Raw genomic sequence first — 120,671 nt, 5'->3', positions numbered from 1 at the left:
TATAAAAATTTCACCGCATTTTTCATTAAATTTCAATTATTAATCATTCTAGATTGACATATGAGATTTGTTGGGACGTTCTCACAAGACTATTAATTTACACTTGATCCCACCTCTAATATAATTTAACATGATTTATTAGTGAAAATAAGATATTTATATTAAGGTTTTACCAAAATGTGATTGCCTAATGATTGTTAGAATGAGTTTAATAGTGGAAAGTGATAGTTTAAGTTGTGACTTGTGAGAAGTAATGAGTAGCTTTCAGTGGATATGCCAAATCAGGGTGACAATGAGAGGACGATTGGGTGGTCCACCAATTTTAAGGCCTTGTTTGGGAAAGTTTACCTAACAACTAGGTACATATCCACATCAATATTTTTCACTTTTCTTTATAAAACATAGTTGGCTAAGGCTCTCCCAAGAATCTACACCTATAATAAAAGTTAATATATTATAATTTTAAAAAAAAAATTCTTAGCAGATATTTTGGATTCCAATAGGATTGACACCATGTAGTGTATACGTAAAGTTATTATCCATTATTGAGTATATATGATCCAATAAAGTTTGGTATATATATTCAGTCATGTTTAAGTAGGTTATTAATCACTTATAGTATATGAATTGTTTAGTTTTTTATAAGATGAATCGCTTCTAATCATTCAACAATCTTAATGTCATTTGAATCCAATCTCCTAGTTAGTTGTTAGCTCTAATATTAATTTTTTATCTTGTGGTCTATTGACACGAATTGAAGTGATTCTCCTAAATGGGAGGTTATGAGTTTGATCCTTAGTGGGGGCAGTATTAACTCTTTGTACTTCAGTAGATTGAGAAAGTAGTTGACTCTTTGTACTTCAATAGGTTGAGAAAGTAGTTGACTCTTTATACTTCAGTAGGTTGAGGAAGTAGTTATGAACATATACTACATTGTAACAGTTTCAGTACTATAAAAAAAAAAAAACCTATTTGGTTCAACTTCCTCTTAACTTATACCTCAAGGCAATAGATATTTGTTAGTTGTCATATCCATGTATTTAGTTATCATTATTAGGTTCTTTAGCTATGTATAAATATCTATTTCCCTCTTTGTAATTTTTTTTTAAAGATGATGAATTTTCATTGTACTCAATATGCATATAGAATTTGAGTCATTTCGTTCTTTATAGGATGAATCACCTCTAATCATTCAACATTCTTGATGTCATTTGAGTTCAAGTTCCTAGTTATCATGATCACTAAGGGGATGTTTGGTTCATGGAAAATGTTTTCCAAACTTAAAGTAGAAGAAAATGTTGTTTTCTTGTGTTTCGTTCATGGAATTCATTTTCCAATGGAAAATGAATTTCTTAAATTTGAGGAAAACAAAATCCTTGGTTGGACCAAGGATTTTGTTTTCCATGAAAGATGGGAAGAAAAATTGAGATGAAATACCTATTTTACCCTTGCTTTCTTTTTTAATTATATTACTCTTATTAATTCGTAGGGGCATATAGGTCTTTATACTCATTATTCCTTACAATTCCAAATCTAACCAAACAATAGAATTAGTATTCCCAGTAATTCTTTTTCCACCAACCAAACAATGAAATTCATCTTCCTAGTAATTGTTTTTCCATAGAATTCCAATTCCACTTCCCTTAAAATATTTTCCAAACCAAACGAGCCCTAAAAGATAAAATAGGCAATTATCAATTATCATTGGTCCTAGGCAAATTGTTTCAACGTTTCCTTCACTTCTACTCCTAATACCAAATGCTAGATTTAAATAATCTATCAATACTGAATAATAATTTACGAGAAACCAAACCCCGTAGTAACGGATGCGGAAGTACTGTTGATCTCCAGCCATAGTTGACAATGCGAAAGTTGTGTTGATCCCCAGCCATAGTTGACAATGTGGAAGTTGTGTTGATCCCCAGCCATAGTTGACAATGACAATGCAGAAGTAGTGTTGATCCCAGTTGACAATGCGGAAGTAAGCCATAGTTGACAATGCAAAAGTAGTGTTGATCTCCAGCTATAGTTGATATCTTGTTGTGTTGCCTCTTGAACGGTAAATCGTTAGCCCTATTTTGTCCCATAGCTCAGAACCAGAGCAGTTGAGTATAGTAATTGAATGTGCAATATAATGAATATATGTACCCCATCAATCTAGGTTTATATTAGACACAGAGTTTTGTTGAATAACAACTTCTAGTTATTCAGTTCAACCAAACTACTTAGTAAGTCTAATCAACTGGTACCACTTAGTTAAGACCCTAATGTATAATATATAATATATAATATAAAACAATAAATAGTTATTAGTTGGCATATCCATGTATTTAGGTTGTATTTAATTATTATAATTGTTATATTCTCTAACTTTGTATAAGTATATTATCTTTGTATTATTTTATGACACGTTTGATTCGCGGAATAAGCCTGGAATGGCATAGCATTCCTAGTAATATGCTTATTCTTTTGTTTGGTAAAAGTTTCTATTCCTAGGAAGTAAAAATAATGTTCCTGAGAATGACTTATTCCCCTAGAGGGAGGGGGAATAGCTATTATTTGGGTCCTCCATACATACATATAAGCAATAATTCGTTGGAGATGAAAAATAAATAAAATACTTATTTTTTAAAGATAAAAATGTCCATCTAAAATAAAAGGGAGAAAACTGTCACTTTTAACATAACTTATGGGATAAACATGAATACATGAATAACCCGGCCAAGATAAAAAAATCTAAACACATAATAAGTGTCAATACAAGTTATGTCCTTGATTTTTGTCCTTTTTTTATATGCTAATAAATATATACATTTTGCTTTAATTGTTGTACATTCATTTGCATTGGACAAAATCACCCTTACACCGTTATAACACCGTTAGTTTTTAATATATCTACTAATCTTACCATACACCTACATCTATCATATCTTTTTCCTATTTTTAATTATCATTTTATTAAAATTATCATATAACAATTAATTTAATTATAAATTATATTTTAATTAAATATTTATATGAATGCTAAATTATATATGTGTATCATATATATATATATATATATATATATATATATATATATGTGTGTGTGTGTGTGTGTGTGTGTGTGTGTGTGTGTGTGTGTGTGTGTGTGTGTGTGTGTCATATATATATATATATATATATATATATATATATGTATATATATATATATGTATGTATGTATGTATGTATGTATATTATTTGTGTATCCATATCAATATATTATATATGTGAGTGTTAGCTTAGTATTATTTGTAAATTATTATTATATAAAAATATAATTTATTTTTTTTTGTTTTGATCACTATATTATTCAAATATAGATAATTCAAAAGTATCATCACTTTAAGAAATTACAACATAATTTTAACTAATTTTTTAAATTTGTTACTTACAAATATTTTAATATTGGGCATAAGTTTTCGCGCATTGCGCGTACAAAATGCTAGTAATAATAATAAAATGCTATAAGCATATAATAACTCAAAGAGGGAAAATGGTCCATAAAAGTTGGTTAAGGGTCAATTTATTTCTGGTAACAAATGTTACATAAATATACATTACCATAGTTGAACTCCAACACACAATTTCTAATCTCTTAATTGGGGAAAAAAAGCTGCAGAAAACATATGTAGAAAGTGGCCTAACTTCGTTTTCTGCTAATGATAGATACCAGTACAACATTGTCAGAAGTGAAACATTGAAAGCTACCTTAAACAATTAAACTGTGTTATCACCTAACTAATTGCAGTCTACATGTTTTAGCCAAGACAATAATCATCACTCAAAAGGGTCTCTGCTCTTTACTTCAAAACATATATATAATGCCCAACAGAACTTAACATCCACTATTTGAAAATGTGCATTAAGTAAATCACTTTATATGTCGGGATAGATAATAGGGTGTTGGTAAGAATCGAATTTGTAACTTTCAAATACGAGAATCATGCTTTACTTACCTGGCTCTAAACATTATAATTGTTAAATTATATGTTTTGATTCTAGTAACGAACAAATTTAGGGATAATAGTCAAATAAGCCGGTGAACTAGATCAAATAGGGGTGTTTGGTAAATAATTGTTAGCTGATTGGGTTAGTGAGTTTGACTAGTTGATTGCATTAGCTGATTGTAGAAAAAATGTTTGGTAAATTAGTTGTTAGATAATAGCTGATTACGTGCAAAATGACTTTCTCAAAGAGCTGATCAAAAAAGACTGTTTTGAATAACTTTTTGAATTTTAGCATTTTGAAGCAATAAGTTGTTACAAAAAATTAATTAATTAAACACTCATATTGATTGTTTAACCAAGTCAAACAGCTAACAGTTGTCAAATAAATTAAAATTGACTGATAATTTAATTGAGTCACCGTGATTTACATCATCCCAAATATTTTGTCGGGTCGAAATGCAGGAACTGGATTAGGGATTCATTCAACTTTTTAGGAGAAGAAGTAATTAAAGTTACATGAAATTAAAGTTATTAGTGTCTAAGTAAGGGCTAAGTTAGCAGTAATTTGTTAATAACCTGATAATCTAATCCATATTTATACTTGAATTTCCAAGTGGAATTTATGACAACCACAAACTTATAACATGTGAGTAAATTCTTGAAGTGGGCAGACAAATTCTATCCTTGACAAGTAGAAGGTTAGGTTCAAGAGACACAAATGTTGTCCTTTCATTAGTTCATATCAAAATCTGGGTTCCTACTTACTAAATATATGACACATGTCCTTTACTTTTTGAACTAGTTAATTCAAGGAAATTTATTTATTTATTTTCCCCACCATCTAAAATCCAACTATGCAATTGCTTAGGGAAAATACTAAGTTTATATTATATTCTTGTCATGCGAATAACACGTATTAAATAAAAGAAAAAAATGAAAAATAAAATGATTACGTTACTCTCCAAATCAATTATCAATCGATTACGTTAAGAAATATAAAGTAAAATAAGAATACATATGGTATAACTGATTGTTTACTAGGCAAAAGTATAAAATGTTTTGGTCAAGTTTCTTGACGGTTGTTTTTTTAATGCTTCAAAAGTAAAATTTACTTTTTTTGCTCAACACAACATATGTAGTATATATCTAGGGTTTCTACCGTTAGACACAGTGACTAATCCCCTCGTTGAACAACATATGTAATTTGATATAGAAACTAAACTAGAATGTAATAGATTACAGAGAAAAATTGTGAGCAAAACTATGCCTAAAAGTGAATATATATATATATATATATATATATATATATATATATATATATATATATATATATGTGTGTGTGTGTGTGTGTGTGTGTGCAGCTTTTTTGCTGGTCAATTTTCGTCTAAAAGCTTTAAGAAAAATTTTGGCTGGATTTTTGTTGTTGTCGTGGGAAAAAAAGATAGTTTAGCGGTTGTTTGTCTCTAGAAGAGTTGTGAGAAACCCGTATAACCCGTATCCCACACGGGTTATACGGGCCAGGATGGAAATTTTCTACCCAGTCCTTTTAAAATACGGGTTAAAAGGGTCATATCCAGCGGGTTGAGTCCGTTTTGACAATTCTACAAAAAAAAATTTAATCGTTATACCGTGCACCAGGGCGTACATAGCACTGTGTGTCGCGCGCCTCCCAAAACGAAGTCGTTTTGTTAAGTTGTTAAAAAAAAAATCCCCTGTTTCGAATGCACATAAACTCATAACAAAATGCACATAAACTCATAATAGAATACACATAATCTAACATAATACATAATACACATAAACTCATAACACAATACACATAAACTTTTAACTGAATACACATAACGGGTTTGGTTAACATAATACACATAAACTCTTAACTGAATACACATAAACTCATAACACAATACACATAAAATTTTTACTGAATACACATAATGAGGTTTGATCTATTCGGATGGACGGAGTGACATCAGCATAACGTCAGCATGAAACACGCGCGTTTTGTGCCTGGGCGCACATTGCTATGTGCGCCGTGGTTCACGCCATAATTTGCCAATTTTTTTTAGTGTAATTAAAATGACACTTTAGTATTGTTATAATGAATCTGTATATTAGGCAGGGGCCCGTGAAAAGCAAGTTCAGCACCAGATGGTTAGGAGATTGTTATGCTTAAGTATGAGGGCCAAGTCTAGCGCCTTGCCTCTTGAAATTGTGACGGTATAAGGAAATAAAATTATGCCACTATTCTTTTGGCGTAGTGGTGAGTACTTGATCTTAACAAGTGGTATCAGAATCAGTCATGACACTTAACTTTTGGATGCTATAACAATTGCGCAAAAACACGGCAAATTATATCGTGCACCGCGCATCAAAACGACGTTGTTTTGTTTAATGAAAAGAAACGGCATCCGTTTCTCGTCGTTCCGCACCCTTCCGCAAAAAGTAACTCTGTTATTCAGTTTCATTTTGTATACATTGCAGTTTCAATTCAAAACAACTACATTTTCATTTCGATATAACTACAGTTTCATTTGATATTTATAGACTCAAATATGTGAAAATGTTATTTAATTTTATTTTGTATACATTATAGTTTTATTAAAACGCAATTACATGATCATTTTGATATAATTACAGCTTCATTGTACAATATACATTCAAATATATGAAATGTTATTCAGTTTCATTTTATATACACTGCAGTTTCATTTCATCACAATTACAGAATCATTTTGATATAACTGCAGTTTCATTTGATAATATAAAAATAATACGTGAGGCAGTATCGGTTTAGATATACTGTAGTGTCAGTTTAGATACACTGTAATTTCAGTTGATAATTAACATATAAAAAAATGCGCGATTCATTAACACTAACGATGCGCCGTTTCTTTACTTAAAGAAACGGCGCTGTTTTGACCGCGGTGGGGACGTTATGCCATGGAACCGTGTTCACCATTCATGGTGAACACGGTTCCAACGGTGTTAGTACACCGTTATCTTTTTTTTTTTTTTTTTTTTTTAATTAATTGCGTGACTTTTCTTCTTTATTTTCACATTTTGCGGTTTCACTTTAATTTGAGGTGAACAAAGATTTCGGACATTCATAAATTATGAATTCATGCCTGCACATTCACTTTGGAACCATGCCTACACATTTCCGTCCGAAATCACGGACATTCATAAATTATGAATCCATGCCTGCACATTCACTTTGGAACCATGCCTACACATTCACTTTGAAACCATGAGATTATGAATTTTCTGTTATAAGATTATGAATTTTCTGTTATGAGATTATGAATTTTCAGTTATGAGATTATGAATTTTCTGTTATGGGATTATGAATTTTCTGTTATGAGATTATGAATTTTCATAATTCATAATCTCATAACAGAAAATTCATAATTTGATCAAACGCGCGCCGTTAACTCCACATCCGCGAAATTTTTTTTTTTTTGCCTAAAAACGACGTCGTTTTGCCTTATGTTCACCATTCTCGGTAAACACGATTCCATGGCATAATTTGCGACCGCGGTGCACGATATAACGACCCCAAAAACACCCTAGCCTATTTGTTACCAACATTCAATTGTGTATAAATTGGCCCAACCACTAAGCCCAAGATAGATGCACCTTCCCTTCCCCCACTCGAGATCGAATCACTAACAAAAATGAAGACCTTAAGCTTTTCCCTTATGATACTAGCACTAGTTCTCTTAGCAGAAGCACAATTTCCATGGTCGGTGGCTCCATGCGATCAAGTGCATTAGCTAGGCCCCTACATAAAGGTCAACCCCAAACCAACACCACTCTACTGCAAGACCCTTGATGAACTTATGCACTCTTGCCCCTGCGAATTCCTCAACCATCCCAGACTCAAGGACTATATATATCATCGACACTTCAGAATTCAAGAAAAACATTGAAACCTGCAAGGTCTCACCCCCCAAGTGTTGACAAAACCACCCTGCGCCATTTCTATCTGATCTTTGTCACTATATGAAAAATACACGTATACTTCAGTAGTGAAAAATCGTTATCTTTGATAAAAGTGTTGGTCTACAGTATTTGATCGCTCAATGTGTATGCACTGAATTATTACAAAGAATAATAAACACTACACCTTTCTCTTCCTTCTCTTTAATTTGTGTTTTTACTGGTAAACTATACCGTGCACTAGGGTGCGCCCTGGCCCAAAACAACGTTGTTTTGTACCTTTTTTCACGTGTCTTGCTGTTAACTCTTTAAAAAAAAAAAATCATGTTTCAAATGTATAGAATTGTATAATAGAAAACATAGAATTTTATACTTGAAAACACATAATTTTTATAACTGAAAATCTCCATGTTTCGAATGTACAGAATTCTATAATAGAAAACACAGAATTTTATAACTGAAAATTCTCATGTTTCGAATGTACAAAATTATATAATAGAAAACACAGAATTTTATACCTGAAAACACAGATTTTTTTTTTTTTTAATGCGATGGTGTTTTCATAAATAACTCGAACTTTGGTACAAATAAATATGTTAAATGTGCAAGTAACTGGTGCAAGTATGCACAAAAAAACGCAAGTAAAATCAATTAAAAGTGCAACTATTTTCACTTAAAAGTGCAAGTAATTTACCTTTTTAACACTAGTACACCCAATGATAACGTCTTTCACATTGGTGCACTTAATGATAACGTTTCATGCGATTAATGATAACATTATGTGCACTTAATATTGATGTTCAGTGTACATTATTTGTTACACTTGTAATTTACTTGCACTTTAAAGTTCAATTATTTGCGAATATATCACCGCATTTTTCAAAAAAGAAAGAAGAAAATAATAATAATAATAATAGTGTTTCTGATATGTTAGATCTAAACACGTGGACGATTGCAATTGGTTCTCAGTTCTCTCATAGGCAGTTGGTTCTTACCTAATCCATCTCTCTCTCTCTCTCTCTCTCTATATATATATATATATATATATATATATATATATATATATATATATAGTTGTGTATGATTAATTTTGACAGCTTAGACAAAAGCATATATGTTCTAAATGCAATGGAACTATATTTCTTGACACCCTTAGCATTGTCAATGGGTCCCATGATACAACCAGACAACTAGTTTAAATGCTGATTGTCTCATAAGATGGGGCCTTAAACCTCAATTATTACAACAACAACAATAATAATAATTTCATTTTGGCAGGGCTAATAATGCCATTTCAATTTGGCCCCTATGTTTTACATTAAAATTCAATTTAGTCCCTGTGCTATTGAAATTGTACATGAGAAATTATATTTTATTATTATATTAACTAGTATTTGCGCCCGTGCGTTGCACGGAATGAATTTGTTATAATATTTTAAAAATATTTAGATCAATATACAATTGTATAAATTATAACATCGAATATTATATAATATAATTGAAGAATTGAGTTTCACCGATTATGTTTTATGATGTTATCAATACTTGAATTCGAGTAAATAATTGTCCAATTAATAGCTAACGTGTAGATATACGCATTCGGTGCTGCAACTTTAGAGATTTTATATATCAGTGTTTAGAATTTGTATTAATTGGGCTAATTAGCTCGTTGTCTAGCAACTCAATTATAGAAATTATTTATACGGAAGATATATTTTCTATGTAAATATATAGCAATTTTGTCATCTTTGTATATAAAAAAACATAATATCAATGGCTTGAATTATACATTATTGAAAATCTTTTTGTAGACGACATTGGTAGTAGTAACGGAATTTTATCCATCCCCGTCTAGAGTTAAAACCATCAAACCATCAGGATGGGTGACTCGGGAAAAAGTCACATACAATTAATCGTGATTAAAGACTGATTTTTTCAGTAATAACTCAACGTGAGTTAGTGTTTGACCCTGACTTTTGTTGATAGTCATTGCATATGCGAGCATCAACATGAATTGTTTTCGTTAGAACTTGAAGGGCAATCTCGTATCAAAAGGGTGAAAGACATTTTAATTAAAGATTTTACTTTTATTAATAGTATAGATATAGATTGGTGTAAATAATATTTAATAAATTATTATTTTTTGAAAGTATATTTAATAAATTATTATTTCTTTATAAAATTACATAGAATTTCAAATGGATTTTCCCATATATTACGCATAATTTATTTCCGTTTTTTTTTTCTAGATATATAGCAATTTTATCATTTAAAAAAAACATAATATCAATGATTGTATTTACACATTATTGAAACCTCTTTGTAGAGTACATTGGTAGTAGCAACACAGTCTTGTCCATCAACGTCTAGAGCTAACACCTTCAGTCCACCAGGATGGGTGACCGGGGTGAAAATATATAGTTGTAGAATATTAGTCAATTAGCGATCCTTTTATATTTTAAGTCAATTAGTAATATCAGATTCATTTTCAACCAATTATTCTTTTTTTTTAGTCAATTAGAATATCATATGCAGTGATATTTTTACCTACTTTTCGTTCCATTTTTAATTGATGATTTATAATATCAATATTGAAATATTTTCATTCCATTTTTAATTTACCTTTACTATTATTCAAAATATGCATTTACTATTTATGATGTAGAATATTATTATTTAAATATTTTCGTCCAATTTTATTTTCTGTTCTATTTTTAATTAAATGCAATGATCTAACAATTTATTTTTTCAAATTAGTCAATTATGGATCATTTTTTATTTGCACTCAACTATTAATATTCATTTCCTTTTACATTTTCAGTCAATTAGTAATATCATATTCATTTTCAGACAATTATTCTTTTTTTTTTTATTCAGTCAATTAGCCAATTAGAATATCAGACGCAATGATATTTTTCCCCAATTTTTATTCCATTTTTAATTAATGATGTAGAATATTATTATTGAAATATTTGCGTTTCATTTTAAATTTTCGTTGCATTTTAAATTTACCGTTACTATTGTTTAAAATATGCATTTACTATTGATGATGTAAAATATTATGATTGAAATATTTCCTTTTCATTTTTAATTTATCTTTAATTGAAGATGTAGAATATTATTATTGAAATATTTCCTTTCCATTGTTTAAATTGTGAAAGAGTTATGATATAATTATGATTTGATGTATTATACTGTGTAATATTATTGTGAAAAATTAAAATACAATGATCTGACTATTTTCTTTTCCATTTTAATCAATTATTGATCATTTTGTATTTTCGGTCAATTATTAATATTCAATGTATTGTACAATCATATACATATTAATGTATTGTATGAAAACATCATATTAATAGAGATATATACAATTTGTATTGAACGACTCGTTTTTGCAGGTCTTATTACTCTAAGTGCGTGAATCTATTTTCGCATATCTGAAAAGTTTCATACCCCATGTGTGTTTTCCTTGTGTAAGTCAAGTTCATGTTGGAATGTTGGATATTGGGGTATAGCAACAATGGTAAGAATATAAATCCTTTTTGTTTCCTGTATAAACTGCATAAACTTCTTGTTTTATATTATTCAATTTATTGCATTAAGGTGATATCAATATTCATCTCTAATTTTTCAACTTATGTTTGTGTAAAAATGTGCGATAAAAGAAGTGTTTTTTATTTAATCTCTAGTCTGGATTTAACTGGTACTTGAGCATCGTATTATTCGTATATAATTGTATCTTTACTAAACATGAAGAAAATAGAGATAAAAAGCATTTAAAAAAAAAAAAAAAAAAAAAAAAGAAAGATACATTGTGATGTTACCTTTGTTCTCCAATCGATGTTTCATCTTGTTCCTCTTGTTAACTTCTTCATGGCTGGTGAACTGTTTATTTACTGCTTAATTTGCTGGGATCTTAGAGCATTCATAATAGTTAGATTTCATATAAAATTTTGTTACCAATTATGATTTATTATTTTTTACTAATTAATTAATATTCATATTAATTTGGGCTGTATTGTTGTAAATGAGGATTTTCCTTTTATTAAAGTCATTTCACTAAGGAAATTAAAACTAATTAAAGTAAATCTAATCATGCTATATTTATTTGTAATTGTATATTAATTTCATTTTGAAATCATTGGTTCACATATTTGAATTATTTATTTTTTCTTTAATTATTCTCGTTGTAAACATAAATGATATTGCAATAATTAATTTATGATATTTATCAAATTGTATTTTTTAAAATATAAAATTTTCTCATGTTTAGGGATTAAAAAATATTTTAAAATTATTTTGTATTAGTAAGTATTTTTATTTTTAAAATATTTTTCAACAACTCAAACACTCCCTTAGTCTCTAATAAAAAACTGAAAAATAAAAGTCATTTTATTAAGAAAATTAAAATTAATTAAAGTAAATCTAATCATGCTATATTTATTTGTAACTGTATATTAATTTCATTTTGAAATCATTGGTTCACATTTTGAATTATTTAGTTTTTTCTTTAACTATTATAAACAAAAATTATGATATTTATCTAATTGTATTTTTTAAAAAATATAACATTTACACATGTTATGAGGGGTTAAAAAATATTTTTAAATTTTTTTTTTATTTTTTTATTTAAAATAATTTTCAGCAACTCAAACACTTCCTTAGTCTCCCATAAAAAAACAAATAAAAAAAAGTCATATCATTAAGGAAATTAAAACTAATTAAAATAAATGTAATCATGCTATATTTATTTGTAATTGTATATTAATTTCATTTTTCCTTTTTTTACTCCTAACAATATAAGTAAATTATATATCCTTTTGTATTTTTCTATTTTGTTATTATTATTATAAATCTTTAATTAATGAATTATTAATTATTAATTGTTTGGGTGGAAGAGTTTGGGCAGAAAAACACAAAGAATAATTTTATTTTTAATAATAGTATAGAGTATAGATTAAGTGAATTAGGGATTATTTTTCATTTTTCCTTTTTGACTCCTAACATTATAAGTAAATTATAGATACTTTTAAATTTTTAAATTTTATTATAATAATAATAATTATTATTATTCTTATTATTATTATTCTTTAATTAATATATTATTAATTATTAATTATTTGGGTGGAAGAGTTTGGGCAGGAAAACACAATGGATGATTTTGTTTTTAATAATAGTATAGATTTATAATTTTTTTTATTCAATTGACTCATTTATGAATTTGTTTAAAAAAAAAACCCGTGTAATATTAGCATAATATTATGTCCATAATTAATTAGTCTATATTTTGGCATATTCTTCTGCAATATGTATTAGCAAAATTAATGATTCCATAGACTAAATATTTTTAAACCAATTGACTCATTGAGAATTATCCGGTACTACATACTTATAATTAGAATTTCATTACCATATTTTAATTTTTTTTTATTCAATTGACTAATTAATAAATTGGTTCCAAAAATTTCGTTTAATATTACCATAATAATATGTCCATAATTAGATAGTATATATTGTGCCTGATTCAATTCTTCTACATTTTGTATTACGATAATTAATTTATTCCAGAGTGTAATTATTTGTTATTCAATTGACTCATTTAAAATTATTCGGTACTACATATACTTATAATTAGAATAGTTATTGCCATATTTAAAATATTTTTTTATTGAATTGACTCATTTATGAATTGGATGGAAACATTATGTGTAATATTAGCGTATATCAATTTCCAAAATTAATTAGTCTATATTATACCATATTCTTCTACAATGTCTATTAGCATAATTAAATATTGAATAATCTTAATATTTTTTGTATTCAATTGAGTAATTTTAAATTATCCGAAACTACATACTTATAATTAGAATATATATTACCTAATTTAAAATATTTTTTATTTAATTGACTCATTTATGAATTGGGTCAAAGCATTCAGTGTAATATTACTAAAACTAATTAATATTTCCAAAATTAATTACTGTATATTCTGGTACATTCTTTTACAATTTGTATTAGCATAATTAATTATTCCATAATCTAAATATTTTTAAATCAATTGACTCATTTAAAATTTTCTGGTACTACATACCTATAATTAGAATATATGTTACCTAATTTAAAATATATTTTATGCAAATTTATGATTTGGGTCAAAGCATTCCGTGTAATATTACTAAACTAATTAATATTTCCATAATTAATTACTATATACTCTGGCATATTATTCTACATTTTGTATTACCATGATTAATTATTCCCTAGTCTAAATATTTTTTATTCAATTGACTCATTTAAAATTATCCGAAACTACATACTTATAATTAGAATATATATTACCTAATTTAAAATATGTAAAAAAAGTTGACGTATTTATGAAATGTGTAAAAAATTGCGTGTAATATTACTAAAGTAATAAATAGTTCCATAATTAATTAGTCTATATTTTGGCATATTCTTCTACAATTTGTATTTGCATAATTAATTATTCCATAATTAAAACATTTGTAAATCAATTTACTCATTTAAAATTATTTGGTACTACATACTTATAATTAGAATATTCATTACCATATTTAAAATATTTTTGTATTGACTTGACTCATTTATGAATTGGTTAAAAAATTCTGTGTAAATTATTTTAATATAAGTAGTGAAAATTTAGTGAATTAGTTATAAGGTATATAAAATTAGTGAAATAAATTAGTCAATTAGTTATAAGGTACATAAATTAAAATTGGTAAAATCGAAACTATATTCCTAAAATTGTATTCTTAAATTATTAAATAAACTATATAAATATAAATTAAATTTGATTAAATTGTTAAATCATAAGAGGATGATCTTAATTCGCAAAATAAAAACATAGTGTGCAATAGGAGTAAATTAAGAATTAAGAATATATTAAAATAAGAAAATAAATTAAAATAAGAATAAATTAAGAATATATGAAGTATAGATTAAAAAATGACAAATAACAATAACGAATAACATAACAAAAGCAAGATTTTAATAGGTTAAATTGTTGACATATTCCGCATGATTCATCTCTAAACAGACTCGTCATTATTTGATTCTTCTTCTTTGGTAAGCAAAACAATGTAAGTAAGCAATAGACCACCTCTTCAGAGAAAGTCCCCTGAAATTGAAAAAAAAAAAATCATATGCATCAACTAAAATTTTAAAAATATAAAATATTAAGATTAAAATTATAGTAAAAAAAATATCTCTATATCATGTACTACACACTCTATAGAGTTTATGATTTCAGAACTACCTCTTGTCTCTGAAAGACGAACGACACGGAGCACTCTAAACCTGATGGAATTCCAGTGGAGTCAAGGATGAAGTTGTGTACTAACAATCTCGGTGTAAAGTTCAGCCGCCATTGAGAATTGGGAATCGTTGTAAATAAGAGAGTACAAAGGCAGAAACACTGCACGTTGGAAGCTTACAACTTTGGGATTTGGGTTTAGCACAATGAAAGGTTTAAATAGCAAATTGTTATGTTATTACCATAATTAATTATTAGGTTTGATTGTAAGTTATTATTCTTACATGAGTATTCATACATTCAAGAATATTATTAAAATACCAATGCAAAATATTATTACCATAATTAATTTGTTTTGCATTGGTTTAAAATATCATTCTTACACGTGAGTATCCATCCCAAACAATTCTTGTATATAATGCAAAATATTACTACCATAATTAATTTGTTTTGCATTGGTTTAAAATAGTATTCTTACGTGAGTATTCATCCCAAACAATTCTTGTATATAATTTCTTTAATCAATTAAATTTAGATATTACACAAATATCCTTAAGTTTTGGGGAAAAAATTTGGAAGGAGGATTTTACTTTTTTATATATATATATATATATATATATATATATATATATATATATATATATATATAGATAGATAGATAGATTATTATTATTATTATTATTATTATTATTATTATTATTGTTGTTGTTGTTGTTGTTGTTGTTGTTGTTGTTATTGTTATTGTTATTATTTTAATTTTATTTTATACTTGAACAATAATATTTTTATTATACTTGAACAATAATATTATCAATTATATTATATTATAGAATATAATACCATATATAATATTACCAATTAATAGATTTTATTTAATTTCCATTTGACAATTACTTACCAAATAAGTTTTACTACAAAAGTTTTGGGGGGAAATTTTTTAGGAGGATTTTACTTTTATATATATATATATAGATAGATTAATTTGTTTTGCATTGGTTTAAAATAGTATTCTTACGTGAGTATTCATCCCAAACAATTCTTGTATATAATTTCTTTAATCAATTAAATTTAGATATTACACAAATATCCTTAAGTTTTGGGGAAAAAATTTGGAAGGAGGATTTTACTTTTATATATATATATATATATATATATATATATATATATATATATATATATTATTATTATTGTTGTTGTTGTTGTTGTTGTTGTTGTTATTGTTATTGTTATTATTTTAATTTTATTTTATACTTGAACAATAATATTTTTATTATACTTGAACAATAATATTATCAATTATATTATATTATAGAATATAATACCATACATAATATTACCAATTAATAGATTTTATTTAATTTCCATTTGACAATTACTTACCAAATAAGTTTTACTACAAAAGTTTTGGGGGGAAAATTTGTTAGGAGGATTTTACTTTTATATATATATATATATATATATATATATATATATATATATATAGATTCTTCAATTTTGATGAATATAAGGATGATTTGATGATGTAAATCTCATTTGTATTTTGATTGGTACAACAAGAGTTTGAATTTATGATCAATTATTATTTTCTCTTTTAAGGCACATCACGACAAATTTTGTTTCAAAATATTTACAAAAATGTATGTCTCATCTAAGAGAGTAAGTCTAAAGTGAATAATGAGGGAATCGGCTAGATCGAGGCCCAACTTTTTGATGGGAGTTGATTTTAGGGTTTTCGGGCTCAGGGAGGTTCAACACAACTGTGGTTGGTGGATTCACATTTCAATCAAAACTGCTAAAAAGGACCATGAACTTTAAAAGAAATTAGACACAGTGATTTTGACGTGGAAATTGAAAGGAAAACCACGGGCCTTTTTGGGCGGTGTCAAGCCTAAAGACTTCACTATTCTGTAGGATCATTTGTACAAGTTGTATAGCTACTTTGTATATAGAAACATTGTGTAGGGAAGGAGCTATGCTTCCTCCTGATCTTCTAGGGAAGGAGCTATATAGAGAGGGAGTCTTCCTCTTGATCTTCTTGTTGAGAGTAGGGTGGAGTCTTCTCTTGTGGTGAGATGGGGTCGTCTTCATGTATGGAAGAATGGTGTAGTACGTCTTCTTGCTTAGATGAGTGGAGAGTGGTTGTGGGAGAGTGGTGAAGTCTTTTGGTGGGTGAAAGAATAGTAGGTGGTCTTCTAGTGTGTAAGAATGGATGAGCCCCCTTCTTGTGCTCTTGGACCTTCTTTTATAGTGGTAGGATGAGATTATAGCCGTTGGGTAATTAGTAGGGAATTTATGGGTAGTAAATAGGCACTTAATAGGACTCTATGGATGGATAACTTAGGAATTGAGAGGTAATAATTAGGAGATTAATATGGCCGGGGTAATAATTTGGACATTTAGTAGAGGTTAACAGCTAGTTTAATTTGAGTTTAGGTGGACCAATCGGTCTAACTAGGCCCAAATATTGGATATCCATCAATGGGCTACAATAAGACCACACCTTAAGGGGGTCGTTATGCCATGGAACCGTGTTCACTATTCATGGTGAACACGGTTCCAACGGTGTTAGTACACCTTTATCTTTTTTTTTTTCTTAGATAATTGCGTGACTTTTCTTCTTCATTTTCACATTTCACGGTTTCACTTTAATTTGAGGTGAGCAATGATTTCGGATATTCATAAATTATGAATTCATGCCTGCACATTCACTTTGGAACCAGGCGTACACATTACCGTCTGAAATCACGGACATTCATAAATTATGAATCCATGCCTGCACATTCACTTTGGAACCATGCCTACACATTCACTTTGGAACCATGAGATTATGAATTTTCTGTTATAAGATTATGAATTTTCAGTTATGAGATTATGAATTTTCTGTTATGAAATTATGAATTTTCTGTTATGAAATTATGAATTTTCTGTTATGAGATTATGAATCTACATTACATTCATAATCTCATAACAGAAAATTCATAATTTGATTAAACGCGCGCCGTTAACTCCACATCTGCGAATTTTATTTTATTTTATTTTTTTTTGCATAAAAATGACGTCGTTTGGACTTGTTTCCAGGGCATATTTGCGCACCTTAAGGTCGGCTTGGCCGAGGTCCCACCTTGGGATCGGCCGATTGAAGTCATAGTCGAAAGATACAAAGGTCAACGGTCAACGCCAATTGTTACAAGCGCTTACATACTTTGCTCGAAGGAGCATTCAGATTGTATTAGGCATTAATGCATTATCAATAGAGCCGTTAGGATTTTATTGTATAAATAGTCAATTTCTTGTTTTGTTTAAATACGTCGTTTTGCCTCATTTTAACACTTCATATTGTAATACTCAAGTAATCAATATCAATAAACCGAGATTTCATTGTTTTTTCAATTATTTTATTCGTTTTTGCATTCAATTTATTATTCTTAATCTTCTATTCAAGATAATTAATTCAAACCCTGAGTTAATTTTGTCCACTAGTAATAATCTCTCCATGAACCTCAAACGCAATCGTTATACCCTACACCACGGCGCATATAGCACTATGCGCCGCGCGCCTCCCAAAACGACGTCGTTTTGGGAGGCGCGGTAGGAAGTTGCTGGGATTATGTGTATTTGTTCACACAGTTATGTGTATTTGTTCATACAGTTATGTGTATTGGTTCATACAGTTATGTACATTTTTATACAATTATGTACATACCTTTTATACAATTATGTACATCCGAATCAGAAAATTTGTGTGTATTATGTTAATAGTTGATATGTATTATGTTAAAAGTTTATGTTTATTATGTATTATGTTAGATTATGTGTATTATCTTTTAAAAAGAGTATGTATATTTTGTTATATAATTATGTACATTCATGTATACAATTATGTGTATTCTAGTATAACATTATGTACATTCTTGAACAGCGGGGTTTTTTTTAAAGAAAAAACTACTGCCATTCACTGGGGCGGGAAATTTCAAAAAAAAAAAAAAAATTAAAACGACATCGTTTTGTATCTGGCGCATAGTGCAACGCGCGCCGTGGTGTAGGATATAAATTGTCCCTCAAACGGATAACATGTGACATCGTCCATGATTGCAAAGGTTGATTGGGCAAACTAGATGTTGGGCTACGTACGAATGGATCAGACCACACATCTTTAAACAAGTGTTTGAGCCCATCATCTCAAGCATGCACCTAAACTTCAATCATTATTATATGAATCATGGTTCACACCACACAGCTACGTAGATCATACTACAAAATAATGTATCTTCAATATACAAATAATGTACTTTTAGTATATTAAAAATGTATATTGTATTCAGAAAAAGTACATTATTTAGTACTGAAAGTACATTATTTTGTATAATTTACATTCAGTGCACGGATAATGTACTTTTAGTATATTAAAAATGTATTTTTGTTATGATCCATACATCACTGTATAAACTATGGTCCACACAATAATTTGCCCATAAACTTATCCTCCAAAATAATTAATTTTTTTTTAGATTTTAGTTTTGTTTTTTTTGTTCTCTCCTCACATTTCTCTTTCCTAATCACACCTGTAAAATCTCCTCAAAGCGCTCTATTACATTGTAGTATCTGTTCATATACTTTCTCAACCTACTGAAACATAAAGAACCAATAACGCCTCCATTGAAGCTTGAACTCATAATCTTCTAATTGGAAGTCCAACCCGGATACTATTAGACCACATAGTCCTGGTGCACTAAGGAGTTGTTTATTCTAATTTTTCCCTTAGCTTGATTCCATTCTATTTTTGTTGTTTATGCTAATTTTTCAACGTAACAATTGTAACCTCTATATTTTTAATGTATATTTTCTTCCAATGTATTACTTTTATATTTCTATATTTTCCATGTATTGTATTCTCTATGTGTGTGTCGCTTTTCTATGTCTAATGTCTGACTTTTAATTTCCTATTTCCTACTTACCTTGCTATGTGATACATTGACTTTTTCAAGAAAAAAAATTCATTACTATTGATGAGCTTATAGTCGAGCAATACAAATTTGTAACTTTAGAAGTTGTTATCAATTGATGATGAGCTATCAACTGTTTTTTTTTTTTTTTTTTAAGAAATTAAATTGTTACCTAACTAGGCTAGTTTATTTTATAATGTAAGTTTCAAATATTAAAGTGGAGTTTTTTGCACTTTTAGTCCCACGACTATAGTGGCACTAGCAGAATTGATCCACAACTTTTGAACCTTGCAATTTTATTCCACGATTATTGATTTTTTTGTAAAAATGGTCCTCCCGGCCACTTTTCCGTCAAAATTTCACCGGAATTTTTTTTAATCTATTTTTAACAGGGCTAAAATTGACATTTTACTTATCTTAAAATATAAAGGAAATACATTAAACGGAAAGGTAAAAGCGATTGCATTTGAGAATCTCCGCCGCTTCTTTTGCCGGAAATCTATACAACGAAGCTTTTTCGATGTCTTCAGATGATCCCGCAGGCGTGCTGGCTCCGCCTCCAACGCTGTTGCGGGATAACCCAACTAGCCCGGGGAACGCCACGGCCGCTCCGCCGCTTACTAACAGCCCTACTTGCTCCAGGAACTCCGCCGCCTGGGGCAGTAGTATGTAGCCCAGTAATATTGTATGTAGTCAAATGTCAATTTTTTTCTTTGATTTTTTGAGATAAGTAAAATGTCAATTTTAGCCCTGTTAAAAATGGATAAAAAAAAAAAATCTGGTGGAATTTTGACGGAAAAGTGGCCGGAAGGACCCTTTTTGCAAAAAATTAATAATCGTGGACTCAAATTGCAAGGTTCAAAAATTGTGGATCAATTCTGCTAGTGCGACTATAGTCGTGGGACCAAAAGTGCAAAAACCTCTATTAAAGTGTACTAGCAACTTACCCGTGCGATGCACGGTCATTAAATATGGCATATTAGTAATTCAAGATTATTGTCGTATAATAGTAATAAAAAAAATTAAAAAAAATTATAAATTATAAATTATTCAATAACAAATAGATAAATACATTACAAATTGTTAAAAATTTCTTTATATACGACATTTTTGGTCGTACAGACAAACTCTCCATTCTCCCCACAGAAAAAATGTAGAAAAATTAGCAGTATGTTAGGTCTAAGTATCAATAGAAAAAATGTAGAAAAATATTTATATTGTTTACATGTTTGTAATTTGACAGCAAACTATCTACTGTGATGCCAATAAGTTCTGAACACTCCCTATCCCATAGCAGGAAGGGAGCGTCAGTTGTTGCATCTGTGACCCTTACTACGACCCTGTATCTGACTGCACCAATTTGCCATGTCCGATGACACGTACTACAGTATAGTTGTCCATTGAATGTAGTTAGCTTTCTATTACATCCACTGTCTTTACATGAAATGTAGTACCATTCACCACGGCCTTCAATTCCAGAAATCATGCCAAGAACAAAGAAATCTCCACCCTGCTACCATATTTGCATAGTGCACATACTTTTAATTAATAAATAATAATAAGATTAGAAGTATATAAATAAATAAATAAATAAATAAATATGTAAATAATTAAAAAAATGTACCTCTGTCTGCTTATACAAATCTGAAATTGTAGTCATGACAACAGAGCCATATAAAGTCTTGTAGATCAGTTGTTTGTGAAACAATAGAGGTAGTACTTATACTCCTAACAGGAGTGCGTTCCTTTTGTAACCTATTAGTGAACAACATGTTTTTTTTTTTTTTTTTTTTACAACAGATATGGGCATAACTGATAGTATTGACTTGTACATAAATAATACATGCTTTTCATACTTGGCCTTAAATTCTGTAATTTCTGGACAACTGTGTTTAAACCACAGTTTAGTTGCATCGTAGGAGCTTGTAATTCTCACCTCGCCTTAAATGAACATAGATTTGTATTAGAATTTAAATTAAAATAAAATAACAACAGTTTATGTAAACAAACTTACCATTGACAATTTTAGACCTACACAGTTGTATCAAGACAATTAGGGGCTGTTCTTGAGTTGTATTAAAATATGGGATCATTGCTTCCACATGATCGTCCCAGATTGTGCACTTTAGTTGCCTGTCCCTAATAGGTCGAGATTGAACATTAATTACAGAATAATAATACTCTAATAGAGTAACTATAATTGAATTACGAATTTGTATTAGTCAATAGCAGTGGTATGATTTTAGGTTATTACTTACTCTGTGTCCTCTATTAAAAAATTCATAAGACGGGATTGTTTACCGGCAATTAGCTTATCCACCGGTGAATGAATCTCAACAACACGACCTATTATGTCTAGTTTAACATAGAAAAATATTGAATTAAAGTATGAAACCAAACATTTAATAATTAAAATTTTAAAATTTAAAATTAACAAAAAAATTGATAACACAAAAGATGGATATACCAAATAATTCCTTGTCATTTAGATCGGTTGCATCCATCAATGACTCAAACGACTTTAATCGAAACATGAAATAGGGAAAGTTGTTGCTTTTACGTTCCTTAACTGTGGTAGAGTAATTAAACTTTATAAGGTATTTGTGGGTGGATGTTTTGTAGGTGTAGTAGTTGGTCACTACAAAAAAGTTCTTGATGGAATATACTTTTCCCTCAATGAACACAGTGCGATACTTAGCAACATCTTCCCTGGAAATAGTTCCATGGATGTAGGTCCCCTATATAACACCAAAAAAAAAATGCAAAAATTTTTTTAAAAAAAAAGGTTGAATATTTTAATATAAAATACCGTATTAAACTTAAAAAACAGGTTGAATATTTTAATATAAAATACCGTATTAAACTTAGCTCTTGATCATGGAAGAGTAATTCCTTGCTCTTGATAGCCGTTGCTCCCCCACGTAATAATTGAGGGACTTCATAGGTTCTCACCAAGCGCACCCGGATAGCTCTCCGGGTGTGCATAGGACTAACTTGAGATGCAAGAATGTATTGAGAAACCATTTTCACAGATTTTTTTTTTTTTTTTTTTTTTTTTTACAGAGTTTGATTTCTCAGAAAGTTACGTTGGTGAAGAACACTACTGGATTAGTCCATATTTATACTATTTTTTTTAGTAGCAATATGACTCTCATAATCATAATTTCCTAAATCAGCAATCATAATTTTAGGCAATCATAATTGTAGGCAGTGCTACTCCTTAATTAGAATCCGCAATATGCCTCTCATAATCATAATTTCCTAAATCAGCAATCATAATTTTAGGCAGTGCTACTCCTTAGAATCCGCAATAATAATTTTAGCAATGTATGTTTTAGGCGGGAAACTGATGTAACAAAAAAAAATTTGCTATTATATAGAGTAAGATATTAAGTAATGGTACGTAGTAGATTTTTTGTAAATAAAAAAAGAAAAACAAAAAAAATGAGGAGTAGAGATTCTATATAAAGACGAAATGGTCAATTACAAGGTATTATTAAATGAAAGTTTCAAAGGTTTTGGATCCAATGATTAAGGTCATGAGAGACAAAATGACAAAATTATTAATTAATGATGTTCTGTTCTGTTCTACTTCGTAGGTATCAACTCTCAGAATAATTCATGGCATATGTTTGACCATTCTTTTGTGGTTTTTTTTTTTTTTTTTGGGTGGGGGGAGGGGGGGAGGGGGGGTTAAAGATTAAAATCGTTGCTATTTTTTGAGAGGGTGCAACGACTCATCAAATATATTATATATATTTTAATCAACATAGTTGGTGTGGTGGTTTACCACCTCATTTGATCTCCACTCATGTGAATGGAGAAAATCATTTGGCCAATTCCTTGCAGCTTAGTGTCCTGACCGTAGGAATAGAGGATTAGTCTTCTAGCTATCGATCGTTGGAGGATACCTTGGGCAACCAATATATATATATATATATATATATATATATATATATATATATATATATATATAGGGGATCAAATGAGGTCATATATCTACATGAGGATTGTGGTCAATTATGCACCTTTGATTTTAATTAGATCTACGGCTCTTGTTTTTTTGGTTTCTTTTTGGGATTGTTTTGCCATTTTTGCCGCCATTTTATTTTAGTGTCTTTTTAGTCTTTATAGGGTCTTTTTAGTCTTTGCATTTCTTTTACCTTTATTTGTTTATTTTATTTTTGGTGAGCTGCATGTTTTTAGGTGGATTAAGTATAGTAATTAAGATTTCTTTTTATTTCGATGGTGATTTATCGTTATCTTTGTATTTTGTTGTATATGCTTTCAGTCTTGTTACTTCGTGTTCTGACAAAGATTGCCGACTCTTCATTTTTGTGGTTTTTTTTTTTTTTTTTTTTTTTTTTTTTTTTTTTTTTTTTTTTTTTTTTGCATTTTGCATGCGTTTGGGGCTATGGATTCTCCAGGTTTGTTTTTTTCGTTGATTCCAATATATATTTATTGTGTATCGTTATATATGGGTTTTGTGCATAGTTATGTATTCGTGTATAGGATAATCAGTGTGGTTGTGGTGTGGTGCTTTGGGTTTTGGGTTGTCGATGTATGCACTCTTTACGTTATTTGAGTTCTTATTTTTTTGTTTAAAAATATTTTGTGTGGGTTGTGTGTGTTGTTTTTTTCTTTTGATATTCTCATTTTAGTCTTGTGCAATTTTTATTACTTTGTTGTTGCATTGATCATATTCGTCGGTTAATATTATTCATTTGCGTTTTTATTTTTATTTTTTAATTTGTATACTGTGTGTGGTATTTGTTTTTTATTTTTAAACATCTTGTTTCCTGGTGGGTGGTGTGTGTTTACTTGGTTTGTTTCGTATTGTGTTTGTTATTTTTAGGCTGGGGTGGTTGATTCGCAATGTGCATGGATGGGCGTAATAATTGTGCACGCAGTGGCAAACGTTTCAAAAGTTCTAGGGAGTTAGCTGTCGAGAAGTCGAAACGTCGTCAACGTTAATGTCACACTTGTGCCGAGTACGGCCATAATAGTCGTACCTGCCCGATGCGCAAAGATAAAATTTAAGAATGATTTTGCATCTGAATTATTATTTTATTCTAGTCTTAGTACTTTCGTTTTTTTTTTTCAACTGTTTTTTTTTCATGCGCTGGGACTATTTTCGGTTGTTTTAGTTTTGTCTTTAATTTTCTTTTTTGCCCAATCTACTATCACAACGTCGCACAAAATTAACTGGGTAGTTTAACTGTCTTGCACATTGGAATCTTCTATGGTGGCACATCCTACGTCAGCCTTTAAAAAAAAAAAAAAAAAAAAAAAAAAAAAAAAAAAAAAAAACAAGATCTTGTTTACGTTGTTAGGTGCTTATATTAAAATTGCAGCTATATAAACGTTTACGTTTCACATTCCGGTCATACTAATTCTTAATATTTTGCACAAGTATTTCCTGGTTAGTTTAACATACTTGCACAATGTGATCCATTGTGGTTGCACATCCTAGCCCCCTCTCAATTTCAACATAACTAAGTTATAGTCCACATCCTAATGCTCAATTGTTAGGTTTTTATATTAAAATTGCATTTACATTATTACTTAGGTTGCACAGATTGTTCTCTCAAGTTCGTTAACATTTGCACCGCTAATTAATTCCTCCTTGCACAACTTCTTAACGGTTTGATAACCATTTCTCCAACCTTTGATTTCTATCGGCTACACTTAAAATTGCATTTTTAATAACATCACCATTGCACATACCAGTTCTGGGGGATTTGCCGTGTTTGCACATTGTCCTACACCACACTTGCACGAATCCTAAAGAATGAATATCTATTCCTCGTTTATAGAATTTTACACACGTGCAAATTCGAATTTGTATTAAGCCTCAGTCATTAGGCAACATCATGTTTCTGTTCGTAGTTTTGCCACTGCCTGTCAGTAACATTAATCCTACAACTTTAATAGCTAAAATAAATTAATGCACATTAAATTGAATAAATAGAAACCACCATGTTGCACAAGTCTCTTCTGAAAATTTATCCATTTTCGCACATTGGTCTACGTCACTGATTCATTACTTCTAAACCGTGATTAGGCATTTCACGAAACTTTAACAAAAAATAATTACTAGCAAATTTAAATTGTCTAGTAGCATGTTACATTGCGTTCTTCGTGCCTCTTGAAGTCATCAAAAACTAATGTCACAAGTCGTTTCAAACCACTTAACTCACTTCTATTGCACCCACGTCCTCGTTCCTGGTTATTAACAATCCATGTCAAATATAATTCAAATCATTACCCAATATGTTATAATCACTTTGTAATTAATCTTTCTTACAAATCAGGATTGTCAGACTGTATTAACCACTTTTTCACGTACTGTGGTGTTGGTGAGTACCACTTGGATATTCTTTACTATTGCATTATTAATAATAATTTCATCTTAAAAAGTTTTACCTTAACCGGATCATCTTCTTCGTCTTCTTGGTTGCCTTTCCTAGGTTCCTCTTCTGCAGCATTTCTTCCATCCTAGTGTCATCACGTACGGGGAAAGTGTGTTAATTTTTCTGCATTACTTAAATGTGCACTGCCAAATGTGCCCCTTGTGCATCCAGAAACTCATTATTTCTATATCCTATAATCCACTCATACTCACCTCATTCACCAGATTACTTATATTCATGTGCACACTACATCAGATTACATTTTCACAAAAACTCTATCTACATCTGTCAGTTTGTGCTCCCCCATTTTTTGTTCCCACTTTGTGCAGCCCTCTGTTTAAGGTTGTTTGTTCTCCTTTTATATTGTCTTCTCTTCCCGAGTTACATCATTATCGTTTTTCCACTTATTAAAAAACCTCAAAGTTAGTATAGATTTAGTTTTATGTCCTACGTAGTCTCACACGCCATCACTTACACTCCACTAATACTACCCCTATTTTTTTTTTGTCTGTTATTACACCAATACAGACCTCCCCCAATTTTTTTAAAAGCAAACAAACAAAAACAAAAGACAAAAAAAAAAAAAAAAACCATTCATCAATTCGTCATTCACACATCTCTTCCCAAAATCCACCCCATCTTTCCCAGCTTCAATTTTTCGTCCTCACACACCCCTCGGCACTCCACCAGAAAGAAAGATAGTCTTGGCCTTCACCACCCATTTACGACCAATTCTAATAAAAATCAAATACTACAAAAAATCACTGAATAGAAAAAGAAAATCACACAATTGCAAAGTCTACAAACATGCAATTTCATAAACATTGAATACCATTTTGCAGGAAATCAATCAAAATAAAAAACATTATCACAAAAATAATCAACTAAATCAAGGTTTTGCTTACGGAGTCTACTCGTCGCTTCAATGGATGCACGTCGCTGGCTTCCTCTTGGTGTTCTGTCGCCCATAGTTCCGGGTTCTGTATCAGCCGCGTAGTTTGTGCGATTTGTACTCTCTGAGCCGATTGTGCAATGCGGACAGCTCCCCTTGAATTCCATCGTTTAAACCCTAGTCGAATAGTCCCGATGCTTTCGCTCCTTCCATTCTTGCCGTGCACAGACAATATTCCATTTACCCTTTTACCCCCCAAATTAATTGCTTCATCCGTTACTTCTCTGTTTTACTGGCCTTTTACTTTCTCTTATTGTGCAATCTAGTCCGTTAGATTGTCTCATCCAATGATTGTCATTAGACCTCAATCCTCACCTAAGCCATTAGCCACACTTGAACCTCACCCTATATATATATATATATATATATATATATATATATATATATATATATATATATATATATATATATATATATATATATATATATATATATATATATACTCCATATCAGATTTTTGTGTAATAGTCCATAAATCATATAAAAAGAAACATATTCTCTCTCCCTTCTAGGGTTTCTTCTTCGACATAACGCAGTGCTTCGGCGGCAGTAGCAACGCCTGATTTTCCGACTACCATGGCAACGACAGCAACACAGCACGGTGATGAGGGCGTGGAGCAATTGTCTGACCGCTGGGCGGACATCACGCTGGAGGACGAGGAAATTGGCGTGGAGGCGGACGGACCTTATTTACCGCCGGAAGGGGATGATTTGCAGGTGTTCTCTGTGGTAGGGCGTTTTCTAACAGCAAAGATGATCAAAGTAGAGTATATGCGACAGGTAATACCATCCGTATGGCAGCCAGTGATGGGGATGCGGGTAACTGAGATGCACTCTAATTTGTTTCTGTTTGCGTTTTATCATGAGACTGATATGAAACGTGTTTTGGAGGATGGACCATGGTCGTTTGACAATCATACGCTAGTATGCCGGCAGGTTTGTGATGGTTACCTCCCAGGGGAAGTCAAGTTAGATACACTAGATATGTGGATTCAGGTATATGATTTGCCTATGGGATATACTTCTAATCAAATTCTGGAGCAGGTTGGAAACTTTGTTGGAACATTTATCAAGTGTAATGAGCGCAAGGTGGGGGGGGGGGGCATTGAAAAAAATTCTATCGCGTGCGTGTGACGGTCCCGGTAGACAAACCGCTCAAACGGCGGATGAAATTGATGCGTAGGGATAAGTCATGGGGCTGGGTAAACCTAAAATATGAACGACTCCATAATTTTTGTTACTGTTGTGGTATGCTGGGTCATCTGGAAAAATTCTGCAGAACAGCTCGTCTATCAGGGATTAAGCCTGAGTTTTACCCGTATGGTGCATGGATGAGGGCGGGGCAGTCCAAGGGCCCACGGCCGGTTGGAGCGACGTGGTTGTTACCGCCTGAGGGAAAGCCGATAAGGCCGAATGTGGTACAGGCTGGTGGAGGGGATACGGCGGTGCGGGCAGACCGTGGGGTGGGGGGAGTGACTGATGACGTTGTTATGACTCAAACGGAAGATGAATTGGAGGAGGGTGTACTAGCTTCTTCCAAACGTCGCCGTGCGGCCGAGGATGGGGATAGTAGTGAGGTGACACCGAATAATGGAGAAGCAACTGACAATGATGTGTCAAAAAACTTGTTTGTGGCGGGTCTTGGCTCTCAAACCCGCCAGATCCAATGAGTACTCTAAGTTGGAACTGTCGTGGATTGGGCGACCCACGTACAGTTCGCGAGATAGTGGATATGGCGTCCTGCAACAGGCCTATTTTTATTTACCTCATGGAAACAAAGGTGGATCAAAGTCATGCAGAGCGTATTCGTGTTACACTAGGGTTTGATGGATTGTTCTATGTTGATCCGGTTGGTCTAAGTGGTGGTTTAGCTTTATTATGGAGGAAGAATAACACGGCAAGACTTATCAAATATTCAAAGAATCATATTGATGTGGAAGTGAGTATGATGGGTTTCCCTAAGTGGAGGATGACATGTTATTATGGCTATCCACAACGGCATAGGCGCACTAAAGCGTGGGATTTCATTAAATCACTGGCACCCCAGTCTGATCTGCCATGGGTTATGATTGAGGATTTTAATGATCTCTTATTCTACTATGAGAAGAGAGGTGGAAATCCACACCCGGATAGACTGCTACGGGGATTTGGGGAGACTATTGAGTATTGCGGCTTATCTCAGTTACCAATGAATGGGTATCAGTTTACCTGGGAAAAGGGAAAGGGCACATCTCGGTGGATTGAGGAAAAGTTGGATAAAGTATTAGCTACCGATGCGTGGCGTGATATTGTCACTAGAGCTAGGGTGACTAATATCCTAATGAGAAGGTCTGATCATTCTGTCCTCTTTATGGGAATACACGACCCTATGGGGAGGGGGAGATTACAGAGAAAGTTCCGTTTTGAAATGGCTTGGCTGCATGATGAAGGGTGCAGGACTGTGGTGGAGGAGTCTTGGGGAGAAGGGAGGAACGGTGGTTTGCAGGAGTGTATTGTGCATTGTGGTGACCGGTTGGCTCGCTGGGGGGGGGGGTGATCGGTATCATAAGTTTGGTGAGTGAATAGAGCAGCTTCGCAAGGAACAGTTATATCTGAAGGGGCGCATGGACCCAGTATCATTAGCTGAGTTCCACCGCCTGGAGGAGGCTCTATGCCGAGTTGAGGCCCAAAAAGATGCATACTGGAAACAGAGAGCCAAACAGCACTGGTTAAAGGCTGCCGACGCCAATACGAAATTCTATCACAGGTACGCCTCTAATCGCAAAAGGAAAAATAATTTATCTAAAATTATGAATGGTGATGGGGACTGGGTGGAAGGTGATGGTATGAGAAAGATTGTCCAGGATTATTTTGCAAATATCTTCTGTACTAGTAATCCTGCTAGTGGTGCTGAATTATTTGAAAAGGTTATGCCCAAAGTTACACCTTTACAAAACGAATTACCTCTACAACCTTTTAGTGTGGATGAGGTTAGGGAAGCTCTTTTTGCAATGTTCCCAGATAAAGCGCCAGGGCCGGATGGAATGAATCCAGGATTTTACCAGCATTTTTGGGATGTGGTAGGCGTGGATCTCTCGGAATTTATTGTTGATTGTCTAAATGCCCGAAATTTCCCTGCTACATTGAATGAAACGAATGTTGTATTGATCCCAAAAAAATGTACGCCTGAGCGGGTCACGGATTTGAGACCAATAGCCCTGAGTAACGTGGTTTATAGAATAATGGCTAAAATGATTACACAAAGGATGAAAGCCTCTGATGGAGAGTGTTATATCTTAGTCACAGAGTGCGTTTATACCTGATAGGCTCATCACTGATAATATCTTGATAGCAGCGGAGGTTGGTCATTATCTGAGTAGGAAGCAGTGTGGGGTGGTAGGATGGGGAGCTCTCAAGTTGGATAAGGCAAAGGCCTATGATCGTATGGAGTGGCCATTTTTACAAGGAATGTTAAAGGCCTTGGACTTTGATGAGAGATGGATAGAGCTTATAATGTTATGTGTGACTACTGTGTCATACAGGATCTTGGTAAATGGTTCCCCCAGTGAACTGATCATACCTACCCAGGGACTCAGGCAAGGTGACCCATTGTCTCCCTATCTATTTATTATATGTGCGGAAGGGCTATCTGTTTTGTTACAGCAGGCACATGATGATGGTTTAATACATGGTTGCAGAGTTGCGCGTGGCGCACCCCCAATTTCCCATTTATTTTTTGCTGATGCTAGCCTGTTATTTTTAAAGGCAAACCCACAGGAGGCTACTCAGGTGAAGAGTTACTTGGCAACTTATGAGAGATTGTCTCGACAAATGGTGAATTACCACAAATCTAGTATCTGTTATAGTAAGAACACAAGTTAGGAATATAGGGATGTGGTGGCGCATATTTTAGGGGTAGACCAGGTTCCTAATTTTGGCAAATACTTGGGATTGCCACCATTTGTGGAGAGGAATAAGAAGGCGGCCTTTGCATATATTGAAGACAAAATCCGACAGAGAATTGGGTCGTGGAGTAAAAATTTCTCTCACAGACAGGAAAGGAAGTCTTGTTGAAAAGTGTGGCTCAAGCTATGCCAACTTTTCCAATGAGTGTCTTTTTGTTGCCTATATCTGTGTGCACAGCAATTGAACGGGTTATGAATCGCTACTGGTGGGGCTCAGGGACTGACCGTAGTATTCACTGGAAGGCATGGGATAAATTGTGTATTCCTAAACAGTATGGAAGCCTGGGTTTCAAAGATCTGAAGGCATTTAATTTGGCAATGTTGGGTAAACAGACATGGAGATTGTTGACCAACACTGATTCACTTGTCTCTTAAGTATACAAAGCCAGATATTATCCTAAAAGTTCATTTTATGAAGCAGAGATTGGAAATAATGCAGGTTATTGTTGGCGGAGTATTATGGCTGCTAAAGCATTGATAACAAATGGAGTAAGACGTCGTATTGGAGATGGAAAGTCTACCTTAATATGGGAACATCCCTGGCTTCAGGATGAGCTAGAACCAAGGATCCAAACGGAAATGCCACCTCAGCTAGCTGGTGCAAAGGTTGTGGGATTAATTGATCAAAATACTGGTACATGGGATCCTCACATTTTAACAGACATTTTCCACCCAGATGATATACCAAGAAATTTTAAACATCCCGGTCTCACCAGGATATGAGGATATATGGTATTGGTACGGGGACTCAAATGGATGCTACTCAGTAAAGAATGGATACAGGCAAATGGTGGGAACTTATGAGAATAATACTGGTTTTGATAAGTGGCGAACCCTATGGAATTTGAAAATCCCCCATAAATGGAAGACCTTTCTATGGAGAGCTATAGGTGACATTCTCCCTACTACCACCAATTTGCTTATAAAGATGGTGGATGTTAGCCCAATTTGTGCCATGTGTGGAGTTATGAATGAGAACACAATGCATGCCCTAGTGTTGTGTGACTATGCTAGGTCCATTTGGGATCAATCTAATCTTCCACTCCCCCATATTGTAATGAATATTTTTCAGGAATGGTTTAGAATAATCCTAAATGTTCTAGATGCTAATGGGATATTGTTTGCAGCTGGAATATTATACAATATTTGGAGAGCCCGGAACGATGCCGTTTGGAATGCATGTCTGCCAAGACCAAAGAAGATTATCGCTACGGCCATAACCTCCGTGCATGCGTGGCAGCGTGTGAGCTCGGCCACCCCCTCATAGCCGATCGGCCTCACGGTTACCGTCCAGGTGCCACCAACGGCAGAACACCAGGCTACCCTCATTGCCCAAATGCAACCGGCGCTGCCACCTTCTCCCATTGCCGCGACTAGAACGGAAGCAGTGCCACAGATGCGGGGTTTCGGCCTCTCTTGAAGACCGCCACAGTTGGAGCAGTGCTATTTGATGCGTATGGTGGATATGTCTCAGCCTATGCCGCGCCCTTACAAGCCTGTCTTTCACCACTTATGGCCGAGGCGCGTGCGTGCAAGGAAGTTTTATCGTGGTTCAGGACACGTGGCGAACTGTCAGTTGAGTTATTCACGGATTGCCAGACGCTTCAGGCATATTTGACTACTTCGGCAATCCAATTTAGATCCTACCTTGGTTATGTCCTCGATGACTGTAGGTCTACTATGACTATGTTTACATTTTGCTCAGTTAATTTTATTCCTAGATCACATAATTATTTAGCGCATATGTTAGCAGCTGAGGCCTTTAATCACGATATGACTATGTACTGGGATGATATCCCACCTGCAATTTTGACTTACTTATAAGTATAACCATATTGGTTGTTTTTCAAAAAAAAAATATAAAAAGAAACATAAACTACACTATAATCTTTAAAAAACGAATGTTTTACCCACTCTTTGCATTTAATGTGATATTTATAGCGGGGGAAAGGGACCATCCACCAGGGGTGCGGTCAGGTTAAAGGCAGTAAACTAGACTTAAATTCTCAAGTAACCTTGCTTGGGATGACCGTCCCAACCTAAATGGATCAAAATCAATCTAAGAGCAGTGAATTGCCCCTGCAGTCTCCAACTAGTTCGACTAGTGCATTTAGGTCAGCACGACCGTGACCAAGGTCGGGAACAATCCTCTCGACGATTCAACCGGATACCGAGTATGGATGTTCTTTCCACTCAATTACTCTCTTCGAAATTTCTTATGTGGTTCCTAGGTTGTGGACGGTGAACCCTTGATGTTGGTTGAAGAATATAATAAAGGCAGTTCAACGACGTGAAGTTTGAAGTTGAAGGCATCAGATCAGATGTTGAAATCTTCCACAGTTGTTTCAATTCATGTTGAGAATCTTTGCCAAAAACAAATGTAGTTGTGGAGGATCGGACGGTTCACATTGTCCCGTTTGAATTGTTTGGTGGAATGAATGGGGAAGAATCTTCTAGAGGCTGCTCTTTATTTATGTATGTGTACACACATTTGAGGGAATTTTGATTAATTCACTTTAATTACATTCATTCTCCTCTCAAAATGTTGAATTCCCAACGCCAAGAGGCCCCACATTCCAGTCTGATAGAGTATTTAGAATAATGTAAATTACGATGACTCAATGGTTCAAACAAAACCAAATATCAGTATGTACAAGAAATATGTTCACTTTTGACATAATCCCCACACTGCTGCCACCTAAGCATTTCTCGCGGCGCGAATGTTTTGATAGGGAAATTAAATGCCTCAATAGTTTATAAAAGATATACGAGATCAATTGTAAAAGCATCTCAAAATAAGTTTTAAATCATTGTATTAAATTTTTCTATTCTATAGTTGTAATTTTCCTATCAAATAGCTTGTAGATCAATATTATCTTTGTAGTTCAAATGGAAGGTCACAAGTTTAAATTTGGGCATTGACTCTTGGTGTTTTAATTTTAAGAGAGGCGTATTCAATCCTGATTTTTGTTGACTTTTAAAATGATAGATTTTAATAAACTTTTATTAACTTTCATAAAATCGTTCAAAACTTTTTAAAACTTTGTAAGACTCTATAAAAGTCTTTATAAAAAAACATTTATAAACTTTTATCAATTTTTTTTTTAAAAGTCTACAAAAGTCATTCAAATTCTAAATTGAATACATCATTACAAACTTTCAATGATTTTGATTCTTATGATTTATAATTTTCTTAGAAAACATGTTATAATATATCATAAATTTTTTTGTATTATATATATATTTTTAGTACACTTATTATATAGTTCTTCACACACATCACAATATAATTACTAGTGGCATAAAATAAAAATTAAAATAAAATAAAATATTAATAATATTAATATATATATATATATTACGAATATAAACATAAAAAGAATAAAAATAAAAATATACAAGTATTTATATGAATATTATGAAACATATAGTAAAATTTGACAGTGATAGATGAAAAATTTGCTTTGTCCTTATATTTAGGGAGAAAAAATTCATAGAGAAAGTTTTGAAGTTAGCTTTCTTTTTGGCAGACTCCTCTTCTTGTTCTATTGATAAAAAGTTTGTAGCAAAAAAAATAAAAAATCATAATATACAAGCAATAATGAAAGTAAAAATATTATTATTTTGAATTTTTAGAGGATGATTGTAAAGTTTAGGGAAAAAAAATTGATAGAGTTTAGGTATGAAGAAAAGGATAATGAAAAAAATAATAATTTATTGAATTTAGGTATAAGGTTTTTAAAGTTTAAATATGGAGAAACAAATAGAGATAAAACCTTCATAATTAGTAGAAAGAAAATTTTGAAATTTTGGGTTGAGGGTTGTAAGTCAACTATTTATATTTGAGAATGAAAAATTTATAAAAATCTTAAAATTAAAAAGTCTACACAAATTCATAACTTTTTAAATACCATCAAACTTTTAAAAACTTTTTAAAAATCTTGATTGAACACCGCACTTTTAAAGACTCTTTAAAAATTTGAATTAAATACCTCCAAACTTTTAAAGTTCGTATTTAAAAGATTTATAAAAATCATAATTAAATATATTCACTAATTTTGATTACTATTTATTGATTTTCTCATTTTAAGTTGATTTTCTTGTGATTCTTTATTAAAAATTACGGAGTATTACTTTTCAAACTAACCAAAGCCATTATGCAAATGCAAATCCACATAGTGCCAAAAGCACAGAAATTACAGCCCTATGAAACTAGGAAAAAGCCTACCGATACCAACATCGTAATTGTAAAACAATTTTTTTTTTTTTTTGGTGAAAATTGAAAAAAAAAAAAAAAATCCATTACTAGTAGGGTGTGAGCGGCAAATTATATTATGCACCGCGGTGCATAATCGATTATGCACCGCGCGTCTTTTTTTTTTTAAATGAAAATTAACAGTGTTTATTTCCGCCGTTTCGTACCCTTTTGCAAAAAGTAACTCTGTTATTCAGTGTCATTTTGTATACACTGCAGTTTCAGTTGAACACAACTACAGTTTCATTTCGATATAACTATAGTTTCATTCGATATTTATAGACTCAAATATGTGAAAATGTTATTTAATTTTATTTTATATACACTATAGTTTTATTAAAACACAACTACATGATCATTTTGATATAATTACAGCTTCATTGTACAATATACACTCAAATATGTGAAATGTTATTCAGTTTCAGTTTATATACACTGTAGTTTCATTTCACTATAACTACAGTATCATTTTGATATAACTGCAGTGTCGGTTTGGATAGACTGTAGTATCAGTTGGTGTTTAATACACCAAACAAACGGACTCCGTTAACTCTAACGGCGGGCCATTTCTTTACTTAAAGAAACGGCGCCGTATATGGGCCGCGGTGCATAATCGATTATGCACCGCGGTCTATAATATAACAACTGGGTGTGAGCATTTCGGGTTTCGATTTGGTTTTTTTTTTGGGTTTCGATTTGGTTTTTTCGGTTTCAGCTTTTTCGGTTTTAAAAAAGTTAAACCATTCGGTTTAATATTAGAGTTCGATTCGGTTTCGGTTCAGATTTAATTCGGTTCGGTTTAAGGTCCCCAAATTTCAACATTTTCTATTTTTTCGAACATACTACCAAACAATACATATTCACATAATCCAAATTCAAACTTTAAACATTATATAACAAAATAGCAATCCAAAGTTCAAACACAATACTAAGTACTAATTACCAAACATCAGTTAACGTTTTTGCACAACCGACTCTTCAGTTGGTTCAGTTGGAATATTTTTATTGATAAGATGAATAATCATCTATCTGTATAGTTGATATTAAAAGAACTAGCGTCAATTACTATATAGTTAATTTTTGGACACAATCTATCATTGCTAGTGCACTCGAAATATATTCCAGTACTAGAAAATAATTATAGTGCACTGGAAATCAAAATTAGAATGACTGTAAAACACAGTAAATTTATAGAAAAACATGAAACTAAGGAAAATACTGAATATTGTAAATATAACTCAAGTTAGATATAATTGTGAGGTAAATAGCAATTGCGACAAACAACAAAAGTGCAATGTAGAAAACAAGTTATAAAGAAATCAAATAAAAAATATAAGGTTCTTTACCAGTAAGAATGAGAACTGAACGGCGGAGCAGACATCAAGGAACTTGGATTTACTTCTTTTTTATTATTATTATTATTATTATTATTATTATTATTATTATTATTATTATTTATTAAAAAATTATATAACATTCAGTTCGGTTCGATTTTTGCCAAACCGTTCGGTTTCTGTTCAGTATTAAACCGTTCGAGTTACAAAATTTCGAACCATTCAATTTTCTATTACTAGTTCGGTTCGGTTCCCGAACCGAAGTGCCCACCCCTAATTATTAGTACTGTTTTCGTTTAGATTTGGTTGTGACAGACAGCTGAAATCTGACACATTAACCTAGTTCGAATTCGATTTTGAAAATGTTTTGACACAAAATAAATAAATAAATTTATGATTAAAAATTTATTAAAATTTGTAAGTATTTAATTAGTTAATCGATTTTTTAGTTTCTTTTTAGAAAAAAAATTATAATAAAATATTTAAATTTATTGATATTTAATATGTTACTAAATTTGTTGATATTTTATTATTTTCTTATAATAAAATTCAATTGCAGAGTATTTGCATCTTGAAATATTTGTTTTTTAAGTACTGTTGATCATATTACATGTAGTATTATTTACATATATTTTTTCAAAGTACTAAAGTTCAACGAGTCAATACTTACCCCAAAAGGCTGAATCCCCAACCCTAAGGGTCCCCACACTCCGACTTGACAGAATATGTGGAAGGATGTGCATGACGTTTGACCACAAGGTCTTTCCTGTACGATTCACTTCTCATGTGATTTTACAGGTTAAGTTTACCTGTACACTCTCAAAACAGTGACTATGACTTTCTTTTATCACCAAAGAAGAAGAAGATTATTTTAGCCTCCAGGTAAAAATCTTGCCACATATATTAATTTTATTGAAATAAGAAAAGAAAATTAATAAAAATTATAATCAATTTTTGAATCAATCAAAACATATCATATCATATTAATTGAAAGTAAAAATTAAAAAGTAAATATACAAAGTATATGTCTCACGAGCTGACGAGCTCAATTGATTAGATTTTTTACTCTAAAATCTTCTCCAATTGACTTGTGGGGATTCACAAAGAAAAATACTACCTGACTATATGTACTCCTAACTAGTTTATATTAGCTTAGTTATATAACATGCCTTTGTTTGGTTGAGGTTATACAATATTCCCTTGAAATCCAATATCACCTCCACATCAGATTTTTTTTCTTTTTATAAGGAAATGTGATTCCATTGTCAATCTTAGGTTATCTTGGATTCCCTTGGCCATTTTACATTGTTTGCCCTTTGTATCACCTCCAACATTTTAGGGGTCGTTTGGTTCACGGAATGTCAAATTACCTTAGGGAATGTTAGATTGCTGGGAATGTTAGATTCCTGTGTTTGGTTAAAATTGGGGTATGTAATATAATCATGTTTGGTTTAGGGTTATCTTTTATACACATTATAATATCCTTAACATATTTTCATATATTTTAATAAATTTAAAAATTAAAATAAATAAATAAGATAACGGTATCATATATAATTACATGATTTTAAAATATTAACTAAAATCTTGAACTTGAGAAACAAAATTATTTTATATGCTAACATAACATAATAAAAATAAAAATATATATAATTACAAAAATAATTATATATATATATATATATATATATATATATATATATATATATATATATAATAAACTAACATAACCAAGGTTATCTTACATTACCTAAGATTTTGAAGGGAATCACATTCCCTTCAAAATCCTATGTGGAGGGAATGTGACATTCCTGGGGAATGTTAGATTCTCTGAGATAATGTGAACCAAACATAGGAATGTGAGCTTTGGAATGTCAGATTCCCTTGGTTATGTTATATAACTTGAACCAAACGCCCCGTTTGTAAGGTGATTTGCAATAAGAGGGTATTAAGGTAAAATAACCATTATAACACAATCAATAATTCATCAACCAAACATGTTTATATCACATAACTCTATTTTTACCAAACACAGTAATCTAACATTCCCTAAGGTAATATGACAATCCATGAACCAAACGACCCCTAAAAGCTTACTTCCAACTTTTATTTCTATTTATGTTCAAATTTAATTGAAGAAAGAAATAAAAAAATAGATAAACATCATAAACCTTATAAAATTAAGCAATCAAAGCATGCTAAATCATAAGAGCAAAAGTTGTATTAGTAGTCAATCTTCAACTTTTTTACACATACTTTTTTAGGCGAATGATTTCGCTTGGAAGCCTCCAACAGTCGCCTGTCGCTACTGATATATATTGCGTGTTTTAGAGTTTATGTATACAAGCAAGCATTCATACCAATCATATATTATTTGATTTGACTTCTTCTCTGTTTTCACTGGAAGCCTCACCACTTGCTTCCCTTTCAAAATCTTTATCCCAAAACTCACACATATATATAGAGAGAGAAATAAATGTGTGAAAAAAGATGGGGAAGTGCTTCAATGGGCTTGCGTTCTTCATTTCCTCTCTATCTCTCTATAAAGATTAGATTTTTAATCTCTGGGCAAAAGGCGATCACCTTTTTCTGTTGATATATATCAGTTTCTGTTAGTTCTTCATTTTTTTTCCCAAATATTTTGGGGGTTTTTTCTCTCCGGGAGAGATGGGGGCATGCGTTTCAAGACCGGAGAGCTGTGTAGGCGGCAAGTTTGGAGCTCAAAAGAGGAAGAAATTCAGGAAGAGAAGAAGGATCACTGCTATCAAGAATAGGGCAACTTCTTCACGTTCATCTGATCGTTCTAGTGATCAACTTGAAAATGCTTTCCCTTCCGATGGCTCCTTCAACAATCCCAGCCTTTATGGTATGATTTTTTCTTGCTTGTATAGTTGTATGTATATCTGTATGTGTTTTTTGTATAACGAGCGAAATTCGTAGTCATTATTCGTGTGCATGGATAAATCTAGTCCTATGACCCTAGCCGGTCATAGCCGACGGAGTACAAGAACCTAAGTTACCTATAGTTGACTGGTTCGAGTCAAACTTAGAACCTTTAAGTTAGGAATTGAACCAACAACCTGACCAATTTGATTGGATTGTCCTAATGTGTTTTGTGAGTGTTAGGAGCTTTGAAATCTGTATTTATGAATTGAATGATGTGTTTTGTCTCGACTGAATTACAATACCTCATTGAATATTTGAGTGCTTGCAAGGATAAACTTTGCTTTGTAACCCTAGACGGCAAAGATTCATAAGGGGTAAACCAGTCTACATTGTCCATAGTTAACTAGATTTTGTGACCATGGCTAGCAAAGGACCAGAAGAGGAGGTAAATCAGTCTATGTTTCTCATAACGGTCTGTCTCAAAAAGACCAATAGGCCACTCTCATCGAGAGTCAAACTTGAAACTTGTGATTATCAAGCCAACAATCTGACCATATTGGCTGAGATTTTTGTTGAGTTGTTAATGTTTGGCTGAAAATCTTTGGGAAAGTTGGGTGGTTGGGCTTTAGAGAGTGGGTGGGAAAGTAGTTGAAGAAAGAGGTTTTTGGTCAATACTTTCATGGACTAAGTGTGACAGTCTAACCTAACAAGAAAGTGCTGGTTTCAACATTCAAATGAAACCTTCCAACATAAATAGTCTAGGGAGTTAGGAAATGGGAAAGCAATTACCTTTTTTCAATGATTTTTTACTCTCAATCTTGAGAATTTGTGTATAGAGATACAAATGGGCTAAACCACACTAAAAGATTGAATCCAACCAATTAACCAGTCTAACCCATGGCCTTATAAACCCATATGTTCTCTCTTATTTTATAGATGTGAGACTCTTAACAGTTAGGAATATTATATTCCAGAGACTAATAAGTTTCTGCATATATGATCGGTGAGAGCAGGGAGTGTCGAGGAAGCCTGGTTTGATTCTGCTGCAATATTCGAATCTGATTGCTGCAGTGACGAGGAATTCCAGAGTGTTTCTGATGGTATCTCGCAAATTTCGTTCTTTTTCTACTGATTGTAGTTTTGAGGATAATCTTATTATGTCAATGTAACAAACTCGTTATACTTCTACAGATGCTCGCTCTCTCGATGGCTTTGAAACCGAGCATGTTCACGTGCCCGGGAATTCATCAGCCAGCTGCAATTCTACTTGTAACTCTGTCACCGGGATTGCCAAAACTCGCATCCAACCAAACAGCTCAGTGCATCCGAAAGATGCTGATTCTGGACAGCGAAACGAGGTAAAACCTGTGTTCCTAAGTGAAACCTCGTTGTCTTGCTTGCCCTGTCTTGCTTCTACTGTCCCTCCCGTTGAGAAACGAAGATCCTCGAGCTCCAGTCCTCGAAAGAAGGCTGCATTAAAACTGCCCTTCAAATGGAAAGACGGGAATTCTAATTCTGGTTTAGGTAAGTTTAAGCACAAAGTTCATTCGATGTGATTGCAGCTATGTATTGGTCTCGAGCCTACTACTTAAGGGCACTATACCCTAAAGAAACTGACCCTTTTCATGATATGGAACTAAAATGGTAATGTTTCTTTGTTGGTTGTAGTTTCATCGAAGTCGCTTCTGCAAAGACCAAATGCGGGTTCTCAAGTACCGGTTTGTCCCTTCGAGAAGAGAATCCCAAACAGTTGGTCTCGCATTGAGGCAGGTTCTTTCAGAATTCGAGGAGAGAACTACTTCCGGTAAGCAATTTGCATCGTCCTTCTAGTTCATGTGATATAGTTTCCCGTGCTCACATATCAAATGGTTGCAAAGTAATCGATTTTGCTAATTCCCCAGACACCTGTCAACCTTAACTGCACCGTTTACTCTTGTCGGGACTCAAACTCGTGATCTATGCTCTGATACCACTTTTTAGGACTAAGCGCCCCTAACAATCCTCTAGCCACCTGGTTCTGGACTTGGCCTTTCAGCCTTTCAAATATTTGTATTTCCGCTTTGCAGGGACAAGAAAAAGGAGTTTGCTCCAAATTATGCTGCATATTACCCAATTGGCGTCGATGTATTTCTATCCCAGAGGAAAATAAACCACATTGCTCAGCTCGTGGAGCTTCCCGTTATTGAATCTTCAGCCAATCTTCCACCCATTCTCGTCGTGAATGTCCAGGTATTGCTCGTTTTATGATCATTTGCATATAACCCGCAAATTAAACAAGTTCTGGTTCTTGAATTGCCACTTTCCTTTCTTTACAGATACCATTATACCCAGCCACGCTTTTTCAGAACGAAACAGATGGAGAAGGAATAAGTTTCGTTCTGTACTTCAAGCTTTCTGATAGTTACGCGAAAGAGCTTCCATATCATTTCCAAGACGGTATAAGAGTAAGCTTACACGCTATATATATACTACAACAGACATTTTTCTTGAATTCTTTCTATATGTGCTTCAAAAACTGTCAAAAAGACAACCTTTTTTCTCAAGGTTCTTTGCTGTTTTTGCTGCAAAACTGCAGAAGCTGATCAACGATGAAATGGAAAAAGCGAAGGGTTTTCCAATAGACAACATCGTACCATATAGGGAACGGTTGAAGATCCTAGGTCGTGTAGCAAATGTCGATGATCTGCCTTTGAGTGCAGCGGAGAGGAAGCTAATGCATGCCTACAATGAAAAACCCGTCCTTTCTCGTCCTCAACATGAGTTCTATGTGGTAAGTTTATGTCTATGTGTTGAAGTAACACTACTGAAAAACCCGGGATTTCCAATCACCAGAAAGTGGTCAAAAACTTAAGGTGCGTGGTTTGTGATCATAAACGACCTTTTCAACCACTTTGGGAATCCGAAATACTTTTAGTTGCTATTACTGGCCCAACTACTTTAGTGGTTGGAAAGTACGTCTTTTTTAAGGTGGTCAGAAAAGTTGAAAATTTTACTAATCGTACGTTAGTTTATCATAAGTGATCAGTAATCGACTAGTCTCCACGATGACAATTCTTCTTAGTGATTGTTTCTTACCGTCTTCTTGACTATATATTGCCATTTTTACTGCAGGGAGAAAATTATTTCGAAATTGATTTAGATATGCACAGATTCAGTTATATCTCCAGGAAAGGTTTTGAAGCATTCTTAGATAGGCTAAAATACTGCATCTTGGATTTTGGCCTCACCATTCAGGCAAGTATTGTTATCCCGAGACTAATCTGATCGAGTTTCAGTCGATCCCATTATTTGGGATGCTTTTCATTTCACTTTGGGATCTTTCATGACAATACTCTTATGTTGTTGTGAAACCAGGCTAACAAATCCGAGGAATTGCCAGAGCAGATGTTATGTTGTATAAGGTTAAATGAAATTGATTATGAGAATTATCAGCAACTAGGGTTGAATCAAGAGCCCCTTGAATAGGTGGATTATAGGTTTATAGTCTTCAAAGATGGAAGATTTTTGCCCCCGAAGTAACGGCGGTTTACCTCTTCTACGTGATTTGAAGATTATTAAACGAGAGATGTTTACCCAGTGTATATACCCTTAGTAGTGACAGCTGGTTGATGATTTACCTCTTCTACATAATTTGCGGATTATTACATAGGAGCGATTTACCCCGTGTACATCCTCAGTAGTGACTGTGGGTTGACAGTTTACTTCTTACCTCTTCTACATGATTTTCTTATTATTACACAAAATGTTTACCTAGTATACATCTTTAATAACAATAGTTATTGCGTGGACCGTGGTTTTGCTTAATTTTATCTTTTCGTGCGCTCAGCTGCAACATACATTTTTATAACTCATAATATACATTATTCTAAAACATAATGTATATTATTCTAAAGCATAATGTACATTATTTTAAAACATAATGTACATTATATTATCTCAGATGTTTCATTATTCTAATTTCTAACACGTAATATACATTCACATAATGTACATTATTCTAACATGTAATGTACATTATTTTAACATATAATGTACATTATTTTTACTTATAATATTCAAGACAATGTTTTGGACTGTGGTCTATGCAGCTGTGTGGACCACGGTCGACACAATAATTTGCCCTTAATAGTGACTAAGTTGACGGTTTATCTTTTCTACATGATTTGTGAGTTATTACACAAAAACGTTTTACTAGGTGACTGGGTGTACATCATCAGTAGTTACTTTTTTTTTTGGTGGCTAAAAGATTCTTTTCTTTTAGGATTTTTTTTAACACCACATGTGAAACAACCTATGTAACAAGAACAAGGTTTTACTAGGTTGTCGTTGTTCTTAACGACTGCCAATCTCTGTATATTTTGACTTCATGTATAGAATACAACGGAGAAAGTTACATGATATAATTAAAGATTAATCGATAATCGATATTAGCAGCCCATGATGTTGCTAGCCTTAATCCGGGGTTTCTCCGGCACCGTGCCATCGTTTCCGGCGAGAGCTCGGTACTTATCTTTCCTGGTAAAAGTAGTGCATTCATACGAGAGAGTCGCGGCGATAACCCTCTGTATATAGTTCGCCACCTCGTGGCTAGACTTGCCGGAGTGACACGTCAGCTCCGGCGGGAGCTTGTTCAAGAACGTGACCTCGTAGGCGGGGCTGGGGTTCATGAAGAAGTAGAAGGGGTCCATCCCTTTCCAGCCACGCGCCGTCGTGCCGTGGAACATGCTCATCCGGTTCACCATGGCCACGGGGACCAGCTCGCCGGTCAGCTCGGCGAAGAGGGAGGAGAACCGGAGCAGGAACGGTTCGCGGCAGGTGGTCCCCTCGGGGCAGATGGCGAGGTCGCCGTGTTCGAGGAGGCGCGTGATCATGGCGGCGTCGGCGGCGCGGTCGCGGGAGAGGCGGACGGTTTTGATGGGGGAGATGAGCTCGGAGAGGCGGGAGACGGAGTAGGTGACGGCGGGGATGCGGCGGCCGAGGGCGGCGGAGAGGAAGATCGGGTCCAGGAGAGTGCGGTGGGAGCAAATGAAGAGGACGCCGGAGTGGCCGCTTTTGAGCGGCGGCGGCGGCGGCGGAGTGCCTTTGACTGTGACGCGGACGCCGAGGGCCCAGAAGGCGTAGTAGACGATGGACATGGGGAGGAGGGAGCCGGCGGCGATTCTCAGACACGCGAGGAAGAAGCCGACCGGAATCCAAAGAATGGTGAGAAGAGCGACGATAGGGTTGGGCTTCTGTACTAGCCGGCCGTCGTGGAAGATGACCGGTTTGGGAAGCTTATCTATGGTCACCGCTTTCACCTTTGGATTTGGAGGAACAATGTATCCTTCCTGCCAAATAAAACAAAAGAAAATGACATATTTTTAAACTGCTAAATATAATTCTATGATCACTTTTCATTACAACCTAATCTTCGTGATAGGGATTATTTCCGGACCATATTTTAATCAACACTAGACCGGTACCGAACCTACTAGGGGTGTAGAGCTCGGTCTGATCGGCACTAACTCGATCTTCTCATGCCTCCTTGACCCGAATTCTAAAACGAGAGGACCTCGCTAGTAAATTAGAATTAAGTGCCGATCACATCGCCCCGTTCATTCTGGGTCGTGACTCGTGACCGAGCCCCGACCTTTGGTACTTTGAACATCAGTCAAATACGACGATAATGAGCCTCATAGCGACAGGAATCTGCGAACACGTGAACAGATCAGCATGGACGGTCGGCGTCACCTCTGCATGCGCCCCACGCGCCGTGCATGCCGAGAGACCGGTATCTATCCCCTATCACCGTACCCCCTATAAATACCGCACTAAAACATGCGGAGATGAGGGACTTTTGGCAATTTCTACACACTAACCTTTAGTTCGGGAACCTCTGACCTACTGTCAAACCATCCGAGCTCAAAAATTTAAACCAACAAGCATATTATGTAAAGGGGCCGTATCCGGAACGGAACCTAATACCATATAAAGTAGTAGAAACCCCATATTTACTACATCAGCTCCGATCATTTTGAATAGTTGGTAAATGCAACTAGGTAAGATCTCCAATTGTGTTTGACAAATTTTGAACTTTTATATAACATAATATATAGATATTTCCAAGTTCAAGTATCATATTGAGCAGTTTATATATTAACCTTAGAGTTAATACCCAAAATTGTCCTCGACTATAGTGGTTTTTCTCAATTTCGTCATAAACGACTTTGGTGACCTAATATCGTCCAAGACTTTTGTGTTTCGTTCAATTTAGTCCCAAACTTTTGTGTTTTTGCTTAATTTAGTCCATCATTTGTTATTTTGTCCATTTGGTGTTAAATAAATAGACAATTCAGTAATTTCAATATTAACATCTCTTTACTCATAGACATGTGAACTGCGAAATTCTTTTTTTTTTTACGAATTACTCCTAAAACTGCGAATATAAAATTTGATTTGCAGGTCCGGGAGTAATTCTGGGTGTAATTCGTACAAGAAAGATAAATTTCGCACTTCACAAGTTGAAAGTAAAGAGAGATCAATATTGAGATTACTGAATTGTCCCTTAATTTAACACCAATTTGACGGAATAACAAATGGAGGACTAAATTGAGCGAAACACAAAAGTCTGGGACGATATTAGGTCACCAAAGTCGTTTAGGACGAAATTGAGAAAAACCACTATAGTCGAGGACGATTTTGGGTATTAACTCATTAACCTTATTGATTTGAAATGGTAATAAGCTATAAGCAACCTAAACTGTCTTATAATTTTATAATGACTAAGATTACAAAGCATAGTTTATATGGAGATTATGAATTTTCTAGACATCAATAAAAAATAAAACGCCATGATCAAACTAACCTTGCAAAGCTCCATGAAGGGGGCATCGGTGTGGCGATCACCCAACCCAATCTCCGGCCGAGTCTCCCCAAAAGCCTTCTTTAAAGCATCGGCTTTGTTCTTCCCAACCAGCACGCCGGGCTTCTTCACCAGCCCGGTAGCCCTTCCCTTCCACGTCGAAATCTCCGTCCCCAACACCATGTCGGCGCCCAGGAAGCCCTTCAGGAACGCCTCCACCATCACCGTCGGGTTCGCCGTCAGCACGCACCGCGCCCCGCCGCACGACGAGAACACGCGCCACGACTCCGGGTGGAGGTCCGCCGTGTAGAACTTCGGCAGGACGGCGCGCGCCACGGATTCTATGCTCGACACCTTCATTCCGGCGAACGTCGCGAAGATCAGCACCTGCAGGTTCAGTTATGAATTTTATTTGCACGTGCAATGAATAGTTAGAAAGAACTTGGTGAACATTCTCCATGCTGCACTGGTTCTAAACCTTTGAAAAAAAAACTTTTTAAAAATTTTACAATTAAATGTAACAAAATAGCCAATAACCATGTGGTCTAATGGCATGAAGTAGTGACTCTTCCAAATACGAGGTTACTTACTAATCTATTATTTATTTTTATATTAGAGTTAATTTCATTTTTGATCCTAGATTTATAGGTGAAATTTCATTTTTAGTCTTTTTATTTCAAAATATCAACTTTTGATCCTAATACTATTGTGTCATGACCATTTTTTATCCTCCATCAACAAAACAGTTTAAATTTTATCAAATACAAGAGCATTTCAGTCTTTATTTTTTATTTTTTTTCAAAAAATAAACATAAAAAATATAGCGGGTCAAACTACTTTGTATAAAATAAAGATTAAAATGTCGTTGTATTTAACGACATTTCAATGATTTTTTTACCGGAAGACAAAAAAATGATCATGCAACAATAATTAGGACCAAATGAGGATGTTATGACCAAAAAAAAAAAAAAACCTAAAAGTACATAATTGTCACCTATAAATCTATGCACACCTGTAAAAAAAAAAAAAAAAAAAAAAAAAAAAAAAAAAAAAAAATCTATGCACACCTGGATTCCCGCGTTTTCGGAAACAAAATAGTAGAGAACTCCAACTAAAGGGGCGACCAAAAGCAAGAAAAGAAGCCTAAAAACGCCGCCGGCTTCAAATGCTATGAGCGCAAAATACGGGAAAGAGCTCCGACCTCTAAGCAGCGTTCCGTCCATGTCTGCCACTACCGTGTCCTTTTCGCGGCCAATTGAGGAACATTTATCGACAGTCGGAAAGGTTGTCGAGACCACCATTTTAACCGATTTACTATTTTAATATGTTCGGATCAAAATCTATATCCGCGATAAACTCAATCAATTTATTTTTACTTTATACATTGAATAGAATTGGAGGGTTGGTTGAAGTTGATTAGTTTGGTAGGGTATAGTATATATAGAGAGAGGAAGTTTAAATGCGACAATTTTGGAGAGCATAGAAGAGTCAGTAATGGTGATGGCTTAGAGACAGAGCCTCCAATATAGACCTAGGTTTCTGCTAAATGTGCTTCAATTCATAGTTCAAAACGCCATTTCTAAATTTTTTGTCCTTCAATTCAAATAATATAAAATTCACATATACTAAAACTTACACTAAGAAGATCATGTGCAACATAGAGCGAAAAGGTTCTATGAATATCATTTGTTGCATTTTGTAAATATTGATATTTGTATATTACACGATGAGATTCAAATAGCTATCACAATATGTGTTAGTATACTTTTTTTTTTTTTGTTTTTTTGTTTTTTACGTTAATCGACCCAAAAAAAAAAAAAAATTCCTTTCCCCCCACACCTCCTGAATTGGTATGTGGAAATGACGTTAATCGACCAAAAAAAAAACATATCTTCTTGTTACAATGTAGTATCTATTCATATCTAATTTCTTAACCTATGACCTCCCATTTAGAAGAGTCACTTCATGCCACTAGATCAAAAGGTCATTGACTATCTCCTTGTAATCTAAATGCATTTAGAAGTGTTTTAGGTCAAAGTTTCAAAATACCAACAACAACATACATGTCAGTATTGAAAAAAATCCTTAATTCCTCAATTCATTTAGTTGCCTCATATGACTTCGTCTTGAGCTTTCGTTGTTGGCCTATATAAATTATAAAATATAAAAACATATTATACTCTTGTCCCAAAAGGTTGAATCCCCAACCCTAAGGGTCCCCGCACTCCGACCCGACAGAGTATGTGAGAGAATGTAAATTACGGTGACTCAATAGTTTAGTAGAAATAGCAAAATGTCGGTGCGTACAAGGAACATATGATACTCACATTTACAAACACATTATCTGAACTTTTTAACTTAAACATTATAACATATTACAAGATGGATCATACTTTATGATATAATTAATTTAGGACATATAGGTTTCAAGGTAATAACAACTACACACATTTATAGCCATTAAATCTATACGTCATAATCAACTAACTTGATCAAGTATGGTATCAATTCAAAGCTTTTGTCTTTATACACTGCAGACAAATAATGGCTTAATACTTCGGATTAAACGGAAAATTTTGGCTCAAAAGTCAACAACAAAGTCATAATACAATACCTAAGAGCATTCCTAGTCACTACCATCTATTTTTAGTCTTTTTCTTGCAAGATGAAATTGGTCTAATTTTATCAAAATTATTTTTATCAAAATAATTAAAAATTTCACCAGCAAATATGTCTTTTATATATATATATATATATATATATATATATATATATATAATTTAGAAGTTGTTTCTATTGAATTTTTAATAAAAGAAGTCTTTTTTTTTTTTTTTCTTTTTTGATAACCAGGTAAGTCTGATATGATAAGGGTAAGAATATCAGAATCAACAATATGAATTTCTGGCCTGAAGGGTCTTTTAATTATTAAGGAAGAAAGATACAAAGACATTTTATATCAAATTTTGAAAATCAATTTTTTCCTTGAATTTTATTTATTAATGTATATTTGTCTTGAATAGAAAATATACCCATCTTTATAAGTATATATTATCATTGTGTCTTCTATAATCAAAGACTATTCTAGATTGGCCTCTTTTCTTTAATTTCATGCTTCTTTCTGGACAATAAAAGCATGAATTCTATGCCTAGAACTTGAGTGGCAGATGGATAATATGGAGATGTGGCAGTATTTTGATTTGAGCTAGTTTTTGTATTCATAATTTTTTTTTTTTTTTTTGAGATTCCTTCATCAGTTCTATTTTAATTTATTAATATCTTCTAGATATATTTTCAATAATGGAAATAATATGCAAAAGTATCTTGTACTTCCATAATATCAAGGTCTAAAATTTTTATTTTACTAAACTACCTTTTGAACCTCTGCAGAGTCACACCCCTCTCTAAATAATAAAAACTTTGATAAAAATAATTTTGACATAGACAATTTCGTCTTGCAAGAAAAAGACTAGAAATTTTAAACGACCTTGATATTATGGACGTACAAGATACTTTTGCATATTATTTCCACTATCATGTTTAAAATTTTTACTTCACTAAATTACCTTTGGAATCTCTGCGGAGATATACGATTGGGGTGGACCTAAATCTAACCAAAAACATATTCATTGGGTTTGCTCTAATGGAACTTGCTAGGAAATTTTGGTCTTGATTGGTACCAGTACTTGTTGTATTAGGTACAATAAAAAAAATTTTAATAACCATATCAGGTGCAATGAAGACACTATGAGCAATAGGTTCATTGTACCCAAGTACAACCTCCAAAGTTTTTTTCATTCACTTTGTAATGTCTTTATTGCATTGGTTACCACTTTAATATTTTTATTTTATTTTTTATTTACAAGAAAGTTTGAATTTACGACAACTTTCAATTCAATGTGAGTTAAACTTGAAACTTTGTTACTAAATCAATTGCTTGATTTACTTATATAAGATTGATTAGTATAATTAATTGTGATGATTGATACTTATAATTAGTAACTAATTTCTATTTTGAATTAGTTATAGGGTCAACGAATTGATGACACTCAATAAATAAATGTTGCATCAAAAGAGAAAATATTAGAGGTCAACTTTACAAGAGGAAGAAAACATTTTCTATTTTATATTTATGTATTTTTTCCTAAAATCTTTTCAGAATTTCAAAATTTCAAATGAGAATGCGGCGATTCCAACGTACCACCGCCACAGCGCCACCAAGATTATTAAAATAAAATAAAATAAAATAAAGGTGGCCCACGCGCCGTCAGCAACGTGTCCCCATGCACCCACTCACAAAAATCGAAACAATGTTCAAATGATCGAATCAAATGATAATCTTCGATTATTTGGCTGTTAATGAATTGTCGGAACGTCGGCGGCCGGTGAAGAGCTCACCTCTGATCTGTTTCATACGGAGGAGCTGTATTATCGGCGGCGGCGATCGCCGGTAGCTGTTGGAATTCACGTAGGTGCTGTGTCGCCGCCGGCAGAGTTTGGAACTTATCGAACCAAAACATTATTTGGTTGGAAATTAGCAATATCACACCATCATCGTCATATATAGTTTTACAAACTAGATTTTCAACAGATTAAAATTTTAAATATTTAATATTTTATATACATAAAAATCACATTTAAAAAGTGGTATTAGTTTATTAGACAAAAAAAATAAATAAATTACAATTATTAAAAAATACTAAAAAATAAAGAGTAAACTTGATTAATGAACTATAAACAAGCCATGTAAAATGAGACATCAAAGTATAATAGTACACAACTTATTTAAAATTTTCACATTTAAACTATGCAAATTATTTTATTTTACACACATTTAATTCACGTTCGCACACACTTGGATGTGTTTGGTTGACGGGTTTTGCTCACAGGAATAGGTATGAAAGTGATTGTTATTGTTTGGTTGATAGGTATTTAGAACACTATTATCGGTTTCGAATACCTCATTAATTGAAAAATCCATACCCAAATGAAATAAGAGTTTCACTCCCCTATTCCTCTTTTCAAAAACTACTATTAGTAACTATTCTCATTCCACCCTACTACCAAACGTGCTAAATACTTTCACCAAAATCCATTACCATTAGCAAGTATTTGATACGCATTCCGATTCCGATTCCCATATGCGAACCAAACACACACTTAATCTAATCTAGACCATTAAAAAATATTAGATGAATACACACGATTTGTTCTCACGAGTCCGGTTTGACAACTCTACTTAATATAAAAAACATAAAGATAATAATTCCTATTTGTAATCCCGTTAGAAAGTAAAACAACTGTATCGACAAGGACTAACCTGAAGACAACCTTTTATGTGTGGCTTACATGATTACAATAATGAATTTTCCAATTTCAAAAATCAAAACTATATTCCAATAATTTAATTTATTAATTTCTCCATAATTATGTCACATTCCCCCATGTTACGACGCCGTTTGCATCGCCAGTGCATCCCACTAACGGCCAGCGAAAACACAGTGCCAATCATCTTGTTCCATTTTGCATTTCAAATATTTCCCTTTCCAGACATAAAAGAAATATATATATTATTTATATATAAATATATATATAATTTAGGGAGTATATAGTGTATGTATAGGTGTTGTAGTTCATCTGAAATGGTGTTGTAGACTTGTAGTTCATCTGGAATGATGAACTAGTCCTCTGCTTCTCCGCCTGCTTTTTTCCAGCAAGATTTATTTTAGGGTTTGGGCCTCGATCCGTTGTTCAAAATTCAGTTTTTTTTTTTTGAACTTTTGATGCTTGAGATTTGAGAAGAGCTGAGGAATTTTGGGGTTGTTAAGGATGAAGCGAGGGAAGCTCGACTCACTGATCTCGGTGAGTCGGCTCAGATCGATTCAAGTGTTGATGGGGCTACTGTTTCTGTACTTGCTGCTAATGAGCTTCGAAATACCTCTGGTTTTCAGGAGTGGAGTCGGGTTGGACTCGCCGGAGCTCCCGTTTCGGTCTCGGAGCTCGCTGCCAGTCCATCTCCGGACGGAAACCTCGGTTTCTCGGCTTCCGACCAGGGCGACGCGCACACAAGAGACGACGCCGAGGAGATTGGGGGAGTATAGGAAGGTTTCGGGTTTGGTGTTCGACGAGAGCTCGTTCGATAGTATCGACAAGGACGAGTTCTCGGAGCTCCACAAAGTCGTTAGAGACGCATTCGTGGCCGGAAAGAAGCTCTTTGAGGAGATTGAATCCGGGAAAGTTCGGACCGAGTTGGAGAATCGGACTCAGAAGAATCTCAACGAGTCGTGCCCTAACTCAGTGGTTTTGACAGGGCAGGAGTTCGTGGAGAGTAATAGGTTGATGGTGATTCCGTGTGGACTGACCTTAGGGTCGCATGTGACGGTGGTGGGGACACCGCGGTGGGCCCACTCCGAGAAGGATTCGAGGATTGCGGCGGCCAAGGACGGGGAGGAGACTGTGATGGTTTCCCAGTTCATGATGGAGCTTCAGGGATTGAAGACAGTGGACGGCGAGGATCCTCCGAGGATACTGCATCTTAATCCGCGGTTGAAAGGGGATTGGAGTGGTAGGCCAGTGATTGAGCAGAACACGTGTTATAGGATGCAATGGGGAGCTGCAATGAGGTGTGATGGCCTGAAATCCAAAGCTGATGAAGAGACTGGTAAGCATTTTCTTGATTGTTTGGTAGAATGTGGTGACTGATTTTGATGTGAAGGTCTTATGGATCCTTCTATGTGTGACCATTATATGTGAGACCGTCTTACGGATCTGATGTGATATCTGTTGTGTCAATATGAAAATGTAATATTTATGTTGAAAAATGTAATACTAATTAGGAATAAATTGTCCGTGAGAAAAAAATATAATACTTTTAAATTAAAATGTAATATTTAGGGATTTTGAACAACTTATGAGAAGAAGTGTTAATGTTAATCTAGGAAAAGTGTAATGCTAATCATAGATAGATTGATTGATTGTTACTTATGAGAGAAAATGTAATACTTATAGTGAAAAATATGATATTTTTGATGAAAAATGTGATCTTTTTAAATCAAAATGTAATATTATGGGTTGAAAAATGGAAAGGTACTTACAAGGAAAATTGTAATACTTATGAAAAACCCAACCAGTGAGACGGTTGCATAGGAGATTTTGTCTTGATCTGAACGTTGCCTTTTTCCTTTTTGTAGTAAAGATTTAATAATTCTTCATGTTTTTGCACTTTCTGAAGCATGTTGAATTTGTGTGATTATTATTAAGTTATTTCACTGGCTCTTCTCACCAAGCATATATGTTAAATGTTGTTAACTAATTTAGTGGAACTCAATATTTGAACCACTGTGGAGGCATCTATCATTATTGGGAAGGTGATGTTAATGTCATATCATTCAGGTGTTGCAAAGTATGTTTCTATTACACTTAACCATTTTTGGCAGGCGCTAATGTAATTTTTAATTGTATATCAACTGATAGGTGTGGTTTTAGGCTGCTTGAAGTTAATATGTTTTCGGTGTTGCTTGATATGTTTTTATTACATTGTAATTGTTAACTTCAGTTGTCACGAACTCGAAAAAGTTTGATGATTATCCTATAGCATGAGCAGTATTTCATATGTATGTGCAATGATGTATGCAATTATTTTATTATTATATACGGGTGATGCCTGACTTGAAGAAGTTTGGTAATCACTCTATCATGAGCAGTATCTGTATGCAACTATGTTTATTTCCATATTTCATTTCATTCGTGTACATTTCTAATTTTCTGGACTATACAAAGTTGATGGGCAGGTGAAATGTGAGAAGTGGATTCGTGGTGATGATAATCACTCTGAAGAATCGAAGGCGACATGGTGGTTAAAGAGGCTGATAGGAAGGACGAAGAAGAAGGTGTCAATTGACTGGCCATACCCATTTGCGGAGAACAAGTTGTTTGTACTGACAGTTAGTGCGGGTTTGGAAGGTTATCATATCCATGTAGATGGGAGGCATATTTCTTCTTTCCCCTATCGCACTGTAAGCACTCTACTAATGCCCTTGAAGGTGGAGTTGAAATAAATAGATATGTCAAAAAAATGTTTGTTATTGTTGCCAGGGGTTTACGCTAGAAGATGCAACGGGATTATCACTGAAGGGGGATGTGGATGTGCATTCTATATTTGCTGCTTCCTTACCCTCGACTCATCCAAGTTATGCTCCTCAGAGGCACTTGGAAATGTTGCCAAGGTGGCGAGCCCCGCCTCTTCCTATTGAACCTGTGGAACTCTTTATTGGAATCCTTTCTGCTGGCAATCATTTTGCTGAGCGGATGGCGGTGAGAAAGTCATGGATGCAACATGGATCTATTAGGTCATTGAAGGTTGTGGCCCGTTTTTTTGTAGCAATGGTAAGAAGTGGCATATTTAAGCAGTCTATATTAATGAAAAAATCGAGTCACCTTGGCCACATATATACTTATGTTCTTAACATGTGAACTTTGCAGCATGGAAGAAAGGAAATAAATGCGGAACTCATGAAGGAAGCAGAATTTTTCGGTGATATTGTTATAGTGCCTTACATGGATAATTATGATCTCGTGGTATTGAAGACTGTGGCAATCTGCGAATATGGGGTGAGTGGTTATAAGACTTAATTTTGTCAGCTTCCATGTCCTTTTCTGGGCTTCCCACCATCTAATGAACTTTCAAGTTTCCTTGTCATCATGCAGTCTTTCTGACCTCTCAGGAGTTTTGCAGGTCCGTACAGTCGCTTCAAAGTATATAATGAAGTGTGACGATGACACATTTGTACGGATAGATGCTGTCATGAATGAAGTTAAGAAAATTCGTCATGGCAGAAGCCTGTATATTGGAAACATCAATTACTACCATAAGCCACTGCGAAATGGTAAATGGGCAGTCACCTATGAGGTATGCACTTATTCCTTCTCTATTTTTGATCCCCTGGATGATTGGCCAACTTCTATGTGTGTGTGTGTGTGTATTTTTTTTTTCCTGATTTTTTAAAAAGTATATTCTCCTTCCAAGTTCGACTCTCAACGGGAGCATTCTATTGGCCTTCTTAGTTTGAACTGGTAACCTATGGATGACCTAGGGTGGTTTACTTTCTTGTGGTCCTTTGATGGCCAGGGTTACAAAGCGGGATTTACTTAGTGCAGGTTGCAGGTTTCTCTCGTGATCCAAAAAAAATGCATATTAACCCTCTCTCACTATCTATGGGCCTTCTTTTCCCTTTTCAAATAAAGACAAGCTAAAATTGCGTGTCTATCTCAAATTAGATAAAGATGAAGTCTTGTGAGTTGTGAGTTTATTGTTTCTTTTCTTAATTGAGTTCAAGTGCTACAGTTTGCTTGTGTTTTAGTTTCTTATCATGTTCTAGTTCAGAAGTTAACTGTCCCTACGGACAAATTCACGTCATTTTTACATTTTTTTCTCTCGCACTCACTACTATCATTATTCTTTTGGTACATGTGAGTGGGCTGGAGGTTGAATTTGAATCCTCCTACCTAGAGTTACACGCTCATGCCTCTATACTTCAATGTTTTTCTCTACAGAACTGTAAATATTTGCTGAATTGCCACAAATTGCTTTATCGGTGCCTGGGAGTTTACCCTGAATTGGTCTGTTTATCACCTCACTTTTTGTTCTTGGGAGTTGCAGGAATGGCCAGAAGAAGATTATCCGCCCTACGCGAATGGGCCTGGTTATGTCATCTCGTCTGACGTTGCAGAGTCCATCGTCTCTGATTTTGAGCAACATAAGTTGAGGGTATGATATCAATTCCCTCTTTTCTCCCCTCGCCTCTCTTTGATTGTACTTATATATCTGCATGTTTGTCCATCCCGCAAAGCATGAAAATTATGAAGGCACTACTGTTTAAATCTTTGTAACACGAAAATGGGAAATAGGGAAACATAGGATACAAAATGCTAGTGGAATTTACAAGTATAAAAAGGAAAATGCTTCTTACCCCTCATGATGTGGCTTCCATTGATTGGGTGTCCATGAATAGGCTAACCCACTACTAATTAAAAATGAAATTTAGTAACCAATTAAATGATGCCACATCATGAGGGATGGATTGGAGGGGAAAAATAGGAGGGGTATCTAGGGAAAAGGGTCAAATAGGCCCATAAATTTTACTCGAAAAGTCAATTAGGCCCCTAAACTTTCAAAAGTTGCAATTAAACCCATAAACATGTTATTTTGATGCATTGAAGCCCAAAAACCGGTTAGTGACATGCTTATGGGTTTAATTGCAACTTTTGAAAGTTTAGAGGCCTAACTGATTTCTCAAGTAAATTTTAGGGGCCTATTCGACCTCTTTCCCAAAAATATAAGCACGTATTTGCAAATATTTTTTCTTTAAATATGCATAAACATTAATTCTTTACTAGTTTCTGAAACGATTTATAGAGTTTCTGCAAATTCTTGAGAGGAAACATTTACCCTTGAGGGTTTCTGTGGGAAAAAAAAAAAACGATACTTTAACACATTTGACATGCTGCAGTTGTTCAAGATGGAGGATGTGAGCATGGGAATGTGGGTAGAGAAGTTCAACAATTCGAGGTCGGTGGAGTATGTACACAGCTTGAAGTTCTGCCAGTTTGGATGCATCGAAGACTATTACACAGCGCACTATCAATCCCCTAAGCAAATGATCTGCCTCTGGGGAAAACTGCAAAGCCAAGGGAAAGCCCGCTGCTGCAACGTAAGATGACAGTGGCTTGCTTACCTCCATCATGGCAAAAAGACAATGGGGGGCGCACAGACATTGTTTACGTAGGAATTTGAAGAGGAAACCGAGGGGAAAGTTTCTGTGCGCTTGTACATATAGTTTGAGGTCGTTAGCGCCTGCCGCCTTAGTGACAATTGTTTACCTGCTAAATTCTTTCATTACTTGCTTCACATCAGCTGGGGCCATATTCTGTTGTTATCATTGCCTAGTTGATTCTGGGAATATGTTCTATGCCTAGTTGATCCTGGGAATATGTTCTTGAGACTGTATGGTGGTGGGACTTTTTTTTTTTTTTTTTTTTTTTTTGAAATTTTCAGGTTGTGTAATCTTTTAGTATTGACAGTAGAGGAGAGCAGAATGAAGTGAAATTTAAAATTGAAATTGCAGCTGTAAAGCCAGTGCAGGATATCATAGCTTTTGCCTTTTGGTATGGTTGTTTGGTCAGTCCACTTGCATTGAACACCAACATTTTTCTTTCAGAGCATAGTGTTTTCCATGGAATTATAATTAGAAATATTCATGTATTTCTATCAATTCTACACTTGAATAATGAGTTGTATCTTGCCAATCACTCTAGTAGCATGAAGTGACTCTCTCAAATGAGAGGTCATGGATTTGAGTCTTAGTGGGGCGATATTGACTCTTTGTGCTTTAGTAAGTTGATAAAATAGTTATGAACAGATATTACATTGTAACACAGTCAGTAGTATTAAAAAAAATGAGTTACTCTTGATTGAGCCTAGTGAAGTAGTTATGAACAGATATTACATTATAACACAGTCAGTAGTACTAAAAAAATGAGTTACTCTCGATTGAGCTTAGTGTACAGACTCTTTTTAGTACATTTTATCTCTGTTGTATAATTTGCAAATTATTATACAAGATTGAAATTTACTCATAATCTTGAGAAACATCTACTCGATCGAGTACTATGATTCTTTAATTAAAAGACTATGATTATATATCAACAACACTATTCTATCCAAAAGAGAAAAGATGTTTGGGAACTTTGGATCATGAAAGTCCGGAGGATTCGAATATTTTGAGGGAAAAAAATTCCAAAGCTTTGAACACCACCCGTTGTCTAAAAGTTCAGATAAAGAGAGCATTATATTCATCAAGATCAAAATGATTCTTCTTCTTCTTCTTCACAAAGTGGTGGTGCTCAAAACAAGGTACATATTCCTACCAACTCTAATAATATATACTTCTTACTTTTGTCCAATATGATTCCTCAATTTTTATGTTTTTTTTTTTTATAAACATGTTATCTTTGGGTCATGGTGTTTAGTGTCCTATTAATTAATGGTATTTAGATACCATTGGTCTTGTTTAAGACTGGCTAACATAAGACACATGTAATGATGTAAGGCAAATTGTTTGGTCTTGTTGATGGTATATTGTTATAAAATTTATGGTAACGCATGGAACATGTAATTATTGATGGAGTATGAGCGTGGTTGAGCATCAACTTAATTTTTAATTTGGTATCAGAAACGACCTTATGTAAGAGACTATCTGTCCACGTGTAGCTTGGCTTGTTAACAAAAGTAACTGGCCTGCACATACACATGGGGAGTCTGATCTGTTGAGTATCGTATATATAAATATAATAAATGTGTAGTCAACTGTACGTCTAACTATCAACTTAAACTATTAGTTGAAATGGAACACATCCTTCAATTATATTTGAGACGGTACAATTGTACACGATATATATACATAAGTTGCACAAGCTAGAAGAGTATTAACCTACCAAAGAATTAAGAAATAAAGTATAATAAAGACTACGTATCACTAGACTTGACAGGACATTGCTTCATCAGCTAATATGTCATTTGCCTTCTTCACTCGTCAACTATTTTTCATTTTTTGGCTTGAATTGTGACTTTAGTCGCAAAGAACCACAAAGTCATAGATGATCGACTCAAATAAAAAAAAAAACGCCAATAAGCCGGCTCCCATTAAGAATCAAATTTGAAATTTTGTGATCACTAAGCTAAACGTCCGATCAACATGAAATCTACCTTGTACGGAGTCCCCGGCTGGTCCTTGGACCCTAAACCAACCATTCAGACAGAAGGAGCGGGACTCCTCTTTGCTTCTGACTGAACGGGCTCGATCATTTTCGATTTCCCGACAAGACCCTCCGCTTATGGGTTGTCCCAAATAATATTTATTAATTTTCAACTATGAATATGATGATGCCACTCAAGCCTCAACGTTTGTGTAGTCCAAGTGTAGGGTTCTCAAAGGGGACCAATTCTTCATGACACCATTTATTATATTCCAAGACTATTTCTTTATATTAATATGTTAATCAAAATATTGTAATCTAGTGATATAAATGTAAGACTTTCTATAAAAAAATTCATGGGTTCTGGAATTATATGGCAATGATGCATTTGACAACATCATATTCTTTGCACTTAGAATAAGATATAGGAGGCAATTCAACAATTAATAATCAAAACCCAACAATTTTCATTCCCATTTTTTTTTTTCCCCATGATTGTGCCTCATTGTATTCACAATTTGAACCATTTAAACTAATTAAAGATTCCCATCAAGCTGATAATAATGTCAGAACACTGAAATCTGCAGGTTGAAACTTCTTGTTGGTCACAGCACTTTCAGCAGCCTACATCAAGGCAAATAGAATGAACAATCCCAAGATCTCAACCAGCAAAAACCCTGTAAACAAAACAAGTGAATCCTTAGATCTTAGTGTTGAGAATAAGGATAATGGCGGGGTTCACTCAAAATGCACATCTGGATAACGGTTGTACGCTTTCACGTAAATTAAAAAATAAAGATGAGATAATAAATGCCCGCATATAGTATATCATTGGTAATAGTTTAAATTGTTATTTCTTTTGAAAAAAAAAAATAGTCAATTTAAACTGAGAACATTACAAATAAAGTCATGAGGGTAATCAATCCGCTCCATACAATCAGACAAAGAAACAGGCGATTGACTATATTTAGAAGGGTAAAATGGTAAATTATTGAAATAGACTTAGACTATAGTGTTTTCAAATTTCAACACTATGATCATCGACCCCGCTAACTATGAATTTGTTTGGAAGTAGACTATGAATATAGATTTGATTGTCAGATGAAATTAGGAATCCAGAACTAGAGTGGTGAAATCACTATAGCTGAAATACCATTTTGACAATTCACCATTTTTTTTGCTTTTGTTTTGTTTTGTTTTGTTTTTTTTTTCTTATTTTTAGCACAACCAACAGTTTACTTAATTTAAAAGGGTAAATTACCAAAATTGTGCCTTAGATGTAATGATTTTACCCCTTGGATCATTGACTTCTAATTTCGTCCAATAATATCATTAACTATTTATATTTATATTTATAACTCAATAGAATATGTGACAAATAAACTCTTTTTGTAGAAAAAAATTTCGAGATAACCCAAATTCAGTTTCTATGCCTCTCGGAGCGAGAAGGGATTAATTGTGTGCATCCAGACTAAAACATGTACAAACTTGGACAAAACAATACCTCCTAAAGTCTAGAAAATACATAAATTTGATAGTCAAAACTTTATTATTTTGGAAATTTTCTCTTATCTAAAATATAGAATGAAGAAAAATGCAGAGTTTTTTGTGATTCTACCTGAGTTCCGCCATGGGAGAACTCTGAAGCTTCCACTCCAAGAACCCAGGAAGCAATCCGTGGTGGTGTTAAACCCAGAAGGACAGTTACAAGAAAATGATTTATACGGCCCAGAGTAGCCGCAGACGCCATTGCTCCTCTCGCAGCTCGCGCACAGCTCCGGGAAGTCATTGTTGAAGTTGAACTTATACTTGAGCGCTATCCCATACTTCCACGCCGCCGGGTTTCCCTCCTCTCCGCCGCCGCCGCCGTTGAAGCCGTACATGGCGGAGTACGACGAGCACTGCAGCTTCTGCAGGTCCATCTCGAACGCCGGCCCCAGATCCACCGGCGTGTACACGCAGCAGCTCGAGATCGGCAGATTCAGGCGGCTCATCGCCTGGCACGCGTAGAGAATGCTGCACACCGGCGCTCCCTAACAAACAGAGCTTTCGATAAACTATTCGTAGACTTCAATTAGCAAACAGAGCTTTTGATAAGTAGTTTTTATAATCAGTTTTTAGAAAAAGGTCATTTTTTATATAATTAACTAAGACCTATCAGGACTATGTGGTCTAATGATATCCGGGTTGGACTTTCATTTGGAAGGTTATAAGTTCAAGTGTTATTGGTTCTTTGTATTTCAGTAGGTTGAGAAAGTATATGAACAGATACTACAATGTAATAGTCCAGTAACATTCAAAAAAAAATTATGCTCATTTGTTAAAGCTTTGATTTCTAAAAAATTATGAACAAGCTTGTTTAGTAATGTTTACTTGTTGAGTTTCGTTGGTTTACAGCCGCAGCCATATATACCTGGGAATCGCACATGGGGAAAGAGGAGTTGGCGCCGCCGGCGGACTTATAGATGGGGGAGGAGGGGACGGCGGAGCAGCCGAGCAGGGCGAAGACGGTGTCGTCGTGGAAGGTGAAGGGCGCGTTCCAGTCGAGACTGAAGCCGCGGCTGGGCTGCGTGCAAGAGCAGGTGGAGAGGGTGGGATCGGAGATGAAAATGGAGTGGTGGTCGTAGTCTATGGCGGTGACGGGGTAGCAGCCGGTGTGGGTGGCGAAAGTGAGCTGGTTGTTATTGCAGGTGACATAGGGCTGGAACCGCGGGTCGCCGCAGCCGGGGGCGGTGCCGAAGGGGTATTTCACGGTCATGCTGCCGCAGGTTTTGGGGCAGACTTGGGAGGATGCCGGAGAAGGGAGAAGGGCGAGGAGGAGGAGAAGAGCGGCGGAGAAAGAGTTGAGGAGCTTCATTGTTGGTGGTTGAGAGCTGAGAATGAAGAAGCTAAGAATGGAACTATGGAAATGGGAGGAGATGTTGCAGAGTATAGTGGTTGATATATATTAGTATTGTCTCTAAAAGTGCTTTTGTGTTTTTGGGGATTGGCATATGGTTCACTTTTGGTTTACTATTTTTGCTGTGATTAGGGGTGCAAATGAACAGAGCAGCTCCGGTGCGTCAAAGTTTGATTTGAGTTCGATTAACTTCTAGTTCAAGCTAAACTCGAGCTGATTTCGAACTCAAATATTTTAAACTTGTAACTTGTCGAGCCCCCCCCCCCCCCCACACACACACACATATATATATATAAAATTATAGCCGAGTCGCTTGGTCAAAGTTCGGCTCGAGCTCGGTCAACTTCAAATTCGAGTCGGACTTGCGCTGGCTCGTTTCATAATCAAGTCAAGCTCGAGTTTCAATTTTAGATCTCGATCGAGTTCGAGCTCGAGCTCGAACCTACCTATTGTTTATCGAGTTCAAGCTCGGCTCGGCTCGGTTACACCCTGACCAGGTAAACTCACCGTTATTATCTCGAAAAAGTGTGTACTAAAAATTTCACGTTATGAACTTAGTGGATAAAGAAATATAAGGAAATAAATTAGTCTAGTTTGTTCATAGGCGGCCAAATTACTAATTAGTCTAGTTTGTTCATAGGCGGCCAAATTACTAGAGGATATATCTGATAATGTTATAAAGTTTTAGGTTAGGTGTTATCTTAAGAAAGTATTACTCGAGGTAAAGGTCAAATTATAATGAGTCTCTTGCGGGAATATATACTACATACTACGATTGCTAGCTTCTAATGAGGCTGGAATTTATAATTTAAAGTTTTGATCTCAAATAGTCAAATCTTTACAATTTATGTAAAGTCTTGAGGTTATCATTGATCCTTTTTATATGGAGTATATGACAAATGTATGAGTCAACTCAAGTCTAGTTGTATTTTTTAAATTAAATTAAAAATCGACTAACATTTTAATAATAAATTACAAATTTTTATTTTAATTATTACAATACACAAATGTTTGAAGATATTTTCATAATAAACCTAAGAATGGACAAAAATCAAACAATTACTTAAATGTAATCTTAAAAATGGCAATACGAATACCAAAAGAGGTCCGTTGACTAAGTAGGTGGAACATGATTCTTGTATTAGAAAGTTATGAATTCAATTTTTGTAAATATCACCTCACTTGTACACACCGCACATAATCTTTCTGGTGTGGTTTATCTCTTTTGTGTGATTTACGAGCTATTACATATGAATGAGGTTTATCTAGTACACAACTACACTAGTAAAAAAATGAACAAAGGGAAAGTGAGATTTATCTAGGTTTGTACAATACAAACCTAGATAAATCTCACTATGTAATAGCTCACAAAAATAGATATATTTACAATACATCTAAATCATTATTTCATTATTTTAGTTAAAGATGATAATACCCATGATTATGCTACCTAATGCCACTATATTCAATGGAAAGGCATCTTTTAACTTCATGCATTTAATTTGTTAAAGATTAATGTCATGTTATTTACATAGACGGAGCCAGAGGGGGGGCGGGGGGGTCAGCTGCCCCCCTCACCCCACCCCACCCCTACCCTATATTGTATATAATATGTATATATAGTACATTATTCATACAAGTATTATAAAACAGATTATGTAAACAAAAGTTGTGATAGACGAGGTGGTAGCTAATGTGTATGAGTTTCAGAATAGCCTGGGTTCACAATGTCATAGTCCTCTTCACTTTTTTGATTAACACAATTAAATTTTGGCATGATATATATAACTTCCATATAACTTTCTTTATATTAATAATGGAATGTGTAATTTATAATGCGTTTTATATTCGAATTGTTTTATCAAATTAATTATGTTTCATATTTTGTTATAAATATTTTTATAAAATTTACTATGTTTTATTTTTCGCTATATCCAACAATATTTATTGTTATACTTTTTAAGTATTTCATTTTTTTTAAATATTCTTTTTTATTTTAATTTTTTTCCCTCACTAAAAAAATTTTCTGAATCCGTCATTGAATCCATCCTTACTTCTTTGCCCCCCCTCAACATATTTTCTGGCTCCGTCCCTGGTTATTTATCATCTAAATTAAAGAAAAAAAGGAAGATGTGTTAGCCCACCCATTGGATAATTTATTGTATTATTAGGTTAAAACTTTACCACATATTTTATTATAATAATAGGGTGACTTTACATTTTTATCTAATATAATATATATATATTTTTTGAGTATGACTAACTCTATTACAATTCATTATCTAATATAGTATAATCACAAGGAATGAAGAAACACAATTACATATAAAGAGTCTAGAAAACTTATTATAAGACACTAGTTAAAAGTATAACAATATATTATGGGTTGTGAATATATGGGACAAGGGTTATTACATGATTGAGTTAGAGAATGATTCTAAGGTATGGTGATTACTCAAAAGATCAAACAAGAAGGCAACTATAGAAATTTGTATTTATAGATTACATCTCAATCTCGAGGGCTCCCATTATTTATGTCTTAGGATTTTGGTGGAGAAAATTAATCATAAAACTTGTATTTTCATCATCTTAAAACAATAAGAGAGGTCACATATGACATATTTACAGAGAGGATAATGTTTTTGTACAAACTACACTAGTAAAAAAATGAAACTATAATTAAAATCGAAATGAAACTGTAGTTGTGTTGAACTGAAACTGCAGTGTATACAAAATGAAACTGAATAACAGAGTTACTTTTTACGGAAGAGTGCAGAACGGCACGAAACGAATGTCGTTTCTTTTCATTAAACAAAACGACATCGTTTTGAAACTCGGTGGATAATCAGTTATGCATCATGGTGCACGATATAATTTGCTGAGATCAAATCCACACCATCAAATTAATAATTTGTATGACCCAAATTAAACACTAAGATTTCCTAATCGTCCAGATTAAATGGACCATTCGACCAATAGTCCAATACATCAAACCCAACGCCCCAAGTCCAATCTGCCCACCCTAAATCCCTAATCGGCTAATCCTTTGGTTCGGTGATTCCCTATCCCACCGGCCTCCGGCAGTCCGGCCGACGCCCTCGATCCTCCCGATTCTCACCTCACCTCACCTCAGCCTCGCCCAGTAGCCCCTTAGCCAGTCACCCATCTGCGCCTGTCTGCCTCACTGTCTCGGCCAATCAGTAAGAAAAAGGTAAATTTGTATACTATTTGATTGCCTTAAATTGAGTTATTGATTACTAGTGAAGAAGGAGTAGTGATAGGTTTTGATTCAATGCTGGTCTAGTCTTAGCTAATTGTTAGTTAGGGATATTACTGTTCTTCTAAGCTTTTGCTATGGAGTTGTGTTGCGTAAAAAGGTAATCTTCTTCACAAAGTAGAATTCTGTTCCTAGTTCATGAAATTCATGAAATAAAAGCTAATTTTAGCAATTATAGATTATAAAATATGAAATAGCTAACTGTAATATAATGTATCAATAATGAACAACAAAATTAAGATTTTAGTTTTCATTATATACCAAAGAGCATGCTTTTATAATAAGATTATACAGTTTTATTATTTATATATCCACTAATAATACATGAGGTTGTTTCTTTACATTTGCTGTTCCTGACCTCAGTCCTCACCATCTTCATGTATTATGTTTCTGCCTTTTTACTTGGTTGTATTATGATGTTTGCTCCCCAACTGTTCAGTGAAATGCTCGATATGTGTTTTGGTTAATGGAGGTCAAACAATGTGAATGCCACATTACATAAGTGTTATTTTTGAATTTTGAAGTATAAAATAAGGTGTGGGAATAGGCTCAGAACTTTGATTTACAGAATTTACGGGAGAGTTCGCAGCTGCTATTCAAAGGTGCTGCTGTGGTTCACCTTGGGTCTGTGGTTTTTGTGATAACAAAATTGATGAATTTGAATTTTAACAACCAAAAAATTGATGAAAAAGATTTTCTAACTAAAGATTTGCCAAGGTTCTCATTGTTCACTTACTAATCTTTTTAAAAAATCATATTCTGTAATAAAGTTGTGTTCAAATTTCTTTTTGCTTAAACTTATATTTAGGAAGATTAGATTGGATTTGTTTATGTTTTCATCAGGACTAATGGCGGGGAAAGTAGTAAAGTCTGTAGCAAAAGCTGTTTCTGAGTACCAATACCCGTTGCAAGATAAGTTGGCAAAATACAAGAACGAGCTCTCAAAGGGAGTTTGGGGTTATTGGGAACTTGGAGCGTGGAAGCCTCTGGGCATCAGTGCTCGTAGGCGAGCCCAACTGCGCAAAGAAGTTCTACTTGCTGGGCAAGATTGGCCGTACGATCCAGAAAGGAAGGAAATGCGAAAGAAGCAGAAAGGGCATAAATGTGACAGAATTGCAGCGGAGAAGCGTGCGAAGACAGCTGAACTAATGCAGCAAATGCCTAAAATGTTGGCAGATTATAGGAAGAGAAGATGGGAGAGAAAGATGAAAGCCGAAGAGGATGCTGCTAGGAAAGCAGTCCAAGAGTAAAGCTCAGATCATTTATTGTTGATGAAAGATGAACCTATTTTGGATTGCTTTCCTCATGAATTGCATATTTGAAATTGGATTGTTTATTTGCTCTTTTTTTTTTTGCATCTTGTTTAGTGATAATTAATGAGTTAATTCCAGCAATAGTCCTCCGACTATATTGATTTTTCAAAATTAGTATCCGACTTTTAATTTAGACACTTTATGTCCCTTGACTTTCAATTTCTTTCCAATTGAGGTCTTTTCGTTAAATTACGGCAAAGTGAACTTTAAATGAAAGGGTAAAGTAGTCATTTCATTTGTCTAATGTATAATTCTTCGTATTTCTTTCTTGTATACGCTATTTTGGACATCAGATTTCCTTAATTGTGAAACTGATGTTTGAAGTCGCGCATACAAGGGAAAAGTTGCGCATACACGACAAAAATACGAAAAATTATATATTAGGTAGATGAAATGACTATTTTACCCTTTCATTTAAAGTCTAATTTACCGTAATCTGACCGAAATGACCTCAATTGGAACAAAATTGAAAATCAAGGGACGTAATATGTCCAAATTAAAAGTTGAAGATTAATTTTAGAAAATCAATATAGTCGGAGGACCATTGTTGGAATTAACTCGATAATTAATTACTCCTTTCATCCCAAAATTATTGTTTTTTTTTATACAAATTTAAGAGTGTTTTTTTTATTATTATTTTTTATTTTAAGTAGGATAATTTAAATGCACCACCGCCAACTAAGGTGATTAAAACGATCTAATTTATTGATAAATCAGTCAAATATTTCCGCATAATACTAAACCATTGTATGAGAAAAAATGATTAGCAATGAAAGAATATGAAATACTCCGCAATTGGCGCAGTCTGAAGATGACGATAGCCCATGGGCAATGCAATGCCAACTGTGCCGACCAGTTTTTCGATAATTTCTATAATTTTTGGTCTAAATTTAAAGATATAACTTTTCGGATTATAACGTTTTTGGTATTAATTAAAAATTTGAAAGTGGATCAGTTTTTCGATAATTCCTATAATTTTTGGTCTAAATTTAAATATATACCTTTTCAAGATTATAACGTTTTTGGTATTAATTAAAAATTTAAAAGTTTTACCTTTCTTGAGATCTTTTACCATTTTAGAATTTTAATACTGCGCCCTTTCGATCTCATCCATTGTGTATAAATACAAGGCCATTCACAACCCATTAACTCATTGGTTTTTGCAAATCATCATCACTTTCATTGTCAAATCATTGTAACTTTCATGGCTGCAACAGGGGAAGTTAAGGTTTTGGGCACGTGGTGGAGCCCTTTCGCGCTACGCACCATCATCGCTCTCAACCTCAAGTCTGTGGACTACGAGTTGATTGAGGAGACGTTTGTTCCCAAGAGTGAACTTCTCCTTAAACTAAACCCGATTTTCAAGAAAATCCCAGTCCTCGTCCATAATGATAAGCCCATTTCTGAGTCTCTCATCACTGTTCAGTACATCAATGATGTCTGGACTTCTGGGCCTTCTATTGTTCCCTCTGATCCTTATGATTGTGCCATCGCCAACTTTTGGTCATATTATATTGATGATCAGGTATTGGATCTTTATTTTTTTTAAAAAAATTTTTTAATTTGGGTTTCTCTAATTAAATATAGTGTTTGATACAATTCTTGATTTATTGGTGCAGTTGATCTCAAATTTGCGTGCAATATCGGCTGCGGGGGATGACAAGGTAGCCAAAAAGGCTGCAATAGACAAGGTTGTTGAAGGGCTAGTGCCTTTGGAGGAAGCCTTCAAGAGCATAAGCAATGGCAAGAAGTTCTTTGGTGGAGACACTATAGGATACTTGGACATTGCATTGGGCAGCTTCATAGGATGGTTTAAGGTTGCGGAGGCGTTGAACGAGGATGTCAAATTGCTCGATGAGACCAAGGTTCCCAATTTGGTGAAATGGGTTGGAGATTTCGTTGATGATAGTGCGGTTAAGGATGTGTTCCCCGCCATTGACAAGTTGGTTGAGTTCGCGAGGGTGTTCTTGAGCAAAAGAACATAATCGTCTTAGGTTGTTGTTTTGTTGTTTGATACCCATTTTGGTTTGTTTGTTCTCTAGCACAAGTCATTGGCTCATTGTTCTTGTTTTCTTGGTCTGCCCATGAGACCTATGCATGGGGAATAAAGTTTAATTATGCCTTTTTTATGCTTTTGATTATATATTGTGTGCATTGCATTTATCTTGTGTAATAAGCCTACAAACTATGCACGTGTGTAATAGTTTTCAAACTACGTTCATGTATAATGGTTTATAAATTATATTATACTCATGTGTAATTGTCTTCAAACTATTATAGAGTCATGTGTAATATCTTGCAAACTATTATACACTTGTGTATAGTAATAGTTTGTAAAATATAATGCACTTGTGTGTAATAGTTTGCAAACTAAACTCATTTGCAACAGTTTGCAAAAATGCACTTGTGTGTTATAGTCTAACTACACTCATTTGTAAGTTTGTAAACTAGGTACACTCGTTTAATCGTCTACAAATTAAATTCATGTGTATTAGCCTACAAACAACACTCATGTGTAATAGTTCACAAGCTATAATTTTGTGTAATAGTCTGCAAACTACACTCTTTTGTATTAGTCCACAAGAAACTCTACACAAATTACACTCTTATGGTAATAGTCCACAAACTACACTACTTTGTGAATACCCTCCTATATAATAATTTACAAACTACACCATTTTGTAATAGTTTGCAAACCATAAGAGAGAAGTAAACTGCACTACAAAGCATGGTTGCAGTAAGCGCTCAACGCTAATTGGCGGGGGAGGGTGTATGTATATATATATATATATATATATATATATATATATATATATATATATAGTTTTAAAAAATTAGCAAGGCCGAATTCGTCACCAACCCGACTGAGTTGGGTGTCTAGGTTGATTTTTAAAATAGTGCTAGAGAAACTTGATGTGATAAATTTGATCAAGTATTAGTAAGATTTAAACTGGTGACCTTCCTCCATTCACTTGGCCACCTTTTCATTACAATTTTTGCCTATTTTGGTTAATTTATATGAATGTTCAATTATTATTATGTGGACCATATTTCATAGCACTGTGCGCCGCGCGCCTCCCAAAACAACGTCGTTTTGGGGTAGTGTTGGGAGGCGCGGTAGGAAGTTGCTGAGATTATGTGTATTTGTTCACAACGTTATGTGTATTGGTTCATACAGTTATGTGTATTTTCTATACAATTATTTACATTCTTTTTATACAATTATGTACATCCGAATCAGAAAATTTGTGTGTATTATGTTAAGAGTTGATGTGTATTATGTTAAAAGTTTATGTTTATTAAGTATTATGTTAGATTATGTGTATTATCTTTTAAAAAGAGTATGTATATTTTGTTATATAATTATGTACATTCATGTATAACATTATGTGTATTCTAGTATAACATTATGTACATTCTTGAACAGCGAGTTTTTTTTTAAAGAAAAAACTACTGTCATTCACTGGGGCGGAAAATTTAAAAAAAAAAAATAATTAAAACGACGTCGTTTTGCATCTGGGCGCATAGTGCAACGCACGCCATGGTGTAGGATATAAATTGCCATGTTCACTGCAGGCCTACAGCCTTTGAAATTGGGCCAATCCGTTCTCTCAGAAGGCCGACCCAATTAACGGAGTTTACGATGATGGCTTACCAAACGGCGCCGTTTTCCATCCCGCCGTCAAAGTCGCCAGATAAAAATATTGCCATCTAACAGATTCCCGTAACTGCACACTCTTCCATAGTTCCATCACACACAAGATTCTCCGTCCCCACAGCTTCTCCGTTCGCTCGCACGTTCCATTCCTCCACCCACCACCGTCACATCCCCGTCACAAAATCCTCCGCCCCGCCCAATCCCATTCTTCCACGTCACCATCTCACTTCCGTTACATCATCGGAGGAGTGGTCCGTCACTATCATTACCTCACCGCCACTCCATCACACCTTCACCGCAAATCAAAAAATCTCTATCCCTTAGCGCATTTCGATCGCCGACGTCCGGCGAACTCGCCGGCCATAGTCTCTCCGTGCGTAGTTCCAGCATTGCGCGACTCGAGTGGATAGCGAGATGGGGGTTGATTACTACAAGGTGCTGAAAGTATCGAAAACTGCGAGCGAAGAAGACCTGAGGAGATCGTACAAGCGGCTGGCGATGAAGTGGCATCCGGATAAGAACAGCGAGAACATGAAGGAAGCGGAGGCGAAATTCAAGCAGATTTCGGAGGCTTACGATGTGCTCAGCGACTCGCAGAAGCGGCGGATCTACGATTTGCACGGCGAGAAGGCGTTGAAGTCCGGCCAATTCGATCCCCCTGCGTCTCCGACCAGGACAAGCAGCGGCAGAGCTGGAAGAGCGTTTAACTATACTCCGCGTGATGCGGAGGATATATTTGCGGAGATTTTTGGCGGATCCGATGCAGGATATAAAGGGAGTCCTGTTAGCTGCGGTGCTAGAGGAACGCCGAGGAAGGCGGCGGCGGTGGAGAACCAGTTGCCTTGTAGCTTGGAGGAGCTCTACAATGGCTCCACGAGGAAGATGCAGATTTCTAGGATTGTCCTTGACGACACTGGGTATGTAATCCTTACAATACTCCATATTAGTTTAATTCTCTGTGAATTTTTTTGTAGTTTGTGCCAAAATGTTTAGCTCTTTAAAGCTAAATTAGGATCTATAAAAATCACTGTAGTAAACAGAGTAATTCAATAAATAATCCTACTAATGAAGAAAATTTTGCTATGCTGTATGGGTAAAACAACAAATAATTAAGGTGTAAATAATCAAGCTTACTGGTAACTTACACTCAATTCTAGATTTGAAGTATGTCAATGCTGTATAGTAGAGATTCTTGAGTTCTGGTTAGTCACTTGTGAGCAGAAAAATTCTTACATTTTAGGTGCAATGGAGTTTAGGAACTTTTTAAGTGAAACTAGGCAGCTTTGCCAGGTTTTCTGACTGTATCTCCTATGAGGAATATTAAGGAACGTTTCAGTTGATTAGTGAACACACCCTAAAGCCCTCTATTGATTTGTGTTCTTGCGGCTCAGTTGTGGTTGATGTCTGGTGAACACTGACAATATAGTTAAAAGATTAGGTTTTAATGATGGAAGAGAGGATTTCCAAGAAAACATATGGTGATCTGAATTTGCGATGACAAGATTTTCATTTGAATGAGTGATGAGGGAAACCTGTAGCCACTACCCGAGGGTATGAACTGTGTAAACCCCACATTGTGATCCTAGCTGGCAAAGGACCACAATGAGGTAAACCAGCCTACTTTGCCTTGCCTATAGCTGCTCGGCTCAAATCAAGAAGGCCAGTAATAGACCGCTCTCGCTGGGAGTCAACAACCTGACCAATTTGGTTGGGTTCCCCCAAGATTTTCATTTGTTTCTTATTCACATTGGTCATTGAATCTAACTTTCTCTTGGACCATGCTATCTCTCTGATCATACTTTATGGTTTCTGTCATGAAACCAAAATCGTGGTTGCAGTAAGCCCACGACAGTGGAAGAGGTGTTGGCAATCCAGATCAAATGTGGTTGGAAGAAAGGAACCAAGATTACATTTCCTGAGAAAGGGGACTACGAATTTGGAGCTGCACCGGGAGACCTGATTTTTGTCGTAGACGAGAAGCCCCATCCTGTATTCAAGAGACATGACAATGATCTTGTTGTCCGCCACAGAATTTCCTTGCTGGATGCTCTGACAGGGAAGACCATCAAATTGACAACTTTGGATGGGAGAGATCTTGCAGTGCCAATTAGGAATGTTGTGAAGCCAGGACAGGAACATGTAATCCCAAACGAAGGAATGCCAATATCAAAGGAACCAGGCAAGAAAGGGAATTTGAGGATCAAGTTTGATATCAAATTCCCTTCAAGGCTCAGTGCAGATCAGAAATCTGATCTGAAAAGGATTCTGGGCAGGCCTGCTGAATAAAGAATGCAAATTGGTTTTTATCACTTACCCAGAAAGGGGATTTTCGCAATGCCAATGTAAATATTTGCGCGTATAGATCCTCCGGCCTTAGCTTGCAATTGTATTAGTATGCCACTTACCATTTGTTCTAAATTGGTGAGTTTATACAAGAAAGAAAAATTGTGCATAGTAGAAAGTAGCAGTAGACCAGCTGCCACCATTTTATTATGGTTGTGGATGTGTAGACCAAGCTAAGAGTGATGCAATCAAGAAAACATAATTTTGGAGAAATTTGTGTGGCTCCTAAGCTGAAACTTTTTGTTTACATGACCATTTGTCTCATAACTTATAATATTAATAGATTGATTTGTTTGTTCTAACACTTAATGTGCGTCTTTGTAACACTTAATAAACTATACTATTTTTAGCTTTTGTTTCTTCTTTCTAGACGTGCTTTTAAAAAAAAATTCATAAATTTATTTTTTTGAGCCGTTGGTTTAGGGCTTAAACTCACTGCATGTTCTATATATATATATATATATATATATATATATATATATATATATATAATCGCCTATTTCTTAAGAGTATTCTCATGAAATCAAACCTTATTATATTCAATCTCTGTAGTCAACATCTTAAATATTGTAAAGTAAATTCCTTCTGTATTATGGCCTCAATAGATCGACTCAAAAAAGAGAAGAAAAAGAAAGAATTTATTCATATTCTCCCTTTTACCTTTATATTCACGATAAATAATGTCTCGTGCATTGAGTACGTGGATTATTATATATGCATGGCTGCTATTTTGTTCCAAAAATAAATATTCCACACAACTATACTATCACACAAATCGTTGATATATGTTCTAATCAGTTTTAACCGCTCAGTTATACGCAACCAATATTAGTTTAGTTGTTTGTTGGTTAGAGATTCGATACGACTTTAAATACTGTACTCAAAACATATTTTCGAATAGTGATTGCAGTCAGCTCAAGTATTAAGGCAATCGTAATTGTTAAGAGAACTTTTATATGTTATGTAATATAGTAATTTGATGTTGTTGAAACCTAACATAAATACTAAATACTGAGAATCCAAAAAAAAAAAAAAAATCCTTTTCAACATTAAGCATTCTCACCTAAAAGATGTCTAAACTTCACAAGTTAGGTAAAAAATGAGTTAATTACCAAAATGTCCCTTGACTATAGCGAAATTACCAATTTGGTCCTTGACTATTTGTTTTAACCAATTAAGTCCCTCAACTTTAAAAATTTTAACCAATTTGGTCCTCCGTTAGTTTGACCGTTAGTCAACCGTTAACTTGAGACCAAATTGGTCATTTTGCTATAGTCAAGGGAGCATTTTGGTAATTAACTTTAGGGGTGGGCAATTCGATTTAGTTTTCTCGAATCGAACTGCACCGAACCGAACCGAACTAGTTTGGTTCGCTAATATACCGAACAACCGAACGGTATTGGATTCTTGTATATTGAACGGTTCGATAAAAAATCGATCCGAATTTTTTGGTAAAAAATTAAACTGAACCAAATACCGTTTGATTTTTTTTAAAAAATATGATAATAATAATAATAATAATAATAATAATAATAATAATAATAATAATAATAATAATAATAATCATCATCATCATCATCATCATCATCATAATAATAAATAAAAAAAATAAATAAAAAGTAAATCCAAGTCCCTTGCTGCTTGCTTTGCCGTTCAGCTCATATTCTCACAGGTATCTCTCGTAAATATTTTATTTGATTTCTTTATGGTTTGTTATCAAAAGTTCTATATTATGTGTTATGGTGTTTACATAGTCTATATCCAAAGTCTAATATACAACAAAATAGCAATCCAAAGTTCAAACGGTATTCGGTTCGATTTTTACTGAACAATTCAGTTCGGTTCGAGTTTTTACCGAACCATTCAGTATATAAGAATCTATTACCGTTCGCTTGTTCGGTATATTACCGAATCTAACTAGTTTGGTACGGTACGATTCGAGAAAACTGAACCGAATTGCCTACCTTTAAAGTTAATTACCAAAATGGTCCCTTGACTATAGCGAATTACCAATTTGATCCCAAGTTAACGGTTGATTAACGGTCAAATAAACGGAGGACCAAATTGGTTAAGCTTTTTAAAGTTGAGGGACTTAATTGGTCAAAAAAATAGTCAATGACCAAATTGATAATTTCGCTGTAGTCAAGGGACCATTTCGATAATTAACTCGGTAAAAAATTGATCCACCTAAAAAGAAAGAATTGATTCATATTCTCCCTTTTAGGTTTAGATTCAAGATAGATAGATAGATAGACAGACAAAGCATAACATTGAGTACGCGGATTATCATATATGCATGGCTACAATTTTGTTCTAAAAATAAATATTCCACAAAATTACTATCACACAAATTGTTGGTATTCCATCATTCCATGTGCTAGTAGAAGAAAATATTTATGAAATATAAAATAAAATCATATATCACATTTATTAAATTTAATTTACAAAATCTATTTTTTTCTTCTTATTTTTCATTATTTTTCAACATTGAGATCTATTAGATCGATGACTAGCATTTGTCCACTCTTCACACTTCTTACTTGAAAGTCTTGTTCTCATGGGTGACAGATTAACATGCCACACATACACACACACATACGCACATAATAGAAGTGTTCAATAAATGTTTTCTGTCCAAATTTGTATAATACACTGAATTTCCTTAATAAATGAGATTATAGAAAAAATCACACTTTTCATCCCTCAATTATACACGTTGCAACATTTTATTACTTAATTGTTTACAAAGTGGTTTTTTTTTTTTTTTTGGTCCCAGCCCGAGTTCAATTATAGTTAGGTTAAAAGTCATTTTGCAAACAATTGAGAGATGAAAAATAGTATCAGGGAGGAAACTTGTTTTTTTTTTTCTATATAATTCGCGATGAAATGTGTCATTTTACCTTGAATTATGTGAAAATTATATATAATACATTATTATTGGTTTTTAATATCTTTTCATTCTTTAGAATTTTTTTATTTAAATTCTTTATAGTACTCTTATGTGCATTCCAAGAATAAAACACTAGTATGTATAAATTAAAAACAATTATTAATACTAATTAATTAGTACTAATTAAGAACAGCCAATGTCCAACAATTTATTTGTACTTGATGGGAATTTGTCATGGAAATTAATGCCAAATAATCTCCTTTCAACATTAAATTTCCATTTGTGAAGTATCTATCATGACGTTGGTATTTAGTACCTATGTTTGAGAATCTTCTTCTGAAGAACATCCTTATCTGCACCCACAACCTTATCAATCACATTCCCATTCTTCACCAGTACAAATGTGGGCATTGCCTGCACCTCAAAGTATTGTGCCACATCCTGCATTATATTCATTCATGTTAGGGAAAAAAGGAAGAATGTTAATTAATTAGTAACAATTATTCTTTTTTTTTTGGGTGACGAAAGAAATTTGTAGTCACTAATTGAGGTGTGTACCAGGTAATTAAATATCGCTCATAAGTAATAACCCACAATCAACTCATAACCAGTATTCCAGTGTGTGCACTAGTTAAACCCAACTCTTATTTAATAGCCCGCAATCCATAACAGTTATTTGTTTTTAATTTTTTTTTTAATTGGGTGATAAGGAAAATGGTAACCACTACCCTTTTTGGGTGCACACCAATCATTATTGCGTGGACCACAGTCCAAAAACACATAAAGTACATTATTCTAACACAAAATATATTATCTTATCCCAGAAATTTCATTCTAACATATAAAATACATTATTCTAACTCATAAAATACATTATCTTACCCTAGAAGGTTCATTATTGTAACAAAACCGCGCAGAGCACGAAATTTTGTTTTTTTTTTTTTTTTAATGTCAAAACGATGTCGTTTTGGATCGTTGTCCATACAGTTGTGTAGACCAGGACCCACACAATAATTTGCCGGGTGTACACCGGATAAACTTCACTTCATTACTATCTAATAATAGCCCACAAACCATAATTATTCTTTTTTTTTTTCCAGTTGACAAGGGATCGGAAATCGTAGTCACTATCTAAGGGTATCCACCAGGTAACCCACACTCCTATTGTAATAGCTAACAAATCATAACAATTATTCATTTTTTGAGTTACGTAAAAAATCCGCAACCACTATCTTATGCACATAAAACCCCGTATACTAACTTACAAATTACATAGAAAACTGAGGTAGTAAATAACATTAAAAAGACCATATCCTATCCACTACTTGAGCTTAACTAAAAAGGTATTAGCAAAAGCTTCAGACACTAAATGTTTCACCCAATCAATCATGTAATTCTTTCGGGACACAATTATTATATTGATTTAGTAAATAACATATATACGTACAGGAAGTTCATCGACATCTATCTTGACGAACTCCACATCTGTATATTGAGCGGCGAACTCATTGATGGTCGGTTCCATACGCTTGCAGGGCCCACACCACGTAGCTGTGAAGTCAATAACCATCTACCAAATAAAAATAAAAAGGAAATTAATATATCATTTAGCTAGATCATAGGCTAATCACACCAGGAAAATCTTAAACTTTTAACTACAAAAAGTGATTAAAAAAAATATACAAAGTTTTTGACATATATTGTTCCCCCATAAGACATGCATATATAATAATCTTACCAGTTTGTTGGTTTGTTTTGAGTTATCAAAATGGAGTTTCCATTGTGATGAAGAATGGAAGGCAGTGACAAGAGGCTTCTTGGGTGGTGATGATCCAGAGAATGGGACAAAGGATCCTGGCAAAGTACTGGAACCGTTGTTTCCCATTTTTCTTCTCTAAAAAGAGTGGACAAAATTCTAATATATTTCCAACTTCTTTCAATGGTCTTTCTTGGTTTGGTCATTGGGAATTTGGGGGAAAGCCCCTTTATATAGATTTTTTTTTAAAAATATATATATAATCAGCACAGGTAACAATAGTATCAAGCTTATTGAAATTTTTGACTTGAAACGATCAGCTATGCTCAAATTATACTAATTTACTTCATTGTAACCTTTTACCGGTTAGGGCTACTAGGATATCAACTACAGGCTTTCCTGTAATTCAAAGTTACAACTAAACATAATATATATATATATATATATAATTGTATTAGATAATATTGGCACTTGTGTTATAAATGTCTGGCTCCCTACAATCAAGTCTGTTATATTTAATTGTATCGAAGACACTGGTATTTATGTTAGTACCGTACATTACAAGAAAATTTTAATAGAAAAATATGTAGGTTAATTAAATCCATAAGTATTTAATTTACCAATAGATTTTCAAAAATAAAACACTGAATTTCATAAGTATTACTAGTTGATGCTATACTATATAATAAACCAATAACGAAAAATATATGAAAAGTGCATATGAGAATATATTCTAGCTAGGAATAACGTAACTCTCAACCTGTGGTCCATTTTTTTTAGGGTTTTTATGGGCATATATATGTGGTTTTGACTTTATTGCAATTTGTTTACTTTTATCATCATATGCATGCACTTCCTTTGAGAGAATAATATGTTCAAATTCAACATGATCTAATTAGGGACTAATTAGTCATAATTAGTTTAATTAAAAATAGAATATAATGTCAACTACTATGTAGTGTGATTACACTTTTATTACCATTCCAAATAGGTGGTCACAGGATCAAAATAAATATTACTTATATAGTGTGATTACACCTCTGTTACCATTCTAAATAGGTGGTCACAGAATCGAAACATATACTACCTTGTACAGAATCATGATTGTTTCAAAAAAAAAGAATATAGCATAATGTATGCCATATAGGTCTTAACTGGTAATGCTTATTCTTCCTAATAATCCATTAAAAGCCAGCCATTCAATTTTAATATAATTTTTTTTTAAAAAAAAATATTATGAAATAATTGTTCTAAATGTACAGTAAATTAAAGTTATAAACTTTACAAAATGGATTTGTTCCTACACCATCATGCGCAGTGAAAGATTACCAACACTAACAAAGCTCACAAATTTCGGCCATCTATAAATTAACAAGAATATTTCAATTGTACTAGTGTGCTATATGCCAATTCTCCAATAATGCCTTGAAAGAATAGTCACAAAGTTTGATTCTTGTCAACATCTTTTCTGTCGAACCCAGTCAGTCGTGATTCGTGAGTTATGCTTGTGCAGACAAGGGATTCGCCCACTTCTTTTCTGTCGAACCCAGTCAGTCGTGATTCGTGAGTTATGCTTGTGCAGACAAGGGATTCGCCCACTTCTTTTCTGTCGAACCCAGTCAGTCGTGATTCGTGAGTTATGCTTGTGCAGACAAGGACACTGTGGTTGCCAAGGTTTGAATCCTGGTCTCTTCTTCCAAATATTGTTTACTGATGAGTAGTAAACCAGTGAGCTAAACTCGTGCAGACAACATAGTATATAGCTATTATTACTAAATGTTATGGTAACCGATCTCAGTCAAGTTGTTGACTTATCTCCTCATTACACGAACACATTATTACATACATATATATATATATATATATATAGACAAAAGAAATAAAATAAAATAAAAATCGACCATTAAAAGCATCTCAGTCTCACCTAAAAGATGTCTTATGTGTAACTTCACAAGTTGTACATCAAAACTGATGGACAAAATGGATTGGCGGCGCAGCAAAGATAAAAAGGGTTACCGTATGCCAATCAAACACAACATTGGCATGGATACCTTGTTTTGAAATTGAATAGTTTTTAGATGTAAACTAACGACCTAACACCTTAATTGTTTTAATATTCTAAGAATCTAAGAGTCATACGTTGGGTAGATATTGGATATGATATTGATGGAGTTATACCATAAATTTATTAGAATAATAAATTGAGGGTTGACAAGATTTTATGTCTTGTGATCTTTAAGACTGAAAATTCGATCCGACCATGAAGGTTTTATTCTCGGCATCGTGCCACTACTCTAGACATTACATTAGTGTTTAGCATGCGTCACCAGCAGCACACCACCACGTCAGACTTATCAGTAGATTCCAACATGTGCTCCATGCTCCGCGGATACTATAAATAGAGGTCTCCCACAACTAGTTCATAGACTTGTTTGTTGACTTCTTAGTACAATTCCTAACTTTGCTGAGTCTCATCTTGTATTCTTGTATTTAAGAAACTACTACTTCGACTCATAAATTTTTTTGTTCTTTCTTCAATATATCTTAAGAGTTAATAATACTTAAATTCTACCATAAATTTTACATAACGTACACATCCCAATTCCCAAGCCTAATTTCAACGCTAAGTAACACGATAGTTGATAGAATCTCAAAAGAGTTAATACCCAAAATCGTCCTCGACTATAGTGGTTTTTCTCAATTTCGTCCTAAACGACTTTGGTGACCTAATATCGTCCCAGACTTTTGTGTTTCGCTCAATTTAGTCCTCCATTTGTTATTCCGTCAAATTGATGTTAAATAAAGGGACAATTCAGTAATGTCAATATTGATCTCTCTTTACTTTCAACTTGTGAAGTGCGAAATTCCTCTTTCTTGTACGAATTACACCCAGAATTACTCCCGGACCTGCAAATCAAATTTTATATTCGCAGTTTTAGGAGTAATTCTGGGAGTAATTCGTAAAAAAAAAAAAGGAATTTCGCAGTTCACATGTCTATGAGTAAAGAGATGCCAATATTAAAATTACTGAATTGTCTATTTATTTAACACCAAATGGACAGAATAACAAATGAGGGACTAAATTGAGCAAAAACACAAAAGTCTGGGACTAAATTGAGCGAAACACAAAAGTCTGGGACGATATTAGGTCACTAAAGTCGTTTAGGACGAAATTGAGAAAAACCACTATAGTCGAGGACGATTTTGGGTATTAAAGGTATACTTTTAGGTTTTAAGATAATTACATTCTTAAAGTTTAATTTGAACTCAAAACTTTTAATTAAATTAGAAGAGATCAGTTTCGTCCCATCTTATCTAACACTTTAATGAGTGGAATGCATCATTGCATCAACAAGCATTGAGATTGGAATCCATTAATTTGACAACAACTTTTGCATTGTCACCGCCCACTTCATAAATATATTCCATAATCCTTAGAAATGACAAGTGATAAATTGAAAGGAATTGAAGTAATTTAACAGTGTTTGAACACTTGAACCGTAGAATATGGTCCAAAATTGACTACTAATATGCATTTTTTTAAAATTAAAGAAGAATGCATTCAAGGTCTGAAAACAAAACATTACAAAGAAAGGAATGGGTTAAGGATGATCAACTCAATTTATACAATTAGAAAAAGAAAGAGCATCTTTAGTTCACAACTGAGCGATCCTGTTTGCTGATCGTTTAGCAAACAAGATACGTAAACACGCATTAGGAAAAATACGTAGTAATAAGTCTTTAATATCAAGTAAAAGTAAATCAAATCGTGAATCAAAAGTCCTAGAATTCAACCCTTGAACAATCTGTAAAGCATCAGATTCAATCTGAATATACATATTCATCATTTTTAACATATTGCTGGTTCATTTTTATTGTAATATATATAGGCTCGTTTTTATTAAGTTTATTACATTTTGATATATATATATATATTTAGGAGCGTTATGCCATGGAACCGTGTTCACCATTCATGGTGAACACGGTTCCAACGGTGTTAGTACATCGTTATTTTTTATTTATTTTTTTTCTTCTTAATTAATTGCGTGACTTTTCTTCTTCATTTTCACATTTTGCGGTTTCACTTTAATTTGAGGTGAACAATGATTTCGGACATTCATAAATTATGAATTCATGCCTGCACATTCACTTTGGAACCATGCCTACACATTCCCGTCGAAATCACGGACATTCATAAATTATGAATCCATGCCTGCACATTCACTTTGGAACCATGCCTACACATTCACTTTGGAACCATGAGATTATGAATTTTCTGTTATAAGATTATGAATTTTCTGTTATGAGATTATGAATTTTCTGTTATGAGATTATGAATTTTCTGTTATGAGATTATGAATTTTCTGTTATGCGATTATGAATTTTCTGTTATGCGATTATGAATTTTCTGTTATGCGATTATGAATTTTCTGTTATGCGATTATGAATTTTCTGTTATGCGATTATGAATTTTATGAAAATTCATAATCTCATAACAAAAAATTCATAATTTGATCAACGCGCGCCGTTAACTCCACATCCGCGAATTTTTTTTTTTTTTTTTTGCCTAAAAACGACGTCGTTTGGCCTTGTGTTCACCATTCACGGTGAACACGTTTCCAGGGCATAATTTGCCATATATTTATTTTTAGTGTACAACTTAAAAATGAGCATAAAGTATACTAAAAATAAATATGTAGTAAGTATATTAGAAATGAACATATATTAGTAGTTTACGATACAATTTGTTGCAATTTAAAGAAAATAAGTTAAATATATAATTTTTGAATTGCCAAGTACCTTGTGCTTAGATGGCATGTAATGACTTTTTTATATGGAAGGTTATGAGATCGAGTCTCAATGGAGATGGTGTTGACTTTTTGTACTTCAACAAATTAAAAAAATATAAATAAATAGATACTACAATATAATAGAGTCAGTAGCTTTAAAAAAAAAAAAAATTGCTTCCTAGTGTCCCATGATGATCATTTTAGAGCTCGCAGCCCCTAGATGATATTGTGACTACGCTCACAATATATCACACCCTACGTTAATAAGTTTTCTTAACCTTTTCCAAAAAAAAAAAAAAAAAAAAAAAAAAAAAAAAACGGAATTTTTGCGAAAAGTAAGTTCACTGCGTGGGGCATATATACACTGAATTATTCTCCTTGTCACCAACTTGGCAACTAGAACATAGAACCGTGCCCCCATCATCTGCAACTTCAAAGGAATTCCTAGAGAACATATATACCACCATTCAAATTTGAATAATACTATAGGGTATCCAATGTTTTATTTATTTATTTATATATATATATATATATATATATATATATATATATATGTATGTATGTATATATGTATATGTATGTATGTATATATGTATGTTAGTGATCATATGAGAACCATCCTTTCCAAGAGTCTATGAGAACCGATACATTAAAAAGTTAGATCTATGATGAGATTAGTTGGATGTTCAAAATTCGCGTGTGCACATAAGGCATGCACTATGTGCATATCTTATGTTGCAAACAACGCATGCTTAATATGCACACGTAAATTTTAAATCTCCAATTACACACAACACATGCTTAATATGCATACGCAAATTTTGAAACACCAATTGCACACAACACATTTGGACCCCCAATTGATCTCATCCATAGATTTGTTTTTTCAATGCGCTAGATTAATTTTCATTGACTAATGGGAAGATGGTTCTCATATGAGCATCACCCTATATATATACATAATTTTTAAGTCATGCATGTTGCAAGCTATTACACAAAAACACAACTTACTCAATACACACTATCAAATAGTGACTACATGTTTCCTCCATCTTAAAATAAATCTCTCGTGAAGTTTACAGACTATTGCATAGGATCTCGATGTACACTCTTAGGTAGTGACTACCCATTCTTGATCTTTATTCAGATGAGATGAGAAATGTGTATCTTGTATAAAAGTACAGATGCCATATGTTACTATATTTGCAAGAAAATGCTCATTTTTTATTGAATTGATTATATTAGTCAAAATTTATGGGTGCACATATAATATTTGCACCATTTTGAAAGCAAAAAAGGCTTTTCAGTCAGTCTCCCAGGAAAGATAAAAGAGAACAGATATCTACCCATCAAATGGTTCCATGATGCATCTGAATCCTTGTGAACTCCAATAATCGCAGGCAGTGATCTTGCATGCACTCATAAATGGCCAGATGCAGAGATGCTGAGATAGTTTACTGGTTAAAGTAGGCTTTGGATCAATGGTCTACTTCCTCACAAAGTTCTGCTTTTCCTCGATATACATACAGAATCTCTCCCATCCACGTCTGCAAAACATTGAATCGAGTAAAATATGCAGCAATCAGACTGTATAGGTAGGTTAGTGATTCAAGCAACACATTCCATTCCCGGTAGTTGTAATTCTTGTTTAGACCGTTTTCTAGGCGATGACAGCTTAAAAGAGGCATCGCCCTTTAGCCTTTGACACACTGTACTCCATACTACACCAAGCAACGAAGTTGAAAACTTACATCGTGTCTAAAGGAAATCCTCATGTTAGGTACATTTGTCTTGTGAATGTCATTTCCTCCGGGGCCTCTCTTGTAATATTGGTTCCCAAGCCAATGCAACTGCAACAGTTACCAAAAAGCAGCAGCGTTATTGATAAAATCATAAATAAATCTATTACCAATCATCTCTTAAACGTGATACTGATCCATTTTGAAGTCAGAGAAAAGACCCTAATGTGCAAACAAATAACGACCATAACTTTAAAAAATTAATTAGCTTTCATGTTGTGTGATAAGAACACATCTAATTCCTTAACATCATGACAATGATGGAAGTCTCCAAGAATAAGAACTTCGAAATCTGGAAAGTACATATACCTTGTCTGCGTGTGAAAATCCCGACTGGTAAACAGAATTCCTTGCAATCTCGCAAAGGTCGCATGCATTCAGCTTCCAAACCTGGATTAATATAACTCAGCAAGGTACATAAACACCAATGTGATCTTATAACTAATATAAGAAATACAAGTAGACTGACTTTAGCTGCAACACTGTATTCTTCGACAAGAGGCTCCTTTGTCAAATGAATTTGCAAAGGGTCATCAGTTGAAAGCGAAACATTCAACCCACGCTGGAAGAACATATAAAAAGGGTTGCGATGGTAGTCCAGGAAAAGTGAATTGTTACTTAGAGGAGACATTGCCAGCCCCACCTGAAAAATCATGTGGATCTCAAACCATTATAGGCAAACCAAACAGAAAGATACAGAAATTAAGGAGAAAATGACTGCATGCAACACTAGAACGAACAGAAAAAGAAATCCATCTTTAAATAATACTCACAAATCCACAACTTTACTAAGCTGTGTCTTGAAAAGGAGAATTGTAAACAGTATAGAATCCTCATAAACTTATAATGAGGTGCATGGATTTGCAAAATTCCATATAGTAAGCACATGCACCATTGCAATTAGGAAAATGTGGTGATGAAGTATGTGCATTCCATTGTATGAACAAACCACAGAATAAACAGAAGAGATATATTTTCTATGTGTCCATTTAAATAATATGTGTGGCATATCAATAAGCAAACCTGAGCAAGGAAGTACAGATACTGTAAAACGGGTGATTTGCGCAAATTGATTCCATGAGAAATGTTATGACATAAAAGAAATCCAGCAGCTAAATGGTCAATTTCGCCTGCCTGCATGAATAAAAGGTGTGTGAAATATTAGCCAATACCACAAAGCAAGATGTTTTCTAGAATCAAACTGAACACCAACCTCCCCACAATGAGGTCGAAATCTGATTGTTGGCAATCCCTTTGATTCACGAAGCTGAGAGCATAGAAGATACACATGAATTTAATACATAGTTCCATAATAGACGAAGGAAAATTCATTCAAAATTGTCATCATGCTTTAACCCAAAAAGCAAATCTTGCGATTGTGCGCATGTCAGGTGCTATTCATGTGGCTTATTGTACTGCTGTTTGAATTTTCAAATAGACACTTTCTGGAGACCTATATGGCTATATTCATTCTTTGAAAACTGTCATCTTGTGCTTTGACCAATAAGCAAAAATGTTCAACTGGAAAATGCATCTGTGAATATTAGCATTTAGCATGTTAATTAATTTTGAGTCAAGAAGCCCCACTGACCTTATTGAGTGTGAACAAGTTTGCATAACAGTAATAGGCATAATAAGAGAATGCAGGATTGAACACATTTGTCCATTCAGCTGGGGTTGGCATGTGTTTGGTAGGCCGCCTTTCTGGTTTACTTTCATCATCAACAATGTCAAAACCCACAACCTATATAGGAAACAATAACCCGGTTAAAGCCAATATCATGAAGGAATTTCCATGTAAACCTACCAAGGGCCAAATAGAACACTAAACTTCGCATCCAATTATCAGGAATTAAAAAACAGTGGTGAAATATGGGGAAAAATAAATAAATAAATAAATAAAAGAGCCCAACGTAAGTATAACCTGCATTAGGAACAAATGCAATTGAGGATGCGAATTTGGATCAACAGTGACTTCAAAGAGTGGAATGAATACATTATCCAAAATATTCTGGAAGGATGTAACAGTTCCCATGCCCCTGTAGACATTGTATAGCCGTGGTAACTGCAGCATTCATTGTGAGAAACCAAAAATGTGTTACTTTTTAAAGGATGATAAGCTCAGGCACCCCAGGCAGTGCAAGAGTTGAAGGGAGCTACAAATGTATGTGCTACTCACCTGAATCAACCAAACAGCATTCTCACTATAAATGCCATTGTTTATGAACCAACTAGCTAATTGATCCCATTCACTTTGTTTCCTTCCATAAACTGAGATTCTATATTCAGCCATCTGAAAGAAAGAATAGATGGTGTGGCACTCTTAAGACAAATACATAGATAATAATGAATCAAGAATTTTTGGAAAAAGTATGTATTTGCAGGCAGCAATCACTACCCAGATGCTTCTAACAGTAGGTGCCAACCAAATTAAAGATGGGAAGAGAACAAAACAAGGTATATAGCCACACCTGGTATTTACTTGCTTCAAGATCTGACAAGACTTCCTTTGTCACTTCACCTAGGAAGCGACCTGAAAGAAGAACACAGATACTACGCTTGATTAAAAAAACTTTTGTGGGGTGGGGGTGGGGGGTTGCAATCCCACTTATTATCAAGTACTCCGTAATAGTAATTTGCTAAGTTTGGAACAACAAGGTGTCCATATTATAGGCATCATCATTTTTAAGAACACATAATTGATGTATCTCAGGACACTGATCCTGGCTGTCATCAAGACAAACAACATTACTATTTACTACAGTATGATGCAAATCTACATGTTACTAGCGTCTATGCCAGATATCTCATACACGATTTAAATAGATAGATTGCACATGCATGAAAGCAGTATGCACAGTTCTGGTTATTACTATGTGTGAGAAAATATGTCAAGATATTCACAGCCACCTTCTTTCCACTGTAACAAAATAATTCATAAAGGATCAAATCTAAAAAAGAACATATACAGAGCAAATTACAGGAAATCCATTTTAATCCACTCTCTTTGAGGTTGGCAGTGGAGTTTGAAGTTATTTCTATTCTGGACTATTTTGAAAATTACTCCATACAAAATAAAACTCGAAGTAACTTTTAATACTTAAAGTTCACATCATTAAGAAATAGACCTTGGATAAGGTTGTCCTGCTTGAGAAAGATCTCTCTGAGTCTGCTTTGTCCACAAGGATTATACTTGAGGTTGAATTTATCAAAACGATGGAATGTACTCTTATCAGCATGAACATCCAGCAAATCAACATTAAGATCATGCCTGCAATAATTAGAACTTATAAGTGGGACAACTGAAAATTAATGCATCCCCCTCTTTCCAGTGTAAGAAGTAAGAATAAAGAACCAACTCAATACAAACCCTGTTAAGTCCAAACTCTCAAAGACTTCCTTCAGCGTAAGATACTGCCCATCACGAAATATAACAACCTGTAGAACAAGTAGCAAGAGTTAAGTACACAGAGGACCAACAGAAAGAAAATACTCTATTGAACTTTAGACTGACTGAGGTTAAGCAAGCTTAAAAGGATTATCTGCAATACACCAATACCTCATCAGGTTCTTTTTCTAGTTTTGACTTGATGAACCGGAGGAGGTGCTTCTGGTTCATACAAGCAGAATGATGCACGTGGGTATCAACTTTTCTGATGTTGTAGAAATCACGATGAGGTGCACTCTTTTGTGCTAAAAATTCCCTATCAGCATTTACTAGCAAATGGAGGCGAAATTTCTGTCACATATTCATAAGGTATGAGATATCTGAGATGAAAGACAGATGCAATCATCTAAGATCATTCTTATGAAGTATTACCTCCTCAAGCAATCGCAACCTATGATGACAAGCAGTACGAACACTACCAGCAGCCATCACTTTTAGAAGATGGTGCATATCAGTGAAAAATGTTGTCGAGTTTGCAACAGGAAAAAGTTCTTCAGTATCTAAAACATCACATTTAAAAAAAACAAAAAAAAAACAAAAAAAAAAAACAAAAACAAAAACAAAAAAACAAAAACAAAAACAAAAAAACAAAAAAAAAAAAAAAACAAAAAAACAAAATGATGTTTAAATGACAAGAAACCAGATGGTACATGTAAATATGAGTACAGTAATAGTTTGGTTATTTAGATCCAAAAAAGACTAACCATTTTCACTGGCATAAACACGAACAACTCCATCCACCATCTTAAAATGGTGCTGCATGAAAATCAAAGAAAATCAATTAGTGATAAATGTTTGAGATGTCAATGTACCTTCACACGACATACCATACAATAATCTACAACTCAGAAGTGTGGCCAACTATAGCCATTGATGGGTTGAAGTGAAACTCACACCAGTTGCTTCACAAGGAACAAACTGAAACGGATTCTGTTTGACATTTGATTCTCCAGAAGTTGCCTTCATCCACGGAGCAATATTTTCTTTGAAAACATACTTTTTTCTCAAATATAAACTTTCACGGATCATCTTCAAAACCTCCTCCTCTTCAATGTTAACTGGCTCTGGTTTCAGAATTTTGACAAGTGTAAGAAAATGAATTTTTTTTTCTAACCCAAACTGAAGCCTTTTTAATACTTAAACTAAAGTAATAGCATTATATTGCCAAACAGCATGATGATTTTAAAAAAAAAATTAAAAAAATTAAAAAAATTAAAAAAATTAAAAAAAAAATTGAATCAATAAAAACCTACAACACAAACAGCATGTGTGTGTGTGTGCTCCACTTAAAAACTCAAGTGAGTTTATTTAAAATTTGATTTTTAAAAGTACCTCAAACCAACATTCTTAGGGGTAAGAAGGAGAGTATACCATGCATTGTAGTCACTTGAGGTAAGATACCATTTACGAAGACATGATCAGTCACCTTAATGTGTCCCGGAACTGCATCCACCTTTCTATCGTGATGGTCTACATTAGTTTTTGCATCATCGGTAATTTCTTTATGTGGTTGACCGTGAAGCTGATTACCATTTTCTGCTTGTGATTCGATGATTGAGATATTTTGAACAGTTGGACTGTTATCCTGAAAAGGAATGGTTTTGAAATGCAGTAAATTGAATAGTGGTTAGCTCTTGTTGTAACATTTGTTGTTTCACAGGTATCAAGATAAGCAAGCTTCAAATAATTCAATACAGATTACTGTAATTATAATGTCTTAATACAAAAATTATTAAATTATACTATACTGTATTACAAACCAAGTAGCCAACACAAAAAAGGTGTGGCTTCTTCTGAATCAATATCATGTGAGGAATTGTGAAAAAAGGAGTGGACTGGATTACTTTAAAATTTAGCAAGACGTAACAATCTCAAGCAGTTCAGCGATCATTCTAGTTGATACTTGATAGAAGATATATGAGTTTCAATAATGGTCATATAGGGTTTTTTTACCATGTTGCAATCTGAGGCATGACTTATGACTTATCTATACAAATAAATAATACTGTATAAGCATATCATGTCAAATACAATCATATCTAAGTCCACTTTTTAAAAAGTAATTTATATCTTATTTTTGTTATGGTTGATTAATAAGCCTCATTAAATGAACATGAGCAAGACACCATACACATCAAATTACACTGCAACAATCCACTGCCAACCAATGTGACGATACATAAGGCAAGCATATCATCAAATAGCAGGGAACTCTTTCAACTTCAACTCAAAAACTTACATTCTCATAGAGGAATTCAATATCCTCTTGAGTGAATTCAGTTTCTTCATCATCCTGGAGATCATCATCTAATGAATAAATAATTGAGGATTTTGGAGTCATTTGCCTACCAGCTGAGCCCAGAAGCATCTTCCTATCAAAACCATCATTGTGTTGGTTCTCCCCTATACCACAGAGAGTTGAGTCACAAATAATGCAGCACTCTAAATTACATATCACATCACACAGTCGCATATGATAGATTTCAAGCTCAAACATTAGGTATGCTAGCCCAGACATATACTGTCACATATTTATGAGTACAAATGATGCCATTGCTCAGCTCTGTTGATTTTCTTTCAAAGGTCCATCTACTATGGATGACTTTAAAAAACATATTCCCTCTATTATAATAAGAAAGGAAAGGCCATATGAGAGCACTTGTAAGATCAACATGAAAAACCTTGTGGAGCTAGAGATCTCCAGCAACTGCAAGAGTGCAAAATAATCTCAGTTTTTCATTTATGCGTCACCTTCTTCAAGTCCTCACTCCCTTTCCTAGCTATATGCCTTAGCACTTCGAAATTTACAATGCAACCAAAGTATAATAGTAAATACCTACATATTTAGTACTTAATTCTCTGGATTGTGCATAGTACAGGCTATTCTCACACAATATGGAGCAAGCTCTTAAATCCCAAAAATAGTAACGTCCCTTTGGAATTGAAATTTATGTAACCCACCAAATTATTGTCAGTTTTATTAATTGAAACACGATACATGATAATTTCTAATTTCAACGGGAATTAACAGCAAGATTTTTCAAAGCACAAATAAAAGATACCTACCGTCTGGGTTATCCGTTCGCAGAGGGGGCAAACCAGAAGGTACCGTACTGAGCTCCATCAGTTCAGCCGGGAACGCCTTATCTCCATATTGCGACGGCCGATCAAGTTTCGCGTCCTCGTCCATCCAGTCGTTCGGAAGGCGCGTGTTAGGCATGGATGACGACACTCTGTATTTCCGCAGCACCTTATCGTCGCAACAGGAATCATCCTCATTCTGAACAACGGTTTTCGGCAAACTCTGATGGCTCCAGATATTCCTATCGTTGACGTCCTCGGCTTCACCTTCGTCATCGGTGCCGGATTCCAGAGCAGATGCGGCGGAGGACAGCGGACGCTGGTGGCGGACGAGCTTGATTAGGCGGTCGAGAGCTTGGTCGAGGCTGCGCTTGTGGAGGTAGAAGGCGGAGATTGCCATCACCGATGCTCCGAAGAAAGCTGCTAGAGCTAATTGCGCTTTTGACGCCGGTGCCGTGGACGACGACGACGACGAAGAGTCCATCTCTCTGCGCGCGTTTCGTATCAGTGAAGCGAGGTCGTTTCAGTCTGGTATACGCTGGGTTTAGGGAGGGTTTACTATGGGCCCGGTACCGGATACGGGTTTCAGAATTCAGAGGGAGCAAAATGGTTATCCGGACTCCGGAGCTCAGTGATAGACTGATAGGTAGCCAAATTTTATTATGGAAAATGTACTATGTAGCAACATGGATCATATGTCTCATTTACACTTTAGTTTCATTTGATAATATAAACAACTTCCCTACTAATGCTAAAAAAACTTGATTCTTAGACTGTTTCACAAATTTGAAGTTGAATTCGTTGGATGAATTTAACGCTTATTTAATATCATTGAAGAATTGATCAAACGTAGACGACTAACTTTGATTGAAAAGTCTTGCACACCACCTGAGTATCTATTTTCAACATTCCGTTCATTGACAATATATCCATCGAGTTGAACTGCAGATGCTCTTTTTCATTATCATCTTTGTCACCCAAGATGAGGTTCACATACGTCATTACTAACTTTTATATTTCACACTTATGAAGAAAATAACTCGCCAAAAGAAACGAGAGTAAAGCAAACTCGTCACACAAATGAGAGAAACACAGAGAAAAAACACAGACAAATACTGAACATAAAAGAAAAGGGAAGTAGCAGTACACCTCCTCTTGAACTTTATTTTACGAATCCACTAAAATCAAACCACCTCTTTATCCAGATATAATTGAATCCTTGAACTTTTGAAACTTTGGAATTTGCGCAATTTCATTGAAGGGTTGGTGGTTGAATCGACAGTAGAAGTTATAGAACTAAAAAAAAAAAAAAAATTAAAAAACAAAGGGCCGGCCAAGGACCCGCCGACACAAAGCTCCGTCAAAGCTTCGTCCAAATCTAGCCAGAGGCCGGCGGCCAAAAAAGAGGCAAGGTTTGGAGAGACAGAAGAGAGGTTTTACACACTAGTTTCATTATAACAATACCAAAGTATCATTTTAATTATATTACAGTTTCCTTTGACAATACACATTATTACATGAGCTCTATTTTTTGTTTCATTTTTCACAAATACTAGTTTCATTATAGTAATACTGAAGTATTATTTTAATTACACTTCATGTTCATTTGATAATATATGTTATTGTATGACTCTGAATTTTAGTTTCATTTTTCACACACACTAGTTTCATTATAGTATCACAAAAGTATCATTTAAATTATACTACATTTTCATTTGACAATAATTTGTTCTGTTTTTTAGTTTCATTTTCTAGAGTCCAGACACACTAGTTTCATTATAGTAATACTAAAATATCATTTTAATTTTACTACATTTTCATTCGACGATCATGACCCACACAATACTGTATGAGCATGGTCCAATGTATAACAATTGCTGATAGCTAATAGGTAGGGCATATATAGGTATCACAGTTTGATTCCACTTTGATTTAGTATAGTTAATTGGTTCAAAAGGTGGCACGCTAACAACTTGTTTGTTTGGTCGATACTCCTTATTTTGATGCATATATCTTGACTAATATTTAGGTATTGGTCGAATTTATAATTAATTAACTTTTGTGATGTAGTTAATTGTGTGTTTGTATCATATTTTTAATTGAATTTGAGTTGTATCGACATAGTTTGATTCTAAAAAAAGAGTTACGGAGTACTTGTTAGTGTTAAAAAAAAAACAGTAGATTGATTGGATCATAACGCAACCCACCTTCATTTCTCAAGTTTTTTTCATAATTTGGCCATAAGATTCATAAAATGATCAAAGACGGAGCCAAAGGGGGCAGCTGCCCCCCCTCACCCTACCCCCATCCCATATATAATATTTGTATGTATATATGTATATATAGTATAGATTTTAGTATTAGTATAAAAAAAATTAGTAAATGTCAACAAGTAAGAAGTTAGATTAGTTGGTATGTAGAGCATTGTTTGGAATAGGGCTGTGCAAAAACCGACCGACCCGAAAAAACCGACCGACCCGAACCCAAATATACGCCCTTTGAGGGAATCCGAACCCGAACAAGGATACCCGAACCGAGAACAGTCCACAAAGCCGGTTAGAACGAGGCGGGTTGGGGGTTACAAAATCCCCCCGAACCCGTCCGACAACCCGAATTAGGGTAGGACTTCGTATACCTTAAGGTATACGACGTCGTGTAAGCGGTGTATATATGTTGCCTTAGAAGGAAACCCTAGTCATTTGCGCAGCTTCCTCGTCTTTCTTCTGACTTCTGAGAACTCTCTAGACTCGTTCTCTCATGAGTCTCGTCTTTCTTCTCTGAAATCTGAAACCCTAGTTAGTTCTTACTTCTTTCTTCTCCACTCTCCAGTTCTCTGACTCTGTGAGACTCTGAGTTCTCTCGTTCTCTCTGAGTTTCTTCTAGAGTTGTAGACTTGCTCAGTTAGAGACTGAGAGTGTGAGTCTCCGGTGGAAGCTAGCTAATATTGTTCGGTGGAAGCCCTATTCTGGACGACCGGTGGCCGGTGCGGTGGATTGTAATTGTTGTCATGGTCTCACGGATTTGAAGCCCTTTGTTCTAGGGGGTTTGGTTTGGAGAAACGAAGTAATCTCTAAACCCTAATCTTAGACATACTTAGATTATACTGTTATATATTGTGATACGTTGTTGTTAGTTGTGATTCTATGATTCTGATGACTGTGACAATGTGAATCTGTTGAGAAGTTCCAGGTTGCATGTCATTTGTCCCTTATTTGTGAATTTTTGATACTTTGATTAGGGTTTCTATGATTCTATGGACTGTGATTTTTTAGAATCACTTAGTTGTGATTGTATGATTTGTCTGTATTGTTTGTGGAAGCCCCTAAGTCCTTAACCTCTGTTGGCTGTTGGATGTTGCCTATGTTGGTGAAAATGGTGGAAGCCCCAATTGTAACTACCAAATGTGAAATCCAGTAAAATGATGAATGTACACTTCAGGTTTTCAGGTTCCTGATTTCTGGATTTCTTTGTCACTTTGTGTGATTAATGTGATACTGTGATTGTATCCCTGTATGCCTGTATGTTACGATAAGTTTATGGATGTATGACCCTTAATAGTTAATTCCTTAAAGTCCCAATTATGAAATTTAGAAAAATGATGAAGTTATGAAGTGCCTGTCTTCTGATTCTGGATTTCTCTAGTTCTCTTAGTTGTCTGTGACTATCTGATTTTGTTCAATATGTTTCCCACTTTGTGGTGACCACTATACTGATAGTATTCCATTTACTTAGATGGAAAATATCATAGAGTCTGGAAGTCAACCTTCTAAATCTTCAATTGATGGGTCTACAGTGGTGGAAGCCCAAACTGTTGACACAAATAATCAACAGAATGTGCAACCTACTACTACAGTTCCTGAGAAGAAGATGAAGATTGTTGAGTCCAGATCACCAGTGTGGGATCATTATGAAAAAATTAAGGATAGTAATGGTGTTACTATCAAAGGCAAGTGTATATATTGTGCCAAAATTTATCAATGTCAAGCTACAAAGCATGGTATTACCTCCTTGAGAAACCACATGTTTAGCTGTCTGAAAACCCCCACTCTAAAGACACTAGACAATCACTGTTAACCTTTCAAGCTATTACAAATTCTGATGCATCTCCTCCTACTGTTGGTGAGTTAGGAACTTGGGTCTTTAACCAGGAAGCTATTAGGAGGGCCTTGGTTGAAATGATTATAATAGATGAACTACCTTTTAGATTTGTGGAGGGTCCAGGGTTTAGGAAGTTCATTATGGTGGCTTGTCCTAGGTTTAAGATTCCATCTAGATGGACAATTAGTAGGGACATCAATCTGATTTATGAAGAGGAAAGATTGAAGTTGAAATGTGTTTTTAGAGGGAACACTCAAAGAGTCAGTATTACAACTGACACTTCGACTTCTATTCAGAGAATTAACTACATGGTAGTGACTGCCCATTTTATAGATGAAGAGTGGAAGCTTCATAAGAAGATTATCTCATTTGTCCCTATTACATCACATAAGGGTGAGTCTGTTGCAAAAGTCCTTGAAACCTGTTTGCTTGATTGGGGGATTAGGAATGTGTATAGTATAACAGTAGACAATGCTTCATCTAATGACACTGCTATAGGTTTTTTAAAAAAGAAATTGATGTCTTGGGGAACATCTACTGTGAATGGCAAGTATATTCACATGAAATGTATTGCCCATATTCTGAACCTTGTTGTCCAAGATGGCCTGAAACAATGTGATGCTTCTGTGAAGAAGGTAAGGGAGGCTGTAAGATATGTGAGGAGTTCACCTTCTAGACTTAAGAAATTTAGGGACTTGGCTGAGTGGAATGGGATTGAACAGAAATCTTCTTTATGTCTAGATGTTCCAACCAGATGGAACTCTACATATCTTATGTTACAATCTGCAATTACATATGAGAAAGTGTTTGAGTCACTTGAAGAAAGTGATAGTTCCTTCAAATCAGATTTGTCTGATTCTGTTCCTAATTTTCTTAATTGGGAGTCTGTGAAGAGTTTGGTGGAGATCTTGAAATGTTTTTATGAAATGACAATAAGAATTTCTGGTTCTTCATATGTCACTTCTAACACTTTCTTTTCTGAAATTTCTGATTTATACTGCATCTTGAATGGAATGGTGGAAGCTGGAGGGTCTGTGAAACTGATGGGAGAAAATATGAAGGCTAAATTTGAGAAATATTGGGGGGATATAGATAAAATGAACTTGATGATATTCTTTGCAAACATTCTAGACCCCAGAGACAAGTTAGAGTACATGGCAACACAGATGAATCACATGTATGGTGAGGTAAAAGGTAAACCCTACTATGAGAAAGTGATTGCAGCCTTGAAAGAGTTGTTTAATGATTATGTTGCCTCTACTCCTGCCTCTACTCCTGCTTCTTCCACTACTGGTTCTGTCAGTACTCCTACTGATTTTTCACAGTCTACAGTTGGGAGGCCCCAACATTTGTTAAAGTCACAGATTAAGAAACAAAGATTGGAGAGTGGGGGAATGAAAAAAACTGAGTTAAAAATTTACCTTGCTGAGGCAATAGTTGAAGAGGAAACTTCTTTTGACATACTTAGATGGTGGAAGTTGAATGCTGAAAGGTTTCCTATCCTTTCTAAGATAGCTAGGGATGTTTTAGCTATACCAATATCTACTGTTGCCTCAGAATCTGCCTTCAGTACATCTGGGAGGGTTTTGGATCCTTTTAGGAGTTCATTAACTCCTAAAATTGTGGAAGCTTTGGTCTGTACTCAGGATTGGCTTAGGCTACCAAATACCCCCTTATCAATTGAGGAAAATCTGGAGGAATTAGAGAGATTTGAACAAGGTAACACAGTCTATTCTAATTTTTTTTTTACAATTTGTTATTTCCTTATAATTTTTACATTCTATTCTAATTTTTTGTTGTTGCAGAAATTGGTACTGATGGTGGCAGTGGAACTGGAAGGAGTGGTGGTTCTACACTTGCTACAATTCCTGTAATGCTATGCTTTGTACTTTATACTTTATACTGCTGTTTCTGTTTGAATGTACTTTATACTTTAGGTCTGTTTGCCTGTTATTCGTGAGGCTTGCTTGCAGCTGGCTTGGTAACTAATTTAATTAGTTGCTGCCAATTGCCATTGTAAGTTGTTACATTGTTGATAAGTTGACACATTTTACTATTTTATTATGTTTTATACTTTTATTATATTGTGGCCATGATGAAATCTTCCACCAATGCTTTGAATAATAAGGGATTAAGCTGGTATGTTGCTCCATCCTCATGGGGATGTTGTAGCAATTTCCCCTTAATCCTAACTTTGATATGGATAAAAAGCTTACTGAGCCAAGTTTATAATTGTCTAATTATATTCTGTTGCTCAATAATGCTATGGTTATTTTTGCTATTTGGCTTATTGCTAACTTTGCTTAAGTTTTGAGTGTTTACAGGAAGATGAAGAACAATAAGAACTAGGAAGACTAGGAACTACATTGAAATATTCAGTACTTTTTTTGCATGTAATTGCAAGGACAATTTATTTACTTAATTGCATATTCAGTAGTTTTTTGGAATGTAATTGCAGTTAGAGTAATCTGTAATTGCATGTATGTGTAATATTGCAGATTCACAATTGACTGGAAAAGTCATTTTTGCATTGCATGTAATTTTGTAATATTTTATTAACTTTTTATATTTAAAGTGTTTTGTTCAATTTTTTAGTTATTTCTTTAATTTCATTAATATCCTACAATCCGAAATTAATTCGGATATCCGACCGAACCGACCCCAACCGATATTTAGTAAAACCGAATAGATTTCTTAAATTATAAAATGAAATAGGGTTTACATAATAATATCTGAAATCCGAAAGGGTTGCCCATCCGCCCACCCGAACCGAACCGAACCGATCGATGCACCCCCCTAGTTTGGAAATAAGAAAGGCCTTGGGTTCAAATCTTTGCATTAATGTATTTTATGTATTTTTGAGTCCTTCCCCTATCGCTTCAACATAGCCACTTTTTTAATATTTAACACACACACACACATATTCTTTTATATTAATAGTGAGATGTGTAATTTATAATGTGTTTTCTATTCGAATTATTTTATCAAATTAATTATGTTTCATATTTTGTTATGAATATTTTTATAAAGTTTCGATGTGTTTTATTTTTCGCCTACATATCCAACAATATTTACAACTATATTTCTTAGGTAATGGTTATAAAAAAAAAAAAAAAAAATCTTAGGTAATTTTTTTTAAAATTATATCTTTTGTTTTAATGTTTCGCTTTTATTGAAAAAAAAAATTATGAATCCGTTCTACTTCTTCCCCCCCACCCCCCCCCCCCCCACCCCCAATCGAATTTCTGGCTCTGTCCCTGAAAATGATAAAACAATATCTAAAATTCATAACTAATGCTTGTATAGACATGTTAAATGGGTTGGCTCACTAAGACACGAACTTTAACAAGTTCTTAATTAGTCAATGTGTTAATAATCCGGGAGAGGAAATTTCAATTTTGGTCCTATGACTATAGGGGTGTTGTTAATTTCAATCTCTGACTTTTAAAAGTGTCAATTTAGTATCTTAACTATGTAACTTTTGTCAATTTTGGTCACTCCGGCCAAATTACCGGCCAAATTTCGCCGGAAAATTTTAATTGTTAAAATAATGACGGTATTTTGATCATTTCACGTCTCTTTTCTTCTTCCCAGGCGAGTCCATCCCTTCCTCTCCCGTTTCCGACGAAAGAAATGAACTAAGATGATGGGGAAAGGAGGCTTGATGATATTAAAGATAGGGTTTACTGGGAGAAAGAACGCCGGAAACAGGAGAGAAAGGGATGGACTTGCCGGAGAAAAAGAAAAGAGGCATGAAACGACCAAAATACCCTTATTATTTTAATTATTAAAATTTTCCGACAAAATTTGACCGGCAATTTGCTCGGAGTGACCAAAATTGACAAAAATTGCATAGTTAAGGTACTAAATTAACACTTTTGAAAATCAGGGACTAAAATTAACAAGACCCCTATAGTCATATGACCAAAATTGAAATTTCCTCTAATCCGGGACATATTAAGACTAAATACTAATTCGTTACTTTCGTGTTTGGTTTCATGTCATGTCACAAATTGTCATGTCTAACTCTGAAAAATTATATCATGTATCTCAGAGCCCACCTTGTAAAGTGGACTAAGATATTATTTTTAGTATACCGCAAGTCATTTTTAGTATGCTAATTATATTTTGTACAAGTTAATTTTTAACATACTCAATAGTCACTTTTAGTGTATTATAAGTCAAAATAAATATATAGTACACTAAAAATAATCTTATACTCTGTATATATCAGAGCTTCATCTTATTACATGAACAATGGTCAATCATTATTGTGTGACCATAAATAAAAACTACATTACTTAAGTAGTTAAGTAGTGAAAATATTTTATTTTGGAGAAGAAACATTGTACTACTATCGGTTGGGCTTTAATGAAGAATAATGTGAACATGTTGCGCAGCCCATGTACTTTTGGTCTGTGAGCCCATTGGGCTATAACGGGATGTAATACAAATCAACGTCCTTTTAACGGCCCAAATCTAAATGGCCCAATAACGCCATCCGCAATTATTATTGTGTAGACCATAAATAAAAAATACATTATTTATGTATATAAAGTATATTATTTGAGTACCAAAAGTACATTATTTTATACATTATCAAATAATATGCATTAAGTACACAAATAATGTACTTTTAATATATTAAAAAAAATGTACCTTGTATTTAAAAAAAATACATTATTTGAATACTAAAAGTATATTATTTTGTATAATGTACATTCAATATACAAATAATATACTTTTAATATATTAAAATTATAAGTACCTTTTTATGGTCTAAACAAACTGTATGAACCATGATTCATATAGGCCCTGTTTGGTAAATGGCTGTTAGCTGTTAGCTGTTAGCTGATTGAGTTAATTAGAGATATAACTAGTTGATAACATTAGCTGATTGTAGAAAGGTGTTTGGTAAATTAACTGTTGATGATAGCTATTTGGTATAATTTTTTTCTCAAAAAGTTAATTGAAAAAGTTACTTTGAACAACTTTTAAAATTTTAGCATTTTTAAGTTACAAAAAACTAATTAACTAAAAATTTATATTGATTTTTTTAACTAAATCAAATAGCTAATAGTGATCAAATAACTTAAAATTAACTTGTAAATTAACTATTTTATCAAACATGACGATAATAATAATTTGCGAGGCATCCGATCATTGTCTTATCATACCGTATTCCACTTCCGGATTGGACTTTCCACATTTCATTTTCGTGTCTTCTTTTTGAAAAAATCATTCCGCAATAGAAACTAGAATGTTCTAAAAAGTAACGATAGCTGACAGGAAAGTTAGTACATTTAAAAATTCCCTAAATTAAAAGTTTATCAAAATATGAATTTTCATGATTAAAATTTGAAATGTTAGTGATAATACATTTATTAATCTATATGAGGTATACATTAAATAAATTTTATAGGTGTAATAGTTTGAAATTACAAAAAAGAAGATAATTATGTTTTTTTTTTTTTGTAATAGGCTGCAAACCATACATAAGAAGTAAAATATATTAAGAAGATCTATCATATGCACCAGACTTAATCGAAAAGGGTATTGGTAAAAATCAAACTGATGACGCTCATATAGAGCATATAGTGAATTGTGTTAGTAATTTTAAAAGTTTGGTGAGATTGTAACTATAATATTGTTACGCTAACAAGACACTTGTAACATGCGATAGGGATTATTCAGTTAGGAATAAAATAGTAAAGATTGATCTGATCAAGATAATTTTATAAAAAAAATTTCAAAAAATTAAGGTGAAAACTTGTGTGAGGCTGTCTCACGGAATTTTGTTCGTGAGACGAGTCATCTCAAGATAAAATGTAATTCTTATACTAGCAAATGTAATACTAAGGGTGTGTTTGGTTGGTGGGTTTTGCCCATAGGAATGAGTATGAAAGTGATTGTTGTTGTTTGGTTGATAGGTTTTTAGAACAGTATTATGGGTTTCGAATACCCCATCAATTGAAAAACTCATACCTAAATACAATAAGGGTTTCATTCCCTTATTCATTCTCAAGCACTACTATTAGTAACCATTCCCATTCCACCCTACTACCAAACATGGTAAATACTTTCATCAAAACTCATTACTATTACCAAGTATTTGATACTCATTCCGATTCCGATTCATATGTGCGAACCAAACACACCCTAAATTATGAATAGCCAAGCACATTGTGCTCAGATAGCATGTAGTGACCTCTCCCATGTCGGAGGTCATGAGATTGAATCTCAGAGGAGGTGTTGTTGACTCTTTGTGCTCAGATGATGAGAAAGTATGTTTGAACAGATACTACTTATACTAGCAAATGTAATACTTTTACATTTTGATGTAAAACTATATTATATTTTTCATTAAAAGTATTACATTTTCTTTTATAAGTGCAACATTAAGAAAATATAATATTTTTGATGAAAAAAGTAATACTGTATTACATTTGCATAATGACCCTACCCGCATCACAAATAAAGAATCATGAGACAGTCTCACGCAAGTGTTATCCAAAAGTTAATTATCTTGCTTTAACGTATCCAAATTTTGGGTAAATTTATGTAGTTTAATGATGGTTGACCAAATTTTCGACTTTTAATTTGTGCATTTAATTATGGCAAATTATTGTGTGAAGCATGGTCCCCACACACTTTACTTCGGAGGTGTGGTTGAATGGAAAAGACTCATTCATCTTTAATCAAATGTTGTCAAGGGTTCGATCCTTAGCTTTGGATATGGGATAGTCTTAAATCTCCAGGTCAGATGTCCTATCCAAAAGAGATGTCTATAATCCAACGAGGAAATTAGTCACTGTGTCCTATGATGGAAACCCAAGATACACCCAATAAAATGGTCCACACAGTGCTGTGAAGACTGTAAACCGTAACAAAAAATACATACATTATTCTTGTATTGTATATATATTGTACAAAATAATATACTTTCTCTGAATACAATATATATTCTTAATATATTAAAATCATAATCAAGCTGCAGTCAATTGTCTCAGACGGATAATATAATCGGTTTAGTCGTTGAATCAATCATCTGAAACGCATTAGAGTCCACGATGGTTACCAAACATATTCTATTTCTAAGTGATCGGTCTGAATGTTCCATAACAGCATCAATCTTATCCTAATCCAATCTTAATTCCTATGATTATATTGTTATGTGAAGAATATTATTGGTGTTTAGTGGTGCAGTAAACTCCACAATTGGTACTGTGTGCAATTTTTTTTTTTTTTTCTATTTTTAAGATAACCTGTAACCACGAGTCTATTATATAAGAATATGTATTGGATAAACTCTATTTCTATGTAATAGCTCACAAATCACGATGAGAGATAAATTGTACTAGAAAGTTAAGACCCCGTGACTCGATCGAAAATATATTGGCCCTGTTTCGTAAATGGTTGTGAGTTGATAGCTGTTAGCTGTTAGTTGATTGAGTTAATTAGAGGGTATAACTAGTTGACAACATTAGTTGATTGTAAAATGTGTTTGGTAAATCAATTGTTAGCTGTTTGGTATAATTTCTTTTCTCAAAAAGCTAATTTAAAAAGTTGTTTTGAGCAACTTTTGTAATTTTAGCATTTTGAAGTTGCAAAAAGTTAATTAACCAAACATTTATATTGATTTTTGGAATAAGGTTCAAATTGGCCCCTGAACGTAACCTGAAAATGCAATTAGGCCACTGAACACTCCAAAAACGTGCAATTAGGCCACTGAACACTCTAAATGTATGCAATTTCACCGGATAGCAGGTTACCTGCTTACGTGGCAGTTGAGTTGGCATTTTTAATAATTTTTAATAAATTTAAAAAAATTGAAATAAAATAAATAAAACGCCGGCCACCCCGTCATTTTTTTCTTTTAAATTTATTATTAAAACTTATTAAAAATGACAACTCAGCTGCCATGTAAGAAGGTAACCTTCTAAAATTGATGGTAACCTGCTATCAAGTGAAATTGCATACATTTAGAGTGTTCAATAGCCTAATTGCACTTTTTTCGTTCAGTGGCCTAATTGCATTTTCAGGTTATGTTCAATGGCCAATTTGAACCTTATTTCTTGATTTTTTAACCAAATCAAACAATTAATAGTTGTCAAATAAGTCAAAATTGACTGATAGACTAACTATTTTACCAAATAGGACCACTGATAAAAATCTAACTCGCAATCTTTAAGTACAAGAGTTATACTCCGACCACTTAACCACTTTTTGGTCACATTTTTACTAGTACATATATGTGCGCATGCGCAGTAAGTGATTTTATCATGTCTCTTGATTGATAATTGTACGTGTGATTAAAAATGGAGTGAAGGGATAATGTGTATTTCAATAAAGCATTATCCACTTCTTTGTAATTGAGTAAATACTCAAAATGGTCCCTCGATTATAGCTAAATTCACAAATTGGTCCTCGACTTTCAATTTCAATCAATTAAGTTCTTAACTTTGTAATTTTGACACGATTTGGTCCTTCATCTATTTGACCGTTTGTTGACCGTGATCGACGATTTCCAGAAGAACCTTCAGCTCTCGTCGGAGCACGTGGAGGCCTCCAGGATGACGTTGCAGTGGTTCAGAAACACGTCGTCTTCTTCGCTCTGGTACGAACTCAACTACATTGAATCCAAAGGGAGGATGAAGAAAGACGACCGAATTTGGTAAATTGCTTTTGGCAGTGGATTCAAATGTAACAGTGCGGTCTGAAAATGCAACCAGAACCTTAAAAAACTGACGATGGGCCATGAAATTACATATATATCCTCAAAAATCACAATCAACAAACAGTCAAATAGACAGAAGACCAAATTGTGTTAAAATTACAAAGTTAAGGACTTAATTGGTTGAAATTGAAAGCCGAGGACCAATTTGTGAATTTAGTTATAGTCGAGGGACCATTTTGGGTATTTACTCTTTGTAATTGATTACAATATTGTCACTCTAATTTAAAATTATTACTATTATTATTTTTTAAAAACTTTCATTTTATAATTGTATTAGTAACTCCCACTTACTTACTACTATCCTTGAATTTGATGAGAATATAATTGTGTTTGAGAGTACAGGGCGGATATATAGGTACTAGATAGAATCTTAGTCTAACACGAATAATATAGTCCTAGTCTAATATGGATAACATAGTCCTAATAAATTTCTTCCCCCCAGATTAGCGGAGGGATTGCGCCCTTCATCCATAGTCACAATGGAGGTGGCCCATGCGGTGGCCTCCTCCTTTGACGAAGGAGGCGGTGGCTGCTTCTTGTGCCGCCTCCTTATTTTATAATTTTTAAAAGTTAATATGTTATATTTGTTAAAATATTTTTAAAAATATATTATTTTATTTTTAAAGTGGCATGTCATAGGAAAAGGTTACCGAAAATTAAACTTATTGTTTATTTGTAAATAATGGCAATTGCACAATTTTTATTAACACTAAATGATTTAATTATGCACTTTTTTTTTTTTATTCAGTGATCAAATCTATACTATATATAAAAACAAAATTCTCCATTTTAACTTTCCGTCCAAAAGACTCCTACACTATTAAGCTTTTATGGGCTCCGAAGTTGGTTCAACATTAGAATGGTTTATAATTTCATCTTTAATTTTATTATCTAAATATATAATAAAAAATTTTATTCGTGCTTCGCACGCGCATTGCACGCACATCGCACAGGTATCTTAATGCCTGAATACTAAAACATAAAAATATCCATTCATTCAATTTACTTATGCTAGGAACTGTCGGCACCAACATCATAAGAACAGATTGACTAAAAATATACTCAACACTACGCCCTAATCTTACCACCTCCAAAGGATATGTGCGAGCAGTCCAACATGATGACCTCCTACTATGGCAAGAGAGGCATAGCTGAGTGCTAGAAGAACAAAAACGACGATATTGTATGAATACCTCAATATGCCGTTCTCAGCATCACCGACTCGCCTCAAAACTATTGTCAAACTAAGCTACAATGTAAGAAATTAAATATAGATATTAATTTTAATTTCTGTGACGACACATTTTGAAATTAATTCCATATAATAAGTAATATAGAAAAATATTTAAAATAATGAAATACCTGACAAAGTGACAAAGTCAAGCAAGATAGCACGACCATCATATCATCTTTCTCTCAAAACGCGAGATGAGGTAAAAAGTAGAAACAAATGTAAAAACAAGTACAAGTGTGCCCCCTACTAGAAAAGAAAGAAATGGCAGGGAGCCTGACCGTATGGATTCAAAGGAAAAATGGACCAAGACTAGTGGTCATAACCCTATAAGCTAGGGAAACATAGCGGAAGCAATCCTATCTCGCAAGACAGATCAATGTAAGCGCATCAACGCAATGAAAGGTCTATACAGCTCACTAGTGTGTCATGTATTAATTCTACCAAGCAAAATTGATGCCAAAAGAAATAAGGCATCAATAACTACTAAAACGGAAAAAGTTGAACGTTAATGTAGTGGAAAAAAGGTTATAGATCAAAAAGTTTGCAAGAAACAGACAAAATCCCCCGAATAAAAAAGAAAGATCAAATGTCCTATCTAAAACATCTCTATTATGGCCGGCAGATATCCGAATGAGTAATATACAGATATCATGCAAATGATTAGTATAATTAGTTTAAATACAAGCAATTAGCATAAAAAGTGGCACCAAAGTGTCAAGTTATTATAAAATATGTGTGAAAGTAGAAAACGTCTTACCGCCGAGTGATGCCAATGCACATCCCTATCAGAAGAAACCGCAATGTCCTGTTGATGGGGTGTGGAGCCACCAGGGGTCCAAGTATAAAAGTCAACTTGGGCCACCATCTGGGCCACCTTGTTGAGTGCACCGCTAAGCCAATAAATGTTCCAATCAAAGTTTTCAATATGAATGAAATGGTGAAATATATCATTCCCCCACTTAGGACATCACAGAAGTTGGTGGTATATGCCTTTTTTTTTTTTTTATTTATGGTACCATGCCCTTGAAAGTTGGGCTTGGAAGATGGGCATAATTAACATACCACCTACAATAATTAGAAAGTGAATTATATCTCCCACTAATACTCATGTTTAAAAGGAAGTTTTTGAGATGTGCCAAATGCCCTTACGCCTAATGGCATATGCCCTTGTCTTGGAAAAAAGGGCATATGACTTGTGCATGCAAGGCACATATAAGGCCTTGGCCCCTGACACACACATCGCACACGCATCGCACGGGTAATTGAGTAATTATTTACTCAAGTTCAAGCAAGGATAACATTAGAGAACATAATCGATACAACCCATTTCATTAACTGCATTTCGTTGTTATAATTTATATTTATTTATCGATTCAAATATTTTTAAAGTATTATAATAAATCTATTCCATGCAACGCACAGATGAAAATACTAGTTATTTGTATAAGAAAATGACTTATTTAACATTTTTTTTTCTATTTGATATAAATCAACAAATTACATATCAGCATCTTATAATTTTCGTATTAATTCATACTCCATTTTCTCCATTATACAAAATATCAAAATATGTGATTACTTAGATAATATAAATTTTCAACCAATAATGATTAGATAAAAGTCATTGTTGCCAAAAAAGCAAAGTGTAGATATCATTATCTCACCATGGAACAACAATTACGCCATTATCTGAGATACCCTTTTTGTCATGTTCAAACTTTCATTATATATTAATCCAATTATATTAATTTTATTGGTGTAATTTTTAAAAGCTTTCGATATATATATGTACATACACCTAATAATATCTGACAAATAAAAAAATTAAATAAAGATAAAATGAGTCATGAAATTATACTCGAAATTGCAATTGAGTCAAATAAATTACTTAGAGATGAAGGCCAATTCTTCGTGGCCAGGGTGAGGTGGTGTGGGAGATTTAATTTTAATTTTTATTTATTTAAAATTATTAGAATCTATTACAAATTAATTTTAAAAGGTTACCATCACGTCAACTAAAAACTAACACTGCATGTCTTTTTTTTTTTTTTTTTTTTTTGAGAACACTACATATCATTTTATGTTTAATTGTACGATTTTAAATTATTCAAAAATCTAATTGCAATTATTTTTTTAATTGGATAATTCAATTACAAATTTGCGTATAACTTGATAATCTATTTGATCTTATTTCAAAATTAAAAATATAATAATAATAATTTGAGTGGTCTCAATTGAAACTACTGATATATACATATGTAACTCCGACACTAATTCCATTATTCAAAATATAAAACGTGTGATTACTTAGATGATATACACCTTCAACCAACAATGATTATAGTAACAAAAAGTCATGGTTGCCAAAAAAGCAAAATGTAAATATATATCATTATCCCACCCTAGAACAACAGTTACACCATTATGTGAGATACGCCTTTTATCATGGTCAACTTTTTTATATTATTTTTTTACTTGGTGCAAAATTCATGGGGACCCTATAAAAGTTATAAAGGAATTAAAAGCGGGAATAATTAGTATCTGGTGTCTATAAGGAGGATAAAATTGACTTCTTAAATGGGTGGACCAATACCTGGTGATCACAATGAGTCACCCCAATGAAAGGGTAAAATTAACTTCTTAAGTAAGATGACCAATACTTGGTGTCCAATTCAAAAGGAGCTACCCCTACAAGAGTACAAAAGGGCGAAACTCCACACGTGATTGCCATTCGGTAATTTGTTTTTGGGTGCAATATATTGGGAGTGTTTGGTAAATAGTTGTTAATTAGCTGTTAGCTATTAGCTGATTAGGTTAGTGAGTTTGAGTAGTTGATAACATTAGCTGATTGTAGAAATATATTTGATAAATTAGTTGTTAGCTGATTACATGCAAAATGACTTTTTCAAAAAATTGATCGAAAAAGTTGCTTTGAGCAAATTTTTGAATTTTAGCATTTTGGAGCAATAAATTGTTAAAAAAAAAAACTAATTAATCAAATACTTATATTGAATGTTTAACCAAGTCAAACAACTAATAGTGATCAAATAAATCAAAAAATTATCTGATAAGCCAACTAAATTACTAAATATGATGCCAAAGACCTTGTGGTTAAACAGCATGAAGTGACTTTCTCAAATGAGAGGTTATGAGTTCTAGTTTTAGTGGAGGCCAGTCAATAGTATTCAAAACAAAACAAAAAAATTTACCAAATATGACCATCACCCGAAAACTAACCAAAGTACCTCTAAGGGCATAATTTTTTTTTTTTTTTTTTTTCCCCAGTAAATGCCTAAATGGGACTGCAATGTTGCTCACTTGCTCATATCCACACACTAAAATTAGTGTAGCCCAATTAACACTAATATACATGGGATACCAAAAGTAGGAATAAGTTGATTAATAAAGTCATTAATTTTGCCTGTGATTGGATTAATAATTTATCAATAATCATTCGACAGCAGACAATAACCTAACACCTAGCAAGCTGTAATCCATTTGCACAATATTTTTTCCCCAAAATTAATTATGACTGAAAATACTAGGAATGAAAAAAAAAAAAATTGATTTACACGTGAGTTCACTACTTTAATGGACTATCATAAAGTAAATTAGTATGGGTTGTTCATAGCTTATTTAGATTGAGAAGACCAATAAACACTCTTATATAGAGTTGGATAATGAATTTTTTGTTTTTTTTTTTTTTTTTTTTTTGTTTTTTGTTTTTTGTTTTTTTTTTTTTTGATTTTTGTTTTTTTTTTTTTGTTTTTTTTTTTGTTTTTTTTTAATCTATAATTAATATGAGAAAGAAAATAAGATCCAAGAACAAGAGAAATATATAAATAATGAGGAATGGATGTGGACGTTATATTGTTGCAACAATTTTGCAAACAAGAAATATATTTAGGCTGATAGATGAAGAAATAAAAAAGATGTGTAATGAAAGCATGATCTTAAGAGTGATATATCACCAAAATCAATATATATATAATCATGAATCAATGTCATTCCCCAAGGTTTACAAAGGTAGCACAAGAATTGTGCACTCATTTCTTGCCTACAAAAGGCAAAATCTCTTACCCTAAGTCTTCATATTTCTTCGTGATTAGCTTTGTAGTGGTGGTAAATCAGAGTGACTCAGCGATCTATTAGGTGAGAGGACTAGTGTCTGGTGTGCTCACATGGAGCCCACCACATACATTGAGTGTATTGTTACTACTCTCACACTACGAGTATCAAGGTTCGATCATGTATCCTTAATGCACTCATTTCTAATGCTTGGAACTCACAATTAGTCTATTTGATATAGTTTAATTATTATATATGATGGAGTTATATGACAACCTAACTAACCTAATACTTCGTGCAATAAAACCAAGAAAAACAAGTCTGGAGATACTTACATGATTTGATAGGTCAGTAGAGAGAAGTCTAACCTTGCCAAGGTTGCATAACAGATATAGGCTAGGACTAATGCGTTGACTTATGAGACTACCTCATAGATTGATTGACCACCATTCTCCGTGAATAAAGTTGACTTATGGGACTGCCTCATAGATTGACTGACCACCATTCTCCGTGAATAAAGTTGACTTATATATGGGACTACCTCATAGATTGACTGACCACCATTCTCCGTGGATAAGATTGACTTATGGGACTGCCTCATAGATTGACTGACCACCATTCTCCGTGAATAAAAATCCCGGCCCCCATGTCAGCTTCACTTACCAATAGTTGTCATGCCATTAGCCAATTAGCCAGTCTACATCTCCATTTATTTTTAAAATCATGAATTGCAAGGTATGATTTAATAGTGTATATATACTTAATGTGTTATATTCATTTTTGGTCAATAAATTTGAATTCAGATATTATATCACTCATCTAATCAATATTATTGTAAAATTAAAAAGTTACAATTAAGTCACAAAATCATCACAAAAGTATAAACTAGATTTCTTCATAACCTAACCTTCATGCTTTTCTTTATTATTAATTATGTGTTTAAAAGCACGAATATTCACACTACTATTATTACACTTTTAGGTCACCATTATCGCCATTGTCGTCATCATCATCAACCCACACTTTGCTCTTGTAGCGGTATCTCCGAGCAACGACCATAAAGTACACTAAATTCACGACTCCCATGCCGGCGATAACAAAGTAGAAATTTTCCAGCCTGCCGGCGTTAATGTCGTCGTTTAGCCAGTCCGGCCGGCCGTGGACCCCCGTGGTCTTGTGCACCGTGTTGACCAGCATGGTGCTCACGTAACCGGCGACGCCCCACGTGACGGAGACCAGTGAGTTTCCGATGCTGTTCATGTTCTCCGGGAACTCCTTGTTGTAGAACTCGATCTGTCCCAGGATGTTGAACGCCTCGGCGAAGCCCATCACCATGAGCTGCGGGAACAGCCACGCCACGGAGAGGGGCGACGCGCCGCCGTTCGCGGCGGCGCGTCGCTTGATCTCGACGAAACCCGACACCGCCATGGCGAGGATCGAGAAGGCCAGGCCGATGCCCATCCTCTGGAGGATGGTGATGCCGCCGATGACGCGCGTGCGCTTCCGGGCCCACGGGACGAGGACGCGGTCGTAGAAGGGGAGCAAGACCGCGATGGTGAGGAGGGAGACGACGAAGAGGGAGCCGGCCGGGATTTGGAAACGGCGGCCGAGGTGGCGGTTCATTTGGAGAGCTTGGTTGATTGTGAAGGTGCCCTGCTGAATTATGGCGAGCGAGCAGGCGATTCCGGCCGGCCAGATTGGGATTACTCGCACTATGCATTTCACTTCTTCTGTTTCTTGAATGCTGCATAGCCTCCACCGGTTTCTGCATTTTCCGTCGCCGGTCAAATCTTCTTCAATTACTACCACCGCTGCTTTGTTTAAGAACCTGCAGAACACCAAATAACAATAATGTCAATTGGCCCGCATGGACACTTCAGTTACGTTGGTCTAATTTAGAAAAAATGACCAAGGTTTGAGTCCATCAATCTGTATATAATATATCTTATAAGGATCAGTTAATCAGTTCAACTTATGTTATAAGAGTGGCCAAGTCATCAATTAGTTCGACCTACTTTACAATAGTTGGTTAATCACTTCAACGTATCTTACAAGAGTCCGTCAATCACTTCAATATTATCTTATAAGAGTCGGTCAATTAGTACTACATAACCTAAATTACAAGAGTCGATCAATCAGTTCAATTTACCCCCTAAGAAGAGTTCGTCTAGCTCGCTAGCTAGCTTATGCTTACACCGGAGACATAAAGCTGCATAATTGTCTCGGAGTACTATCTTAATCAATCAACCAAGGTAACTATACCAACTAACTAGAGAATATCACATTGGCAACCTACTTGAAACATGACTACTTCTCATTCACCCTTTTATCATCTCCATTACGTTTTATTTGTACTTGATCAATTATAACTAATTCAAAATACAGCTAGTCTGGATATAGTATGGATTTAATTAATATCTCACGTTTAGAACATTTTGTGGTCTAATAAAAAAATAATTAAGAATATAGCATCTTTCTATCACCTCTATTCCAATATAGTGTAAACACAACCCAACCTATCTAGTATACTAGTCTACTTTACACTATCAATTCCATATAATATTATCAATAATATATATAGTTTAGAATTAAAGCTAAGCATTATATATTTATATTATATTACTATACCCGTAATCCTTGGTGAGGGGAAGCTTAGTAGCGGCGGAGCCGGGCGGCAGCGGCGGATTGTAATAAACACCGGCGGCGGCGCCACTATCATTCGCCGGGAGCCTAACTCTGCGCTTCCTATAAGCCGCCACCGCCACCCGAGCTACACCGGAAAAGACGCTCCCTTCCGGCTTCACACGAACGTAGCGGCGCATGCCGAGAAAGAATAGCCCGATCCCGATGACCATGAGCCCGGTGGGGATCCCGAACCCGATCACCCAGCTCAAATTGTCCTGGATATAAACCACCACCGTCATGCAGATTATGAGCACCACCGTGAAGGACATGTAGTACCAGTTGAAGAAGCTGGTGATGCCTTTCCGTCCCTCCGGCGTCGACGAGTCGAACTGGTCCACGCCGAACGGGATGCTGCACGGCCGTATTCCGCCGGTGCCGATGGACAGGAAGCCCAGCCCCATTATGAGATAGCCCAGCTGGGAACGGGTCGGGCCCTCGCATTGCGGACTGCCGCCCGCCGTGCATGGCGGTGGACGCATCCCCCGGCGGGAGGCTATGGTGGTCAACGTCACCATTCCCTGTCAACAACATATGAGTATTTGAATTATATTGAAAATGACAAACACCAACAAAATCAACTTATATCACCAAATAATCTCAAAAAAAAAAAAAAAGATATATATATATATATATATCAAATTTTAATTCTAATCTAAAAACATGCCAAACACCTTGTGCTAAGATGACATTTCTATGGCGAAGGTCATAGGATTGAACCCCGGTAGTGGAGTATTGACTTTTTAGGCTGTTTTTACTTTTTAGTGTTAATCATTTTGTACATTATGCTTTTAGAGTTGTACTATATAATTTTTTGGGACAAAAATACCTCTACCATTATAACTTCCGTTATCTTTTCCATTATTGTTACCATGTACATGCATCCACCATACATTTTTTTTTTTATTCTTTAATGATAATAATATTTGTAGACATTATATATTGGATTAATATAATAAATAAATTTGATTTCATATAGATTTTAATTAGAAAAGATTATTTGTTTGTTATTTAAAAAAAATATAAATATTAGATATATATTTTTGTGTATTGCGCATAAAACAGGACTAATCATACAATAAATTTTATGACTCAGCTAGATTGGTCCGTCCAACTAATTAACTAGTCAAATGTATACTCATCACTATAAAATGTATCATTATTATACATGGTCAAAAGTGAAGTCCCACTTAGTGTCAATGGATATATAGCAACAACATAAGCTACTATAAAGGTGGTTTATAGTCCGGACTTAGCTCTGGTTCAGTAGGTATATTTGAGAGAAGAGACCAAAGCTTAAACTTCGATAGCGACACTGTAGAGATTATGTTTAAAGTGGACAAATTTCTTGTGTCATTGAGTCACCGTAATTTACATCCTCCCAAATATTTTGTCGGGTCAGGATGTGGGGTTCTTGAGGGTTAGAGATTCAACTTTAATCGGAGAAAAGAAAGGTTGTTTGTTATTACCATAACTACATGGTTGTTCGCTTAGCTTGTTTAAATGTTTAGTACTCAGGTTAAACTCATCGATCTTGTGAAACAAAAGACAAATGTATTCTATAGAAGTGGGTTTTCGTGGAGAGGAGAAATTTATCAATTTCTGAAGTACTGCAAATACAATTTCCTAAAACTTGTGTTGCCAAACAGGGCATAATATTCCACTTTCTTTGGTAATTAATATTTCTATATTCATACTCAATTATTCCATGAATTCTGCAATAGATTTGACCAATCACCTAAATATTAATCACAATTTGTTGTTTTGCCATGATTCTTAGGATAATGCATGTGTTTGTTTAAGGTTGGTTACATGTTTCAAAATTTTATAATACCAATATGAGTTAATTCCACTAGAGATTCCTTGTCTTTGGTGGCAATACTATCGTTTTTGTCATTTAACATTACGGACTATTATTTTTTGGACACTTTTAGTCATTCTCATGACTTTTCCTATTTGTAGTAAGGGTATTTTTGTCTCTTCATATTTTTCTTTTGTTATTTTTTCAGTTTCAATCGGTTTAATTGGTTTAGGACTTTACTAAAAACTGGTTGAAAAATATGGTTACCTAAAGTCATAAACCAATTCAAACGGTTGAAACTGGAAAAATAGTAAAAGAAAAATATGAAAAGACAAAAATGCCCTTACTAAAAATAGAAAAAGTCATGAGAATGACTAAAATTGTCCAAAAAAAAAAAAATAGTTTGGAATGTTAAATGTCAAAAACGATAGTCTGGGAAAGACAAAGAACCTCTGGTGAAATTAGCTCTACTAATATTTTAGTTCACAACTATTAATCACCATTAGGTTATATAAAGTATATAATGTAGATATGTATTTATAAAGATACAAAGAGTCCCGACCAGAATGGTAAATGGTAATATTTTTAATAATATAAGTGAGAGAAAATGAATTTTAATGCGTCTAAAAGAAGAGTTTTACCAGGAATTGAGCAAAGGAGGATATGGCAATGGTCCAGAATTTGCCTATATAGGAATCAGAGATGAAGGCACCAATTAACGGCGTGAAGTTGGAAATGCTTGCCCAAATGTTCATCATGTTGGAAGCTGAGACTATATTCAAGTGAAACACTGTGAGCAAGAACACCGTGAAGTTCGCCGTTAGCCCAAACGACGCCAGTCTCTCAAACGTCTCATTGCCTGCAAAACAAACAAAATTAGGGTTTGTTTGGTTCATGGGTTAGACATAAGTAATGAAAGTCATATATGGTTGACAACTTTTTAAAACGTAGATATATACAAGATTTGATTATTAGTTACTCCAATAATTACAGAACTCATTACTTAATTTCAATAAGGTATTCATTCTATTAATTCAGCATTATCCGATCCCTCTCATTTCGTCACCTCCTCACTTCATTTATTTTCTCACTGTATTGTCTACTCACTTTATCATCAAGATCAATTGCATTGATTTTTTATTTTTGTATATTTAAAACTTTTATACTGATTATAAGGTCATATCTAACCAAATATCAATATTGATAATCATTCTAATTTCACATTATTACCAATTATGCGAAATATTTTTACAAAAATTCATTTCAATTGCCAAATATTTGATTCCTATTCCGATTTTGATTCCCATATTCCAACCAAACACACCCTTAATGACACCACCATTGATGCATGCATTATGCATATATACTTTAATTTACCACTGTCAGCAATTACCAATTAAACAACGTATGACTTCACTCAAACGTATGACAACGTTCGTTGGCGAGCCAAACGGCAACGGCAACGGCGACTCCTATCCAAATTTAATTAATGCTTTATGGATATGTTTCACTCACAACTTATTAAAAGTTAATTATATTTGATATACTCTGTCTTTGTAAGCACCAAACACTAATCTTTTCACCTAAAGAGTTACTGATTCACTGTGATTTAATTCCTTTACAATCTTCGTAGGACTTAGGGTCAAATGTAGTGGGAATCAGAGCGAGACATTTTGGCTCTGTTTGGTAAAAAATTGGCCTATAGGTCAATTTTGGCTTATTTGACCACTATTAATTGTTTGATTTAGTTAAAATATCAATAGAAATGTTTAGTTAATTAGCTTTTTGCAACTCAAAAATGCTAAAATTCAAAAAGCTATTCCAAGTAACTTTTTCAATTAGCTTTTTGAGAAAAAAAATTATACTAAACAGCTATCAGCTAATTTACCAAACACTTTTTTATAATCAGTTAAAGTTATCAACTATTTATACCCTCTAATTAACACAATCAACTAACAGTTAACAACTATCAGCTAACAGCCATTTTACCAAACAGGGCCTTTACCTTTTTCACTCAAGAATTTAAAAAAAAAAAATTAAAAACTTTAAGTTGAGGCAAATATTTTATATTTTGTACAGATAATAACTATGCAAAAAAAAAAAAAAAAAAAAAAAAGACTTTAAGTTGAGACAAATATTTAAAGAATTTTCTGAAGTATTAATCTGTATTTGTACTTTTTGCATCAGTTACGACTATGCATAACTTGATTATATCAGGTACAGTGAAAGAAAAGTACAGACAATATTCCTAAGGTGTCAATTAGCACGAATATCTTTTGTGTCAAATATAATTAGACAAATATGTAAAGATTTTTCTGAAGTATTAATCGGAACTTGTATCTTTTGTACCAACTATGATTATGCATAGCTTGGTTGTATTATGTACGGTGAAAACAAGTGCAGACAGTACGTCTAAGGTATCAATCATTACCCGTATTTTTTTTACCAACTACAATTATGCATGATCTGATTGTGTGGGGTAAAAATAGAAGCAAGTGTTTGACAATATTCGATACAATCCAATAAGAAATAGCGGCATGGAGGAGGCATAGGATAAGGGAAATATATGGAAGAAGGAAGAGAAAGAAACCTAGGATGAAAGGCATGGTTTTCCATCCACCGTGCTTTACATCGCCGCCGTGCTTTACATCGCCGGAAAGTGATTCCGGCGGAGGCGGTGAAGGAGATGATGATGATGAGATCGGCGGCCATTTAATGCAGAAAGCAAGCTGGGAAGAGCTGTTCACCTTGCCATCCTTCTTCTCATCCTCCAACTCCATTTTGGATGAGTGATTGAATTATTTGAGCTTTAATTTGGTGCTATTTATTGTGTCAGGATAAGAGAATAGATAATTCAGAAAACTATTTAATTTCCATAGCAATGAATTAGTTGGTGATTACTTTTCATTTATAAGTGCAACAAATAGTGAAAGGTCAAATGTCAATATATGCATACCCTTTCGATACCCCTCTTTTAAGAGTGTCTATCTAAATGTCACAAGTTTGATTTAGCAAACTTAATTTTGCTACGCACAAAGAGCACAATCCAAATCCAAACTCTCAATGTTCGTGATAGATGTCAAACCCCGACCCATTATGTCACTGGGAGTAAGTCTTAAGTGAGATTTCACATCCACTAAACTAACGTCTTGGAGTCATGCATTTAATTCTTATCAATATTCTTTTAATCGATGAAGTCTTTCACTGGACCTATAGAATATTTTATTCAATATGAATATTATATATTATACTCAACACGTCCCTTGATGGGTTCCAAATAACATATAATTATAGGCTTTTTTATCGAGTGGTGTGAGATTATATTCAAACCCTAAATGTCGCTTAAGTTGATGATAATCACCTCTTTCATATATATATATATATATATATATATATATATATATATATATATAATGGGTTTCAAGCAACATATAAACTATAAACTCTTTATTCGAGTGACACAAAAATATAAGTTTTGATAATTAAAGTGTATATTTATTATTTATACTAGTAATTCACCCGCGCGATGCACGGAAAAAATTATGTTATTATAAATATAAATAAAAAATAGAAAAACTAAAATATTTTAAATTATTTAATATAATAATATTTTTGAGTTTCCATTGGTCAAGTATTTATTATTTTTATAGAATACAAAATTACAATTAAAATTAAAATTAAAATTTTGTATGGTTAATATAATCTATAATTATGTGCATATTCAAATAAACTTAGAGATAATTTACATAATTACATTGATTTATTCTTAATTGTATTTCATCTATATTATAATTTTCACAATACAAATAATAACTAAGATAATTACATTTGAAAAGCAAATTTTAAATTTTGTATGTGTAAATTTAAACTCTAATTGAACACATTTTTTATATGATTATATAATATATAGCTATTTTATTTTTTAAATATTGTATTTTTTTTTTAATAATAAAGGATGTTGTGACATTAATTGTAACATTAATTATTTCCCAAACTATATAGCTTTATTATATAAAGGATGTTATATACTTAATTCTGATACACATGGAATTCAATCAATTCACAATCTCATACTGAAGTCACCGTAGTCTTCTCACTTGGACCAATGTTTTCTTGGTTCAAATATATTGTGATATTTTAGTTATTCTGCATACAAACAAATGAAGGCTGCCCATATATATATATATATATATATATATATATATATATATATATGTATATTATTATTATTATTATTATGAGATCACCAAAAAATTTTATGTGACAGATTATAAATGTGGGGGTATAATAAAGTGGGATGGGACATGCACTCCCATTTATGATCATTAGTCAAATTATGTGACGTGGAAAAGGAGATACAGTGAATTCCTTACACATAATTACGTATTTATTTAATGTTAATAATTTTTTTTTTTTTTATATAAGTATCAAATAGACCCTTGAACTATAGATAAAAGTGCGGTTAAGCCCTCCAAGTTTAAAAAAGTGTAATTAGATCCTTTTAAGCCTAATTACCGGTAACCAACAGGTTACGGATAAATTATTGAGTTGACTACCGACAATTGCCGAAAATCACTGTTGACTGCCGCAACATTAAAACAAAAAAAAAAAACAAAAAACAAAAAACAAAAAACAAAAAACAAAAAACAAAAAAAAAACAAACTAACGGAACTGCAATATCCGATCTTCTGTACAATATAATCTGCGTCTCTTACATACATGTTCAAGCAACTTTGGACGCGTATTGTACATTTGCTTGGACGCGTATGACTGTTTCTGTACTAGTGACTACCGGTACCACAACAGCAACAGCAATAACAACAACAACAACAACAATAATAATAATAATAATAATTATTATTATTATTATTATTATTATTAATTATTGTTATTATTATTATTATTATTATTATTTATGTGTGTGTGTGTAATTTATTTAAATATATATACTTATTGATAGATAAAAATGATAATAAATTAAATCTATACATTTATAGAATACATTCTATTTATTAATTAAATATAAATATTAAATAATGTGCAAATGGTATATTTTATATTTGTGATATAAAAGCTATTCCAAGAGCATGAGAATAACTAATACCAATGCCCCTTAGGAATGACTATTCTCATTGCAAAGGTAATAGCTCATTTCAAGGAATGTTATTCTCATGACAAAATGACCAAACCAAATAATGGAATAGGTCTATTCCAAAAAATGTTATTCCATGTCATTCTTAACATATTCCATGAACCAAACATGACACTACTCTCATGGTATAAACCTCTTATTGAAGATAGTAATAAAAGTTGTGGACCAATTCTCTCTCTCTCTCTCTCTCTCTCTTTTGAATAAATCGAAACATGACACGTAAGAATGGAGTAGCTATGTAAATTTATTTATATTTAATCTTTCAATGTAAGTAACAAAGGACTAAATTGAGTAAATATTCTATAAAAAATAAAAATAAAACTATTTTGAATGAATTAATAGTCGAGAACAAATTTAAGAATTCTGACATATTCAATAAGCTATTTTGGGCATTATCCCTTTTCCTAAACTCTCATTTTCATTAATTGTTCAGATTAAGATAATGTGTTAGCATATTATTACGTAGTATTTGTTAAATTATATTTGAATTTTTTCGAAGTTAAATTTATACTTTTTTTATTTAAAGGTATAAATTTATATCACTCGATTATAAAGTTTTTGACACATTATATCATAGTGGGCATATTGTTTTTTTATAAATGTTTTGGGTTAAGTTGGTGCTAAAGCATTTGATAACTCATCAACTAATTAAGCGCTAGCATCATGTGAATGTATAAAGAAAGGAAAAACATGAGGGCAAAAACTTTTTTTTTTTTTAATTAAATAAGAATGATTACAAGACTAGCTACAAATTAGAAATTTGTTGAATGCCTTAAGCCAAGTTGTCTTGTACCAGATGCAAAAGAATTCTTTAAACACCCAAAAGCTGTTGTAAAGTGGTTAAAGTATGATTCTATCAAAACATCATGAATTTAATTATTATCAACATTTTCTTGGTTGAGTTTAATGCACAAGATCTAATGCTTAATGCACTCATTTCTAATGCTTAGAACTCACAATTAGGGTGCATTTGGAAACTCGGAAAATGACTTCCGGAAAATGTTTTCTGAAAAATGAGTCATTTTCAGAAAGCATTTTCCTTTCTGGTGTTTGGCTACGCAACGGAAAACTGTCTTCATGTATTTGGTTCATTTTTCAGAAAATGAGTAAGAAAATGAAAAGGACTGAATAACTCAAAATTTTAATTGTTTGATACTTTTGATAAAATTCTTTAGTGAATAGCACTCTTTTGATACACACACACACAATATTAACATTTAAAAAAATGTAACTTTTTTTTAATACGAAAAAATTAATATTATTTGTAGGACTTTATTTTTTTAACTTTAAATTAAAAAAAAAAACAAAAAAAGGGGGACCCGTCAACCCGCATGGGACGGACTTTAGTTGCACGAACCATAGCTTTCGGGTTTGGTGGGCCGACTCGCAAAAGCCCGCAAAAAATTAGACTCAAAAAATTTTGCATGTGCATCCCTGGGAAAATGACTTCCCAAAAAAAAAAGGGAAGTTATTTTCCCCTAAAACATATCTATTTTCCTTTGACTAATGCTTCATTTTCCATTGACCTCATTTTCCTCCCTCTTGCCAAACACTGAAAACTCGGAAAACATTTTCCGGAAGCCATTTTCCAGGTTTCCAAACGCACCCTTAGTCTATTTAGGCTATGTTTGGCAAACCTAGCTGAAAGTTTAAAAGGAGCTGAAAGCTGAAAAGTTATAAGTTAGGAGCTGAAAACTAAATAGCTGTTAAACTAGCTTTTATGCTGAAAAGTGTTTGGTAAAATTAGCTTTTTATAAGCTGATAAATGTAAAAAGACAAAAAAAAGACATTTTCATAAAATTTAAATTAGTTTTTTTACATATTAAAATTTAACATTTTTGTCTTCAAAAAAATTAACATTTTAAAATAAAATTATTAGCATAATCATGATCTAGCATCCTATAATGATGTAGCAATATTAGTGTGAATCTCCTTCATCTCATAATAATAATAATAATAATAATAATAATAATAATAATAATAATAATAATAATAATAATAATAATAATTGCGGTAAAAGTTGCGGATAAAGGAGAAGATAAAATGATTTTAATTGGGAAGGTTAAAGAATGTCATTTCTTTAAAATAATAAGGACAAAGATGAAAAAAAAATTAAGAAGCTACTAGCTTATTTTGGAAAC

At 33.8% G+C, this 120,671-nt stretch overlaps 12 protein-coding genes across 15 annotated transcripts; 7 read left to right on the top strand and 5 right to left on the bottom strand.

Moving 5' to 3' along the window:
- The first annotated feature begins 30,097 nt into the window (after window positions 1-30,097).
- LOC109166136 lies at window positions 30,098-32,815 on the top strand. Its single transcript, XM_019315022.1, has 7 exons — window positions 30,098-30,634; window positions 30,774-31,022; window positions 31,239-31,338; window positions 31,617-31,763; window positions 31,878-32,072; window positions 32,155-32,452; window positions 32,566-32,815. Exons 1-7 carry the CDS (start codon window positions 30,098-30,100, stop codon window positions 32,813-32,815), a joined length of 1,776 nt encoding a protein of 591 aa, XP_019170567.1.
- A 6,618-nt stretch (window positions 32,816-39,433) lies between these two features.
- LOC109166270 lies at window positions 39,434-43,621 on the top strand. Of its 2 annotated transcripts, XM_019315197.1 has the most exons (10): window positions 39,434-39,893; window positions 40,927-41,013; window positions 41,105-41,227; window positions 41,270-41,437; window positions 41,582-41,717; window positions 41,980-42,142; window positions 42,229-42,357; window positions 42,489-42,683; window positions 43,025-43,147; window positions 43,268-43,621. In XM_019315197.1, the coding sequence occupies exons 1-10, from the start codon at window positions 39,695-39,697 to the stop codon at window positions 43,376-43,378; spliced, it is 1,434 nt and encodes a 477-aa protein (XP_019170742.1). In that variant the 5' UTR covers window positions 39,434-39,694; the 3' UTR covers window positions 43,379-43,621. The 2 variants fall into 2 exon arrangements, with proteins under 2 accessions (XP_019170742.1, XP_019170741.1); XM_019315196.1 differs by having other exon boundaries at window positions 39,435-39,893; window positions 41,105-41,437.
- Window positions 43,622-44,209: 588 nt separating this feature from the next.
- Window positions 44,210-48,055, bottom strand: LOC109166135 (glycerol-3-phosphate 2-O-acyltransferase 6-like). The gene is made up of 3 exons (XM_019315021.1): window positions 47,822-48,055; window positions 46,758-47,141; window positions 44,210-45,240 (listed from the first exon to the last, which is right to left on the bottom strand). Exons 1-3 carry the CDS (start codon window positions 48,053-48,055, stop codon window positions 44,341-44,343), a joined length of 1,518 nt encoding a protein of 505 aa, XP_019170566.1. The 3' UTR covers window positions 44,210-44,340.
- A 4,281-nt stretch (window positions 48,056-52,336) lies between these two features.
- Window positions 52,337-57,885, top strand: LOC109166269 (hydroxyproline O-galactosyltransferase GALT6-like). Its single transcript, XM_019315195.1, has 7 exons — window positions 52,337-53,412; window positions 54,531-54,766; window positions 54,846-55,136; window positions 55,233-55,361; window positions 55,486-55,659; window positions 56,410-56,517; window positions 57,260-57,885. Exons 1-7 carry the CDS (start codon window positions 52,581-52,583, stop codon window positions 57,467-57,469), a joined length of 1,980 nt encoding a protein of 659 aa, XP_019170740.1. The 5' UTR covers window positions 52,337-52,580; the 3' UTR covers window positions 57,470-57,885.
- A 1,965-nt stretch (window positions 57,886-59,850) lies between these two features.
- On the bottom strand, window positions 59,851-62,482 carry LOC109166272 (wall-associated receptor kinase-like 20). Its single transcript, XM_019315201.1, has 3 exons — window positions 61,918-62,482; window positions 61,123-61,537; window positions 59,851-60,181 (listed from the first exon to the last, which is right to left on the bottom strand). The coding sequence occupies exons 1-3, from the start codon at window positions 62,359-62,361 to the stop codon at window positions 60,129-60,131; spliced, it is 912 nt and encodes a 303-aa protein (XP_019170746.1). The 5' UTR covers window positions 62,362-62,482; the 3' UTR covers window positions 59,851-60,128.
- A 2,912-nt stretch (window positions 62,483-65,394) lies between these two features.
- LOC109166275 lies at window positions 65,395-67,029 on the top strand. 2 transcript variants are annotated; one of them, XM_019315205.1, is made up of 2 exons: window positions 65,395-65,611; window positions 66,522-67,029. In XM_019315205.1, exon 2 carries the CDS (start codon window positions 66,529-66,531, stop codon window positions 66,928-66,930), a length of 402 nt encoding a protein of 133 aa, XP_019170750.1. In that variant the 5' UTR covers window positions 65,395-65,611; window positions 66,522-66,528; the 3' UTR covers window positions 66,931-67,029. The 2 variants fall into 2 exon arrangements, with proteins under 2 accessions (XP_019170750.1, XP_019170749.1); XM_019315204.1 differs by having other exon boundaries at window positions 65,395-65,614; window positions 66,524-67,029.
- Window positions 67,030-68,176: 1,147 nt separating this feature from the next.
- LOC109166273 (glutathione S-transferase U18-like) lies at window positions 68,177-69,127 on the top strand. Its single transcript, XM_019315202.1, has 2 exons — window positions 68,177-68,518; window positions 68,613-69,127. The coding sequence occupies exons 1-2, from the start codon at window positions 68,198-68,200 to the stop codon at window positions 68,976-68,978; spliced, it is 687 nt and encodes a 228-aa protein (XP_019170747.1). The 5' UTR covers window positions 68,177-68,197; the 3' UTR covers window positions 68,979-69,127.
- Window positions 69,128-70,571: 1,444 nt separating this feature from the next.
- LOC109166271 (dnaJ homolog subfamily B member 1-like) lies at window positions 70,572-73,230 on the top strand. Its single transcript, XM_019315200.1, has 2 exons — window positions 70,572-71,568; window positions 72,490-73,230. Exons 1-2 carry the CDS (start codon window positions 71,066-71,068, stop codon window positions 72,935-72,937), a joined length of 951 nt encoding a protein of 316 aa, XP_019170745.1. The 5' UTR covers window positions 70,572-71,065; the 3' UTR covers window positions 72,938-73,230.
- Window positions 73,231-76,024: 2,794 nt separating this feature from the next.
- Window positions 76,025-77,861, bottom strand: LOC109166274 (thioredoxin H2-like). The gene is made up of 3 exons (XM_019315203.1): window positions 77,623-77,861; window positions 77,332-77,454; window positions 76,025-76,325 (listed from the first exon to the last, which is right to left on the bottom strand). The coding sequence occupies exons 1-3, from the start codon at window positions 77,767-77,769 to the stop codon at window positions 76,194-76,196; spliced, it is 402 nt and encodes a 133-aa protein (XP_019170748.1). The 5' UTR covers window positions 77,770-77,861; the 3' UTR covers window positions 76,025-76,193.
- Window positions 77,862-83,674: 5,813 nt separating this feature from the next.
- Window positions 83,675-91,380, bottom strand: LOC109166373 (probable AMP deaminase). Of its 2 annotated transcripts, XM_019315347.1 has the most exons (19): window positions 90,744-91,380; window positions 89,917-90,080; window positions 89,049-89,262; window positions 88,572-88,741; window positions 88,382-88,433; window positions 88,050-88,177; window positions 87,789-87,968; window positions 87,600-87,667; window positions 87,358-87,500; window positions 86,701-86,762; window positions 86,409-86,522; window positions 86,154-86,294; window positions 85,821-85,973; window positions 85,443-85,496; window positions 85,253-85,363; window positions 84,699-84,872; window positions 84,539-84,619; window positions 84,182-84,280; window positions 83,675-83,977 (listed from the first exon to the last, which is right to left on the bottom strand). In XM_019315347.1, the coding sequence occupies exons 1-19, from the start codon at window positions 91,240-91,242 to the stop codon at window positions 83,909-83,911; spliced, it is 2,676 nt and encodes an 891-aa protein (XP_019170892.1). In that variant the 5' UTR covers window positions 91,243-91,380; the 3' UTR covers window positions 83,675-83,908. The 2 variants fall into 2 exon arrangements, with proteins under 2 accessions (XP_019170892.1, XP_019170893.1); XM_019315348.1 differs by lacking the exon at window positions 85,443-85,496.
- A 3,110-nt stretch (window positions 91,381-94,490) lies between these two features.
- LOC109166134 (zinc finger BED domain-containing protein RICESLEEPER 2-like) lies at window positions 94,491-96,225 on the top strand. Its single transcript, XM_019315020.1, has 3 exons — window positions 94,491-94,704; window positions 94,812-96,149; window positions 96,182-96,225. Exons 1-3 carry the CDS (start codon window positions 94,491-94,493, stop codon window positions 96,223-96,225), a joined length of 1,596 nt encoding a protein of 531 aa, XP_019170565.1.
- A 13,479-nt stretch (window positions 96,226-109,704) lies between these two features.
- On the bottom strand, window positions 109,705-116,233 carry LOC109166065 (protein NRT1/ PTR FAMILY 2.13-like). The gene is made up of 4 exons (XM_019314954.1): window positions 115,969-116,233; window positions 114,020-114,237; window positions 111,524-112,098; window positions 109,705-110,723 (listed from the first exon to the last, which is right to left on the bottom strand). The coding sequence occupies exons 1-4, from the start codon at window positions 116,156-116,158 to the stop codon at window positions 109,865-109,867; spliced, it is 1,842 nt and encodes a 613-aa protein (XP_019170499.1). The 5' UTR covers window positions 116,159-116,233; the 3' UTR covers window positions 109,705-109,864.
- Between the last annotated feature and the right edge of the window lie 4,438 nt (window positions 116,234-120,671).

Source organism: Ipomoea nil, unplaced genomic scaffold (assembly GCF_001879475.1).
Source record: "Ipomoea nil cultivar Tokyo-kokei standard unplaced genomic scaffold, Asagao_1.1 scaffold3087, whole genome shotgun sequence".
Lineage (NCBI taxonomy): Eukaryota > Viridiplantae > Streptophyta > Magnoliopsida > Solanales > Convolvulaceae > Ipomoea > Ipomoea nil.
Note: the sequence above shows the minus strand (reverse complement) of the source record. Positions and strands in the feature narration are given on the sequence as shown.

Bases quoted from the DNA above. Each gene is read 5' to 3' on its own strand.
- LOC109166136 (XM_019315022.1), top strand. From the start codon at position 30,098: ATGGACCCAGTATCATTAGCTGAGTTCCACCGCCTGGAGGAGGCTCTA. The intron at 30,635-30,773 runs GTATTGATCCCA...GTTATATCTTAG, and splicing joins CATTGAATGAAACGAATGTT to TCACAGAGTGCGTTTATACC. The intron at 31,764-31,877 runs GTAAACAGACAT...GAAATAATGCAG, and splicing joins ATTTAATTTGGCAATGTTGG to GTTATTGTTGGCGGAGTATT.
- LOC109166269 (XM_019315195.1), top strand. From the start codon at position 52,581: ATGAAGCGAGGGAAGCTCGACTCACTGATCTCGGTGAGTCGGCTCAGA. The intron at 53,413-54,530 runs GTAAGCATTTTC...GACTATACAAAG, and splicing joins CAAAGCTGATGAAGAGACTG to TTGATGGGCAGGTGAAATGT. The intron at 56,518-57,259 runs GTATGATATCAA...GACATGCTGCAG, and splicing joins TTGAGCAACATAAGTTGAGG to TTGTTCAAGATGGAGGATGT.
- LOC109166134 (XM_019315020.1), top strand. From the start codon at position 94,491: ATGGAAAATATCATAGAGTCTGGAAGTCAACCTTCTAAATCTTCAATT. The intron at 94,705-94,811 runs GCAAGTGTATAT...CCCACTCTAAAG, and splicing joins TAATGGTGTTACTATCAAAG to ACACTAGACAATCACTGTTA. The intron at 96,150-96,181 runs GTTCTGTCAGTA...GATTTTTCACAG, and splicing joins TCCTGCTTCTTCCACTACTG to TCTACAGTTGGGAGGCCCCA.
- LOC109166373 (XM_019315347.1), bottom strand. From the start codon at position 91,242: ATGGACTCTTCGTCGTCGTCGTCGTCCACGGCACCGGCGTCAAAAGCG. The intron at 85,497-85,820 runs GTCAGTGGGGCT...CTATGCTCTCAG, and splicing joins ACTTGTTCACACTCAATAAG to CTTCGTGAATCAAAGGGATT. The intron at 84,873-85,252 runs GTTTGCTTATTG...ATGATTTTTCAG, and splicing joins ATCTGTACTTCCTTGCTCAG to GTGGGGCTGGCAATGTCTCC.
- LOC109166272 (XM_019315201.1), bottom strand. From the start codon at position 62,361: ATGAAGCTCCTCAACTCTTTCTCCGCCGCTCTTCTCCTCCTCCTCGCC. The intron at 61,538-61,917 runs GTATATATGGCT...TCTGTTTGTTAG, and splicing joins TCCCCATGTGCGATTCCCAG to GGAGCGCCGGTGTGCAGCAT. The intron at 60,182-61,122 runs GTAGAATCACAA...TTTTGTTTACAG, and splicing joins TCTCCCATGGCGGAACTCAG to GGTTTTTGCTGGTTGAGATC.
- LOC109166274 (XM_019315203.1), bottom strand. From the start codon at position 77,769: ATGGGAAACAACGGTTCCAGTACTTTGCCAGGATCCTTTGTCCCATTC. The intron at 77,455-77,622 runs GTAAGATTATTA...TTTATTTGGTAG, and splicing joins CAAAACAAACCAACAAACTG to ATGGTTATTGACTTCACAGC. The intron at 76,326-77,331 runs GTACGTATATAT...AATATAATGCAG, and splicing joins TAGATGTCGATGAACTTCCT to GATGTGGCACAATACTTTGA.
- LOC109166065 (XM_019314954.1), bottom strand. From the start codon at position 116,158: ATGGAGTTGGAGGATGAGAAGAAGGATGGCAAGGTGAACAGCTCTTCC. The intron at 114,238-115,968 runs GTTTCTTTCTCT...TTTGTTTTGCAG, and splicing joins AACCATGCCTTTCATCCTAG to GCAATGAGACGTTTGAGAGA. The intron at 112,099-114,019 runs GTAAAACTCTTC...TGTTGTTGACAG, and splicing joins CCTCCTTTGCTCAATTCCTG to GGAATGGTGACGTTGACCAC.
- LOC109166273 (XM_019315202.1), top strand. From the start codon at position 68,198: ATGGCTGCAACAGGGGAAGTTAAGGTTTTGGGCACGTGGTGGAGCCCT. The intron at 68,519-68,612 runs GTATTGGATCTT...TTATTGGTGCAG, and splicing joins CATATTATATTGATGATCAG to TTGATCTCAAATTTGCGTGC.
- LOC109166135 (XM_019315021.1), bottom strand. From the start codon at position 48,055: ATGGTGGTCTCGACAACCTTTCCGACTGTCGATAAATGTTCCTCAATT. The intron at 47,142-47,821 runs GTGTGCATAGAT...CTGAACCTGCAG, and splicing joins CCGAAAACGCGGGAATCCAG to GTGCTGATCTTCGCGACGTT. The intron at 45,241-46,757 runs GTTAGTTTGATC...TTTATTTGGCAG, and splicing joins CCTTCATGGAGCTTTGCAAG to GAAGGATACATTGTTCCTCC.
- LOC109166271 (XM_019315200.1), top strand. From the start codon at position 71,066: ATGGGGGTTGATTACTACAAGGTGCTGAAAGTATCGAAAACTGCGAGC. The intron at 71,569-72,489 runs GTATGTAATCCT...TCGTGGTTGCAG, and splicing joins ATTGTCCTTGACGACACTGG to TAAGCCCACGACAGTGGAAG.
- LOC109166275 (XM_019315205.1), top strand. From the start codon at position 66,529: ATGGCGGGGAAAGTAGTAAAGTCTGTAGCAAAAGCTGTTTCTGAGTAC.
- LOC109166270 (XM_019315196.1), top strand. From the start codon at position 39,695: ATGGGGGCATGCGTTTCAAGACCGGAGAGCTGTGTAGGCGGCAAGTTT. The intron at 42,684-43,024 runs GTAAGTTTATGT...TTTTTACTGCAG, and splicing joins CTCAACATGAGTTCTATGTG to GGAGAAAATTATTTCGAAAT. The intron at 43,148-43,267 runs GCAAGTATTGTT...TTGTGAAACCAG, and splicing joins ATTTTGGCCTCACCATTCAG to GCTAACAAATCCGAGGAATT.